Consider the following 121,172-nt stretch of genomic DNA (forward strand, 5'->3'; position numbering starts at 1 on the left):
ACCCAGCTGTGTGAGCCTGACAGCGTGGATGAAGATGACCCACAGCTGGCCCTGTTCAAGGACACCCAACGCAGGAGCCAGTCAATCAGGAGTAAACAGAGGAAGGCAATGGGGCACCTCGGAAGGAGGCAGAGAGAAGCCACGCCCTGAACTGTATAAAAGGGGAATGCGTGGGAGGGCTGGTTTGCTGAAGGCAACCGCTTGATTAGTTCCTGTTTCATAGCTCCTGTTTCATGGTTGGTGTCTTGTTTTGCTCTGTTTTATGTTAATAAATTTGGCAGGCTTAATTCCAGCCTCTTGCCGTTTGTAAAGGGGTTGTCCCTGCCTTTTCTGCAGGGCCGGTAGCAGGCTGGTACAGAACAGTGTGAAAGCTGCACAAGTTCCTTCTTTTTTTGTTTACTGGCTAGCTGCTGAGAAGACAAGAGTCAAACTGCCCTATCCCTGCCTGAGGGGCATCTATGGAGAGTGTCAGCGCTGCTAACATCGAATGTTATTGCTTGACAAGAGATTTAGTTTAAGGGAGGGAGGGGGGACGAGTAGGATTGCACCTTTGAAGGCCATCTCTAACTAGAGAAGATAAGACCTTGGCAGGTTTTCTAATGGAAGGGAAACTGATTCTTTAAATTAATTGGAGAATATGATTAATGACAAAATTAGAAAGGTGGAGAATTGTGTTTTAGTATATTGTGCAAGGGGTGGAGATTTCAGATTCCAGCTTCCTTCGAGCAAGCATTTGCCGGTGTATTAGGCTAATGAAGGACTTTTAAGGTAAACAATGCCTCAGAGTCACTTGAAAAGCCCATACGTCGGAAACTTGGCAGAGAGTATGTGTGAAAAAAATGTCAAGATGGTGGCCCTGACTACAGAATGTACCCCACCTAAAAAGCTGAGCTTTGATCGCCCGATTGTGACTGCCATCTGTACTTTTTCACATACAACGAGAGACACACACACTGTTCTGCAGTCACCCCTGGAAGGGAATGAATCCCATAGACCATGCTGGCTAGAATATTCTGGAAATTGAAGGCCACACATCTTAAAATTGCTCAGGTTGGAAAAACACTGCCACAAACCAAATGAAACACATGATCAGGGCACAAAGACAAATTCTAATTGTCATCAAAGTGGCAAGAAGGCTTCTTGGGAGTGAAGTGACAGCTGCTGCTAGACCTAAAAAGCAAAGGGAGGGTTGCAATAAGAGCCCCTCAGGATTGCAACAATTGGCTTGCTAGTGGCTTGATATCCTCTTTATATAGTTTCAAAAAACCTAACAGAACCACAGTGAAGCAACTGAGGTTGCTTCAGATGAACGATAAAAACAGCTTTCTTTTTTGTGTAACAAGCCAGGTTCTCCACTTGCAAAGAAGTACCTTCACTCTTGCATGATCCTCAGGGGTGATCTGAACATAACCTGGTTGCCTTGATATTGTTAAGGATTATACCACCACAGAATAGGCATTCCAAGCAATGAAATGATTAAGAATTTTCTGACGAACCCCATGCCAGAGAATGGGCTTAATGCCTTGGCAATACATCGTAAAATCAATGACTAAGGAAAAAACCTGACTTTAGTTGTAGAAAATTAACCTGTTGGCCAGACAAAAGAAATAAGAAGCCATCTTCCTATATAAAAAGTGAACATGAAAGTTAATTGGAGGATTCCAATGTTTATGTGGGGATATTTTTTATGTTTACTTAGAAAACAAAGTTATTAAAATGTATGGCTTAAATATCTTTCGAGATTTGCAAGAGAGAGGATAGATATAAAAACTGAAAATATTTGCCACCCCCACCATTTCCCTAGCTTCACCTACCTACACTTTGTCACCCTGCTCTCTGACTCCGAAGCCCTATTAAGCACCAGCTGTCAGCAACTACTATATTTTCCCAGTTCGGAGATAGCTGGATGCTAATTAACACAGGCACTATTGGTTGAGGTTCAAATGAGATGGGAACAGAAAGGAGTGGTAAAAAAGATGGAGAAATGGATCACAAGACATATTTTCATTTACTTACAGGGCCAAATGTCCTACAAGGAAGAGAAGCAGCAGCGAAGGCTGAAGAATTACCCTTCTTCGGTGCTTACCAAGCCCATCAGAGCCAGCTATCCTGTAAGAAAGAGTAGTACAACTCAATACACTGGGAATGGGGAAATTCCATCAGAACTGGGGGCCATGGTTTTTTTTCCTCTTTTTCTTCTGCATTTTTCACTCCCAACCAAATAGACCAGACCAGGTAATCCACTCCAAAGAAAGATTGAGAGGACACTTTATTGAGGTTGGGTGTATTAACAGAACCTTACAAATCTGTGTTATATTTCCCTTTTTATAACCCAGTGAATCAGTGGGACATCTATCTGAGCCATTTCTAAAGATTTCTTGTTTCCCAGGACTTAATCAATGTTAGCCCCCTTTGGGGAAGGTGAAAAGAGTATTAAATATGTTAACCACCTTGAATTATTTATAACAATAATAAAGAATGTGTGTGTGTGTGTGTGCGTACGTGTAGTTGCAGTTGAAAAAGAAACTACAGCCTATTTTTTATAAAATATATACACAATCTTTGTGTTATCACATTCTCTTTTCTCCGTACCCAAGCAGTTATAGATAAACAAGACCAGAAAATGTAAGCAGGGTTGCATGTTACTAGATAAGCAAAACTACTGATCTCTGAGTGATGGTCTCTTCAACCATGAGCAGATCCAAAAGAAAGTCCTGGGGCACACACAGTATGAAGATCAACTGGGTAGAGATTTCAATAATGCATTTTTCATATATTTCTAAAATAATGGCTGGTAATTACCATGCCTTCATACAGTATTCAATATAAATCAGAAAAGGCAGGCACAGCCACACTTCTCTGTGCATTAATGATTCACCGGTGGAGATGGTTACTAGCATCAAATTCCTGGGTGTGCAGTTAACAAGTAGGCTGGTTTGGTCACTCAACAGCGAGACACTGGTGAAGCAGGCACAGCAGCACCTGCATTTTCTGTGTCGCATGAGAAAAACACATCTTCCTTTCCCTGTCCTGACCACTGAGGGACGATCGAGAGCATCCTGTCATACAGCATCACAGTCTGGTTTAGAAGCATCACTGCTTCAGAGGTACAGAGAGTGGTGAGGATGGCTGAAAAGATCATTGGCAGTTCCCTCCTTCCCATTCAGGACATAGCACATAAACATTGCTTGAGCAGGGTCCGCAAAATTGTCTGGGACACTACACACCCTCTTCACGACCTGTTTTCTTTGTTACCTTCTGAGAGGAGGCTTCATGGTATCCAAAGCAGAACATCCAGATTCAGTCACAGTTTTGTTCCACACAGTATTAATCTTGTGAACTCTAAAGCTTCCTCCTTCCGTTATGTATGCAAGATGGACAATGAATAATATTTATATGTTATGTTGTATATAGTATGTTTAAATGTGTGTTATGTATGTGTACGCTTTGAGAGCAAGCAACTAAATTTCATTTTTAATGTGTGCCACTGTGCCCACAGTAAAAAATGACAATAAAGGTTATCATCATCATCATCAACAACAACCAATCTACTAAATCTTAGAATGTTGACCTGATTTTTTTCAACAAAGGCTTGCATGCTTTTAATTACCATTAGCGGAATGTGCAAAAGATGTAAGTATTGTGGCTGGCTCACTTGCAGTAGTCATATTGATCAAATAACATCAACAACAAAAGTACGTAACTACTGACTAGCAACTTTCTTTGTCCTTGGAAACAGGTAATAAACCAATAAGACTAATACGGGTGAAACCAAACAAGATCTTAGAGGCTATTAATAAAACAATTATGAAATCGGGTGCCATATTTTTTTTCTAGAATGCTGCATGGATCGAGTTCTAGAGAAACTGAAGTTCTATCATTCCCCTGGTGAGGTGAGCTGGGTTGAGATGACTGGTCAAAATTACCCAGCAATTTTTCATAGGTCTAAGGGAGATGTAGTTGAAGCTTCACACGACATACAGACCACATTTGCTAGAAGTACCAAGAATTGTGACCTGATAATGAGGAGCACCCTCAGTATTACTTTGCTAAACTGCAGCCAGCAGGACTAAAGAAACCATGAATGTTCTGTAATTTGCTAGTGTAAGGTGTAAACTAGAAATTATAACTTATTTCTTTAACTGCAAATCAGCTCAAAAGTTGTATTCTGTTCTTGAGACCCTAGAATCTTGAGTCGTGTTATGGTAAACAATCCATTAAAAAGCTTATTTAGACATTTCCCATAATCCCAGCATTTAGTTAAGTATTACTGTAATTACGTTTGTCATGATACATCTCAGGAAGAGACTTTTCTTTCTTTCTCTATTTATAGTAACATATGCTTCTGGAAAGAGCATCAATAAACACTATTTGCTTTTTAAAAATACAAGTAAATCTTAATCTCCATTCTTCATTAGTTTATGATGATATCCTAGTCTGTTTGCAACTAAGTTGCTTTGAAAATGTTCTTTCTCTCTTTCCAAAGCATCTTAGTTGTAAGTGATATACTATTCAGAGCATCACTAAGATGAAAATTGTATTAAATTTTATTGAGTGTTTTCTCAATATACTCATATACTCATTCTGAATATAATTCATGTTGAAAGCCACATGAACATAGAAATAGGACAGGATTTAAATTAAACAGAGTTGTAGGACAAGTATTAACTGTCCTTAAATCCATTTCAAGGTCTGGAACAAACAAGACATCACAGTTGTTTTGCCGAAATTGCTGAACTTCAGAAAGATGGTGTAGGATGAAAATGAAGAAAAGCAACCGTAGACAAAGCCTACCACCAGATGGAGGGCTCTTACCATTATTGTTCAAGAACCACCATGGAGCTATTCCATCTTTACCTCTTTAAAATAAGTTTCAATGGGCAAATGATAAGACTTCTGAAAAAATGCACAAGTTTACAAACACAGAAGAATGGAAGCTAGACCCTTCCCTTGATTAAATTCAGGAAATAAAGCAGGCTAGTTGCATGATCAAAGCCTGACAAATAAACAAAGGGGGGGAATTGATCAATTATTAACTTCAGTTCATTTTCATACCAACATGATCTTCAGCAATCAACAGTAGAGACAGGAATAATGACATAGATCTGTGTCAACAAGACGCTCTAACAAAATCACACTGCTGTAGGGATAGATCCATTCATGAATCTGATTCCATTATAGGCAATCAATTATATGGACTTCTTCTTTTCTTATTTAAGCATCAGAATCAATTAGTAAATGAAATAAGGGGGGGGAAAGTACTAACACAGGAGAAGCATCCCTTACCCCACACCTTTAAGAAGTTTCTTAAGTGCAAAAAGTCAAATTCACCATCAGAGCAAGCTCAGAGCAAGGAACAAGAAACAACAGACTGACTTAAACAAAAAATCAGCCTTTTGCTTTGAACCTATTTTATAATGGTAAATAAAAACATTTAGCTTCTGACAAAGTCTTCAATTAAAATATGGTGGACTTAAGAAATTACACTTGGAATAGGTACACCATAGAAGTTTTCTCAGCTATTTTCAGCTGCTTTTTCTTGCTATCTCCCCTGAGGAACACATGCTGTTTTTCTAATTGGGGGAAGATACCTGTTATGTACATGATGATTTACAAAAAAAAGTATCCTTCTCAAGGGCTTAGAATCAAATAGAAGTATACATGAAAACAACAAAGAAAGGGAATGAGAAAAATAGAAAAGAATGCACAGTTAATATCAAGGTTAAAGAAAAACAAGGAAGAATATACAATTCTTTCAAGTGAGTACAGTCTGGTTTAAATGTATAATTGGAACTGTACATACTGAGCAGTTTCCTCTCTCAAGCATTTTATATATTAAACAATTAAAAGAATTACCAGTCCTTAAATAGAAACATCAAAGCAAGATTTTTTCTCTCTCTTCAGCTCAACCCTCAGAAGTCCTTGACTTACGACAGCTGAGCACAAAATTTATGTTGTTAAGTGAGACATTTGTTAAGTGAGTTTTGCCCCATTTTATGACTTTTAATTCCACAATTGTTGAGCAAAACGCTGCAGTTCTTAAGTTAGTAACATGGTTGTTAAGTGAATCTAGCTTCCCCATTGACTTTGCTTGTCAGAAGGTCGCCAAAAGCTGATCACATCACCCCAGGACACTGCAGCTATCATAAATATGAACCAGTTGCCAAGCGTCTGAATTTTAATCATGTGACCAAGGGGATGCTGCAACGGTTGTGTGAAAAAAGGTTGTAAGTCATTTTTGTTGTATCTTTGGTCACTAATTGAACTGTTGTTAAGTCAAAGACTACCTTTATTCACAACTATTTCAATCCACATATTACACAGATATACAGGTAGTCCTCGACTTACAATCAATTTGTTCAGCGATCACTCAAGGTTACAATGCACTAAAAAGTGACTTATGACCATTTTTCCATTTATGACTGTTGCAGCATCTCCGTGGTCACATGATCAAAATTCAGTCGCTTGTCAACTGGCAAGCATTTATGACAGCTGCAATGTTTCCGGGTAATGTGATCACGTTATATGATCTTCTCACAAAGTCAATGGGGAAGCCAGATTCACTTAACAACCCTAATGCTAACTTAACAACTGGACTGATTCACTTAACAACTATGGCAAGCAAGGTTGTAAAATGGGACAAAACTCACTTAACAACTGTTTGACTTACAACAGACATTTTGAGCTCAAGGACTACCTGTAAATCTGTGTATTTTCAGATATTGCTGACAACAACTGACAATACCTCCTTCTGCTAAACATAAGACACTATGCTGAATTTCAGAAACATTTGGGAGACTAGAGATTCTATACCTCTACCAAGTATGTGCTTTCAAAGACAAATGATGATCAGGGAGACATGAAAAATATCAAGGGAGAGATGACTAGAAAGACATGGAATCAACTTCAACACAATCTGCTTCATTATTTGTTCAGAAAAATCGCTATTAGCCTTGTTGCTTGTTTCTTTTTAATCTTCTGTTCATAGCTATTGTAAGGATGAACAAAACAAATAGTTCAGAAATTACATGCTGTATAAAGATCAACTAAGCAATTATTTTGTCCTTTCAAAGCACATTATCTGAATTCAGCATGTTTCAAAACTAAGAACTAAGAATAATAGATCTAGGCTGCAAAAATCCACACAATCCTTATTTTGTAGCAAGCAGATACAGATACAATTGAATGTTGACAGTCCAGATGTGGTATCCCTATTATAAATTCAATCCCAACATATTAAGGACCGTACAGTAAATGTCAGAAAATAAAGATTATCTGCCTGCTTGCCTAAGAAGCTGAATACAGCTCAGAAGCAGCAGTTTTTGAGCAAAAGGAAAAAAGGATATTCATACTTCATTTAAGTATTCAATCTAGTACATTTTCTCTAAATGTAATGCTCCATAAGCCTTCTGAAAATAACTTCATTTCACAGTGCTTTTAAAATAGCACATCTCTGCCCTAAATTTCCCACCTCTTAAAATAACACCCTGCTACATAATCAGCTGACACTCCTCCACTCACAATGTAGAAGTCATTTGCTGATAATTAACTCATTTGTCCTCTAAAGAATTATCTCACCTGCTTCAACACACCTAAAGGAACTCAGAAAGGGAGGGCATTTTAACAACATTCTTATCTATAGAGTTTTGCACATCTAATTATACATCTACTTCACATTTGCACAGAATTTCTCATCCATTATCTAATTGTAACGAAGGAGGGATGCAATAGATTCAAGAACTGAAAGGATCTCCTAAAGAACTCAAGATCTGTTTTCTCTTGTCCTTGAATGCAGGCCATAGAAACATGGGCAAGTTACAGGAAAGTAGATCTGATTGAATAGTAGACATAATTTCCTAACAAAATAGAAGTTTAATATTGGAATAAATTACTTAGAGAAGTGATAGACTCACCTATACTGAATGTATTTGTAGAGGGTTGATAGCCCCTCTAGTTTCATTTGGCTTCCTGTCCTGAGCCCAGGATTAGAGTAGATGGGTCCCTTCCAGCTCTATGATTCTCATAAGAATCATCTTTAAGATGAATCCATTTATTCAGAGAAAGATTTATACAGAGACAGATTTTTATCAACAAAAGACAGTCTTTTATATATGATTCTTTTTATTCTTTCAGGTTCAATACCTCTGAGGCATGTATTTATCCTACATCATTTTCAGAGTTTTGCATATGATTTATCTATCAAACAGAAGAGAAAGTGTACAATCAATGAAATCTATCTGTCACATCAAGACATTTTTATAGATCTAAATATTTTGTTAACTTTCCATTACACAGATGCCCATGTCAGAATGAAGCTTTCCATTTTATATTCTAAACTACTGCACTGAAGCTGAATTCCTTCACACCGATCTGATATCCTCTCTCTTAGATTACAGAATCAAACCAAATTCATCAATCATATTATCACATCCAGGCCTAAATGCACTTCATATGGGCTCCCATTCCTGTAATCAGTGTCAAGTGACTTGCAGAATGACAGGGAATGTATCCTTCTTTTCATTTCATATAAATAGTTATTGCATTATTCCAACGATATCTTGGAGATGAGTTGGAACCAAAAGCTCTTGAAAACAGGAAACAAAAACAGAAGTCAGAAGCCCTAAGAGCAGTTAGAAAAGCAGACCACGGCAACATGCCAGAAGTGACCCCTGCCCCCTCCAGAGTTTGAAGGTCCAATTTTTCACTAAAAGTCTTGAGATCCTCTTTGGTATGGCCAACCAAAGGGAAGGCTTTTGTATTTCATCTCCTTTTTGCCCACCTGCTTTGCAAGGAACAGATGCTGAATCACTAACAGCAGCAGCTGCTGCCTCCACCATGACACACTCCCTCCCCAGTGGTGCAGCATCAATTTCACCCCAGCACCTTTTGTGTGTGTGTGTGTGTGTGTGAAGCAAGAAAGCTGCCAAAGCATCTCTCTGCTTTACTCTAGTTAGAATAAGGTGCACTGGATAGCTGCCCCCACCCACCTACCCACCCACCCTCTCAGGTTGGAGACAAGAAGATGGGAAAATCACGTCCAGAAATTACCTGCAAGCAGCAAGTAGCGCCCCCCCATCCAAGGCTGTGGCTTTTTGCGGGATGGTGATGTTCCAACCGGCTTCTCTCAGCTGCAGGATGTCGACAGCCCGGTCCAACTGAACGACCCTCTTCCGCGGATCGCCTTCCAACCCGTCCTTCTCCAGCAGCACTTTCTGCTCTAGAGCTCGCCAGAGGCCACCAAAATACTGAAACCGGAGGGCGCTGCAGCAAAGCTGAGAGGCCGGAGCAATCCACTCACAATCTGAAAGAGGGAGGGCAAGCTAACTGCACGACGAAAGCAGTTACGAGTCAAGGCTTTGGGGCTTTCACAGGGTCAGCGGGGTAACAGCAAATGAGAGGTGTCCCCCTGGAGTAGTGTGCCCTGCTGTGCCTGGCAAGAACGGCCTAAAGAGGCTTCGCTTCTTACCGCGTCCCCCTCTTCTGTTGGGCAAGTGGAACACCCCGCCTCGGCTCGGCTCCCTCGAACGACTTTAGCGGGGGACGAAGCAAATCGGTTGAGTGCGGTAACGGGAGAGATGGCTGGCAAGGGCGAGAGACCGGACCTCCTCGGTCAAAGTTGCCGTCGGGATAGCCACGTCTAGATTTAACGTGGTCCTGCTGCCTGATCCCCAGGCAGATTCTGTCGTGAATAGATCCCATCGAGTTTAATGGGACTGACGGCTAAGCAAAGAGCTTGCAGCTCTAACCCGTTTCCCGCCTTCTCTCGACTGTGTAATCCCGCACGCTCCTATGCGAAGGACGACGGTCCTCTTTTCCTCGCAAACTAGGTTAGATTTCATAGACGATGTTCCTCACTTGTGGCTGGTGAAAAGGACCAGGAGCCGAGAGGTTACGCAAACGTGTGCCTTCCCTGTTGTAAATGTGGTAGTCCTTGACTTACGACCAAAAGTGAGCTCACAATTTCCGCTTTAGTTAAGTGAGACATGGGTTAAACGGGTTTTGCCCCGTTTTACGATCTTTCTTGCCTCGGTTGTCATGTGAATCACTGCAGTTGATAAGTTAATAACCTGGTTAAGTGAATCTAGCTTCCCTGCTTGTCAGAAGGTTGCAAAAGGGAATCACGTGACCTCAGGATGCAGCAACGGTCGTAAATATGAACCATTTGCCAAGCAACTGAATTTTGATCACATGATCATGGGGATGCTGCAAAGCTCATAAGTGTGAAAAACGGTCATAAGTCACTTTTTTCAGTGCCCATGTAACTTCGAACGGTCTCTAAATCAACTGTTGTAAGTTGAATATTACCCGTAGCATATTTCCTTCTCTTTATAAGTCCTTATTTTTAATAAGAGTGGAGTACATTAAAAACAAAATCAGTTAACAAGTAAAGAGATCAGATTTTTTTTCCTTATTTATCACCATCCAAGTTGATATTTTTTAATCACGCAGGGGGGCAACAGTGAGGAAGCATAAGCTCAGAGTATACTCACAGTTAAATTGGCCTCTGCCTATAATCTTTCCTGCAGTATAACATGAAGTCAAACATTTGCTACCTAAATTCCCCCCATCAGCTGTTAATGCTGTTAAAATGAAAGTGCTATTAATTAAAGTGATACTATCAAAAATGTATGTTTTCTAAGTAAATTAAGAGGGAACTTTGGGCAGTGGATAAGGCATCCAATTAAGGCATCCAGAAGACCATCAGAGCTAGTCCTTCTTCAGATACAAGCCAGCTGGGCAACTTCAGGCCTTGGAAGAAAAAAGTGGCAAGTCCTTTCCAAAAATCTTGCCAGGAAGTTGCATGGACTTTTCTAGGTAGTCATCAGGAATCAAGAATGACTCAAAGGTACAAATGTATATAAGCATATATAATACTTTATAAAACTAAGTAGCAAATGTTATACTATTTTATCATAAAAAAACTGCAGCTTACAATAAGCACCTAATCTTAGTGTATGTATAAGTATGTATAATAGAAAAAAATAAAATACTGCATAAAACTACTAAAAATCAAAATAACCCCGCACTAAATCTAAATTGGAAAAACAATCAAGATAACAAAGTAAAATACCTAAATAAAAAATATCTAAGTATTTTTTAAATATGTATTCAGTAAATAAAGATCTAAACCCAGACCATATGAGATAAGATAAGATAAGATAATCTTTATTGTCAATTTTTACTGTTGGCACAATGGCGCACATCAAAAATGAAATTAGTTGCCCGTTCTCAAAGTGATACACATACATGACACAATCATATTCTCTGGTCTTGACTCATCATTGATACAAAACCCCCTATATTTATTTATTAAACAGGTTTATATAGCTGCCCCCACACACAGCGAGTCCTCTGGGACAGACGTGATGAAGAAGCATGTTCCTAATTATTATACAACATATAACACTGAATAATTGCTATTGACATTACTGTATTAAAAAATCAGTAAGTATAATTCAATCTTAATGTTGCCTTGGTAATTTTAAGTGAAAAATTAGAGCCCGTAACTCTCCAGATTTTATGAAATACATCCCTTGCAATCGGCAAGAAGGAGGACCCATATGCACTTAATGAATTATTCAGAATGGAAATCTCTAGTGAATTTTCCCTCTAATAATAAAGCCTTCTTTACTGGAGAGATACTCTATAGCTCCACCGTTTTGTTAATTCATAATCTTGTGCTAAAAATATTGAAAAATGAATTGAAAATGATTCCCAGCTGTGTGAAAACATTTCCTTTATTGTCTGATATGTTCTCCTGTAGTTGTATTTATTCATTTTCCATCCTACATACCTCAATATATATTTTGTTTTTCACAGTTTAAAAACAGTATTGAATTAAAGCAAGCTCAGGGGCCACTGAGGAGGCCCTTTGGTTTATGGCATATATCTACATGCCCAAGCAGTGGTATGTTTTGTCGTATGACTGACATTTTTACATAGCTAATGATTACCCCCCCTCTCTCTCTCCACATACACATGTGGAAAAATTATCAATATGATTATAAAAAACTAAGGATTTTTCTTGAATCTCAGCCCATTCATGGCTCTGTCTCTTGCTTCCTATAAATAATCTATCAATAGTAAAGTACTTAATATTCATATAAAAGCAAAGGCAACACAACGAGAAAAAGAAACCCATTTTATGCCAGTAGCTGAGTGTGCTTTGTAACGTACATGTGTCTTTGAGTCAGTTTTTTATTCTTGGCTATTGCCAAGTCTGAAATTTTCTTGGCATGATTTTTTCCAGAAGTCGTTTTCCACTCACTGCCTGCTTCCTAGGGTTCAAAGAGAGTGATTGGCCAAAAATCACCCACCTGGCTTTTGTGTCTAATGTAGAACTAAAATTCACAATCTCCTAGTTTCTAACCTGATGTGTTAACCACTGCATAAAGTGGCTCTGAGTTTACCCATGATTAATTTAAGTATGGTTTGCTCAAACCCATTTTCTAGGTTTGCCCAACTTTCTGGGCTATATTCACACAACTTGGTTACTAAAGAGCCAAAGTCAGTAAAAATCATATTATATTTATATATTTGATTTCTTACAATTCTACCTTTATTATTTTTATAAATAACTTAAGGTGGCAAACAGACACAATATTCCTTCCTCATTCTACATTATTTTCCCCACAACAGCCCAGTGATGTTAATTGGGCTGGCAGAAGAATGACTGGTCCAAAGTTCCTCAGCTGGCTTTCTTGCCTCCTGATTTCCAAGATAGCACCTTAACCACTTCATCAAACTGGCTTATATATATATATATATATATATATATATATATATATATATATATATATATATATATATAATAATAATAATAATAATAATAATAATAATAATAATAATAATAATAATAATAATAATAAGACGAAGAAGAAGAAGAAGAAGAAGAAGAAGAAGAAGAAGAAGAAGAAGAAGAAGAAGAAGAAGAAAGAATTCTCCATAAAGTAGTTTTCTGCTGAATATTTAAAAAAAAAACCACGAGGAACCAAAAGATAAAAATTTAGTTTGGAAAACTCCCTCCTTCCTACCAGTCAGTTTATAGAGAATTTTCCTCTGATGTATTACTGTAAACAAAGACGTTTTAATTTGCTGGTTTATATGTAATTAATTAAACAGTAATAATATTATTTTTTATATTTATAACCTATTTTAGATTGAGGAACTTAAGGGACCATACACAACACTACCTTTTTCTATTTTTTTTCTTACAACAATAACTTTGTAAGATAGATTGGACTGAGAGAGAAAATGACTGCTTTAGCAAGTGAACTTCCATATGGGAGAATGGACTAGCAATTCAGTTTCTCTGAAACTGAACTAGTCTAACCTCTTAAATGCCAAATTAATCAATGTAGTATACACAATAACTAAAAATAAAAAGGCCTAGAATGTTTATTATGATCAAAGCAATTCCAGAACTTGACTAAAATTAGTCAAAATCTGTTTATATGTTCGCTTTCAACCCAAAAAAGACTATTTGAAATATGAGTAACCCCATATCAGCAAGCTACTACTTCAGATATAAACATGTATTTCCATATTTTAGCATTTTGATTATGTCACATAGGAACTATGGATAATTCCTTGTATATATGATGCATTCAAAATGCTGATAGGTATACTGTACAAGGAAAGTCAGTATGATATAGTGGTTAAGGTATTGACCTAAAAGCAGAGGCCAGGTTCTAGTCCAGGAGTGTCAAACTCAATTTCACTGAGGGCCGCATCAGCATTGCGGTTGCCCTCAGGGGGCCGGGTGGGTATGGCCAGGGTGGGCATGGCCTACCGGGTGGGCGTGGCTAGAGTACGTATGGCCTACTGGGTGGGCGTGGCCAGCTCTACATCATTCGCATCAAGGGTGCCTATGAGGCCTGGGCAGGAGTGGGACAGATCTGAGGGTCTCTGGCAGGAGGAGGGTCTCTGGGCCAGGGCCAAGGCAGAGGGGGCCGTTCCCTCACTGTTTCCAGGATGGCTTCGCGGGCCGCATGAAACCACTTCGCGGGCCAGATCCGGCCCCTGGGCCTTGTGTTTGACATGTCTGTTCTAGTCCATCCTTAGGCACAGAAGTCAGCTGGGTAACCTTAGGTCAATCATTTCTTCTTAGCACTAACCACTCTATGGTTCTGCAACAAATGCTAGGAACAACTGATTTTATAGACAAGGAGATAAATTTTTGATAAGCAACAATCAGTATAATTGCTGACAGCCTTGTAAATTTCAGTCTCAAATATGGCAATAACCAAGTGAATCCAAGTCAAATGAGTTAAATGTTCAAATTTTTGAATTGCATCTCCATCAGTAAGTCTTAAATGTCCTTTATGGATGGGGAAAAGATATATGAAACATATGAAATGCATTAACCACATTTAGAGCAAAATAAACTAGTTTTTAAAAGAACTTCCATTGGTTGGCAGAAACAAAACAGCCAATTCCATTATTCCAAAAGTATTATAATAATTAGCAACAATTTCATTTATATCCTTGAACTTCTAAAAACTAGAAAACTTCTAAAAACTTCTAAAAATAAGTTATCTATTTGGGAATCTCATGATTTCTTCCAAGATTTTTACAAATACAGAATTTTAGATATAATAATAGTTCCCCTCTTAGAAGTATGCCTACCTGGGTTTCAGGACTGGCACCAGTTGTGATTCCAGGGCAGGGTGGTAGAATGGCTATTGTCATTCAGAAGATTCTTGTGGCTTTCAGAGATGCTGTTCTGCAGATAAGCAGATGTGAGACCCAGTTTGTAAAGTTGGTCTCTAGGGAGCAGAGGCATTATTGCTGCTATACTTACCTCCTTGCTATGTAGTGGCTTTATTCCCTCAGTAGCTCAATTCTGATTGCATTGGTGGTGTAGTTTTCCAGATATAGTGTACGACAGTAGGAGATTTCAAACTGCCTTCCTTGGGTGCAAAATCTGAAGTGGCTTGGTAGCTCGTAGGCAACCATGGATCTGAATCAGGTCATCATGGATCAACCATGTTTCAGGGACATATATATACATTTGATCTGGTTTATATTTTGGAGTAGTTGCTACATGATCGGTATTTGAAGGATATTAACATTTATCTCTTGTCATGGTCTAACAACAGATATAATAAGCTTCATAGGGAGCTTGGGAAGAATCCTGTAGCTGTAAGGCACAGTTTGATTATGGCATTGGTCATTAGTTAGAATAAGAGAGTGACAATGACTTTGGATTGCCCCGTATGGCCTCTCTCTGCTTATGGATCCCTAAAGACCCCCTGGTTCTGAGAGAAACCCTGGAAGATAACACAAAAGAAATGCATAGAGTGCCATTGGCGAAAGATGAAGAGTGAGTCCAACAGAATATGCAAACAAACCTTGATTAAGCAATTATTTTTCCGTTGTTATTACATTCGCAGGTTGGCAACTGATGGCCTTATTTCAGATGACTAATCCTTTTAGGGAAAAAAGGTTCAGAGGAACATCTGAAATTCTACTCTAAAGCTAAAGATATCTGAAGGATAAAAATGCTTCGGTCTGTTATGAGATAGACTCAAGTTTAGCATGCTCTTCAGAGTAAACTGCGGTGTAGTCTGACTTGATTATAAGAGAGACATTTCAGCCTTTAGTTTTGAAGCAATAGGCTAAGTCCTTGGGTTTGGTAGCGTAACCATCTATTTATAGGCTTCCATAGTTGTTGGTTTTTTTTTGTTGTTGTTAGTTAAGACCTCCCAGAAGACAAAATGTGGTTGAGCCCAAATGATGAATTCATCCCTGAGTGAGGGGCTAATTTTGCTTCCCCTTAAGGAGGCAGTAATCCATCCCATCCTCAAGAAACATAGCATTGAAGTTGGATAACGACTGACCAGTCCTAGCTCTCCATTTTTTGGAAAGGTGATTGAGAAGATAATCAGGCTATAGCATCAGAGGGTGCCTGGAGCAAACAGATTATCCAGAACTCTTTCAGTCAAGTTTTAGGTCTAGACATTGTTAATTCCTCCAGCCTGTCTCCCTTTGATCCTTTGGCAGCCTTCAATACTATCAATCATGGTATTCTCAATAGTCTTAAACGGTTAGGAGTAGAGCATATGGTGCTGCAGTGGCTCTCCTTTCAGGGCCAGTTCCAGTCAACACTCCCAGTCAATGGAGTTCTAGCCCTAGCCCTTTCTTTGTGGGATGCTTCAGAATTCCACTGTATCTCCTGCTCCAATTTATTATCAACATGAAGCTATTGGATGACATCATTTGTCAGTACAGGATAAGGTATCATCATTATGTTAGGCTAACCACACAATGCTGTCAGGGTTCTATCTCACTGTCTGGATCCTGTGGGAGTCTTGATGGGGAGGAAGAGATTCAGGTTCAACCCTAGCAAGAACAAGTAGCTGTATAATTTGAGTCCCTATGGATATATTTCAGTGTTAGTTCTGGAGGAGGTTACGCTATCCCAGACAGAATTGGTTTGTTATTTGGGGGCTCCTGGAGAGACTCAATTCCTGCGTGAAGAGAAGGTGATAGCCACAGCTTGGAAATAAGTTTTCTTACACAATCATCTTGTGAGCTAATTGCATCTATTCCAAAATCAGAAGGCTCTGCTCATTATCACTCATGGTTTAGTCACCTTGTAGACTAGGGGTGTCAAACTGCCGGCCAGTGGGCCAGACGTGTGATACAGAAGCTGCACCCACCCCATTGCTGGCAATGGCAAAACCGTCCCGATACATTGCATGACATCACGTAACGTCGCAAGTTTGACATGTTGTAGACTGTTACAGTGTGTTTTATATGAGATTGCCCTTGAGGACAAGTTAAAAGCTACAGTTTGTCTAGAATGCAGCAACACAAATAAATCTTGGTAGATCTTAGTAATACCTCTAATATTCAGTCTGCATACGTTGCCTTCCAAGTGCGACTCAAGGTGCTGGTGGTCACTTATAAAACCCTTTGTGACACATGGCCTGGATATTTATAGGAACATCTCTAATTATATTCATCTGACTATAGCTGACAGGATCCCATCAATTAAATAGGCTATTATATGGGACTCAGGAGGCATGCCTTCTTTGTCACTGCACCTGCCAAAGGGAATAATATTTTCCCCTAAATTCATTTGAGCCTGATTTTATGAGCCTTTAGAAAGATCTGTGAGAAAGTGAGTTGCCTCCAACACAATGTGTTGTTAAGGATTTTTGTTTTAGTTTTTGAATCCAGAGTTTCATAGTGATCAGGAAGTCATACAAAATGAATGAATGAATGAATGAATGAATGAATGAATGAATTATGCTGAGCATAAGAATTAAAATTTATGCCAAAATAATCATGGATACGCATACCTGCCAAGAATTCAATAATCTCAAATAGTAACATTCCAGATTAATTGAAAGAGGAGCTGATTTATGAATGTTTAATTCTAACCAATTACTGCACTTTAAACTGATGCTCAAAAGTATACAAGATTAAATTCCTGAAAGTACGCAGGATTAAATCTACAAAATTCTCTTTTTAATGAAATGATAAGAATAATGCTCTGGCATGCCTATGAATTATTCTTGCATCATTAACATATGGTGGAATCTTCACTTCCATTCCATCTCCTGTTACTGCCTTTAATATTTAGTATTTCAAAATTCACAAGCCAGCAATTCCAAAATCAAATTAAAAAGAAAATGAGGCCATATTTGATGTAAATTCAAAAGAGATAAATATATAGTATTTATATATGACAAGAAACTGAATAAACTATGACCAAAATACAGAGCTTTGGGGAAATACATAATAAATTAAAACCAATTTCAAAAACCTCCAATTTACTGATTAATTTCATTTAGAAATGCCAACACTTCAGCAGTACGTAAAATATTTTGAAAAATGTGAAGGATTTTTTTCTGAAAATAGCAGTTTTGAATACTTCCTAACATTATTCTTCATCTTAACGTGTCTGTAGTATCTTAACTGCATGGCTTAAATTATGAATGGCAAAACATTAACTTTCAAAAAATTGAAAACATCAGTTTATTTGTTTTTATGTTAATTGATGACAAAGTAAAAGTCTAGTAAAGAAGCTCTGAAATCTTCTCTATAATTACTTATCAGAAATCTACTTGACAAAGAGACAATATTTTCCTATGCTAGAAGATTTCTAATGCTTTCAGATTTCTAAAAGTAATATCTTGTTTCCAGTACTATATTTATTAGAAATTACATAGCATTCAGTTCACTATATTGTACATTGAATTGTTGGTTGAATACTGGAAACTAAAATCCATAAGTACGAACTAAGTATATGAAATCATCAAAGCCTCACTATCTTCACTTCTACATAAATACTCACAGTCTGATTCCAACTGCTCTCAAATGACCTAGCCTTTCCCATCAGACTCAGTTCCCAGCATTTTTAAAGGCCACATGTAGGTTCACTAGTGTTTACAAAAGTTGTCCTAGGCAACCAAACAGAACATAGACATTTAAAGGGACCAACTTCAAGGCTATACAGTATATGATCTTCACCAAATATTGTTTAACTCCCACAATCTTAAGCAACTATTGTAGGAATTTCCGAGCTGATGGGGGAAAAAAAAAACAAATTGCAATTCCTTCTTTTTCTTCTCCCATCTCTCTCTCTCTCTCTCTCTCTCTCTCTCTCTTTCTCTCTCTCTCTCTCTCTCTCTCTCTCTCTCTCTGTGTGTGTGTGTATACACATATATATAAATGAGGGACGCGGTGGCTCAGTGGGTTAGGACGCTGACCTTGTCGATCAGAAGATCGGCAGTTTGGCAAGTCGAATCCCGAGTGCCGCATAGCAGAGTGAGCGCCTGTTACTCGTCCCAGCTTCTGCCAACCTAGCAGTTTGAAAGCACGTAAAAATGCAAGTAGAAAAATAGGGACCACTACGGTGGGAAGGTAACAGCGTTCCATGCGCCTTTGGCATCTAGTCATGCCGGCCACATGACCACGGAGACGTCCTTGGACAAGTGCTGGCTCTTCGGCTTTGAAATGGAGATGAGCACCGGCCCCTAGAGTCGGAAACGACTAGCATGCATGTGCGGGGGAACCTTTACCTTTACCTTATATATAAATGAATGATTTAATATGATTTTAATCTCTTTAAAATAACCACAATATCACATTCTTTCTTGCATGTATTTGAAAAATAAGATCAGTTTCCTCTAGTGACAGATGTATAATACATTTATTATTTGGGGTGTGTGGAGGGGGGAGGAAAAGTCAATATATTGACTGACAGAATTATCTAAATGATTTAAGGGTATGGATAGTAAAGCATTCCTTATCACTGATGATTCTTTAGCTAGTTAATGATTTTTGGGTAGAATAGTTAATTTGGCTCAGTACTGGTATTTAAAATGATTTCTTGATCTCAGAACTCATTTAGAGTATAGTCATGAAATGTGGAACCACAGTCTAGGCAAGTGTATTATACGAACATACTCTGTGTTATTAGTTTATGGTCCAATGTGTTGTGCAAATGTACAGTAAAAATCAGAGACATTGAACAAACCATGTTTAAAATAATAAATGGTAATCCTGTTGTAATAACACAATCTAATGTTTTGTACCAAGCAACAAGTACAGGGCTCAGTGCTGTAATTAAAAAAACACAGCAAAAATAAATTCTGAAAGCCTGAAGACTTAGTTCATGTGAGGTCATATAAGGACAAAGGCCCAGTTGAACACAGCCTATGACATATTCTGTTTGTGAACACAATCCTCCACCTGCTCGGAAGACTACTCAAGTTATAAAGATTGCCAAAGAGTCATAAGGGACTGAAAGCAAAAGTGTTCCTGTTCTTTAAATACTAAAGCTGCAACCTTATATTTAACAATAAGCTCAGTAGAGTTTGCTTGTAAGTAAACATATTTAGGATTGCAAGATTAGGACCTTGTTAAAGCAACCACAGTGCATAAAATCAGCCGCAGGATGAGCATGCAAATAAACAATTTAACAACTTGACTATATTTGCTTCCAAGAAATTGAAATTAAAGTGTTAATAAAACTGGATCCTTAAAGATATTTATTTATCGACCTTTCAGGTCAATTTTAGATCAATAAAAGCTTAAGTTTCTTTATTTAAAAAAAGCTATCATTCCTAATACTCAGATCTACCAGGCTCCAAACTAGCTTCATTTTTTCCCCATTAGGTCTTACTCTGCATCTGCTCTAAAAGTAGATTCTATGTAGAAAGCAAACCCTTTTTCCTCCTGCAAAATCAAAAACTGACAAACTTTGCCAATCATTAGCAACCTGCTAATGAATAGATAAATTGGATCCACCTGATACATTAAAAATGCTGTATTAAATAAGCTATAATTGAGTAGGTTCACATAGCAGATTATGTCAAAACTAAAAAAAACACTATTGATTATGTTAATCTCAAAAGAGATCTGTCTTCTAGTTTGGATTGCTGCAATTTATTTTTATAGTGCTATTTTTGTAAACAGTTTGGAAAATTCAAAACAAGGACTAGCCAATGTGATGATGAGATGCCAGTGATCTCCTGCCTAATCCTGTTCAAAGTACTAAGGATAGTTGATAGTTAATCAATGAAAAATAATTATTCCAGAGAAAAGATTTGTAAATGTTGCTCTTCATTATCAGAACATAAACTCACTTATTATTTTACAGAATTCCTCTTGCAGAGTTTCTGGTTAAACAACACAATCTTCTATTTAATGGAGCACATATGATGCAGCACCAATTGCACATACATGAACCAATTTTTTGGCATTTCTTTGGAAGAAGTTTTCACATTGTCTGTTAAAAGCTATGTTGATGATTCCTAAATGTAAAAAATGTTTTATTGTGTAAGCACATGCAGAGAGAGAAATGGAATCATCCATCAGGTGATGTCAGTCACTAGATCAGTGATGTCGAACCTTTTAGAGAAAGAGTGCCCAAACTGCAACCCAAAACCCAGTTATGTATCATCGGGTGCCAGGTGGATGTGGCCCATTGGGTGGGTGTGGCTGCAATGGTAACAGCAGACTGGGTGGGACTAAAAAGTTCAATCAATCAATTCCAACTTTGCGAGATCTTTTTTTTTCCCCCGCGAGAAGTTGAAATTGATTGATTGAACCTTTTTTTTTTTGAAAATCGAAAAGGTTTTATAAAACCCAGCTGAAGGCCTAGGACTGGGGAGACAGCGTGCGTGCCCACAGAGAGGGCTCTGCATGCCATCTGTGGCACGCGTGCCATAGGTTTGCCACCACGGCACTAGATACATAACTTACAATTGTAGACATGGAAATATATCTTGAATATAGATATTTCTTATTCCATAGGCTGTTACCCATCAATTATTTACAGCGTACTTTAGCATCGTCCAACAATTACTAGCCGATATAACAGTAACAAAGATAGGCTTTAATTGCACCAGCAATAGCTGGTGATGTTATAAGACCTTATTAATCATTACTAAGGAAATGGCTACTTTTACCTGAAATGCCGGGGAACTACTGGCATTGAAGGATCAGTGATAAATCTATAATAGCTTTCTGTATTTGCTGTTGACTTGCAGGCATGATAAGCAGACTCTTTCTCAAGGCTGTGTTAGAGTGCAGGTACATATCATCATGACTTTGGCTTCCTTCTCTGGTAAATGTATCAAATTCCTCTTACTACTCTCCAATCTTTTATAGACAACGGAAATGTATTTTCAGCATCCCAAATGCATAGTCCATAATCATATACAATGGAGGTAGAGTAAGTTCAATAGTAAATGGCTCCTGAGGTTATTTTGTTTAGGACAAAAGGCTTCCCATGGTGTAAACACTATTCCAATTGTCCAACTTTTGTATGCTTTCCTATACTCTCATGTCAGTGCTTTAGCCTTTTCCCACTATCTGCCAGCAAGGAGTAAGTGGATGCACGCAGCTAAATGACTTTCAGCTTTGGGGATTGTTTCCTTGGCAGGATTTCTGAAAGTTAAGAGCCAGTGCTTCTCCACTCTTGCCTTGGCTATTTACGGATAGGATAGGATAGGATAGGATAGGATAGGATAGGATAGGATAGGATAGGATAGGATAGGATAGGATAGGATAGGATAGGACAGGACAGAATAGAACAGAATAGAATGCTCCATTACCTGAAGGCCATTCTATGCATGCTCTCTGATCCCAAAGAAAAACCTATATTGTTGCTGGATTATGAAGCCATGCAGATCCTTCATCTGTCAACAGATACTTGGGAACATCCTGTCCTTGAACCTGAGTTTCATATAATTTTCTTTGAACATATTTCAGTTAGCAATGCTTAAAGTATTTGTGCACTCATTTGTGCATCTCCTTAACTATAGTAAGCTTCTCTATTTCAAAAAGTTTTATTAACAGGAGAGGAATGTTTCCATCAATGCACTAGTTTGCAGACTACAATATAGCAGTTGTTATTTGCTTTTACTTTTGTCTTCATTTCTTGATGCAAGATCAAATGTTGCATGGAAGGATCGGAATCCATACCACTTAGATGGCCTTGAGGAAGTATTGTAGAAGTGTTTTTATTCTACAGCTATTGAGTTATTAGTATTACCTATGTCTGGGTTGTATAGTCAAAAATGGCAAGTATGTAATAGGCTGAAAGTATACTTGCAATAATGTTGAGTATCCTCATTGCATATAGGAATTGCTGCCAGTACAGTCTACAGAAGCAACGGGTATGTCTTTCATTTTCATTCTGCATTTGGATTTTTATATGACGGCTTTTACCTTCTAATACAGCAGACATTTCGCTAAGGTAGGAACTATGCAAACATCACAGCATTGAATCTCAAGTAATTAATTAGTCCCAATAGGGCTTGTTCCAATCACACACACTGTAACACAGCCCCAACTTAGAAAGTCCAACAGAAACTTAGAAGCTTCTGACCTTAAGCTAACCTTTTTCAATCTAAATAATTTACTCTCTCATTTGGATCCATCCAATTATTTGTTGAGTCTGCACAGAGAAGCACTAATAGATAAAATTCTTCTAGCTAATGTGTATGTTACATTTAATTTTTATCTCTTCACAAAATATAAAATACATCCCTCGATATTGTTGAGTAAAGACTTTTGTTTTTACGTAAAAGTATTATGACTTTCCAAAGGGAATAATTTTGAAATTATTGAAGCTAAAGGAAAATTTATTTTTAAAGAATAAAAGAAAGGATAGCATGTTTCACATTCATTGGAATATTTGGAATACTGTACATTTTGTAATTTTTGAAAAACCTCAGTTTAAAGCTGTAACAAACAAACAAAAATACCACAAATATAATTGCCACAAAAAAAATCCAGTGCTGGAAATGTTGAGTGCAAGCTGAGATTCCTAATTTCATTAAACTTCTTAAAATGACATTAAAAGGTTTTCATTACTTAATTCATTAATTGATGTAATCATGAATTTTATAAAAGAGATGGAGAATAAATCTGTGGTACACTGGAACTTTTTTGCAGATGAATTCATGTGTTATTTTCTAGACGGTTCTGATAAGCCCATCCATAAACACAGGTACTATAGCCCTCATTTTATGACCATGGTTGGGACTGGAATTTCCATTACTAAGGGATGTGGTTACAAAGTGCAATGTCACTTTGATTGCATTGATTAGTGATGGTAATCCCTGCACTCCACATTGCCAACCAACTTCCACTAGTCAATAGCTGAGGACCCACCTCAATCCAAACCATTTCCAACTTGGTCCCTGCCAGCCTCAAACCTTGATTCTTCCAAGTTAAAGGGTTACCTCCCTTTCAATTCCCCCCAACTCCTATTCCCTGCCCTTTGGGCTGCCCTTTTTGCCCCCTGCAAAAAAAACAACCCACCTCACTGGACTTAAGATTTTACTGCCAGCTTCTCCATTGACTCTCCTTGTCAAAATCCAGTTGTGAAGCATGCAGATGGAGATTAAGTAACTGTGGAATGCTGCTGAAGTAGTAATTTTGAATAGTCATTAATCACAGCAGTTGTTAAGTGAGATATACCTGTACATCCCTAGTAGGCATTCCATTACAAAACATGCTGGTAGCCATAAAACATCAGTCTGAAGCACTGTCTACAGCAGACATGTCAAACTCACGCCATCACGTGACATCGCGCAACGTATCGGAGCCTTTTTGCCATTGCCGGCAATGGGGTGGGCGCGGCTTCCGGATGATGCGTCCAGCCTACAGGCCGGCAGTTTGACACCCCTGGTCTACAGTGTCTAAATCAACTGGCCAGTCAGAAAGGAGGGTAAACTACAGTATGAAGCCTCAGGAATACTCACTGCACAATAGTTAATGGGATACCAGGCACAGCTCAAGAAAGCAGGCATTGTATTTTCCTTCATTCAGCGAGCATAATGTGTGTTTCCACATACTAGACTATTGTATTAGTATCAGAGTTTGACTTATATGTCTTCTGCAGTCACAGTTACTGTATTCAGCAACTCTCATAAATGTAGAGCGTATCCTCAAGCTTAAAAACAAAGTAACATATCACATCCAGTTTGGAACAATCTTGATACTTTTTTCTTCAATAGCAATTGGTTATCTTTTGCGTCTTGGCTGAGGCAGAGCGCACCACTCTTTAATTCTCCAAACAGAAAAGAATCCGCAGTTTAGCCTTGAATATGGTCAGAAAGGATGAGGCAAATTCTCAGCAGCCTTTCCCCCCCCTCTGTCCTTCGCAACAGAAGAGATCAAGTTGGCCTTCTTTTATCAGAACACTAGTTTTGATTCTAGCTAGTGGAAAATAAACCCCAAAGAGACTGAATTATGATATATGGTCCTATAAAAATATATAGATGTGGGAGGATGGGTATAGATCACTGATTATTAGAATTAGAGCATTTCAGCTGGAATTAACAAAAAGAGTGGAACATTCTTACCTTTGAAAATTATTACTTGAAAGCATCTTCCACATTTCAGTAATCTATCTGAAAGTAGCATTGTTAGTTAAAAATGCCACCATTGGTATTTGGCAGCAATCCCATTTGAACTCTATTAGACTTCTCATATGTCCTTATCTTTCACCAGAGCGACTTAGTGTGCTGATTAGGTATAGGGAGACCAAGGTTAAAATCCATCCTCAGCCACAGAAACTCACTGTTTTTCAGCCCAGCCCACCTCACAGGGCTGTTGTGGGGAAAAAATAGATGGGAACTCTGCTACCTTAAGTATCAGAATAAAAAGCAGAATATAAATTAAATCAATCGATGTTCTAGCGGGCGGAACACTTATTCTCACATTGTATGTCTAGCCAGCATGTATTTTTATCTTCCTTCTGTTTAGGTCTCTATCTCCAACTATAGACAGTGATGCAAGATTGCAGCCACTTAACCCAAATCAATGCGTGTTTACTCATAAAAGTTTCTTGTGATAATTATTTCCACACACGGAGATAGTACAAGGTTGGCGGCAGCGCGGACTCATTTATTCCGAAGTTGCACAGCAGCGAAAGCGACAATTTTCTCCTCAGCAGAGACATTTAGCGCTACATTCCTTTTTCCCCCCCTTCTTCTTCATATTACTTCAGAGCAGAGAGCCCCTCCCAGTCCACCGGGACTCATTCTCGAGTAAGCCTAAACGCAATAGTAAACTAGCTACTTTAGTCAAGTAGCCGGCGTGAGGTACTGAACCAAAAGGTAAGTGGCGACTATTTTTCAGTCAGAGGAAAACCGGGGTCTTGTCGCCGGGTGCACAACGTGCGGAGGAGCCGGAGAGATGGCTCTGCAGGGATGGCACCTGCTTTCCACCTAATTCGGACAGGGGACCAAAACCCAACCAGAATTACTCAGCTCCCGCCAAACAGTCTTAGGAAAGTGGCCTTCAGAAGCCTTCCCGGGGCCCCCCTGCAACACCCCAGGCCGAGGCGCCGCCGGAGAGTTTTTGCGAGCGTCCGGCACGGAGGTAAGGAGCCGACTCCGAAGAAGGAGGCGCTTCGCCGGCCGTCATTTCCGTCGTGTGTGAGCTGGGGAGGGAGCGAGGGAGGGAGGGACGGCGGCAAGCGGACAAACCAGCCAGCGCTCTCGGCTGCCGCCTCCTTGCTCCCGGAGGCCGCCGGGAGACCCTCCCCGCCCCGCCTCGAGGAAGAAGAGGAAAGACCGATAGCGGGAAAAGACGAGCGGCGGAGGGGAGGGGAGGGGCCGGTCCGCGCCAAGCGAAGCGCCGCCGCTCGAGCCCGCACTCGGGATTCCCGCCCTTCCCTCTTGGACGGACGGCGCAGCCCGACCTCTCTGCTCGTCCCGGTCCGGCCATGGGGAACGCCGCCACCGCCAAGAAGGGCAACGAGATTGAGAGCGGTGAGTGAGCCCGGGAGGGAGGGGAGGGAAGGGGGAAGGAGGAGGCGAAGGCGAGCTTCTGGCTCCGCGGAAAGCGGGCGGGCAGGCAGCTCTCTCTCCTCTCCTCTCCTCCCCTCCCAGCCGCCGCCGCCGCCGCTCCAACCAAGGTGCGCCGGGACGGCCAATGGCGGGCCCTGCGGCCTAGCCTGGCAGGCTGCGGCAGTGGCAGCCCCTCTTCTTTGCCCTGGGCAGCAGGCCTGGAGGTGGAGGCTGGGCCAGGGCGAGCGCCTTCAGTCCCCCCTTTCCTTGGCCTGCGGGGCCTGCTTTGCGTAGGAGCTGGGGGCTCGTAGGTGAGCGAATGAAGCCGTGGCTGATGGGCTCTGGGGCAGTGGCGGAGAGGGCACGAAGGCAGCCCCTCCTCGTCCCCGCCGCTCACGCCGAGGCGGTCCCCCGTGAAGCGGACGGCACTTCCAGCCTCCCTCTAGCTCAGGGGTCTTCAAACTTGGCCCTTTTATGACTTGTGGACTTCAACTCCCAGAATTCCTCAGCCAGCAAAGCTGGCTGAGGAATTCTGGGGGTTGAAGTCCACAAGTCATAAAAGGGCCAAGTTTGAAGACCCCTGCTCTAGCTAATCTAGTTGCCCCGGCGGAGGAAGAATGAATTGGAACCGGCGGGGGTTTCTCTCGTCCCTCTTCGCTGTTGTTCCTTTCTCTCTCTCTCTCTCTCTCTCTCTTTTTTTTTTAAGAAAATCTAGACTTTCCGGAGAAAGCTTTTGTATCATACAACCTGCACGGCGAAGGGACCGCGCGTAACACAACAGTGTATAAACTATGCACTGATTTGTCGGGTCCCCTTGTGTTTCTTCTCTGGTTAAAACCCGCCTCCGAGAACTCTTTTATCCTTTTCTCATTATAAAGTCCTTTGCTACGGAGAAAGGATTATTTCTCCTGCATCTGCAGTGCAAAGAAAGCTTCAAGCACGTTGATCGTTGATCGAGTAGGAAGAGTTTAAAGTTTTGTATGTCTCGACGGGGGGGGGGACGGGGGGGGGAGGGAAACGTTAATTGATTTCTTCTTCAAGGCAGAGTTTTAATAATAAGCGTGGATCACCCAAAGTTTTAATGAACTAAGGAAAAAGCAGATGCCCCAGTGATCCTTTATTATCGTTAGAAAAATATTTGGATTGTAGTCTTGAACCCAACAGAAGGAAGCAAACAATATTTTTGTCTTGTGCTGCACTAATAATAACAATATTGATTGCTTTTATTTACCTAATGCTTTGTTTTGTTTATTTGTATCCTACTTTTATTATTTTTTTATAAATAATTCAGATTGAGTACATATCCATCACATCTTCATCCTCCTATTTTCCCCACAACAATGACTATGAGGTGAGTTGGGCTGAGAGAGAGTGACTGGCCCAAGGTCACCCAGCTAGCTGGCTTGAGACAAGAACTCTGTTTTCATTTTTCTAGCTTGGTGTCTTAACTAATAGGCCAAACTAGCTCTTTCATTTTTGAATACCGGTAGCCATTTATTTTGATTAGATACATAGTCTGGCAAATAATGTTGTGGGACGGTTTGGTTTATAAACTTACCAACTTAATAAGTTTTTAACTGGAGGAAGCTTATCAACTTGATAAGGTTTTAACTGGAGGAAGCTATGAGTCTTTCAAACAAAATTAAATATCTGGCTGAATAATAAAATATTATGCCACTGCTGGCTTTCTTGTTTCAAAAAAATGAAAAAAAAATAGTGCAACATGTTTAACACCATAATCCACTTTATATTTATAAAATAAAGTCCTCTGAATTCAATTAAATTTGCTCACAAATAAGTTTATATAATATAAAGTCCTACTTAGAGAAACATCTCAAGGTTCAGTTACCAATGGTGAAGAACATTGTATTATAATGAATGTTCTTGTTTAAATAATAATATGGAGAATAGTTTTCTTGACTTCTAGTGCATGCCTGATGTGATGAATCAGCTGAGCCTGATATTTGAGAAACCTCCTCATTTTGGATTTTGTACCCTGAGAAAAAGATTTCCCTTGGAACTGTTACTGAAACTTTCCTGCCATGATACTTCTTGTGAGTGGTACATTAAGGATGTCCCAAATGAGTTGTAGGTGCAGAGGGCTATTTATGTAGACTTCCGTCTTAATCTTGTTTCCAATGCTTTACTTTTTCCAGCTTTGTTTTACTTCTGCTGAATGTACGCTGTATGTTGGAGGGCTTAAAAGGGACAGACTGCTGGGTTCTTACACTGAAATCCTCTTTCAATCTTTTACTTTTCAGATGTGTTGTTTTACAGTTCTGTTATCCCTAGCTAAAAATTCCAAGAGTTTGAGGTTTGCTTCTGTAAAATGAAGCCTGACTTCTAAAGAATGACCTCCTACACCATGCTTTAAGTACAGAATAGCAAGTTTTGTGCATCCATTTTTACTCCATGAGGGATTCTTGTTTTCTTCACTCCGGAATCCATATAATTAGTGTACAATTTTGTCATTCCTTGAAGCACTTTGAACAAATTCTATTGTCTTGTTCATGCCCTGAGCATTTTTTCATTTTTCTTAAGCTAAACTGAAACTCTGGTTACCAATTTACAGTGCAAACTTTGGGTTTCCAGGATCTCAAAGTCTGTAAATCTATCGTCTGTTTATTTTTAATTTTTTAATTTTAATTCCATTTATATCCCGCCCTTCTCCGAAGACTCAGGGCGGCTTACAAGCTTAGCAGTTTATATTGTATTCATATAATTAAAAATAGTCAAGTATTTGGCTGTGTCCTAGATTTGCTGTTATATGGCAGTATTGATCATGGTATTCAATAGCTACCATATATAGGCACTTATAAGCAATTTTGACCATTCCCTCAGAGCTAATGATGCCTTTGGTGCATAGTTTTCTGATCCTCCTCCAAAATAAGGCTATGCATTGTTTGAGAAGAAAATTCTAGTGAAGAACTTTTTTTCCCCTTCATGGATTACTGCCTTGTCGTGGCGAAGGGGCTTGCGTAATTCAATGAAGCTATGAGCTATGCCGTGCAGGGCCACCCAAGACGGAAAGGTCATAGCAGAGAGTTCTGACAAAACGTGATCCACTGGAGAAGGAAATGGCAAACCACTCCAGTATCTTTGCCATGAAAACCCTATGGACAGTACCAAAAGGCAAAACGATATGACGCTGGAAGATGAGCCCCTCAGGTCGGAAGGCGTCCAATATGCTACTGGGGAAGAGCAGAGGGCTAGTACTAGTAGCGCCAGAAAGAATGAAGCGACTGGGCCAAAGCCGAAAGGACGCTCAGCTGTGGATATGTCTGGTGGTGAAAGGAAAGTCCGATGCTGTAAAGATTTTTTCTCCATAGGAACCTGGAATGTAAGATCCATGAATCAAGGAAAACTGGACGTGGTCAAACAAGAGATGACAAGACTGAACATTGACATCTTAGGTATCAGCGAACTAAAATGGACAGGAATGGGTGAATTTAATTCAGATGACCATCAGGTATACTACTGTGGGCAAGAATCCTTAAGAAGAAATGGAGTAGCCTTCATAGTCAATAAAAGAGTAGGAAAAGCAATACTGGGATACAATCCTCAAAATGACAGAATGATCTCAGTTCGAATCCAAGGCAAACCATTCAATATCACAGTAGTCCAGGTCTATGCCCCAACCACCAGTGCTGAAGAGGATGAAATTGACCAGTTCTATGAAGCACTACAGCACCTTATAGAACTAACACCAAAAAATGATGTTCTTATCATCATGGGGGATTGGAATGCTAAAGTAGGAAGCCAAAAGATAACTGGAATAACAGGCAAGTTTGGCCTTGGAGTGCAAAATGAAGCAGGGCACAGGCTGATAGAATTCTGTCAAGAGAATACGATGGTCATAGCAAACACTCTTTTCCAACAACCCAAGAGACGGCTCTACACATGGACATCACCAGATGGTCAACACAGAAATCAGATTGACTATATGCTCTGCGGCCAAAGATGGAGAAGCTCTATACAGTCAGTAAAAACAAGACCAGGAGCTGACTGTGGCTCAGACCATGAGCTTCTCCTTGCAAAGTTTAGGCTTAAACTGAAGAAAGTAGGGAAAAGCACTAGGCCACTCAGGTATGAATTAAATCATATCCCTGTTGAATATACAGTAGAGGTGACAAATAGATTTAAGGAATTAGATCTGATAGACAGAGTGCCTGAAGAACTATGGACAGAGGTTCGCGACATTGTACAACAGGTAGCAACCAAAACCATCCCAAAGAAAAAGAAATGCAAGAAAGCAAAATGGCTGTCTGAGGAAGCTTTGCAAATAGCTGAGGAAAGGAGGGAAGCGAAAGGCAAGGGAGAAAAAGAAAGATACACCCAATTGAATGCAGAATTCCAGAGAATAGCTAGAAGAGATAAGAATGCCTTCTTAAATGAACAGTGCAAAGAAATAGAAGAAAATAATAGAATAGGGAGGACCAGAGATCTTTTCAAGAAAATTGGAGAAATGAAGGGAACGTTTAATGCAAAAATGGGCATGATAAAGGACCAAAATGGCAGGGACCTAACAGAGGCAGAAGAGATTAAGAAGAGGTGGCAAAATTACACAGAAGAACTATACAAGAATGAGCTTAACGTCCCAGATAATCACAATGATGTGGTCACTGACCTCGAGCCAGACATCCTAGAATGTGAGGTGAAGTGGGCCTTAGAAAAGCTGAGCAACAACAAAGCTAGTGGAGGTGACAGTATTCCAGCTGAGCTATTCAAAATCTTAAAAGACAGTGCAGTAAAAGTGCTACACTCAATTTGCCAGCAAATTTGGAAAACTCAAGAAGTGGCCACAGGATTGGAAAAGATCAGTTTACATTCCAATTCCAAAGAAAGGCAGTGCCAAAGAATGTTCAAACTATCGCACCATTGCACTCATTTCTCATGCTAGTAAAGTCATGCTTAAAATCCTACAAGCTAGACTTCAGCAGTATGTGGATCGAGAACTACCAGAAGTGCAGGCAGGATTTCGAAGAGGCAGAGGAACTAGAGATCAAATTGCCAACATACGCTGGATCATGGAGAAAGCTAGGGAGTTCCAGAAAAACATCTACTTCTGCTTCATTGACTATGCTAAAGCCTTTGATTGTGTGGATCATAACAAACTGTGGCAAGTTCTTAAAGAGATGGGAGTACCAGACCATCTTATTTGTCTCTTGAGAAACCTATATGCGGATCAAGAAGCAACAGTGAGAACTGGACACGGAACCACTGATTGGTTCAAAATTGGGAAAGGAGTCCGGCAAGGCTGTATACTGTCGCCCTGCCTATTTAACTTATATGCAGAGCACATCATGAGAAAGGCAGGGCTAGATGAATCAAAAGTTGGAATTAAGATTGCCGGAAGAAATATCAACAACCTAAGATACGCAGATGATACCACTCTAATGGCAGAAAGTGAAGAAGAACTAAAGAGCCTCTTGTTGCGGGTGAAGAAGGAGAGTGCAAAACTTGGGTTGAAACTTAACATTAAGAAAACCAAGATCATGGCATCTGGCCCTCTCAATTCCTGGCAAATAGATGGGGAAGAAATGGAGGTAGTGACAGATTTTATTTTCCTGGGCTCCAAGATCACTGCAGATGGGGACTGTAGCCAAGAAATTAAAAGACGCTTGCTCCTGGGGAGGAAAGCCATGGCAAATCTAGACAGCACACTAAAAAGCAGAGACATCACCCTGTCAACAAAAGTGCGTATAGTCAAGGCTATGGTCTTCCCAGTTGCAATGTATGGCAGTGAAAGTTGGACCATAAGAAAGGCTGAGCGCCAAAGAATTGAGGCCTTTGAACTGTGGTGCTGGAGAAGACTCCTGCGAGTCCCTTGGACTGCAAGGCGATCAAACCGGTCAGTCCTAGAGGAGATCAACCCTGACTGCTCTTTAGAAGGCCAGATCCTGAAGCTAAAACTCAAGTACTTTGGCCACCTAATGAGAAGGAAGGACTCACTGGAGAAGAGCCTAATGCTGGGAAAGATCGAGGGCAATAGAAGAAGGGGACGACAGAGAATGAGGTGGCTGGATGGAGTCACTGAAGCAGTAGGCGTGAGCTTAAATGGACTCCAGAAGATGGTAGAGGACAGGAAGGCCTGGAGGAATATTGTCCATAGGGTCGCGATGGGTCGGACACGACTTCGCAGCTAACAACAACAACAACAAATAATAAAAATTGTGGAATAGTAATATATCTTCTTCCTTCTTTATGTGATTTATTTTATGATAGAAGGTGGTTAGATTGATCTAATAAAGCTTTGGCTTAGGATCTGTGATTTGTATAATTCAACTTTGGTGCCCCTATTTTTTAAAAACCTAAATGTTTATTAAAGAAGAAGTCCACAATAACAAATTCTGGCTTAACAAAACTTGGAAGTGTTGGATGATGACATGACAGCGGGAGGAGGGAATGATAGTGCAATAAGGTAACCTTTTCTTTGAATCAAGCTTACCTCCTGGTGACTTCATGGATGTGCACAATGCTCATTGGTTTAATTAACTGTGAAGCCAACTGCAGCATAGAAATAATCTCTCAAGGACCAGTCTTGAATGTTTTTTAAAGAAATGTGAAAGCATAGTATCTGCAGGCTGATAATGTTTCATGCAAGCTAATAACATAAAATGATGGTGAGTGAAACTAAATATATTGCATGAAAATGAGATTTAAAAAACTCTGAGCTGGCAAGGAACTACTTGTAAAAGATTCAGTCAGTTGTAAAACTGCAACTTTTGTTGGTTGAAAAAGTGAATTTGCGTGTTTTTTCCTCAAATGAGAGATACTATCACAAAGGATAACCTAGAAAATATTTATAAATATTAAAAATATCTAGAATGTATTAATAATAAAAAACCTTATATAAACTTTTGTGATCTAGTAACTTTTGGAAAGGCAGAACTTTGCAAAACTAAAATACATTTAGAGCTAAGAAACAATATATACTTTCAAAGTACCGGTAGTAAAGAAACTCTGTAATTTAATGTACCTGTGAACCAATAAGGAATTGGATTCTCTTTAAGACTTTGGTACTCAGGGCATTAAAACATTGAAATGGTGGTGGTTTCATGATTTAAGAAAATACGGTTCATGAAAATTAACAAGTCGCTATTTAATATTATAAATTTTAAAAATGCATTCCTGTGGTGGAATCATAATTCTGATTATGAATTATCCAATTCATAATCAGAATTATGTTCATCATTATAATTTGAATTGCACTTGTTTGGGAAAGTTTTCCTTACTACTCCACCAGTTGAAATTTAATTCACAGAATATATTCCATTTTATCTTGATATAATTTTGTACTAGTATCTTTAATTCAGATAATTTGAATAAAGCATTGATGTTTATTTCACTGGGCAGTTTGATCAAGAAATGGTTGTACCACGGACTAAGCCATAATACAGTTGGTTTGTTTTTTCCTAGCATGTTGCATGAAAGCAGCTCTAAATGTTTTATAAACCATAGTATAGGCTCACTGTATTATGCAAATCAAGTGTGTTTTATTCAGAAATCACAAACAGTTGTGTAGTGGGGGAGGTAAACTTAAGTTGTTTTTACCACACTTAAGCCTTGGGTTGGAAAACAAATCCTTGTTTCTGGCAGCAGGTATTTTGTTGTTTGCTTCTGTTTCCTTTTTTAGAATTTTATCATTACGCTGAAATATTCTGAACTACAAGTAAATATCTAAAGCTCAAGGAATGAAAACAGTTTACATCTGAACCTTTTGTATCACAGGATATTGCTTCAGATTATCTTTAGCACAAAATTCTGCTACTTATTGTAATATGTGTACATATGGAAACAGAAATGCCAATATTCCAAAGGCAATTACACGTTTAATTGCATGAACAAATTTTAAGGATGATTTTTCAGGAGCCAAAGTTCTTCACAATATTGATCATATGTTACTTTGGCTTTTTGCAAATGTTGAGTTTATTTTATGTTTACAGTCTTTACCATTTTGACAAGATGTGAATTTCAGTGTAAAAATTTAAACAAAACAATATAAGTGTTTAATTGGTTCTATTAAATTGAATGAGACTTTCAAACAGAAAGGGCCTGTGTAATAATCTTAAGTACATTTAAGATTATGATTACACAGGCCCTTTCTTGCAGCTGGCAATACAGATAATCCTTGATTTACAACATTTATTGACCATTCAAAGTTACGACACTGAAAAATGGAACTTATGTCCGTTTTTCAGTTATGACTGTTGCAGCATCCCCATGATCATGTGATCAAAATTCAAATGCTTGGCAACTGGTTCATATTTATTATGACCATTGCTGTGTCCCAAGATCATATGATCCCCTTTTGCGACCTTTTGACAAGCAAAGTCAATGGGGAAGCCAGATTCAATCGGGTTACTATCAGCTGCAATGATTCACTTAACAACTGTGGCAATAAAGGCTGTAAAATGGGGCAAAACGTACTGAACAAATGTCTCACTTAACAACATAAATTTTGTGCTCAATTGTAAGTTGAGGTCTACTTGTATTTTAATCTGAAGATGAGTCCTATGGTTTTAGAACTTTTTATCTCTCAAGGATAAGCTTTCCTCTGGAATAATAACAATAATAATAATAATAATAATAACGAAGAAGAAGAAGAAGAAGAAGAAGAAGAAGAAGAAGAAGAAGAAGAAGAAGAAGAAGAAGAAGAAGTTGGAAGGGACCTTGGAGGTCATCTAGTCCAACCCCCTGCTCAGGCAAGAAACCCTATACCATTTCGGACAAATGGCTGTCCAGTCTCTTCTTAAAAACTTGCAGTGTTGGAGCATTCACCGCTTCTGTGCTCACTATTCTTATATAGATTTCCTCAAAAATAATATTTGGCTCTTACTAGAAATTCGAAGTGATCACTCATAGAAAACTTTCAAAATTAGATCAAATACACTTAAATCTCAGGGGCCAAGATTAATACAATTTCCCCAGTTAACTACAAAACCATTGTACACATAAACTTGTATTTTTAAGAGTTATGCAGAAACATGTTAGCCTTAGTTTGCTTTAAAGTGTCATAAATTGTAAATAGAGCAATTGGAAATATTTTTACAAAGGTATGGAATTTTTCATAGCTAGTGGCAAGGATGCTCACCCTTAGAATTGTAACTCATTCTTCATATTGGTTAAGTAACTTGGTCTGATCTAAACATGCATACAAGTGGATCTCTTTTTTATGGATCTTCCATTTTAGCTTAGCAACTGGATGAGACCTTGGGAGAAAAAAGTATGCAGAAGTTAATCTGCAGTATTGTATATGCTTAAAGTAATAAAAAACAAACACAGAATCACAGATACAGGAAATATTTACTATAAATAGTTTATAGCAACTGCCAATATTGGTATTTCAAATTAAAAAGGCCACATGTAAGTTGCATGTTGTTCACGTGTAGACAGATAGGTTTTCATTTAAAAGTAATTTCATGCAGTTATGTTTCAAAATATTTTGAAGAATACGTTGCATGTTTTGAAGTTTAATTCTTAGAGTTCTGTATTATTACTGATCTTGATTTTAATGCTCAGTGATGATGTAGTACTTGAGGCACTTAGATATTTATCTCTTTAAGTTATATATTCTCAATGGCTCAGGAATAGAGATTTCTTTCAGAAACTTTGGCAGATGCTTTTTGCTGGTAAAAGCTTAAATCTGATTGCAAGTACCTGCTTTAGTGTTACTTTACTGTAACATAGAAGTACTTCAATCATAGATGGGTGGCGTCCATTTGTCTGGAAGGTTAAAATTGTTTCCAGTTTAGAAAATGGAAAACCACTATACCATCCCCAAGTGGCAGAGTTAGTATTACCCAAAGTAGAAGTTGAATATTCCAGAGTTCTCAGGTCTATTCCATTCTGTACATGCCTAGTAGGAATGATGTATATGAACTTTCTAGATATTTCTTAAATTGGGAGATGAGCCACATTTAATCAGTATTGCATTTTAAAGTTATAAATAATTTACTTATGAATATTAGCAATTTTATCCAGTTGATTTTGAATGTCCTTTGAGTATTCCTAATTTGTTTTTCATTATGGGGTTTTTTCATTGTTTGCTTATTTGCAAGAAGTAGCCAAAGGAATTTCACTTTAACTTTCATGAATAATTTCTATTCCTTTCAATTGATTTTTCTATTTTTGGTTATTATATAAAGACACACAATAGCGGGATGTTTTAAAATCTTGTTGTTGTAACATTCCTGAATTTAAATGGAGAGATTCTTGTTGTAATAGAGCACAGTGGGAGAAGATTCTTTGGGTGAGAGGAATTCATATCAGCATTGGTAGGTGATTGGATGCCTATTTAATTCAGCACAGAGAGTGTCATCCAAGTTATTGATGTGGACAGTGCAAATCTTGTTCATCCCCTCCTTGTAAAAAAAATATTGCAGGGCTTATTACCCCTCTACCCATATAGAATATTTAGGCTTTAGTGCATTTACATGCTACATTCTCCCTACCCCATTTGGTACCATTGGGGAGTAGATGCAGAGGAAGGAAGGAATAGTATAGTTTCCCACCTCAAGATGTTTGTATTTTTTAATTCCATTTATATCCCGCCCTTCTCCGAAGACTCAGGGCGGCTTACAAGCTTAGCAGTAGTGGGTATGCCACACATAATTCCTAAACATTTTCGGTGAAAGCTACCAACTGGCCCATTTCTTTGTAAACCATTCTGGTACCGTTCGGCACCATGGTTGATAGTATCCAAGGCTCCCAAGAAATCAGAGATCTGGGATGGATGCACCATCCCCATCCTGAGCTGGCCACAGACCATCAATAAATACCACACATACCATCTCAGTACTATATCCCAGTCTAAACCCTACTTGGAAATGATCCGGATAGTCTGCTTTTTCCAGGGCCCTCTGAAGTTGGAGACTATCTTCTCAACAACTTTCTCTAAAAAGGGGAGATTGGATAAAAATTGCCCATTTCAGCTGGTTTCAAGGAAGGCCTCTTGAAAAGAGGCGGTACCATCCTATCTCTCAAAGAAGCATTTACTACAGTACTGCATGGATCTATCCATATGTCCATTCCTTTGAGGCCTTAACCAACCAGGAATAGCATGGATCAGCTTCATTAATAACAAAGGGAACTGCTGAAAACTACCTCTTTTCTTATATTTGTAATGTTTGAATATTACAGATTCTTTTTCAAAGCTCCTCAGATATCACTAACGGGTTACAGATAAGTTGAAAATGTTATATAAGTACTTTGAATAGAATTTTTAACCTAATTTGTAGTATTTATACACTTAATACTTAATTTTCAGCAACCTCTAAACAGGCACACAAAAGACTGTAACTCCTAAAACTGTAAAACTAAAAATAAATTTGAAGAGTGCCAGACTGAGAATATTTTGCTAAACTTTCTTGGTATATTCATAATCTGTAGTTTTGCAGAATTTTATATTCTTGGCAACCTAGAATTTTTTATTCTACATTTAGAAACTCATAAGCAGAACTTCTGGCTGCTTTCGAATGGATGAATTTACAAAATTAAAAGGAGGATGACATTAATTGTAGACTTATATATTTGAACAAATTCTAAGAGACATTAACTTTGAAAATATAAATATTTAACTTGGATAATTTTCCATAAATAAATGAGCAAGTACAATGTTTGTGATTCCTTTGTTTAATTCGGTTGTTTAATTCGGTTCCCTTTATCTAGTTTTAGAATTTGTTAGAGAACAAATTAATGTTTTAGGTCATATTTATGTAGAAATACTGAAAATCCAAATGGATTGGTAAACTTTTATGCACCACTGTAATAGGCTAGTTAAATTTATGCTTTAGTTTTATGATTCCCAAAGGCTTTCTGGGATAGTTATATTTAAATAATCAACAGCTTGGAGTTCAAATTTTCAAACCTTTTAAAGAATTTTATTGGCCAATAAAATATTTAGGATTCATTTACTGACTAGTGCTCCAAAAGTAGTTGCTGGCTCCTTCTCTGCAATTGTAATTCTAAACCATCAGTTCACATTTTGATAAAAGTTGGAAAAGGACACTAGCCTCACATACTGTATACACTGAACAATTAAGGGAATCTGCAGGATTATACTTCTTTTGCCAAAATGATGAGTATGGTCCCACATTGCAAACTCCACCTCTTTTGGATATATGTGTCAATCAGATTGGACTCCCACCACAGGCACCACTGCTGTACTACAAGCAAAAGCAGAACTTTTCTGACACTTGTATCTCAAGTATGCTGAAAGCCATTTTTCCAAACAATCATGCTGCACATTTAAATGGACTATCATGATGAATGGTGGGGATCTAAAGTTTCTAGAAGATAGTTTTCCTTAAGCATGTACAAAAACAAAATTAAAACTATATTCTAATTTAAGTACAGAGTACCTGTTCACTGTATTGCATTAAAAAGTCAAACAATCCCAAGTTCCACCACTTATGCGTGTACCATATATTAATAAGTTTCCTTGATTTAATTATCGAAACACTTTATTTTACCTTTACTGTGCAAGGCAAAATTTGTGCTAGCTTGTACCACAGTAAGGAAAAAAGTTTCTCTCTTAACTTTCGTCTATCAAGGTTTGGAGAGAATAGTACCAGCGGCTTTTAAAAGTTTATTTATTTATATGCATGCTATGTAGTGGAGAAAATCAGTGTAACAAAACAGAGACTACACCCTCCCCCACTCCCAAAAAACAGCCCCATCATTTGACATCACCAATCTAAGGAATAGAAGCCTCCTCACCAGCTCACAGCATAGCCCCAGGGCAGCCCTAATATGGGAGTCACAGCATAGTAGTAAGGTAAGAAACCCCAATGTTTTATTGCTCAATCAGCCTGATTGCCTCAGCAGTCCATCTTCCTAGTAGTGGAGTCCCTCAGTACTTTCCGCTGCCCTCCAGAAAGGTTCATTTCCTACTAGTAAAAATAACCTCTGGTACACTGTCAAAGGAGGTACCTAGATTTCCCAAACTGGCCAGCAAAATCCTAAGATTTCCCGCCTTACAGCCCTCAACATCTATAAAAATATTTGCTTTTCTGGGTCCCTCTTGTAAATGCAGAAACCTAATTATCGCTGAATGTGGATGAAATTGGAGGAAAGAAGTTGGGCTCCTTCAATAGTTTACACAAATGTTGCCCATGCCAGAAGGCTCTGAAATTGATTATTTATCTATTTAATCGCTCTCTGTCTTTTGAAAGGCTCTGAGTAATTATCTGACTTTTGAAAGGCTCTGAGTAATTAACAGAAACATCACCAAACAATTCCCTCCAGATAATAAATAAGCTCCAATTGTCATTCCCTATACTATTCCAGAGACAAAAGAAAATTATAATCCAAGAACAGCCAGAGAAAACTTGAGTTATTAATTATATATATATATATTAGAAAAAAATACTGTTGACAATATTTACTGCTATCCGTTTTAGAAGCTTGAAGCAAAGTGGCATAGAAATGTATTGTTTTTATTCTGACTTTGTTGTTTTTATAAATAACTCAAGGCAGCAAACATATGCAATGCTCGTACTTCCCCATAACAACAAACTTGTGAGGTGGATTGAGCTGAGGGAATGACTGGCCCAAAGTCACCCAGCCAACTTTAAAGGCTAAGATAGGACTAAAACTCGTGGTGTCTAGTCTGTGCCTTAACCACTAGACAAAGCAGGCTCTTATATATTATTAATATAAATACTTATATTAATAAATGTTAGAAATATTTCTAATACATTTATAGCCACTCAATTATTTAAAAAATGTATACTATTTTATCCATATACTTTGGTTTATTTAGATTACTATTTAACCTGTTTCCATACAAGTAAGAATGGAAAAATATCCAAAAATTGGACTGCTTTCATCTTATATAAGTAACGTTTTAAATCAGAAACTAATATTTAGTATATCATTTTGAAGTAGAATTTGTTTCTCTGCTATAAAAAGGTTGGTTAGTTTAAGGTGTGCCCCTTTTGGCTGCATTTTAATGTTTCAACAATAGGTGCCAGTAGTTATCTTCTGAATATAAAATAGAAATGTGATCAGGCTGTCATAGCAACAACTTCCTCTTAGCATAGTTATTTATAGAACTGCTGTTGCCTTTTTTTTAGATTGTCAGGCTAAAGAAAGACTTACTAAACAGCTATTTAGAAAGTCTTGAGAAGATCAATAAACCTCAGTCCTTGACTCATTTTAAACTGCATGCATTATATTTCAGCTGCTATAGTTGTTATAATCAGGAACCCAAGCATTTCAGCATAATTACTAAGATACTGTATTGCTCTTCCTAAAACCCTGTCCTTCCCATGTAATTCTGTAGACTAGAGGTCCCCAACCTTTTGGGCACCAGGGGCGGGTTCCATGGAGAAAAGTTTTTCCATGGACCGGAGAATGCATGGTTTTGTACGCTGCCTGCATCCCACGGATGGGGCTTTGCTTGTTTGTGTGGACTGGTTGCTGGCATGCCGCGGCCCAGTGCCGGTCCACAGACCAGGGGTTGGGGACCCTTGTTGTAGGCAATTTTTGAAGTCTCCCTTGTTTCAAAAGCGTTTTATTTTCAGTAATTAATGTGAATAGACATGAATGGACATGTGCACGTAGATAACAACTGAAGGATTTTTTTGGATCTTAACCACAGTAAAGTTGATAGGTCTTATATGTGTTGAAAGAAAAATCTTCATCAGGGTCCAGTCCAAGCGGGGAATAAACAAAATAGAGACTGCTTTAGGAAGAAGGTTGTAGTTTATTGAAGAGCAGAGCCAAGCAAAAATGTGGCTCTGGGAAAGCTGACCACTTGTTGCTGGGAGTGGTGGGTTTTTATACCTTCTTGGGCTTTTGTGTTTGGAGTTGTTTCTTGTTCCTGTAGCATGAACTTTGACCTGAGCTTTGTGAAAGTGCCTTTCTGGTATTCTGATGGTAGTGGGTTAATCCTATTATGTCCTAATGGTCATGTCTTTAGAATTTGGGTGGGGAATGTAGATTTTAGGGGTCTTTGTCTTTCTAATCTCATCAGCTCCAAGCTTCCTGGCTCCAACCTTTCTGAATAGGATTATCAAACCTTCGCTCATTCCGCCAGGACCTGAAGACCTGGCTCTTCGAGCTTTCTGGCCTGGACTGAGAGTATTAACTGGGGTTTTAATTGTATTTTAATTGTAATTGGGGTTTTATTTCAAGGTTAATGTAATCATTTAATTGTTTTTTAATTTTTGTAATTTGTTGTATTGTTTTTAAAAAACCTTGTGAACCGCCCTGAGTCCTACGGGAGAAGGGTGGTATATAAGTCTAATAAAATAAAAATAAAAAAAAATTCTACGGACCTGGCCTCTGCCTAGTTTCTGCTTGGGGATATTAAGAAAAACGCCCTGCTTTTCTGCTTTTAAGATCTTTTAGGGAAATACAATATTATGCCTTTTAATATTCCCAAAATATTTCTTTCTCTGGAGGGGGGGGTTGCTGTCCTCTCACGTATGTGAAGCAGTGCTGCTACAGTTAATGTATAAGATATGCACAGTTTATTACACAGTTTGATTGTGTGCCATCAAGTCTGCGTCAACTCTTAGTGACTCCATAGATTTTCTGCATGATGATCTTGTCCCTAGCCTAGTCTTTCAGATCTTCCAGCAATACTTTTTCAGCCTCCTTTTTACTAATCCTCTCCTCATAATCTCTTTCCATCCACCTTTCCCAGTATTATAGACTTCTTCAGAGAGCTTAGTCTTCAAATAATGATTCTGAAATATGTTAAATTGAGCCTAGTCATTTGAGCCTCAGGTAGAATTCTGGGTTGATATGTTATTTGTTTGTTTTCTTAGCGATCTTCATGATAATTCTAAAAAGATATTCTCTATAGCAGACATGTCAAACACAAGGCCCGGGGGCCGGATTTGGCCCGCGAAGTGGTTTCATGTGGCCCGCGAAGCCATCCTGGAAACAGTGAGGGAACGGCCCCCACTGCCTTGGCCCTGGCCCAGAGACCCTCCTTCTGCCAGAGACCCTCAGATCTGTCCCACTCCTGACCAGGCCCCCAGAGGCACCCTTGATGCGAACAATGTAGAGCTGGCCATGCCCACCCAGTAGGCCATACGCACTCTAGCCACGCCTACCCAGTAGGCCACACCCACCCTGGCCATACCCACCGGGCCCCCCGAGGGCAACCGCAATGCTGATGCGGCCCTCAATGAAATTGAGTTTGACATCCCTGCTCTATAGTATTCTTCTCTAATATCATAGTTCAAAAGCATCAACATTCGTTCTGTCTTGCTTCTAGGTTTTCTTTCCATAAATTCCCGTAATATCTCTGTAATAGAAATTCAGATTATTTATTCATTCATTCAGATTTTTATAGCTGCTCTTCTCAACAAGTGACACTACAGAGCAAACATCATAAGATATAAAAACTATTAAAGTATTAGTGGCAAAAGTTTTTGAGGCAGGCTTTTTGATATTAAGGAGGTATTTAAAATTACATGTTTCTTAAAGTCAGTTTTTTCATTATAATATCTCTGAAACCATACGCAGTGAGCAAAAATAAAGAAGGAACCTAGAGAAATGAACCAGGAAAACCAATGCTATTCTTCTTATACATCAGTTGCATATGTAGGAGAACTAAGCACTGTGTGCTTTAGTGTGCATGTAATATTCACTGAGATCTCTTTAAACCAAATGTGTTCCTATCTCAGAATCACACATTAATTATGGAGGACAGTCTGAAGTCCCTGGAAAAGATACATCAGCATTAAGGAATTGCTGATGGGTACTATTTGAGTGGACAATAATAAGCATAATTTGGAATGAGTGGATAATAAGTGTACCAGCAGACCTTGTGCTAGTACAGTACCTGTTCATTCAAGTAGTCTGTTTTCAAGCATCTGAAAAAGAATACTATCACTTTAAGGAGTTGACTCCTTAAAATTCATCCGTTCTTAAAGCAGCTACATTGTTTAGTCTATAAAAAGATGAGTCTTATTTTCATGAATAGCAAAGAGGAACTATGCTGGCCTTTGTGTGCAGTCTGAAGTGATTCTGTTCATTTTTAGAGCGGGCACAGCCCTAATAGATATCAACAGAATTTTGAATACCATTTATGTATTCAGAGCAGTGTATTATATAGTGTATTATATATATTTGCTACATTTTTCTCAAATACATGTTCTGTATGGTAGAAACTAACATGCATAGAATATTGCCTAACATCATTAAGAGCATAAATAGCTTTGAAATAAGGTATAACACTGTATATCCTGAATGAGCAGGGGGTTGGACTAGAAGACCTCCAAGGGTCCATCCAACTCTGTTACGGTATTCTATTCCATTCTGTTTAAAGCTGTGTGTGTGCTGTATATGTTGGATGTTGTTTTTTCATGGATTGTTTTTATACTCATACAGATCTTACCAAGGTTAGCATTGTTACAGGTTTAAGGTCTTAAAAACACATAAGTGTATGAAATAAAAAGTATTTCTTTTCAGAGTTGTGAACTGTCATGCCAAGAACGCTTGTTCTTTCTCTGACTGCTATCCATCTGTTCATTGCTAACAATTGCAAAGCACCTGGATAAATGTGAAAAGTGAGATAAATTATGAACCTTCAGTAACTCATTTCTACAACAGAACAGTGCAGAACTCAGCAGCATAACTCTTTAGAAGCAAGGAGAGATACCTGCCAAGGTTTTTGTACCATGACTACTCTCTGTGTGCAAACTCTGCAATCGGTGAATCAGGTAGATAGGACTTGCAGTTGTTTTCAGATGCTTCCCTTGATGTTGACGTATTACACAAATTGTCATTCAAATATTTTTTTAAAAAAATTCTCCATTCTCAATAAATTGCCCAGAATTTAGATTTTCTTACTTACGGCTTGTGCGTATTAGTGATACATGCTTTCGTGATCTAGTTTTCAGTCACGGTTTTTACATTTAGCACTCTTGGGTTTGTTCTCATCTTATTCTTGCTTGGTAAGAAAAAAATTAGCAAGCAGGACAACTATTAATAAGCAGCACAACTATTTTATTAGTCGTCATCTTCAGTTGGCATGAAGAGGCTTTTGCTGAGAATAGCCCTTGAAGTTTGGTTTTATATTAACAGGAAACAGAAAACTGTTGTGGTTAAGCTCACTGCATACAGGAAGTATGACACATTCATAGTCTTTGGCTTCCGTGTTAAGTTCTTAAATTCAGAATTAGAATTTGCTTTTAACTTGCATCTTATATGCATAAACATGGCAACCCAAAGGGAGTCACAGGGTAACCCAAGTACTGGGACAGCTAATGCTTTGCAGAGGCTAGAAGGGTTTGCAAACAGACTTTTTCATAGGCACTCCAAGAGTTCTGCAAGTGAATTGAAAGTAACAGCGGAAAATGGATCTTCGGACATGTCTGAACTTACTGCACTGTGGGAAAAATCAAGTAAGTGTGTCTAGGTTCCTTAGTTTGCAGTTGCAGACTTTCCAGTATTGTCTGCTAGATAAAGGAAAATGCTAAGAGCTAAACTCCTAAATTAAATGCTAAGCTTGTAAGCCGCCCTGAGTCTTCGGAGAAGGGCGGGATATAAATGGAATTAAAATTAAAAAAAAATAATAAATGATTGGCAAGTGGTTTCAGGGCTGTGGCTCTTTTTCTTCAGCAGTTGCAAGTGGCTGGCAGCACATACTATCAGTCAGTTTTCATTTGTTGATTTATTGCCATACAGACTGTCCTGTCCGCTTAAATTTGTATTCTTTCATCATTTAAAGTAGGTCTTTTTAAAGCAAAACATGCTAGTATAAAATTTATACTACTTTAACTGTTATCCTACCTACAAATGGAAGAGGAGAATAAGATGTGCCAGATGTTATCAGACAGCTAAAAAAGACACCTGATGAGGATAGATAGGGGCCTCATGTACATAGACTGATAGAATGTGGAGGAAGATGGCTAATACATAAATATGATGTCTCTTACATTAGAACTGAAAACATCTCTTCTAAAAGTACTAGAAATTCCTGGATGTCTGTGTTGTTGCTGCATGCTACATATATAATCTGCAATCGTGAAGTTGCTAACCACGTTTGGGGTATGTGAGAGAGGGTGTGTTTTTAGTGACTCAGGCTGGGAAATGGATAGGGAAGTTCCACAACTTCATAAAACCAAACTGAAAATGTAATGTTGATTTACTTTTCCAAATGATAAGATTATGCTATAATGCATATTAAAATATGTTTTTCCCCTGAATTGATTTTATTACATTTGTTGTTCTTTTTTCAGGAGATCAGAGGAGCTTTAATTCTTATTGTAATGAAATTTATTGTGACTTGACAGTGAATTCCAAAGAATTTTGAAATTAGGTTTTCAATTTCAAATTTCTAATTATCAATATTATTGTTATTAGTTTGTCGCACAGTCAAACTAATGCTCCGACTGGATTTGGCATTTTTGTCTACCTATCGAGTCCTTTCCAAGGACCTGGGATAGGCAGGTGTGGCTGTTTGATGGTGTTACAGATATTGTTGCAGTATGTAACTAGTTCCGAGTAAAGCTGCTTTTTGCAATTGACTGATAGTGAATTTGTCAGTGCCGATGGTATTCAAGTGGTGCTCCAGTTGTTTTAGGGTTGCATCTAAGGCACTATTATCTTTGGTTGCTTTTGCCACAGTCGTTCTATTTGGGGATCTTTATATTTTGTTATCTTCTCCAGTTCTTTCTCTTTTCTGCTGTATTGTTATTGCTGTTACTATTATTAAACAATTATTTGCTGCCTATTTTATCATATAGTACGGTAATTAAGTTAATATTGACAAATGAGCCTTGGTGGAGCAGTGGGCTAATGCCTCCTTAAGTAACACCAGCTGCCTGCAATTAGTGCAGGTTCGGGTCCCACCAGGCTCAAGGTTGACTCAGCCTTCCATCCTTCCGAGGTAGGTAAAATGAGGACCCAGATTGTTGGGGGCAATTAAGCTGACTTTGTAATAATGCCGCTTGGGGTGTGTGTGAAAGCCCTAATAAGCAGGCATATACATAGAATGAAGGCTACTGCTAAGCTTGTAAGCCGCCCTGAGTCTTCGGAGAAGGGCGGGATATAAATGGAATTTAAAAAAATGCATAGTCTGCTATGGTAATTTTAAAATATTTACTAGCATGTTCAGTATTAAGTCACCTTATAGCCTTCCAGAGTAGCCTTTTCATTTTGAGGGGAGGCATATAAATTTAATAAATAAACAAAATATTTACACATATGTTTCTGTGAACTTGCATGGAATAATTAAGAGTTCTCTCATATTTTCAGACAAGTTCTTTTATACAAAAGTCAGCATTTTAAAAAAGTTGCTTCTGTCATATCAAATTGATCTATTATTGAAAGTAGTAACTTATTTTAAGCATACATATATACAGTTGCTTTCATTTTTTCATATGTTAAATTGTCTATAAGGTAAAACAATATTATTAGTTATATACTAATGTGTATCGGTTTCTTTACCCTGGTGCAGTATGTATTGTATGTATATCTATTTAAATTTAGCAAACATAATTAGATCTAATTTTAATTGATTAATATACAAGCAAATTATATTTTGGACTGTATTGTACAGTATTCTACTTGGTCTTTTGTGCTTGAAACACAACAGTCTTAAGAGGATGTTGTTTAATATGAGGGAGTTACAGTACGTAGAATTGCCACAAGCAGAAAATTAACATTTTAGCATGTTTATAGATTTGTATTTATATGTTTTACACATAAAGAGAGATAAGTAATTATATCTGTACTTAAAATCCATGTGGGAAAGCTGCTACCCAAATATTGATGGCTCAGAGATTTGGGCAATAACTAATAAAAAGACTTCCTAAATTCTGTAAAAATTCTGGCCTTCTATCTGGATTCCAGTAGTAATTGATTTATAATTTATAACAGGAACACTAAATCAATGTTAGACTATTGAGGGACGTTGCTTCTAATATCAAGACAATGTTACTTAAGGTCTTCCGGTGGCGGCGCGGCGCCGGAGACAGCCCTTTCGGGCTGCCCGCGGCTCAGCTGTGTTATTTCCACCCGAAACAGCGCCGATCAGCTGTTCGGGTGGATTTGAAGCCCCCTCCTCGGGAGAAGAGGAGGGGGTGAGCCCCCAGGTAGGGGTTGAGTTCTCCGGGGCCGCCTGAGCTTAAAGCTTGGGCGGCTGAAGGATCGAACTCCCCCGTAGCCTGGGCTGCTCCCAGCTGGTCAGCGTCTCTGCTCCGTGATTTCTGGAGCGGAGCCAGGCGTTTGCGACCACCCCTGCCAGAAGGAAAGACCATGGAATAAAAGGAGCAGGCAGAGCGGTACAGGAGGGAAAGGTGAAGAGGATTTTCATTGCTGCTTTCTAGCTTAATGGATTTTATAAATTTAAAAGTGAAAGTGCGTAGTAAGTGAAAGTAAAGATGGCGGCTAAATCTCTCCCAAAAGCTCTTTGGAGTGCTGGAACTTCTCCGGTGCAGCAGTCATCATTGCAAGCGTTGCTTCTTCCTGATGTATTGACACCGAAGGATTTACAAGATGCTCTTGGAAAATTTGCCCAGGTAATTCTGGAAGCAATGGGTGATAAATTTGTAAAGATGGAGGAGAAGTTGGAGAAATTGGAGGAGAGAATAGAAGAGAGGATGGAAGAGAAGTTCAGAGTGATGAAGGTAGACATTTTGTCTTCAGTGTATAGAGTGGCTGAATGTGTGGAAGATTTGGATGGAAAAGTGGAAGACTTGACTCAAAAAAATGCCATATTAGAAGCAAAAGTACTGGAAAATGAAGATTTAAGAGACAAAATGGACAAAGAATTGAGTCTTGCTCAATATTACCAGATGCAGTACGCTGTTAGAATCAGAGGTTTAAAAGAGAATATTAAGGAAGATCTAAAGCAGCTGATTTCTGAGGCTTTGGAAGTAGTATTGAGGCAGCCAGCATCTGAAATAAAGGGAGGCATGGATAAAGTGTTTCGTGTGATTTCATGGATTGCCAGACAGAGAAAGCTACCTAGAGATGTGGTGGTTTATTTTGCAAAGAGGGAAATTAGAGACGAAGTTATTCAAGCTGCTTATGGTACTAAAGTCGTGATTGCTGATCAAGAAGTTTTGGTTCTAAAAGAAATTCCTCCAAAGATTTTAAGGAGAAGGAAGGATTTTACATTTGTTGTGCAAGAGCTCAAGCAACAAGATATAAGGTTCAGATGGGAGATTCCAGTTGGGTTGATGGTGATGCATGAAGGTAAAAGGTACCGTTTGGCTACTGTGATGCAGGCGCGTGATTTTTACAATAACGTTTTAAAAGCAACCCCACTATCACTTTTGGAAGCTGCAAAGGGATCTGGAGAAGGAGAACACCAAGAGGCTGAAGATGGACAGACAGAGGAGAATGGTGCTGGAGGAGATCAAGCTACAACTTCTTTGGATGATTCTAGAGAGCAGAGGGAGACGCGTGCTGCTTTAAAACGATCAAAAAAAAAATAAAAGAATAAGATCAGCAGAAGTCTATGGAATTTCTAAAATGTATTTACAGCCAAGTAGTGGGAGGAGCACGGCCTAAAAAAGATAGTCCTATTTAAGCAAAAGATGCTTTTAGTTGGATTATATGCTCCTAATCAACAACAAGTTGACTTTTTTAGTTTATTTCATACAAAGTTTACCTAGTTGGATTATAAAATTTTTATTTTTATGGGGGATTGGAATGGTGTTTTGGATGTACAGATGGACAAGGCTGGAGCTTTTAAGCGCGGCCCAAGTCATGCTAGACTGTCTAAATCCTATTTTGAAATGAAGGATGACTTGGAACTGCGAGATATTTGGCGTGAAAGACATTCGCATGAAAAGGACTATACTTTTTTTTTCTGACAGACATCAATCTTTTTTCAGGATCGATCTTATTTTGTTGACTAATGACTTTTTTTTTAAGGATTAAGAAGGTGAAGATATGTGCAAGAACTATTTCTGATCATAGCCCAGTTTAGCTAGAGATTTATAAGGAGAATAAACATAGATGTGCTGTGGAAGCTAGGAGGGAAGAATTGGAGAATGAAATAAAGGAAAAAGAAAAGGCTTTGATTTTGAATTTAGAGGTTGTGAAGTCTAAGGAGGCTATTAAACTGTTAAGAGGAATGGATTGAGTATATCCAGAACAAATATGGGACTAAGAAGTTTCATGTAGTATTTGAATAAGTCTTCCTTTCTTTTCTTTTTTCTCTGTTTTTTTTATATATTCTATATTAATAGTGTTTGTAGTTATCCTATGTGAGCTAGAGAGTGATAGATTTTAGAGTCTATGGTTGTTAGCATATGGTTGTTTATGATTCTTTCTTTGTTTTTTATACCTTGTACTCAGCTCTGGGAAGTCGGGGGGGGGGGGAGGGGGGGAGGGGTAAGGAGGGAGGGACAGGGGAGGGGTAGGGGGGACTGTCAAAGATAAAATGTATGATAAAACTTTTCAATAAAAAAAAAAAGACAATGTTACTTATTTTAGGTTATTGGGAACAATTGCAGTCATGAGGCTGGGTTCATCTTTGTAACTTAAAGAAATCTATATTCCATTATGTATGCTCTGAATGGAAATCGCAAGACCAATCTAAAAACCCAGAGTTATGTTATGAATCTGTGATTGACTTGGCAATCGTTAGAAACCATTGCATTTTTATTGGGTTTTTTATTTGTTCAGTTCATGATCATCTGTGTTGCAGAATTCTGAATTGACAGGTACAATAAAGAATGGTTTTATTGCAATCCTAGTTAATCACCTTCTGCTTTTTTGCAATATGAATCTGTGACTGTTTTTAGTTGATAGCGTCTGCCTTTCTGCAGTGAGAAAATGTGTCATTTTGAACTTAGAGTTTAAATTTTGAACCAGTTATTTTTTGTTTAAATAATTATATACTTGTGAGTCAGCTGACCACTTTAACACTGTAGCTTGTTGAAACAAGGAAATATGGGTTCAAGAAATGTTCTGCATTGATAATATCAGACTTGCTTCAGTTTTAAGAGGTAAAACATTTTAAAAACTATGATGTGCTGAGAAATACTTATTCCCAAGGGGTTTTTGTTTTTGCAGTGAGACTAAAAGACTGCTTCACAACCATTTTTCCGAATATTGATCTTTCCCTCCATGTGCATTGTTTTAAATGTAATAATAATAATTCTTATTATTTTGAAAAAGGGGAATATGTACAAGATTTAAAGCCATCAAAAGTTGATGACAGCCAAGGACTGACTTGTGCTATCACGATCGGTGGTGACAGTGCCTTCTTCCCCCGTTATAATGAGCATCATTGTTTCTGTTCATGCCTGGCTCTTTCTGCCAACTTAAGCAGCTAAAGTAGTGGAAATTAACCTGGAAATAAAAAAAAATAGTGCTTTGTTGGGGTAGGCAACCTTGGCTCTTTTATGACTCGTGGACTTCAACTCCCAGAATTCCTGCGCCAGCTATGCTGGCTCAGGAATTCTGGGAGTTGAAGTCCACGAGTCATAAAAGGGCCAAGGTTGCCTACCCCTGGTCTATCTAGAACAGGGGTCTTCAAACTTGGCCGTTTTAGGACTTGTGGACTTCAACTCCCAGAATTCCTCAACCAGCATGCCTGGCTAGGAATTCTGGGAGTTGAAGTCCATAAGTCCTAAAAGGGCCAAGTTTGAAGGGTCCTGATCTAGAATGTTTCTATTTGTCTATCTACAATGTTTGCTGTTGGTTTCTAATTTATGAATTGTAGGAAGCAATTTTCAGCCTTCCAAGGAAGACGAGAATAGGAAGCCAAAATCATGCAGACTAATACTATTTTTATTGTAAGGCTATATCATCAGTACGCTGATGATACCCAACTTTTTCTTTCCACCCCGAACCAACCCAGCGATGCCCTCGCCATGATGTCCTGTTGCCTGGAGGCGGTCCTTGTCTGGATGGGGAGAAACAGGCTTCGTCTCAATCCTGCCAAGACTGAGTGGCTGTGCATATCGGCATCTCGGGCTAACCAGACTATTCCACCTCTAACGATGGGGGGTGAGGTGTTACCCCCCGTTGATAGGGCTCGCAACTTGGGCGTCCTCCTGGATTCACGACTCAATTTTGAAGACCATATAGGAGCCGTGACCAGGGGGGCTTTTGCCCAGGTTCGCCTGGTGCGCCAGTTGCGACCCTATCTGGACTGAGATGCCCTACGCACAGTCACTCATGCGCTCGTGACCTCCCGTTTAGACTACTGCAACGCTCTCTACATGGGGCTGCCCTTGAGGACCACTCGGAGGCTTCAGCTGGTGCAGAATGCGGCCGCGCGAGTTGTGATGGGGGTTTCCCGATACTCCCATGTAACACCTCTACTCCGCGAGCTGCATTGGCTCCCGGTTGCCCTCCGGGTGAGATTCAAGGTGCTGGTGATGACCTATAAAGCCCTAAATGGCTTGGGTCCGGGTTATCTGAGGGAACACCTGCTGCCGGCATCAATCTCCCTTCGTCCAGTGCGCTCCCACAGGGAGGGTCTTCTCAGGGTACCACCGGTAAGAGACTGCCGGCGGACAACACCCAGGGATAGGGCCTTCTCAGTGGGTGCGCCTGCCCTTTGGAACCAGCTGCCAGTGGAGCTTAGGACCGCCCCCGACCTCCGTTCCGCCGGGACCTGAAGACCTGGCTCTTCGAGCTCTCTGGCCCAGGCTGAGAATTTTAATTTTAATTTTAACTGGGGTTTTATTTGTTCAGGGACGGATATAATTTTTTTAATCTGTTTTTAAATTTTGTATTTTTTGTTTTAACCGCCCTGTAAACTGCCCTGAGTCCTTCGGGAAAGGGCGGTATACAAATATAATAAAATAAATAAATAAATAAATAAATAAATAAATAAATAAATAAATAAATAGTAACAGAGTCTTGCAAGTCTGAATGCACTTCCTCCCTTTCCTTCCTTTATCTTCATGAGAACTAAAGAGGTTTTTATCTGAGATACTTTCTCAGGTTACAGTTCTTGCCTAGACTCAGATTTTTTTTTATTGAAAAGTTTTAAAATACATTTTTTAATAACATAAACTCCCCCTCCCCTCCCCCTTGCCCTCCCTAACCCTCCCCCCCCCGACTTCCCAGAACTGAATACAGGGTATTAACTTTACAAACTTAAGCTAAAATATGCTACCTAACTAAAAAAACATATTAAATTCTATCGCGCTTTAACTCCTCTTAAACATAACTAAATTACTAACAGCGTTCCGTGCGCCTTTGGCGTTTAGTCATGCCGGCCACATGACCACGGAGATGTCCTTGGACAAGCGCTGGCTCTTCGGCTTTGAAACGGAGATGAGCACCAGCCCCTAAAGTCGGAAATGACTAGCATGCATGTGCGGGGGAACCTTTACCTTTACCTTTTTAATGAATAACTGATAATACATCATGTAAAACTAATACTTATTCAAATACTAAATGAAACTTTTTAGTCCCATATTTATTCTGAATATATTGGATCCATCTTCTCCATTCCACAATATATCTCTGTTGAAATTGTTCTTTCAGATATGCTGAAATCTTTGCCATTTCCGCCAGGTTTGAAACTTTCAAAGTCCACTCTTCTATAGTAGGCAGTTCCTCCTTCTTCCAATATTGCACTACTAAAAGTCTTGCTGCTGTAATTAAATTCAACATCAATTTAGTATCTATGACAGTACAATCTGTAATAATACCCAACAGAAATAAATGTGGAGAAAACCTTATCTTTTTCTTAAATATCTTTTGCATATTCCACCAAACTTTAATCCAAAAAGCTTTAACTTTTTTACAAGTCCACCATATATGATAATACGTTGCATCCTCACAACCACACCTCCAACATTTGGGCTGGCAGTTTGGATACATACTTGCTAATTTTTTAGGATCTAAATGCCATCTATAAAACATTTTATAAAAATTCTCTCTTAAATTTTGAGCCTCTGTAAATTTTACATTTCTGACCCATATCTTTTCCCAAGTATCCATTGTTATAACCTCCTGAAAATTCTGGGCCCACTTTATCATACAATCTTTAACAAGTTCCGTTTCTGAGTCAATTTCTATCAGTGCATTATATATCCTTCTTATATGTGCTTCACCTTGATCTCTAATTTGTTTTACCAAATTTCCATCAGTTATCGAAATACCAACTTTCTGATCTTCTTTCCATCTTGCTTGTAACTGCCCATACTGGAACTAAGTTTGTACTATCTTTCCTTCTTTTAAAATATTATATGGCTTTAATTGCCATACATTCCTTTCTATCCTAAGAATGTCTTTGTATGTAATCACATCATGTTTAAATCCCACATTTATATTTTCTATTGCATCTTTAGGTATTGCCCAAATTGGTATTTTATAATTTAGCTTATGTCGATATTTTTTCCAAACTCGCAACAGAGCATACCTTAATATATGTGTCTTAAAAACATTATCCACCTTCTTATCATACAATAAATATGCATGCCAACCAAATAACAAATCATAACCCTCAATATTCAATAATCTCCCTTGTGTTAAATTAAACCAATCACTAATTGATGATAAAGCAGCAGCCTCATAGTATAATTTAAAATTGGGCATTTTAAGACCACCTCTTTCACGTACATCTTGCATTATCTTAAATTTAACTCTTGGTCTTTTCCCTGCCCAAACAAATTTATTAATACCTTTCTGCCATTCCTCCAAATTTGAATCTTTTTTAAGTATAGGTATCATTTGAAACAAAAATAAAAATTTTGGCAAAACATTCATTTTTACTGCTGCAATTCTTCCCAATAAGGATAATTGTAGTTTTTTCCAACTATCTAACTCTTTTTGTATTTTTAACCATAACAATTCATAATTATTTTTGTATAATTTTACAATTGAAGCTGAAAGATATACCCCCAAATATTTAATCTTTTTAACTATTTCAAATCCCATTAGCTCTTCTAAAACAACCTTTTGTTCTATGGTCATATTTTTAGACAATATTTTAGTTTTTGCGTATTTATCTTAAATCCAGAAACTTTTCCATATGACAGAAGCAAACAGCTCAAATAATAATCAATGGTAGTTTGACAGAAACATGTAATATTGAAAAGGGTACAAGACAGGGGTGCCCGTTGTCACCTTTGTTGTTTGTTTTAACATTGGAAATATTATTGATTAAGATACGAGACTCAAAATTAAGGGAATTAAAATAAGAGATCAAGATTATAGATTGAGAACGTTTGCGGATGACTTGGTTATTACTTTAAGTCAATCAACTTACTCAGTTGTAGAATTGATGGAGATAATAATGTCATATGGAAAAGACTCAGATTTTTTTTATCTAGCTATTCCCTTGGTTGTGGCTCTTCATCTTCCTCAAGTTTATTCTTTCTGCCCATTACAGCAACAGATAAGCAATTAGACAACTTGCATATATTTTTTCCTTTCCCTTTGCTTCTGTGCTAGGATATTGGAGGGACTTTCTTACAGTGCTTCCATTCTTTCCATAGTGAATTATTCCAATTAGTGGGTGTGGGAGAGGAGAGTTCATCTTGGTGACTGCAGTCTTGTGGAGTGATTGAGGTCTCAGTCTTTTAAGATCTGCTTGAAACCATTGGATATTATTTGGTTCAGTGTTTACAATATTGAATTGTATATTGTCACCCTGGATCTTGCCAGTAATTTTGTAGAAGTCCTGTTCCAGTGTAATCTGGAAGCCGTTGAGGCCTAGAGGCAGGTTTGTAATTTAGGAATCTCTCGGACTTATTTTATTTATATTAATAAATGTATATGGCCATTTAACTCAATTTTATGACTCTAGACACCAATAAAAACACACTATCAAAACAGGATCACAATAAATAACAACAAGATTTTTTTTAAAAAAAACAACCATCCCACAGGCTCTGTCATACATCCAAACTCCCATGGTCAGTTATAGTACCAGTCTTCAGTGCTTTATGAAATGCCACCACAATTGGGTCTAATCTGACCTCTAGCACAATGATGTTCCAAAAAAATAGAAATGGCTCTCATTCTGAATCCCACTATATAGCTCACCTTAATAGACAGGATCCTTGCATACCTCTGCTGCCAGATCTGCTAGAATAAATAAACACAATCTAGGAGAGGCAGTGCCAAATAACCTGGTCTCATTCATAAAGGACTTTATAGGTAACCAGCACCTTGAACTTAACACAGAAGCACACTGGCAGCCAATGAAGAGCAGAGATGTAATATGCATCGATTGAGAACTGTGGATGACTAGCTGAATCAGCTGCAGCTTCTGGATGTTCTTCACATGCAGTCTCATGTAAAGCACATTGCAGTACTGCATTTGGAAGGTGATTAATGCATGAGTGATTGTGAACAAAACTTCTTGATCCAGGAACAGGTGCAATTAGTGCACAACACAAAGCTGCATGCAAGCCTTCCCAACTATAGCTGCCACCTGTTCCTTAAAGGAGGGGCTGTGGATTGACTTCTGTCTTATTATCACGACTGACTGAAACCAGCCCTGAGGAAAGAAAGAAAATTAACTCAGCACATTGCCACTCATTTGTAATCCCCACAGCTGATCCACAAGTATATGAATGCTGCTGAGAGTTCAAGAACAGCAAGGATGGATGTACCATAACCATATCAACTCCAGAGGTTTTCCATAAGTGTAACCAATAGCATTTCAATCACATACCCAGATCTGAATCCCAACTGAAAGGAGTCCAGATAATTCTCTTCTTTCTTCCCTGTTCTCTCAAACCTAGGAAAAACTTGGCCTAGTTGCTTAAGCAGTTAAAAGTGGCTGTGGGAAGTTTTTACCTTCAGACGTGCAAGATTTTGTTAATGTAGCCTTACAATAAAGTAGGGTTAGTCCATCTAATTGGACTAATGTGTTTCCTTGTGTTTCCTATCTGGTTTATTTGGGAAGGCTGACAGGCTGTATTAACAGGTGGTTTCTGAATTTTTCCCCAAGCCAGTATATTAAAAATGCCAATATTAAGAGAAAAGTAAAAGAATGAAGAATTAAAGAATTTGGTAAAGAATAAAAGTATATGAAAAGAGCTGATGACCTACAAAGAATTAAGAGCGGAATGAATGACAAGCATTCCATGAAAATACATGTTTTGAAATTGTCTTGTGTCGAGGATGAGCAATCACATGTTGCTATGGAGAAATGGCATAAGAAACAGCTGAACAGAATGTGTTCAACTGTCTCCAACCTCTGTGTCTGAGCATTCCTGTTTGCAGATATTGAACTTCCCCCTCATCACCTTTAAGGTTAGATGTTAGACCTTGCTAATATGAATGCCTTTCTGCATGGGTGGAAAGGATGATGTAAAAATATTTATGGATGGCAATAAAGACTAACAGCATAGTCTCTATAGGGGTAGTGATAAAAGTTTAGATCTGTTACTTTGTAGGACTGAGTCAAACTCTGCTTAGTCTGTTTTCTAGAGGCAAAATTGATAAAGCTGGCGTTGGAGAGTTTGCTACTGTCGGTGCAACATCCATATCTTCTCAGAAGTAACTCATTCATTTCCTCAGCTTCTTTCCTCAAATTTTGAATTTTAAGGAATGCATTTGTAAAGCACTATGTATTGTTATAGTAATTTCAGAAGAGACAAGAACCTGTGCAATGTTATTTGGGTTTAGGATCTAATATTGTCAGCCTGGCTACTGCCTGGATGGAATATCTTCAGAACTATATCAGAGCTGAATTCGAAAATATATACAAGGGATATGTTCTTGGATGAAGCTGATTATCTAGACCCGTACCAATCGGGCCTCAGGCCCGGGTACAGCACGGAGACGGCATTGGTCGTGCTGGTGAATGTTCTCTGGCGGGCTCGGGACAGGGGTTGCTCCTCTGTCCTAGTCCTTTTAGACCTCTCAGCGGCTTTTGATACCATCGACCATGGTATCTTGCTGCGACGTCTCAGGGGGTTGGGAGTGGGAGGCACAGTTCTCCAGTGGTTCTCCTCCTACCTTCTGGGATGTTCGCAGTCGGTGTTGGCAGGGGGACAGAGGTCGACCTTGAGGCCTCTCATTTGTGGAGTCCCTCAGGGATCGGTCCTCTCGCCTCTCCTGTTCAACATCTACATGAAGCCGCTGGGCGAGATCATTCGTGGTTTTGGAGTTGGGTATCATCAGTATGCTGATGATACCTAGCTTTTTATTTCGACCCCAAACCACCCCAGTGATGCCCTCAACGTGATGTCCCGCTGCCTGGAGGTGGTCCGGGTCTGGATGGGGAGGAACAGGCTTCGGCTCAACCCTGACAAGACTGAGTGGCTGTTCGTGCCGGCATCCCGGGAAATTCCGATTATTCCATCTCTGGCCATGGGGGGTGAGCTATTACCCCCCCACAGCTCTCTTTAGAAGAGCATATTGGAGCTGTGACTAGGGGGGCCTTTGCCCAGGTTCGCCTGGTGCACCAGTTGCGACCCTATCTGGACCAGGATGCCTTGCGTACAGTCACTCATGCGCTCGTGACCTCTTGTCTGGACTACTGTACATGGGGCTGCCCTTGAAGTCCACTCGGATGCTCCAACTAGTGCAGAATGCAGCCGCGCGAGTTGTGCTGGGAGTTTCCTGATACTCCCATGTTACACCTTTGCTCCGTGAGCTGCATTGGCTGCCAGTTGCCCTCCGGGTGAGATTCAAGGTGTTGGTAATGACTTACAAAGCCCTACATGGCATGGGTCCGGATTACCTACGGCAACACCTGCGGCCGGCGTCAACTTCCCTCTGTCTAGTGCGCTCCCACAGAGAGGGCCTCCTCAGGGTGCCTCTGATCAAAGAATGCCGATTGGTGGCCCCCAGGGGGAGGGCGTTCTCTGTGGGCGCGCCAGACCTGTGGAACCGCTTGCCGGTTGAGCTCCGGATGGCCCCCGACCTTCGCTCCTTCCGACGCGATCTAAAAACGTATTTATTTGAGCAATCTGACCTGGTTTGATGGGTTAGGGTTGGGGTTTTAATATGTTTTTAATTATTGTTTTAAATTGGGCATTATATTTAATCGTTTTTTAACTTTTGTATTCTGTTTTTATATTTATTGCCCTGTACACCGCCCTGAGTCCTTCGGGAGAAGGGCGGTATAAAAATATAATAAATAAAATAAATAAATAAATAAATAAATAAATAAATAAATAAATAAATAGCAAAACTGTTCCTATTATCAAGAAAATTGTATAGGGATTGTATAGGGAGGACAGCAAATCACCAGGGCTCAAGCTCATCTTGACTTTACCTTTTACATCAATTAACTTTAATTTGCGATTATTTGTTAGCAAAAACTGCATTGGTTGAAATTTTTGCCTATGAAAACTTTTTATGAGAACAAATGTATATTGGGTGACATTGTAGGATTCTCTGGTACTGTTATGTTTGAGAGCATATAGCTAAGTAGATTAGTGCAGATAAAAATCCCAATTGTCATGAATTTAATAATCCCTTGTTTTCTAAAAGCAAGGTGAAGGCAGAATTTTATATGACTAAAATTAAACTATATTGCTCACAGCTGTTTGTTTCATCAGCTTCTGGGTGTTAGATACCTAGAACTGCTTCATAACTATTGGTATCTTGATTCCCCTTACTGTAGACTACAGTTTTAACTACAGAACTACATTACTCAAATAGATCTTAATACAGTATTTCACAGGTAGAGGAAAATCCTCATTTGCATGGATTATGAGTTCCTGTAGAATCCTATCCAGAATCAATTTGCTTCTTTTATTACATAATCAACATATTGGAGCGTGTTTTTCTTCTATTTTAATGAAATTCTTTATTTTACCCCCTCTTAATTTCTTCATTTTTCTCCCAACTCTTCAAAATTCCCTAGAATTATTTGTCCTTTTTGCCTTAATGAAGATCATGCAATAAACAAGTTCATCACAGTTGTTTTTATTTGTAGACCATTTCTCAAATGATCTCACAAGCTTTAAAAGTAGGAGATACCAAGACTGTTACAACCCACTCATCTTCACCTTAGCTTCCTAGTATGGTCACAAACTTGGTTGGTGACCCTTCATCTCTTGGACGGAACACTGAATCCATCACCACCCACAGAAATCTTTGGGTCTCTGTTGCATCATTATCAGCACCAAAGGAGATCACCCATTCCCTGATTTAGAAATCCTGTAAACCTCTTAATAGAATAACAGAGTTGGAAGGGATCTTGAGGTCTTTTAGCCTAACTCCCTACTCAAGCAGGAGACCCTATATCATTTCAGATGATGGAGCACCCACAACTTTGGAGGCAATCAGTTCCACTGATTAATTGTTCTCACTGTCAGAAAATTTCTCCTTAGTTCTAGCTTTGTTCTCTCCTTGATTAGTTTCCACAGTTGCTTCTTGTCCTGCCTTCAGGTACTTTGTAGAATAGATTGACCACCATCCCCTTTTCTTTTTGACAGCCCCTCAAATATTGGAACACTTGCTATCATATCATCCCTAGTCCTTCTTTTCACTAGACTAGATATACCCAATTCCTGGAATTGTTCTTCATATGTTTTAGCCTCCGGCCCCTTAATCATCTTTGTTGCTGTTTTCTGTACTCTTTCCAGAGTCTCAACTTCTTTTTTATATCATGGTGACCAAAACTGGGAGCAGTATTCCAAGTGTGGTCTTACCAAGTCATTATAAAGTGGTACTAACACTTCACGTGATCTTGATTCTGTCCCTCTTTTAATACAGCGTAGGACTGTGTTGGTTTTCTTGGTGACTGCAGCACACTGCTGGCTCATATTTAAGTGGTTGTCCACTAGGACTCTTAGATCCCTCTCACAGTTACTATTAGTGAGCCAGGTACCACCTATTCTGTACCTGTACATTTGGTTTTTGTTGTCTAAAACCTTGCTTTTCTCACTGTTGAATATTACTTTGTTAAATAGGGCTCAGTATTCTAGTCTGTGGAGTTCCTTCTGGACCTTCAGGCTATCTTTTGGGGTAAAGATACAACCTTTTAAATTAACATGATTAGGTGAAATATGTACAAAATATACTATTGCACAGACACATAATCAAAAGAGAAACAAAATAAACTACAAATGATTTGTAAAGAAGCTCAGCTGGTCATAATAAATAGGTTTTTGTACCATCAACACCACAGTTAGAATCTTTATAGAGTAACAAGAAAGGGATCGCATTCTTAATTACAGTATCTGCCATCAATATTGTTTTGCACTTCTAGACAAAAAGGGCAAAGTATTAATAGTTGGAGGTGCTTTTCATTCTTCAGAATCTTTTAGCAGCTATTGTTCTCCCTATTGTTCTGTTTTACCTATGGTGTTGATCTAACTTTCTCTCCATCTGTCAAGATAAGTCTTCTGACCTTGATTCTGTCTACCTTACAACTTTGAGGATTTGATTCACAAAGACTCTGGGGATGAGGTAAAGGAGGTTATGTTTATTCCTCAGAAGCCTTCTACAAGCTGCATAGCTTGTGCATAGGTAAAGAGAAGTGCTTTTAGGACTTCATCCAGAAATAGCAATCCAATCTCATACAAATCAGATCCATCATATGTTGGTGCATTTGAAACAGTAAGGCTAGGCTCCATCTTCATTCTTGCAACTAATTCCTCTTTTTCCCTTCATTGGTAGGACTTCTCTTTTTTTTAGTTAAGCATACATCTCTTATCTTACAGTTGTAAGCTGTATTGCTTCTGGCCTCCCTTTACTTTAATGTCAAAGACCTTTAAGCTGATGACTCTCATGCTGATTCACCTCTGGCATTACTAATAACCATGATTTTGCACTGTTGAATTGAAAAACTATGTGATTTATTGCAGTATTATTCTCAAAACCTCTTCAGTTGGGGGAAAACATAAATTTATTTCCTCCTCTACATAGCAGGTTGGATACAGAGAGCAAAGCTTTGGGATTGATAGCTAGCTAGACGTGGAGGCTCTAACTACTTCTAGCTATTTCTAGTTTCTCCCTATATTCTTCTGCCTTAATACTTGTGAAACAGTCATCTCCACAATTTGGAAAAAGCTGAGGAAGGAATCTTATTTGGGGCCCAGCAAACAGGATGGTGTGGTTTAGTATTTATTTTTATTTATTTATTACATTTCTATACTGGTCATCTCCCCTATAAGGTGAGCTTACAAGTAGTAAATAGACTTACTAGTAGGTAGCATTCAAATTGTAGGTTGAGGTTTCCCAACCCCCTTTTGAGATTAAAATACATAACTTGTATGATAATACAGAGCAGTAATTCAGAAGTAGGTAGGTAGTCATTGCTTAGCAACCACTATAGAGACCTGTAGCTTTATCACTAAGCATTGCAGTTGCTAAGTGGAAAATGAGGTTGGCCATAATGGGCTTACAACATGACTTTCCATTTGGTTGTTAAACATGTCACTGCAATTGTTACATGTGACTGTAACTTAGAATTTTACTTCCATATATTCCATTAACTCTGCTTATCACAAGGTCGTCAGGAAGCACACAAATAGTCAACACATGACCACAAGATACTTTGATAGTTGTAAATGTGAGGATTGGTCTCAAAACTAGCTATTTTTTACACTTCAGAATATCAAGCATTTGCTAAATGGGATAGTAAGCAAGGACTATCTGTACTACAATTTTTTAAGAGGATTTGAATGGTTGATTTGAGAATAATTATGTTTGAATCTATTTTAAAACTGTAATTTAAGAATTTAACTATATTTATAGAAGTAAATAAAATTGCAGTTTAGAATAGTTTTCAGCTGGATACAGATACATCCAGAAGCCATTTCTAAAGTTTGTATTGACAAGTTTCCAACGTATGGGCTTTTCAAGTGACTCTGAGGCATTGTTTACCTTAAAAATCCTTTATTAGCCTAATACACCGCCAAATGCTTGCTCGAAGGAAGCTGGAATCTGAAATCTCCGCCCCTTGCACAATATATTAAAACACAATTCTCCACCTGTCTAATTTTGTCACTAATCATATTCTCCAGTTAATTTAAAGAATCAGTTTCCCTTCCGTTGGAAAACCCACCAAGGTCTTATCTTCTTTAGTTAGAGATGGCCTTGAAGGTACAATCCTCCTCTTCCCCCTCCCAACCTTAAACTCAATCTCTTAAAGCAATACACAAGTTTAACATATGAAATGGCTACTTCTTCATCTCTTGTCAAGCAATAACATTCGATGTTAGCAGCGTTGACGTATGTAATTCATATTTTAATTTTTGTCTGAAATCATGAGTTGAAAGGCACGCAGCGTTAACAGGCTATTCTTGGGAATGTGCAATTGAATTATACATTACTTCCTAGAAAGTCTACTTAAGCCTTAGGGCTAACATGTTATATTATCACGTGGGTAACATAAAAATCACGTGAGTAACAAGAATGGGCATCTCCTGGGTTTTCCTCAGAGGGCTTTGATATCAGATGTTTCAAAACATGCCATGCTCATCTACAGCAGAACAACAACACAAAAAGTTTATATAGGTTTCTTTCTTCTCAGCCTGGAATTTACACTAATTCCTCACCCCCACCCATCCCACACCATTAGAAACAATGACAAGAAAATACATAAGCTCTTATTTTGGTCTGAAATACCTTTCTCATTTTACTACCACACTATCATCCATCTGTTTCATGGAGTACTGGAACACATAATATCAAAAGTGTTGGAGCTCAGTAAAAAATATGTTTGAATTAAACTTCAAAAACATTTTTGATAGGAAAAGAGAAAGCATTTATATCCGTGGTGGCGAACCTATGGCACATATGCCACAGGTGGTACGCAGAGCCCTCTCTGTGGGCATGTGCGCTGTCGCCCCAGTCCTAGGCCTTCAGCTCAGTTTCATAAAACCTTTTCGCTTTAGGACTCCGCTGTGTGCAAAAAAAAAAAAAGATTCAATCAATCAATCAATTTCAACTTCTCGCGGTAAAAAAAAGATCTTGCAAAGTTGGAATTGACTGAAATTTTTAGTCCCACCCAGTCTACCGTTACCACTGCAGCCACGCCCACCCAATGGGCCACGCCCACCCAGCACCCAAGGATACATAAGTGGGTTTTGTTTTGCAGTTTGGGCACTCGGTCTCTAAAAGGTTCACCATCACTGATCTATATTAAGCTGACATGGTGAACATTGTGACTGCAGGATCTTTTAAGACATTGCTTTGGCATATTCTCTTTGCAAAACTTCTTACGCCTCATGTGTTGGTGCACATATATAAACTCTCTCAAAGAGGAAGCTGTTTGTGGGTTAACATGTTTTGGTTAGTAATAAAAGCAGAAGTTCAAATCTCTCCACCCTAAGCTGATTTATTCACAGAATATTGTATTTACTCTATGAGAGCTCTAACATTTCTCTCTTAGGAAGTAGTATTGCCCCACTAATTCTCCTTCTAAAACATCCAAGTACTGTAGTTGTTTATGGAGATTTTCAGAGCTAGAGTTTTTGATTTAGAAAACCAATTAACAAACATTTGTTTTTGCTCTGTTTTCCATTTTGACATGGTGGAATAATACATTACTTAAATTTATCTAGGTTTAGAAAAGTAGTACAATTTGCTTTGTTTAGCAAAACCATAGCAAAAGAGTTGTTACATTGATGCTTAGTTTAAATTTTCAGGATCATAGACATACCTGCATACATAGTTTAACATGGAACCCAGTTGTGTCAAGACTGTGGATATATTTCGGTAATTGAATGACTGTCCTGTGTACTATCACAAAATACTTACCGGTATATATAAATATCAACTCATAGAAAATAAATGATTTCCCAGTATACTAAGCTACACATTTGTCTCAAAGTATCAGTTTTTAAAGATCCATGGTAATTGTAAGAAATTACACTCCTGAAATCATACAAATGCACATTTAACAACAGACAGCCAAAACTACTAAATTCGTAATTGCCCACCAAAAGGCAATCTTTTATAGAAATTAGAAAAAATACATGAAAATGGGTATTACAAATTTTTTAGCAAATGTCCTTTTAACATACCTCTTATACTAGGGGTAGGCAACCTTGGCTCTTTTATGACTCGTGGACTTCAACTCCCAGAATTCCTGAGCCAGCTATGCTGCCTCAGGAATTCTGGGAGTTGAAGTCCAGGAGTCATAAAAGAGCCAAGGTTGCCTACCCCTGCCTTATACCAACAAATGGCAGAATACATCATCATATTGCCATCCATCACACAAAATTACAGAACACATGGGGAAAGATAGTCTGTTCCAAATTCTCAAACATGTTTCACACACAGTGAGTATAGTCTTCCTTCTCTTCCTACAAGCTTAAATAAGGTTAACCAGAATGCACAACTCTATGAAAATGTGCATGTCATCCAACATGGCACGTCCTGGTTATAAATATCTAAATCCTTAGGGAGAAGAAACTCTTTAAACATCATTTGTGGTATCTGGGTCACAGTGACCTGTGAATACTACTGTACTAGAAACTTAAGAAATGTGGTGAAGATGGTTATGACTGTATGATATAGAGAGCAATACATTATAATAGAATAAGTTATGGTTTGGGATATTTGATGTAGTAGTATAGAGCTTCAACTAGAAAATTCTGAGTTGTTTTCCTCCAGAGATATATCGAGGCTTTTTTTTTAATGTATAAAACAAGATATTTTCTGTGTGAATAAATTAAAGCTTTAGAGAAAGCTGCTGGTTGGGTACAAGCAGACCGATAATTCTCCTCTAAGGTTGCTATGGAAACTAGCAGTGCTTGCTATAATTGAGAGCATCTTAAAACATCCTGTCATTTCCTTTTTTTTCTCTCAGCCATTTTACATTATTTTTATGTTGTATAGGTAGCATCAGTTCAAAAGGAAATAGTTAATGAACATTCCTGTTTGAATATCAATCTACTTTGCTGTTATTTTTTATTGGATAGTGTTCGTATTTTAAACTGTCTGCATGAAAGCAAGCTTCCTGGATTTGTTTGTCTTCCAGTTCTAGTGGCTGTGTATATGGGTTCCATTGCATCCACTGTAGAGACTAAAAACTCATTTAACGGATAAATTTTATAGCAATATGTTTCTGAAAACTACTCTTTCAATATGAATGGTAAGTCAATTCATTTTTGCACTTCTGCTGTTTAGATTATGAATTGAACTGCATTTCTTAAAAAAGAAATCGACAAAATCATTGTCGTGCCATTACACATTTCTTATGAGCAATTTTCCTTTCTATAATTTGGATAATAGAGAGTTGCTGCTTTCAGTAATTTGGTACCTAATTATGTAATATTGTACAAGCCATTGAAAAGAAGCATCTCTTACTATAAGAACATTACATCGGGTGTGAAAGATAATGCAATTAGCTTATTTTCTGTAGTTTGCTTTTAATATACAGTATGTAATTAAAGTTTGGTAATTTTAAATTGGAGTTAGTGCAGATAACCTTTTATTTCAGTTTATTGGCATTTTTAATGTCATATTTAAGTAAGTAATTTATTTCATGATTGGCTAAGGACTTTTAGTTTTCTTAGCTGGCAATTGAAACTAATATGTGAAGTAATGGTCAGATGTACTGGCTAGCTTGCAAAACTGATTTTTGTTATCATTTCTGACAAGAAAACCTGATTTTGATATCAAGTATGTACTATAATAGCTGAAGCAAAGTATAGCTTGTCATAAATTTAATGGAATAGGAAAATTAAGAATCAAATTATGATGCATATAATATTTATTTTTAGAACCTAGATAGAAATTTATGTTGATCTTATTTTAGCAAAGATCTCTATCTCAATACTTTCAGAAAAATAATAGAACTGAAAAATACTTATTTGCAGGGTTGAATTTAAAAATGTATTGACTAAATATAGTCTAAAGAGGCTCATAGTATACATGCAAAAAGGAGTTCTGACTTGTACAACTATGTAATTTAGTCATGGTAACTGACTATGCAGCTGCCACACAGATTGCAAAAACGTGGCCCATACGGAGTGTAGGCTATCTTCTCTTGATTTTCCCCTCTCCTAAATAGAGATTATACTAAAGGATTGTGATACTTTTTCTACATTCTCCTCCACTGTGGCATGGTCTTGAATACATAGTACATAAAATTTAGAATCAGGAACCCACATGATAATTCTTCCTCTGGATCAGTTGCTATGTGTATAATGGAATGTTATACTGTATTTAAAATGTTATGCTTTTAGAATTTGAAGGTATTCATAAGAGCTCACACTGGATGCTTGCAGAATTAGCCTTAGCCATAAGGTCAGCTGAAATATTTGTCAGTTGTATGAACACGTGTCCATATTTAGTTTCCAGTCAAAGTACTTAAAGATGAATGTCTCTCTCTCTCTCTCTCTCTCTCTCTCTCTCTCTCTCTCTCTCTCTCTCTCTCTCTCTCTCTCTCTCTCTCTCTCTCTCTGTGTGTGTGTGTGTGTGTGTGTGTATATATGAGAGAGAATATAGCATATGTATGTTTTAACATATTTGGTATCCTAGGCAAAATCAAGGAGTGATCATACAATTTAAAACTATATCTGTTTTTATTATTTTGTGGTTATACCCCTCCAAACACACACATGTACACATTATGGCTGAGATGTTGTGCCAATTCATGAAGATCAAGAATGTTACAATCGAGCCAGAGATATTGTTCTGACTTTTTATTTGAAGAACAAGATCTAATGAAGAATGAATCTCTTCAACTCTTCAAAAGAAAGTCTTCAACAGTCTCAGTCTAGTTGTTTATATTTATAGTCATCAGAAGATTCTGTTCTAAAGTTCATAAGCCAGAGTTCTGATTAAGAATGGTGTTGAGAACAAGATACGTTGATTAGTACCATTATGCTCCTATAGTATTCTGTCTTTGGGTATCTGGTATTAAAGAAAACGTTTGTCTGTTCTTCTGAAGAATGTGATATATTTACTTTCTTTGTGCGGGGGGGCACAGACTTCAAGAAATAGATGGAAAAAAAGTCAGAATTAAAGATCTGAAATTAGCTAATAAGATGCATATTTTCCTATAATATTTATTCTCTTGTTTCCACTGTGGTCTGCGTTCAGTTGTTTTTCCCCCCCAGATCTTCACTATCCTGTGGAGCAGGGGTAGGCAACCTTGGCTCTTTTATGACTCGTGGACTTCAACTCCCAGAATTCCTGAGCCAGCTATGGTGAGGGGAAAGGGAGAGATTGCCATGCTGAGCCATGCTGGCTCAGGAATTCTGGGAGTTGAAGTCCACAAGTCATAAAAGAGCCAAGGTTACCTACCCCTGCTCTGGAGCATTAGTAATGAAGCAATATGCTTCCAAAGTAATTTGAATACATTAGAGAAGAAAAAGAGGATTGGAGGATTAAAACATAGCATATTAATCTTTGGCAGGATTCCACAGCCTGAAAACTCAAAGAGTTACATGCTGCTCCCTGAAATCCTTGGATACAATCCCCAAAGCCCTCTAAAAATTACCACTTTATTATAATGTTTAATGTGATAAAAGAAAATTATTTAATGCTGGAGAATAAACATGCTAAATGAATTTTTTTAATGTAATATAATTGTAGTTACATTTCACTGTAAAATAAATTTAGTTTGAATTTTAACCCTATCTATTTCACCCAGCCAAACTATTTTTTTTTATACTGTATATCTAGAGCAGAGGTCCCCAAGCCCCAGTCCGTGGACCACTACCGGTCCGTGGCATGCCAGTAACCGGTCCACACAAACAAGCAAAGCCTCATCCATGGCATGCAGGCAGCACAAAAAACCATGCACTCTGGTCTGTGGAAAAAGCTTTCTCCACGGAACTGGTCCCTAGTGCCCAAAAGGTTGGGGACCTCTGATCTAGAGCACATGAATTGAAAGGCACACAGCGTTAACAGACTATTCTTGGGAATGTGCAACTGAATTATACATTACTGGCCCTGGCCTAATTGCCACTAGGCCGTATGAGTGGCCGGCTGGTGTGTGTACACGGCCCCGCTCATGCGAGCCTCATGCTTGCAGCCATACATCTGTGAGCCTCATTACAGGCACTGGCAGCCCCACTCGCACTCATGTTGGAGCAAAGTCACACATGCACATGCGCCTCCCCACCAAAAAAATCAACCCCTCTTTTCCCCCTCTCCCCCGCTCCGGGCTGCCAACCTAGAAAGTTGGGGGACTCTGCTTTAGAGAATCCCTGTTCCCTCCACACATGCCAAGGGAGATGTGCCATCTACATCAGATGTTCCTGATTCTAACTCTTCCTCCTCCTCCGAACTGGGCTCCAAGGAGAACACGACAGGTTCCTGCAAAATAAGTAGACAAATCTTCTTACACAATTTTATTTTAATGGCAACTAATTATTACCAAACGTCATGAAACCGCTGGGTGAGATCATTCGTGGTTTTGGAGTTGATGATACCCAACTTTTCATTTCGACCCCAAACCACCCCAGTGATGCCCTCGATGTGATGTCCCGTTGCCTGGAGGCGGTTTGGGCCTGGATGGGGAGGAACAGACTTCAACTCAACCCTGACAAGACTGAGTGGCTGTGCATTCCGGCATCCCGGGACATTCAAAATATTCCATCTCTTCTTTTTTTTTATTGAAAAGTTTTTCAATACAGTTTATCTTTAACAATCCCTCCCCCCCACCCCCCACCCAACCCTTCCTAGCCCTCCCTAACCCTCCCCCCTCCACCCTCCCCGACTTCCCAGAGCTAAATACAAGGTATAAAGGTAAAAACAATCATAAACAACCATATGCTAACAACAATAAACTATTAAGTCTATCGCACTCTAGCTCATATGAAATGACTACAAGCAATACTAATATCACATAAAGAAAAGAAAAAAGAAAAAACTTATTCAAATGCTAAATGAAACTTTTTAGTCCCATATTTGTTCTGGATAATATTCCATCTCTTCTTATGGGGGGTGAGTCCTTACCCCCCGTGGATAGGGCTCGCAACTTGGGAGTCCTCCTAGATTCACGACTTACTCTGGAAGATCATATAGTGGCCGTGACTAGGGGGGCTTTCACCCAGGTTCGCCTGGTGCGCCAGTTGCGGCCCTATCTGGACCGGGATGCCCTGTGTACGGTCACTCATGCGCTCATGACCTCTCGCCTGGACTACTGCAATGCTCTTTACATGGGGCTTCCCTTGAAGACCACTCGGAGGCTCCAACTGGTACAGAATGCGGCCGCGAGAGTTGTCTTGGGAGTTTCCCGGTACTCCCATGTTACACCTTTGCTCCGCGAGCTACATTGGTTACCAGTTGTCTTCCGGGTGAGGTTCAAGGTTTTGGTTATGATCTTCAAGTCCTTACATGGCATGGGTCCGGGGTACCTCGAGGACCACCTGCTGCCGGCGTCAACTCCCCTCCGCCCCGTGCGTGCCCACAGAGAGGGCCTCCTCAGGGTGCCTCCGGTCAGGGAATGTCGACTGGTGGCCCCCAGGGGGAGGGCCTTCTCTGTGGGCGCTCCGGCGTTATGGAACCAACTGCCGGTTGAGCTCCGGATGGCATCGGACCTTCGCTCCTTCCGGCGCGGGCTGAAGACCCACTTATTTGAATTAGCTGGTCTGGCCTGATGGGGAATGGTAGGGTTTTTTAATGGGTCTCTTTTATTGTTTTATTGTTATTGTAACTTTTAATTGGGCATTTGTTTAATTCCTTTTTAATTTTTGTATTGTTATTTATATATGCCCTGTTAACCGCCCTGAGTCCTTCGGGAGAAGGGCGGTATACAAATTTAATAAAAGTAAAGTAAAGTAAAAGTCAAGGCCGATAAAAAAAAATACCCGCAGCAGTCCATCTTTAAGTGGCTATAATAATAACACATCTGTAAATCTTGAGATAGCTGTTTTCTTTTATTCCTATGTTATAGAAACCAGTTTTGCAGTTATCACTCTCGGTGCATCCTGCAACACACACTGATAATGTAAAAAACATAAATGAGCATTACCACAGCCATCTCTAAGATGATTTGCAGTTCTGTCTTTTTTTAATCTTGAAGGATCAAACGAGCTATGAATTAAGTTTGGATATTACAATATTGCACAGTCGAGTGGTCACCACTTGCTTCACAATCGGCTTCTGACAAGCAAGAGTTAATGGAGAACATAGTTCTCCATTAGTTGCAGTCACAGCATTTCACTTAATGACCACAGTGATTTACTTAATGTCCACATGGGAAGTGATGTTGCTGGCCCATTGCAGTCATGTGATTCCTCCTCCCTTTTCAAATATGGCACTTATTAATGGAGTTGCCAGTCCCAATTTTGGTCACTAGGAGAGAACTGCGTATAACAGGGTGCTCCCCATTGTTTTAAAATAGCTTCTTTTTAGACCGAATTGCTGTAATTTTAGTTCCAAACTTGTTCATCAGTTTAGTGATTCCTTATAAGGCAGACATGTCAAACTCGCGACTTCACATGACAGTTTTGCCATTGCCGGCAATGGGGTGGGTGCGGCTTCTGGATGACACATCCGGCTCATGGGCTGGCAGTTTGACACCCCTGTTATAAGGAATCAAATTATGCTTTGGAAAAGTGGAATAATTGGTGTATCACAAAAACCACTAGAGATTAATGATGATATATAATTTTGTAATTTTAACTGGATGCAATAGAGAAGCTCATAACGCTGGTGATGCCGAAAGTGAGGTTTACAAGACTGATAGCTCTTGGGATCATGCTTATTGGGAAGATCAAAACATGATAGAACAAAGAGTATTCTTAAACAGGGATTAGAGCCAGTAGGACCTGGCAGGAAAGAGACCAGGGAGTAGAATGATCAAACTCAGAAGGAGATACCAGTACCTTTTGTATTGTTGTCTACAAAACCGTGTGGATATAGCTTTAGCATTAGATAAGTTTGGATGCCAGACTATGAGATCTTTATGTGGACAACATTCCTCTCACTGTTAGGAAGCAATGTGGTAGTTCACAAGTAAACTTCTGAATAATGATGTAGACAGGCCAAACTCCAAACATTGATGGAAACAGAACTGAAAGATGAATTATTGTTGCACAAGTCACAATCAGTCATAACACTGAATGTGAAAAGCATGAACTAAGGAAGTACAAAATTCTGAACGTGGAAATGAAATAAATAAATTGAACTTCTGAGAAATTAATGTATTTGGTGAACTGAAGTATAATCCAGTCACCATATACATATCCAGGAACAGACAGTGGAGCAGTGTAAATTATTGGTGTCAAATATAGAATATTAAAAAGAGTTGATGTACCAGTACACACTTCATACACTTAGTAAAGGTAGTCCTCAACTTACGACCACAATTGACCAAAATGTCTGTTACTAAGTGAGACAGTTGTTAAGTGAATTTTGCCCCATTTTGTGGCCTTTCTTGCCATAGATGTTAAGTAAATCCCTGGAGTTATTAAGTTAGCAACACGGTTGTTAAGTGAATCTGGCTTCCCATTGACTTTGCTTGTTGGAAGGTCAGAAAAAGTAATCACATGTCCCCTGGACACTGCAACCATCATAAATACGATTCATTTGTCAAGTATCTTAATTTTGATCACATGACTGTGGGGATGCTACAACAGTTGTAAAACGGTCATAAGTCACTTTTTTCATGGTTATAGTAACTTCAGTCACCAAATGAACTATTGTAAGTTGAGGATGACCTGTATATGAAAGAGCATCTGAGAATCTAACAGAAAAAACACTTTGTGGAAGAAGAAAAAAGCTGAAAACAATTTCCCCAAAATTGAAAGATATCCAGGTAGCTTTTAGAATAATTAACAAACCCAAGAATTTCTAAGGATGCTTCAGCTTCAAAAACTAAGTTTGGAGAAACGGCGATTCGGAATAGGGAAGATAGTGAGGCAGGGATATGTAAAGGTAAAAGGTTTCCCCTGTCCAGTCGTGTCCGATTCTAGGGGACGGTGCTCATCTCAGTTTCTTAGCCAAGAGACCCCTCATTGACTGAAGATGCCTCTGTGGTTATGTGGCCTGCATGATAATATTCCAAGGCACACAGAATGGTGTTACTTTCCCACCAAAGTGGTACCTATTTATCTACTCAAATTTGCATGCTTTCGAAAAGCTAAGTTAGCAGGAGCTGGGGCAAGTAACAGGAGTTCACCCCATTGCGCAGCGACTGGGTCTTGAACCCGGGCAATCAGCTAGGAGTATTGCATCATTTAATCACACAGAAATAGATGACTGTATTTTTAGCAGTTGCCTATTTGTCTAGTATTCATGTATATAAAGATCATATGTCGAACTCTTTTTCACTACCTAGTATATATCTTGTGGTGGCACGTGGGAGTAATATTTTAAGACAGAATGCACTATAAGGGGGTGGGAGGGATAATCATGACTGTATACTACTTGAATGTTGTTTAATTCCACCCACCCACTTGCACTGCAGAAAGGCAGACTGTTTTTTCATTTCAAAATATGAGTTGTCTGATCAGATATGTGTGTAATTTCTGTGAATTCTGCACAGAATGTGAAGTTCTCTCCCACGTCCCGATGTTGCTTGGCAGCCTTGAAATTTCACCTAGCATTTATTCCTATTTATGCTGTGAGCAAAATGTTAAGTCTGTCCAGTCTGCACAACCATTCTGTGAATGTTGTTTTCTTCTGAGCTTTTCATACAAATTGATTTTGATATTAGTGTGCTTGAATCTGATTGTTCAGATTCCTTATAAAGCTATTAGAGGGTAATTTCTGTAGCAGTATTTAGTGTATAATATTGTACAATTGATGCCTGCACTTGATGTAAAAATTGTTTGTCTTTTTTACAGAAATTCATTTGCTGTTGCCTAGTCCACTCTGGCAACATAAGGGAGGGTTGGTGTATTCTGATATCCATTCCTAGGAAAGAAAGGAATGGAGACAAGAACATGATAAGAATTAATCTAATTTTTATATATCACATGTGGAAGATGTGTAAATCCCTTTTCTCTTTCTTCTTTCTTTTCTTCACACATGTGTGGGTGAATACTCCTGCAAATCCTTGGCGAAAACTTTAGAAATCTTTGGTATGGTCATTTTTCATTAGAACCCAGAGTCATTGACTATATTACAAAATTATTAAATGGGGAAATTACAGTTATCCTAATTTTTAGTAAATTTCACAAAGTTTATAGTAAATTTTGGGGGAAAAATATGAAATGTGCATCAGATAGAAAATTTATAGTAGAATTATCTTTACACTTAAAAAGACCATGGATTTTACATAATACCGCCCTTTTAAAATAAGTAGATAATACCAACTAATAAAATGACTTATTTCTCTTCTGATTTTGGTTGAAGGACTTTAATCATTTGATGTTAGATTAGGTTGTTCCTAAATTCCTAATGTAAAAGAATTAATATTTATCTTTCTACTCTTTTCAAATATAAACATATAGAAATGCAAAGTGAAATCTAAAAATAATTATAGGCAGAAGAAATAAAGCAGAAATAATTTGAAACTTTCAAAGGCACACCTTAAAATCATCCATATTAAAATCATTTCTTCTTCTTCGGTTTATTTCTTTGTTGTTGCAACTTAAAATTAAACACCTGCAAAATTATTTGCAGTTTGACTCATGTCATATCTCTTAAAAGACTATTTAGCATAGCGCAAACTATCAAAAATGGAGCAAATTTTTAACTTTAGACTTTCTTAAATGAAGGATTATGAAACAAGCCCGTTTGAAGTACTCATTAAGTGATTTTAATATGTAGGGAGGACAAAATATTTCCTAAAATATGCGTGCTGCAGATTGTAAAACCACTAACTCTAAATTTAGTTCAGAAACACATTGACAGCTTATATAGTTGCAGTATTAGCTACTGCTAATATTAAATAAAATTCTAAAAGATATTTTATTAAACACACATTCTGAGGCCACCACTATACAAACCAGCATCAAGAATCCAGATTCAAAATGTTCTTAGTATATTGGCAAGTATCAGCCATTGAAGTCTTTAGTTGCCATTTTTGATCTTAAAATTTCAACAATTTAATCTATAGGATATTTAACAGCCCTGTACAAAATAACCAAAAAAGGGTGATTTCCAGCAGGCAGTAAGTATTAAGAACAAAGCATGTTTTCCCCAGAAATTTTGAAAGCAGCTGAAAAGTTTTCAAGATTTGCACAGCTACTTCAGAGGCTGCTTCCCAAATAGAAAGCGGAACAGAATGGCTATCAGTATAGATATAATATATATGAGACAGTTGGGAGCAGCTTAGAAACAACTGCACACCTGAAAAAGGTGCAGCAGTTTCTTTTAACGATTCAAAGAAAGATGCTTTGAGCATGTCCTGTGCTTTTTTTTAAAGGATTTAACTTATTTACCATACTTCAAAATTTTTATCTCAGATAATAGATCTTTTCACTGCAGAAAATTATTTAAGACAGGAATCTAAAAATTGCACAATTCGCTTAAAAAGCAGTAACAGTGTAGATTGCCTTTTGCTGCTATTTCTAAAGAAAACAATTTACTATGCAAGTTATGATGCAATATAGATGTGTGTAATGTTCAAAAGGAACATTGTTCCTGTTTAGTTTTTTTTATATATACAGGTGAAACTCGAAAAATTAGAATATCGTGCAAAAGTTCATTTATTTCAGTAATGCAACTTAAAAGGGGAAACTAATATATGAGATAGACTCATTACATGCAAAGCAAGATAGTTCAAGCCGTGATTTGTCATAATTGTGATGATTATGGCTTACAGCTCATGAAAACCCCAAATCCACAATCCCAGAAAATTAGAATATTGTGAAAAGGTGCAATATTCTAGGCTCAAAGTGTCCCACTCTAATCAGCTAACTAAGCCATAACACCTGCAAAGGGTTCCTGAGCCTTTAAATGGTCCCTCAGTCTGGTTCAGTAGGAATCACAATCATGGGGAAGACTGCTGACCTGACAGTTGTGCAGAAAACCATCATTGACACACTCCATAAGGAGGGAAAGCCTCAAAAGGTAATTGCAAAAGACGTTGGATGTTCCCAAAGTGCTGTATCAAAGCACATTAATAGAAAGTTATGTGGAAGGGAAAAGTGTGGAAGAAAAAGGTGCACAAGCAGCAGGGATGACCGCAGCCTGGAGAGGATTGTCAGGAAAAGGCCATTCGAAAGTGTTGGGGACTTTCACAAGGAGTGGACTGAGGCTGGAGTCAGTGCATCAAGAGCCACCACACACAGACGGATCCTGGACATGGGCTTCAAATGTCGTATTCCTCTTGTCAAGCCGCTCCTGAACAACAAACAACATCAGAAGCGTCTTACCTGGGCTAAAGAAAAACAGACCTGGTTTGTTGCTCAGTGGTCCAAAGTCCTCTTTTCTGATGAGAGCAACTTTTGCATCTCATTTGGAAACCAAGGACCCAGAGTCTGGAGGAAGAATGGAGAGGCACACACTGCAAGATGCTTGAAGTCCAGTGTGAAGTTTCCACAGTCTGTGTTGATTTGGGGAGCCATGTCATCTGCTGGTGTTGGTCCATTGTGCTTCATTAAGTCCAGGGTCAACGCAGCCGTCTACCAGGAGATTTTGGAGCACTTCATGCTTCCTTCCGCAGACGAGCTTTATGGGGATGCTGACTTCATTTTCCAGCAGGACTTGGCACCTCTCCACACTGCCAAAAGCACCAAAACCTGGTTCAATGACCGTGGGATTACTGTGCTTGATTGGCCAGCAAACTCGCCTGACCTGAACCCCATAGAGAATCTATGGGACATTGCCAAGAAAAAGATGAGAGACATGAGACTGAACAATGCAGAAGAGCTGGAGGCCGCTATTGTAGCATCCTGGTCTTCCATAACACCTCAGCAGTGCCACAGGCTGATAGCTTTCATGCCACGCCATATTGAGGCAGTAATTGCTGCAAAAGGGGCCCAAACCAAGTACTGAGTACATATGCATGCTTATACTTTTCAGAGGTCCGATATTGTTCTATTTACACTCCTTGTTTTATTGATTGCATGTAATATTCTAATTTTCTGAGATTGTGGATTTGGGGTTTTCATGAGCTGTACGCCATAATCATCACAATTATAACAAATCATGGCTTGAACTATGTTGCTTTGCATGTAATGAGTCTATCTCATATATTAGTTTCCCCTTTTAAGTTGCATTATTGAAATAAATGAACTTTTGCACGATATTCTAATTTTTCGAGTTTCACCTGTATATATAAAAATCTCACTTAACTACATTGTTGTTTACCAGATTGATGTTTCTCAACTTTAAACAACTTTAAGACAATCTCTGCAACCTCTGGGGAATTCTGGGAGTTGAAGTCCATACCAATTTAAGTTGCTAAAGTTAAAAAACACTGGGCTGCTATAGGTGAAAGTCATTTCTGCAATAAGCTTTATGATTAATTATAGGTATGATTCAACCAGTGACTCATCTTAACGCATTTCTGTTTGATCATTCACATCATAGCAGAACCCAGTACAGGAAAACAGTTGAGTGTCATTCTCAAGTGTCCAGATTTTCATTAAGGACATGGGATTGTTATCCTTCTGATTGGAGACAATGGATAGAAATGTCTTATTTGCTCACTATTACAATGTTTACATTCACTTTAATGAAAGATATTACATCCCTTGAGAGGGCAGAACAGTAAGTGAATTTTCACAGCATTCCCACTTTACCTGACCAAGCCTGTTTAGCTGTAAATAAAATTTGTGAACCCCTCCACTCTAAATTGTTGATAGCCCTTATGGGATTGCAAACTACAGTATATCTTAAGAACCCCTGCTAAAGGTGTATTTCAGATAATCTGGATGGCCATTTAGGCCAGCAAATTTTTTTACAAAGCTTTGACCTTTCCTGAAAAGGTTACACTTGCCTAAGGTACCAGAACTTTTAGCAATATTCATTAATGCATTATGTTACTACATGGGTTTTCCATTTATGCACTATTTGAAGTGGCTTATGGCAGTTAAAATACAAATGCAGGAATAAATACAATTAAAGAAAATCACAACCAGTTTATTAAAATTCAAATAATTCAAGTTAAACGTTTGATGCAAGAGGTGATATTTTTATATTTTCCTAAATAACTGGGAGAATTAAAGCCAAATCCATGTCCCTGAAGAGCAGATTCCATAATCTGGGGAGAAGGGAATCTACACGGGAGAAGGCAGTCTCCCAGACAGCAAATAGGCGATCTTCTGGGGGGGGAGGGGGGGAGAAGAGAGTTTAAAAGGCTTTTCCAACTGATATCTAAGTATTCTGACAATCACTAAATGATTTAAGACTCTAAAGTCCATATCAACATCTTACATTATGCCGGTCAGTTAATTGGCAATTAACCCAGAACTGCTGTATGTAAACCAGCGGTAACCAGTTGGAGTTTGTAGACACTTTTTAAGATTCTATGGAAAAATGTACTGCAAAAAGTCAGGAGAAAGACAGTCATTGATGCCACCTGGAGGCTTATCTGTGTCGTCACAGGATAAGCCTACAGGTGGCATCAACCACTGGCTAAAAGAATACAAATGAACAGCTGTCTGCAAGGAATATAAATCCTTCCATTCCTCACCATCCAGTCAGAGCTGAAGAAGCTGCTTGGATGAGAAGCAAAATGGCTTCAAAGAGAAAGTCCAGTTGCCTTGTGAAAAGGCACTTTTGGGACACGGATACAGTAACATTCTGTTTTATTTCTAAAAAAAATTCTGCACCAACATTTCACCACAGCTTGTCTACTTCCTATAAAAGTTTAAATAGAATTGTCCCTATCCCACCCCTCCGTCCACTCATTTGATTGTCCCAGATTAGTAGAATCAATCAAGTGCTTTGCCTGGAGATATCAAGTACCCTTTATGTAGAAGTGCAAAATCTTATCGGTTTAGTTAATAATGATATTTAAAGGCTCTTTTTTTCCAGAAGACAAGTCAGATTGAACGACCGTATTATCTGTGCACATTTTATACAGCCGTGATCTTTCTTGAAATGCAAAATTAGTAATCCAAGGTAGTCTCTGACTGTGGGCATTTCTAATGTGCAATTTTGTAACCTCCTAGTTTGCCTTTGCTTGCAATACTGCAATGCTATGCACTTGATTCCTCAGCTTGCAAAAACAGCCGTTAAGTGACAATAATGCACTGTAGCAAGAATTGCTTACTTTTGAAGTATCAACAGATTTAAAAAAAAATGCCTCCTCTGTGAGAGTTCTGAACCACATTCAGTTCTGCTTGTATGTTACAGTGGTGTGGCCTGTTAGATTTAAATTAGTTTAAGCAAAATGTGCTAAAATTTATATTGTAATTCATAATTTTTAGAGAGCTGTTTAGAACTCCTATAGAAATTTTGCTTTTTATTTGTGGATTTTTCTCCCCCCCCCAGCATTTCTTGAAACAGCTTTAAATAATTTTGAAGCGTTCTACATTTTTGTGAGTTGAACCCAACAGTTTCGTTTTTGTTTTCTGATTTCAGTGAAAGAATTTCTAGCCAAAGCCAAAGAAGATTTTTTAAGAAAATGGGAAAGTCCTGCTCAGGTAAAGAAATAATTTAATGTCACTCATTGTTTATCTATTTAGGAATAGATAAAATCTCTTATATAATTAATGTACTGTATTATACTAATAAACTCCAAGAAGAACAATGGATATAGTGCTAAATGCTAACAGTTGTCACCATTTCATATGTCTTATTTTATATACACATTCTGATGCTGATTCTCAGTTTTGTTTAAAATCCATGTTTGCTGTAAAACCTTTGGGCAAATAAACATTTTTGCTGATTACTTTTTGCACACATATATTGTATGGCACGATTTTTATTCTATCTCTGTAGCACATAGTGTTCCAATGTATTTGTTCAAATTTAAACCTCGTGAATTTAGTGTTTTGTTGAGGCAAGTCGATATATTTCAACTCTTTCTATAAAATACGATCCGGTAGAGAAGCGAATAAGCATATGGGTAAATATTTGGGTTCTTAAACTGTTCACTGCAGTCCTACTGAAGTTATCAGATTGATGATGGCATAGCAGTGGGAGAAAACATCCGCCTCTGAAATGATGATCATTAATGTTCGCAGCAGAAGCAAAACTTTGCCACATTGCCAATTGAAGCATACATCTGTATTCCCTCCAGGATTAAGGGGCACAAATGAGGGTAAAAATAAATCTTATTGTTACAGCAAGAGACAGTCCACCATTCCCACCCACCTCACAGAAGCTGGTAATTAAAGCCAGATGGTCCCATTTCTACTGAGACCAGCCAGGTCTTAGTAAGACACATAAACTTGGCACTCTCCTCCAAGATAATGTCATGTGGGAGCAACTTTGTTATACGTCAGTCTGTCATTCAAAAGCAACAACTGAAGTCCAGTGCCACTAAAGAATCCAGTAGCCATGCACTGAGCATAGAAACTGAGGACTGGGCAGTGGGACCATTTTCAAACAGCAGACCCAGTATCCTTCTGCCCATCACTGTTGAGGTCGTCCTGTCTACCTCCTCAACTCCCACCCTTTGCATTCACTCACACACCAAGGACACATCATTGATCTCTCCCCACCCACCCTCCCCGCAAACAAATTAAACTCAGCAGCCCATCCTGGCCCACGGGGAACTCAGCCACCCTCAGTCATACCTGCCAAAACACTATGCGGCCTCAGGAAGGATAAGCTTCCACAGGGGAAAAAAGAGCACCCCAGGGCCCCATTCCACTCAAGTCTTGCAGTGTTGCCTCAACATGGTGGGAGATGTTCCTGGGAAGGATGAGTGAGGAATGAGCATATATTCCCAGTAGGGACAACCAAGATGTGAAGGTCGGCCCAACTGCCAGCTAAAGTAAGCAGGTGCCTACCATGTTTCCCCTAGCTTGATTTTTGGGGGTGGGCCCAAAAAAGCTGTAGTTTGGAGGCAAGGCACACGCCTAGAAATCAAGCTAAGGTGAGGGTGTGGAGCTGCCTCATGCGCCCCGCACCCACTTACCTTGCAGCCAGGCCTCTCCTCACTGGCCCACTTCTTCTCCGGCATCCCCAGGTCTGCATTTCGCAGTCAGAGGCCTTTCTGGAAGGCCACTGCAGCCAAGAACTAAGCTATGGATTCAATCCGTAACACGGTTCTGCAAGGCCTCTGCAGCCAAGAACCGAGCTATGGATTGAATCCATTGCTCGGTTATCAGCTGCAGAGGCCTTCCGGAAAGGCCTCTGACGGTGAAATGCAGGCCCAAGCTCCATTCTGAGCTGCAGAATGAAACTGCTCCTTCAGCTACAGAAGAAGTGAGCCAGCTGGGTGGGGCTGTCGGTGCCAATGGTAAGTGGAAAAGACGCCTCCCCCCAAAAAATAAGGTGTGGTACCTTTTTTGGAGACAAAAAATAATAATAAGAAGAAGACCTGGTCTTATTTTTAGGGAAACACAGTATATTGGCTAACAGTGATATAGGAAGATTTTATTTATTTATTTATTATTGGGACTTATATGCCACCCTATCTCCCGAAGGACTCAGGGCGGCTAACAACAATAACATACAATAAATACAGAAGTTAAGATAAAATTAAAATTAAAGGCCTCTGTACAATAAATTAAAATTAAAATTAAAATAAATTAAAATTAGAGTTAAAAATTAAAAACATAATTAAAATCCCTGTCAGTCCAGGTCAGCCAGGTGGAAAAGGAGTGTTTTGAGGCCGCGGCGAAAGGACTGGAGATCTGGGGCCATCCGAAGCTCATGGGGGAGCTGGTTCCACAGGGCTGGCGCTCCCACAGAGAAGGCTCTCCCCCTGGGGGTCGCCAGCCGACATTGTCTAACCGACGGTACCCTGAGGAGATGCTATCTATGCAGTTGCTAGGAGTCAAAAACAACTTGATGGCACGTAATCACCTTTCCCACCCCTGGTAAATGGAGCAAGCCCTCAAGCTAGCATCCATCAACCACCACACCAACTAATACAGTCCAGGAGGCCTAGGTCAGCAGTGCTTCCATAGGGTGTGGGGGTGCTTCACAGCCTCAGTGCTCATGACCTCAGCAAGCGTTTCCATCTTCCTTTTCACGCTTAAGATCTATATTATTTAAACAGGTAGGCAGAAGCTGAGCTGGTCTGCGTGTTCAGCATACATAAATATATTCTTCTATGCAACGTGTCCTTGATACTTCTTTCTCAATGGGTAGTAAATTTAACAGAGCTCCAGCACTGTACAAAATGTATCACCATTTAATCAATACCTTTTGGCTACATGAGATAGAAATATTAGCTAGTACTGATTACTGTTCCCATTTGGAAACACAAAAGCTGCTTTGTACTTCATTTATCTGTTCATTCACCTGTTCTACTTGGGATATTTTTTCTGTTTCTGAGTAATATTGGCACTGAGAATCAGTTGTTTACAATTTCATGCGTAAGGCTTTCTGCACTACCCAAAGATTTTAGATCGTAAGAACTTCTACAGGCATAACAGGTGTTCTGTTTCCAAAAATTCCCTTTTCTCTGCAGTAGGCATAGGTGCTACCCTGCTTAATAAATTATATGTATATTTAATTGAATGAATTACTGTTGTCATAACCGTTTAAACTTAGGATATTTTAACTGTTTTTGCTAATATAGAATACGGCTGGGTTAGATGACTTCGAGAGGCTTAAAACCCTTGGAACTGGATCATTTGGCAGAGTCATGCTGGTGAAACACAAATCTACAGAACAGTATTATGCAATGAAGATACTGGATAAACAAAAAGTTGGTATTTTTATGGCAGTTTACTTAATTCTGTATTCACCAATATGTATGTGATGTTTCTCTGCAAAGCTGGGGTTCAGGTGGGATACAAACTTCATTGTTGTTTGCATGCCTCTTGAAGACTATTTCCTGCGCTAGTTCAGCTCAGTGCAAATCCTGCTAGGTTGCTTTGTGCAGGAAGAATGGCGTACCGACTGCTCTAGAGATACATACAGCACATGCTGAGTGTTCTCCATTGATTGTGTTTTACAGAGAGCATTGGTCAAGTGCCTTGTTCAGCTGTGACTCAGATTACTGTTTGAGAAATAACGTCTGAGAGGACTAGAGATAAATCTGAACAAGCAATAAGTAGACAGTGCGAATGGAAAAAATATGGTATTTTTTAAAAATTGAATCTTGAGGGTTGTTCTTATTACAGCACACGCCTTGCAGTTACGAGTATGTAGTATTACGTTATTACTTAATGGAAGAAATAGTATTATTCTGCAACATTTCCCCCCCCCCTCCAAAATAGCAACAGAGACAGTTACTAGCCCCTGAGACAAGTTTCTCCCCTCCCCATTTTGTAATACTTAAGGATGGAGTTTTTTATTGGTAAAAGGAATATAAGAGAGGATGTTGATATTTAGGTTCAGTACTAACCATGTTGCAAATTTTAATAGATTGTTACAGATCCCGGAAAGAAAATTAGGGGAAATCCAAAGCTAACTACTGTGGAAACTCACTTTTACCCCAGTATCAGAGTAGATATGCTAGGCAGGGGTGCCAGTACAGGGCATTGATCTGGACAGTACAGTTCCTAAACAATGTTCAAGCTAGTATGTTGGTTGCAATAGAGTTTGTATTTTGGGCAGAAAGGGTAGAAAGGAATTGTTTTAAAAAGGGAAAGGAAGGAAAAGGATTTAAAAAAGGAAAAAGAAGATGCTCCTCCTCCACCCAGCATAGTTTGATCAAGGCATTTGATTTGTCTTAAGGCTATAACTGGCTCAGGAATTCTGGGAGTTGAAATCCACGCATCATAAAAGAGCCAAGGTTGCCTGCCCCTGCCGTAGCAGGAGGAATCCTTTTTTACATATCAGAAATAATGAATATTCAGGGGGGAAAATGCAATATTTAACAATAAACTTTTGTGTAACGTCATATCATTTTAAAGCATCTGTGTTTAGACCAGGGTTAGGCAATCTTGGCTCTTTTATGACTCGTGGACTTCAACTCCCAGAATTCCTGAGCCAGCATAGCTAGCTCAGGAATTCTGGGAGTTGAAGTCCACGTGTCATAAAAGAGCCAAGGTTGCCTACCCTGGTTTAGACTGAATAATATTGGTGTAAGTCTGCTGTGTGTGTTTGTGTGTGTGTTTGTGTATTTTAGCAAATGAATACTCTTTGATGTAAGCATTTGAAGTGAACTAGTTGCTGATTAACTATTGTCATATCATTTCCACCCTAACGTAAATGACAGTTGTTTAACTGACGTTCACATTTCATTTGCCACAGAATAATTTTATTTCAGAAAGATATCCCTTTGTGATAAGTGCCAGTTTGGGGCAGTTGCTAGTTAAGGCACCAGACTAGAAACTGGGAGAGCATGAATTCTAATCCTGCCTTAAAGACAAAGCCAGTTGGGTGGCCTTGGGCCAGTCACACAGTCTCAGCTCTAAAAAGGAGGCAGTGGCAAACCACTTCAAAATATGCCCCCCCCCCAAAAAAAAAAACAACAACAAAACCCTGCTGGGATTTGTCCGGGTAATCTCCAGACATCAACACTGACTTGATGGCACAAAATGAAACAAACATGAAAGAAAATTAAGTATTGACAGCTGATAAATTAAATGTAAATATCAGCAAAGGAATCATTGTAAAACTGTAACAAAAACAAGATGTCATTCCACATTCATGGGACGTAGGACTACCAGACACTGCTTTATCTTGTCTAGCCTGAATCAGGCTACTCCCACTTTCAGATACTGTTTGCTCGTGTAATTAGCATTAGAGTTGAGATTATTCTTCGTGTGGGTATTTTCCAGTGATTCAGTTTCGAACCAAGAGCCCAAAACTTATTGTTATCATCATCTTCACCACCACCACCACCACCATCATCCACTCTTTCTCCCTGAAGATACTCCCATATCCAAATGGTTACAGTTTAACTAAGAGAGTAATATGAAAGACATAGTTTTATGTAAGTTTTTTGTGGATATGAGGTGTTGTTGTTTTTTTAACTTTATATGATACGCATGAAATGAACTTTCTAAACTCTCACTGTAACTTGTTGCAAGCATTCACAAACTGTATTCCCCAACGTTTTTGGCACCAGGGACCAGTTTCATGGAAGACAATTTTCCCATGGACCTGGGGGAGGCGGGGGCAGGGGAATAGTTTGGTTTCACTTGCTCACGTGCCACTCACCTCCAGCTCTGGAGCCTAGTTCCTAACAGGCCACAGAGTGGTACTGATCCGTGGTCCGGGGGGGGGGGTTAGGGATCACTGCATTGAGCCGCTTATAAAATGCAAACTGAATCATCATATTCATCAGAAAATAACATTATTTGAATTTGGAACTGAATTCATTATCATCTTTTAGAACTGATCTTTTCCTTGTTTTACTAAATGTTCTGTTTTGAATTCTTTCTAAAATGGACTTTGTTCTTAGGTGGTTAAACTGAAGCAAATAGAACACACACTGAATGAAAAAAGAATATTACAAGCAGTGAACTTTCCTTTTCTCGTAAGATTGGAGTATTCTTTTAAGGTAATAACTGGATTAGAAAGTAATACTTTTTTCTAGCATAATTTGTCTTATAGTACCCAGTGGGTGCCGCCTTGTTCATAAAAGTTTATTTCCCCAATAAGACTGGTGCAAAGATAATTTAAGATGCTCACTTGTTAAAAGTAGATGTTAAATGTTTCACTAATTTAATCACATAGAAAACTTGCAAGTTTTACAGATTGAACAAGTCAGTTTAATAAAATAGAGAAATTCCTTCTTTGGTCATATTCATGCATCACTATTTAAATAAAAATATGGGCTTTGTAAACCAGAATGTGGAAAAGTAATGTGCTGTTGCATCTATCTATATCTATATCTATATCTATATCGATCGATCGATCGATATATAGATATATATACCTATATACATATCTCTCTCTCTCCCTCTCTCTCTCTCCCCCCCTCTCTTTCTCTCTCTCTCTCTCTCTCTCTCTATCTATCTATCTATCTATATATCCAAAACTGGTATTATCAGTTAAGTGCTCTTGATAAACTAGTTGTTATAAATTAATGTGTGTTTATAATTCATGTTTGTTTAGATATTTTTAAATTGGGTTTAATTTTAAATACAGTTTGAAGTTGCCTTGTTTCAGGTAGTAAAATGACAAAAGAGCCAGTTAATAGACCCACTTTGGTGTAGTGATTAAGGTACCAGGCTGGAAACCAGGAAGATGTTGAGTTCTAGTTCTGCTTCGCCATGAAAGCCAACTGGGTGGCCTTGAACCAGCCTCACTTTCTCAGTCCAACTCACCTCACAGGGTTATTGTTCGGGGAAAATAGGAAGAAGAGAGTGTGTTGGATATGTTCACTGCCTTGAGATATTTGTAAAAATAATGAAGGCGGGATAGAATTAAAATATAAATAGAAAACATAAGTGGCTCTGATAGTGGTATAGGAAGCAGGGAGAATATAACCCCATGGCTTATTTAAAATAAATGTGTTATAAAATCCATCACCATGGATTTTGCTATGGTATGGGGGATAACACTGAATGGAATTTATTAGCAATTGTCCTAGTTTTAAAAAAAATGGAATAATTTTCATTGCATACAGTAATATAGCAAAGAATGGCATCAGAAAAAAATTAAATTCTCCCACCAAATATTTAAATGTAACTGTACATAAATTAAAATTACATACAGGCAGTCTTCGCAACAAAGGTGGCTGCAACTAGAATTTCCCTCACTAATCACTGTGGTGCTAACGCACAACATCACATGATCACACAGCACTTCTGGCTATCATCATTAAGTGAGCGCCGCACTGTTGTTAAGCAGGATGCCCTGCGGTTGCCACTTGTGAACGCCTGCCAGCTTCTGCATTGACTTTGTTTTCGGAAGCCAGCAGGAACACCCCAAATGGCAATCACATAACCAGAGGATGCTGCAACATCGTATTTGCAAGCCAGTTGTTAGCCATCACAGCCATGTGACCACAGGGGCACTGTAACAGCCACAGTTGTGAGGACCAGTTATAAATGCCACTCAATCAGCACCATTCGTAGAGTTACTGAATGAGTTGTTGTTAAACGAGGTCTATCTGTCTTATCTGTAGTTGTGTACAAAATCTCTATGGGATAAGAGTTGTTGTGAGGAAAAATACATTGTTTTTATATGTACAGTATTTTCCCCCTAAATCTGTAGAATTTTTCTCATGCACACACACACACACACACACACACACACACACACTACTGCCATTATTGCTATTTGTGTCCTTCTGTTGGGAATAATGGAGTAAGGCTGGTTAATTTTAATTCAGCCAGGTATTCTCTGTTTCACCCTGCTCTTCCCCTCCCCCCCCCACATTCAGTGTTCAGAAACATTGAGTGCTTAAATAACCTGTTTGCCAGAAATATATTTGGATCTTTTAAAGTATATCTACAATTTCAATTATCTATGCTTCTCTATATTTTAGGACAATTCCAATTTATATATGGTTATGGAATATGTTCCTGGAGGGGAAATGTTCTCACATTTAAGAAGAATTGGAAGGTTCAGGTAAGAATGAACAAATCAAGTTATTTTGAAAAGAATATACTGTCATTCCTAAATGATTTCTGTATGGGAAAAGAAGTACTTCCCTCAGTATAAACTTGAAAACTTTCTGAAATAGCTTTGAAAAACAAGATTTGCTTTAGTATGGGTACAGTAGTTTTGTGCATTGAAATAGGTAGCATCTGATCCAGATAGTCCTCCCTTACCAAGCACTCATTCCACAACTGTTTGAAGTTATGGTGGTACTGAAAAAAATAAACTTTATGACCAATTTACAGCCATTTATGACACTGGCAGCTTCCCTCAGTTCTGTGATCAATACAATGGGTCTGGCCTGTTTTTATTTCCTCTCCCCCTCTTGCAGGTTGGAGAGATCGGAGAAGAGATTAGAAGGAAATAAGATAGATGGCACACAGTGGAGAACACACATAGGGGGGAAAAAAGCAATGTGTTAATCCTGGCAGCTGCTTGGCAAACAGCCACTGTAATCCCCATTGTGCGCCTGCTTGTTCTCTTCTGATCAGGGGCTTCTTGTGGCACAGTGCCATAGTTAGGGGAAAGATGGGCATCCCCAAAGCCAGGTGGCACTACACAGAGAGAAAGGTAGCTCTGCAGCCACTTAGCAAATCCTGGTTCCTTTGCAGTCCCCTCCTTTCACTCAGTCAAACTTTTCCTCCTAGCCAAGCACCAACCACAAGGACAGCTTCATTCATGTTTTTGCCAAGGCCAGTTAGCTTTCCTTTGAAGCTCCCACCAAAATGGAAAAGGCTGCCTGAGGTCCCAAGCTGGCACAAGTTGGCAAACGGCCTGTAGGCATCTCCTCTTTGCAAGCACGCCAGGGCAGAGACTTCAAACGTGGAACATCAGATGTGGCTGAGATGGTGTCCCTTTGGGTCCTTTTAGATCCAGAGCCAGCCAAGACGAGATGTGCAGGAGTTGATGGTATATTTGTAGGGGTGACTGATCTAAGCTTGTAAGCCGCCCTGAGTCTTCGGAGAAGGGCGGGATATAAATGTAATAAAAATAAAAAATAAAATAAAATCTCTTTCTTAGCCAAGCAAATTCTGGACAGGAGCAGCAGATGAGGGAAAGCCATCTCACCACAGCGCTTCAGTTGGGGGCTGCATGCAACAAGCCCTCAAAGAACCCCTGTCCTTCACCACTTCCTCCTCCCTACCTTCCAGCGCCCATATTGGACTAGAGATGCCCCCCGCAATATGCACAAATTGGAAGCCCCCATCTCTCCTTGCCAATTTCCTCCTGTCCAAATACACCACTCCTGCCTGAATCTGCAAAGCAGGTTTCAACCCCCCCAGGTGAACCAGACAGGAAACAAAACTAGATTAATTCAACTTTATTTACGGCTACATTAACAGAATCGAGCAAAGTACAGACTTTCATTGCTGCTTTTAATTGTTTGATTCATTAGGGCAGGTGCTTCCAAGGTTTTTTTTTTCTCTCTCTCTGACAAACCATTGAGGGATCCTGCCTCTCTTGTCTGATTGTTTCCTAGGCAGCATTTATTCCCCTGTATTCCCAAGGTCACTGACACGTTCCATTACAAAATGATAGTGGAAATACCAACCCACCTCCACCCCCACCCTTTTGATGCCCAGGTCACTTTGCTACTTCCCTGCCCTCCTCCACCCCCCCAACATGCCTACCATGGCCTCTTTTCTCTTCTTGCATCCCAGAAAAGAAGGCTCTCACCAAGCAATTTCTGTAGACAGTCTCTCCTAGCTGAGGTCTCCTCCCTTAAAGAGCAAAGATTTAAGATGATGGGATTAGAAAGTAATACAGTAAGCGGGCACAGTGAGGACACCATTTAAAGCTTTTGCTGTGATTACTCTCCTTTGATTCCTTTCTCTCCAAATGCAAAAATTAATGCTTTTTTTGTTAATTATCCAGCACTGGGATGAGCAATCCAAACGGCGGGGGGTGGGTGGCTAGGAGACAAAAAAAAGCAGAAGGTATGAAAGAAATTATCTTTGCCAGTTCTGAGTTGGAAAACAAAGGTACGGTCATGTGATTTGCGACTTAGCAACTGCTTCACTTAGTGACTGAGTTGCCAATCCCAATTGTGGTTGCTAAATAAGGACAAACTGTATTATATATGTACTTTTGAATTCATTTTGCAATCATTGTAGAACAGAACATATATTTTCTGATATATTCCTACCAATTCACAGATTTTTGTATGAGCATTATTCACTGTATTTGAAAGATAATGACTGTACTTCTGTCTAAGTAAAAAAAGTACCAGTTTTAACAACTTAATATTTTCATTGATTACAGTGAACCACATGCACGATTTTATGCAGCTCAGATAGTACTAACATTTGAGTACCTCCATTCATTAGACCTCATCTACAGAGATCTAAAACCCGAAAATCTTTTAATTGATCAACAAGGATATATTCAGGTAGGATACAATGATTTATAGACATGGATGTTTTGTTTTCTATAGCGAGATGCGGTAAATACTTAAAGAGTGTTTTGAAAGGAAATTAGCTTTTTTTACAAATCAGTTTAATAAATTAAAATATATATTGGAGAAAACAAGAGAATAAAATAGAAGCTGAATTTGATCCAAATTGGTTTATATCAAGGATGGGTAACTTTTTCCAATTGGGGCAACACTTTAAGTTTTATTCTTTTAGCATCCAAGTGATGCAGGAGGCACAACAGCTTATATGATTGAAAACCTTCAGCTTACGTTTGATGCTGCTGTTGTTCAGTGTTAAGGGAAAATTGGTGTGTCAATCACCTTTTCCACCTTTTCATAACACTCCCACCCCCAAATATCCAGCCAAATATTTTTGAGCTCCAAAACTGATTGCCCAGCCCTGTTTTTTACTTTCTGCTTTTTAAAAGCAAAAGCTTAATGTTGTTGTAGACATTACATAAAATTGAATACAGCATATCTTGAGCTTTATGCTTTGGGATTAATTCTTACTTTTTAATGCTTCTAAGAACGAATTGGTTACCCATCACGCCTTGTTTGATTCAAAAGATACAACTAAAACTACTGTTCTTTTGTTTCCATTATGACATACAAAAGAAAAAAAACCTGTTTGTCTAAATAGAATGAAGGCTACTGCTAAGCTTGTAAGCTGCCCTGAGTCTTCGGAGAAGGGCGGGATATAAATGGAATTAAAATAAAAAATAAATAAATAAATACCTCTTGATACCTACCGTATGTATATTATTATCGTTAATTTGGTTTTATTTTAATTTATAAATAAACCGTGAGAAATATTATTCTGTTATTATTTCTGTTATTCTATTCTGTTTGTGAAATACAATCATTCTTTCTGTTCTGGTAGGTCACAGATTTCGGGTTTGCAAAAAGAGTAAAAGGCAGAACCTGGACGTTATGTGGGACTCCAGAATATTTGGCACCTGAAATAATTCTTAGCAAGGTATTTGAAAATACTTGGCAGGTTAATTAAGCATTGCTGAAAGGAAAATTCTGCTCTAAATATGCTTAGGAAGAAGTTTCATCTAAAATTTCAAATAAACCCATGCATGGCGTAGGTAATAATTATCAAATATTGTCATGATATATTCTCATGTAAAATCTAATAATTTAGTCAAGTTCTTCAAGCCAAAATATTGCTCGGTATTCTATAACATGCCATCTTAAAGTCTTAACACCTTTAATTTCAGGAAATGGTAAAGAGTCTTTACTGGGGATGCTTTTATGACTCTTGGAAGCATGAGGGTCAACTTCTACATAGGTAGTTCTTGTCTTACACTTCACCAGTTAAACTGCAAAACGTGCATGGAAGTAAACTAACTGTATAATTTGGAAACAGAAAAATTACTGTACAAACAACTTTAGATTTTCTTTGCTGTGTTGAAGAGTCTCTTCTATTTGCTTTTTTTGTGACAGATATATAATTTGGTCATTTATTTCAGTCCTGGACGTGATCCTGAAACATCTATTTATTGAATAATATGAGAATAAAATGTTTAAAATTATGTGTATACTGTCTAAATATGAAGCATTTATATTCTTGCAGCATTTACATATACATGTGGGATTATTTAATGCTAAAGTTTGATGAGGTATTATTAGACCTAATCACAATATTTTTCCTCAGGGCTACAATAAAGCAGTGGATTGGTGGGCCTTAGGAGTGTTAATTTATGAAATGGCTGCTGGATATCCTCCATTCTTTGCAGATCAACCAATCCAGATTTATGAAAAAATTGTTTCTGGAAAGGTAAGCATTTTTATGAGAATAGTGCACACAACATTTGTGCTACTCTATTTATATAATTTTTAGTAGGAACAACATTGGACATTTTTCCTCTCTTGATAAGTTAGAGAAAAATAAAAATTGTCCCTTAATTCAGATAGCCCTTAATTAATTACCCTTGCTAAATTGTTGACTAACCACATCTTTTGGCATTTTCGAATCATCTTTAAATAGCTCTAAAGAGTAGGATTTAAAACATCCAGGAATGATTGTCAATTAAATTGTTGCATTCGGTCACCTGAAAGCAAGTGGTGGGGAGAATTTTTTTATTTAACCCTTTCTGTGTTTCTGGTATAGATATATGTGCCTCTTTATCTTGCTCTGTATTTGAAAGAAAATAAGAAACAAAGTGTGTTTATATGTGAAAGTGTCAAGAACAGAAGGAAATGAAAATACGTGACTTTAAGATTGTCCTAGTCTAGCTCACATAAAGTTATTGTTTTAACTATTTAGTCGTGTTCAAATCTTGGCGACTTTATAGGCAAGTGCTCTCATGCTGCCCTGTCTAGCACAATTTCTCCTAATTGTTGGACATTCAACTTTGTATCAGATTTGATGTTCTCAAGCCAGCGTGTTCTTCCCTTTCTTGTTGACCTTTCGTGTTCCGCTACCCATTCCTAACATCATTGCCTTCTCCAGTGAATTTGCATGCGTGACATGGCCAAAGTAAACCAAATGTAATCTTATGATTTTAGCTTCTAGTGATGTGTCTGGTATTCACAAAATGCTAAACAGTCGTTTAAAATGGGGCCACTGTAAAAATAGTTCATGGATTTAGCAAAAAATGTAATTGAAGTGAAAATACCAGATAAGGAAGTAAATGGCAAAGGTAATAAATGACATAAGCCTTGGTGGAGCAGTGGGCTAATGCCTCCTTAAGTAACACCAGCTGCCTGCAATTATTGCAGGTTCGCATCCCACCAGGCTCAAGGTTGACTCAGCCTTCCATCCTTCCGAGGTAGGTAAAATGAGGACCCAGATTGTTGGGGGCAATAAGCTGACTTTGTAATAATGCCGCCCTAATAAGCAGGCATATACATAGAATGAAGGCTATTGCTAAGCACATTTAATTTGTGCTTAGATTGTAAGCCGCCCTGAGTCTTCGGAGAAGGGCGGGATATAAATGGGATTAAAATAAAATAAAAAATAACATATTATATATGTCAGCATTATATTGCAAGATTTAACCAGAAATAATTTCTGGTGAAAAATAATTTTAAGAGTTCAGTCATATTCAGATACATTATTTAAAGGTAAAGAAAAGGCAGATAAAGACAAGGGAGACACTAAAAACTATTAGTTTATATGTATTCATTTGGATAGGACTTAGAACTCATATGAAAGCCTCAGGGACATAGTTTGTCCTCTTCACTATATGAATTTAGCACGTAAAGCACTATTTCTCAACCTTGCCAACTTTAAGATGTGTGGAGGTCCACTCGCAGAATTCCCCAACCAGCCATGGTAGCTGGGGAATTCTGGGAGTTACAAGTCCACATATCTTAAAATTGCCAAAATTGAGAAACACTGGCAGAAACACAATTACTGGCCACATTTTTACACTATTCACGTGATTACTAGATTTGCCCAAAGTTCCTACATTTTTCGTGGAACATAACAATTAGGTTCATTCAGGCTGTAAACAACATCATCATCCTTCATGTTAAACTAAACTTTTAAAACTACCCAGTTCTTTTATTTATTTTAAAAAATGAATTAATATTGCAATGAAAATTGCACTTTTAGAACTCTAAACTAATTTTATAAAGCAGTACAAATATTTCTCCCACATCAGTGCCTCTTAAAGTTACCTTTAGTTTGTTATAAAAATTGCACAAATTCAGCAAAGAATCAATGTTGTCAAATATATTAGAGAGATGAACTTTTGATAGTCACAGAGTTACATTATTTTGTACAATAATCCTAGTAGTTGCTGAATGTCATTAGATGAAATTTATCAGATATAGCTGAAAGAAAACATTTATAAAATCATTGTTCTAATAAATAACTGAAGCATCATCTTACATTTCAGAAGTTTATCTTACATTTCAGAAATTTATTGAAATGTGTCTGCTAGAGATTTTAGAATTGTAAATGTAGCATTGCCCCCTCAGAGGCCGCCAAAGCCCAGGTCCTCCCAGCTCTGCTCCCCTCCCTAGCGCTCTGCAGCTGTGCTCTCAAGATGTTAGTAAAGTGTCTTTTCTGGAAGAAGCTCACACGAAGTGAGGAGGTGGCAGACTCTCATCAAAGGAGGGCTTTCAGGAACAAAGGCGACCAGCCCCTAGCCCTGATAGTCAATGCATGCCAGTGTTTAACAGCCCCAGGCAGTCATAGCAGTAATAGTCAATGATTTCACGGTGTCGTTTGGAAACAAATGGGGTGGGGAAAAACCCCGCTCCAGGCAGCAATAGGAACATGAACGAAGGTAGTTAGCGTTCTGCAGTAATAGCTCATCCCACAAGGGCAACTCCCCACAGTGTCTATAACTTGCACAAGTAACAATAATCAAAGTTCGGATGGCCGCTAGTCTCCAAAGCAGTAACAGCCAGCCTCTTCTTCTCTTCTGTTGTCGCTCTGCAGTCTCAGGTCTCATCGGTGTCAAAATCCCTCTCCCCTTTCCTTTATTGTTAAAGTCTGAATTTAGCAACCCAAGTAACTTTCCTCACACTCTCTCTTGCCTCTGCTCGGGATATCCCCCCTGTGAAAGAAAGCAGTAAAATTCCACCTTCTCACTCTCTCCTTCCGTCTCCTTCACAGAAAGGGATCAGCTAAAACCTCAAATCCCTCTTGGACTTCACTTGGTCTCTCTCCAGCAACAGCAACCACCCCCACCTCCTTTCTTCCTTCCTTTTTCTTTCCTTCCACCTGATCCACGCCCGCTGCATCCAAAACCAGCAGCAGCTGTCCGAGCTTCTCTCTACCCGGGCAGGGTCCTGCAAAGCCTTTCAGCCAGCCCCACTACATAAAGAAAATTTATACTGAAGAAGAAGCATTGTTTCAGGAAAATCAAAGATATTACTGTAGCTACTAAACACCATTACAACCCCTTATAAGTTGATTTGGTATTAGAAGAACTTATATAATCTAGATCAGAAATCTGTTTGGCATAGATAAGAGTTAAAGAAGAAAATTATATTTTATACACACGGGCAAATCATTGTCCAAACTGTGATGTGTATTTGCTTTGGAATATCTCAGGATTCAGTGAAAGAATACAGTAGAGACCTCCCAACATTTTAAATGTGATATTTTTTCTATTCTAAAATAATTTGAGAAGATTATTATTTTTATTTATTTAATGAAGCAAGATATGGGTGTTAACTATAAAAAAGTGTGCAGCACACCACGTGACCCTTGGTGGAAAACAACTCCTCTTTCAGTCATATAGAATATGATGTCATGATGAAAAATTTTCCATCTTTGTAGTGAAGGGATGCATATCTGACTTGACCAAGCTCAAAGCCAGATTCAGTGGCTTAAGAAAAATGTGCGACTCAGAGAGCAAAATGAGATTCCTTCTGAAATGTCCAGACTCATAGAGCTACATAAAAACAGATAGTCAAATTTCTCTTTCTCTCTCTCTCCCTCCCCCCCTCTCTCTTTCTCTTTCACACACACACACACACACACACAGCATTAGTGCAAAAGTCAGGCAGGAGAGGGAGAGCGATGAAGTGACACTAGCAGTCTGCTGATCCTTGAATTTGCTGCCTTTCTGTTCATATAATGTTAGGGAAGGAACGTTGTGTCTCATATTTTGCTGCACCTGCTTTTTGCTACTAGATAGTTTGGACAAGGACAATACATTCTCTGCAAATGATGGGAAGAAGAACTTCTGACTCACACAAGGGTGACTGTAGTGCTTCTGTGCTATTTCTTAAATTAATCCGATCTCTTTTTTTCCTGTGAGCCTGGAAAACAAAACAAAAAACAAAATGAAAAAGGAAGTACTACTGCTTTAAGGGACATATTAACTTCAGTGACTAGATTTGCTTAAAACAATGGCACTTTTCCCCTGAATCACATTGTATGTATGGCATAGTGCATTTATTTGCGGTGTTCTTCTCCACTTTTCTGTGGTACAGAGCACTTCATGGAAGTACTGCTTCATGGGGCTCTTGCTTGGTTTGAACAGGAACCAAACATTTGAAAAGATGCAGTGTTCTCAGTGAGAGTGTGATTATTTGTGGCTTGACTGTGCTCTTGATTTCTGACATTTCCTTCCTTTTTCCTCTGACGTTCAATTTTTTCTCCTGTTTCTACAAACTAACTTTCATTGATTGTTATTAATCTGTCTTGTGTCTCTTTCATAATACAGTTGTATTGCCTGTACCATTTTACCACCGCCACCCTAAATTAGATTTCATTTGGAATTAAGTTCTGTCTTCATTCTTCTGTTCAGTTACTTCTTGGTGTTAGGAATGGATTATAATTATGTACTGTATGCAGTGTTCTGTTTAACTATATTCCTTTTGTGACTGTGAGTTTCTAATGTGTTTATATTGTGTGTAAATGTTATGTGACATAAAAAGGAACTTGTGAGTGATGTAACAGGCATAACTTTACTGTGAATAAAAGGGACTAATGATTTCATGATTCTTTACATGAAATCAGTTCGTGCTGAGGGCAAAGCACATAGTAAATGATGTAAAGACAACTATTGTTTCATATTAGCAGCGTGTCTCTGGGCTTCTTCTGACAAAAAGTAGAGTATTTACAAGTAAAATAATTTTCTGATTGGAATAGAGTTGAATCATTCTTCCTTCTGACTCCCCCACAAAATAGGGTTTATTTGGGGAGAAGCAATAACAGAACTAAATCCCTGGGAAAATCAAATATGAATCTATTGAAGTTCTTTTGCTGTTCTCCCCCCTACACACACACACACACACACACACACACACACACACACACACACACACAATCAGCATTGATAGAATGTTATATCTGTCTCTGGAGTAGCAGACCTCTAAAAAAAACCCCACTCTGTGCCATCTGGTGCTCAGAAATTACCCATGGAACAATTGGAAAGCTTAGGAAACCCATGTACAGATAGTCCTCGAGTTTCGACCACAATTGAGCCCAAAATTCATGTTACTAAATGAAACATTTGTTGAGTGAGTTTTGCCCCATTTTACAACTTTTCTTGCCACAGTTGTTAAGCGAATCATTGCATTTGTGAGCTTAGTAACATGGTAGTTAAGTGAATCAGGACTGCCCATTGACTTTCTTTGTCAGGAAGTGACAAAAGCTGATCACATGACCCCGGGACACTGCAGCTGTCATAAATATGAACCAGTTGCCAAGCGTCTGAATCTTTAAAGAAACCCTATGAAAGAAAACCTGCATCTGTTTGGATTTTGATAGGCTTTATCTCCACTGAACGGGCTTCCTGGAAATATTCAATAGCATAAAAATATCCAATATTGGCATTTGGATTTACACCATACATCCCTAACTCAGATGTCATATCTGTCTTCCTTTTCAAATAACAGCATATATATTGCTACAGTAAATTTATTGGATATATTTTGTAGGTACGTTTCCCGTCGCATTTCAGTTCAGATCTTAAGGATCTATTAAGAAATTTACTCCAGGTAGATTTGACCAAGCGGTATGGAAATCTCAAGAATGGAGTAAATGACATTAAAAACCACAAATGGTTTGCCACTACAGATTGGATTGCCATTTACCAGAGAAAGGTAAGTTTGTGTTTCTTTAAAAGGAATTTAGCAACAGCAAATGGAAATTTCCCTGTCCTTTTTTATTTAAGGTGGCCTATATCTGCTTTTACTTTTAAAACAGAGAGAATATTTCCAAAGTATTCTGTGCCTTAGAATCATAAGATTAGAATCAGCAGGTTCCTGAATCATCTTGACTCTGTTCAAAAACAGAAAGGTTCCTTCATGTCTTAATTGTAGAAATCTCCACTTGCTTCCTGATATCAAATGATTTCCTGTACAGCTGTATTCTTCTTTTATTAGCTTATCTGAAATACTGCTCCACATTTACAGATAATGTGTATTCTTCTTCACCTAAGTAACAGAGAGACAAAGATGATTCCTAATCTAACTCCCACTAATGGAAAAGTGAAATATTTACTAGTACTTTCTATCAGAAAAATTATCCTTCTTTCTCTAAAATATTTTGGGAATCTTTAACTTTCTTAACTTATAATTCTTTTTTAAATTACCTTGAGAAATTATATTTCTTGATCTTTTGTACACTGATAGTTTCAAAGTTCATAGGCATGCTATTTTACAAAACATTATTTAAAAGCCAAATCCGATACATAATAATGTATAAAAAGAAGCTATTTACAGGATTATGCAGTGTGACAGTACAGCATAGCTGTAATAAATGATGTATTAATTATTTCAAGACAGACTACAAATACTACTAGGGGTTTTATTTTATTTTGAAGGGAAAATTCTTAAATATAACTTTTATCAAAGAATGGAAACATTCTTATCTCTACTCTAAATTGTTTGTTTCAAGGGAGGTTTTCTATTATTTTTATTCTTCTCTACTGAATATCAGAATGTATTTCATTAGTCTTCTATCCCAAATCACTTTATTTATAGATAGATATAGATATATAGATACATAGATATATAGATATATAACATATTAAAATATTTCAGAATTGTGTTTATGCCTATAGGGGACCCTCAAATAAATATTTTTTAAAAAAAATAAGTTGGCATTACCTTTGGAAACCCAGTGTCAAAATATGGCTCATACAGTTGGCTTATTTATTTCCGATTTTTTGGAAATGTACTATAAGAGAATTTGATTATATAGCTAATCCTTAACATTAGTCCAAGTGTACACATTTATTTTCTTCTTCTGTTGTTCTTTTCCAGTCACAGGGCACTCCTGACCTTTGAATTAGGCATAGAGAGCCACAATCCCCAAATAAGCAGGAATTTTGAATTTTGAATTCAGTTCAGTAACAATATACTCTGTTACAACATTTGGCAACCTTGGTGAACTCTTACAGTCAACAGTTGGATATACAGTTGCAAGAAAAAGTATGTGAACCCTTTGGGATTACGTGGAGTTTTGCATGAATTGGCCATAAAATGCGCTCTAAACGTCATGTAAGTCACAACAATAGAAAAACACAGTCTGCTTAAAATAATACTACACAAACATTAGCTGTTGTCGTGTTTTAATTGAACATAAGATGGAAACATTCACAGTGCAGGGTGGAAAAAGTATGTGAACCTTTGGACTTAATAACTGGTTGACCCTCCTTTGGCAGCAATAACCTCAACCAAACGTTTCCTGTAGTTGCAGATCAGACCTGCACAACGATCTGGAGTAATTTTGGACCACTCCTCTTCACAAAACTGTTTCAGTGTAGCAATATTCTTGGGATGTCTGGTGTGAATCGCTCTCTTAAGGTCATGCCACAGCATTTCAATCGGGTTGAGGTCAGGACTCTGACTGGGCCACTCAAGAAGGCGTATTCTGTTCTGTTGAAGCCATTGTTTTGTTGAATTACTTGTATGCTTTGGGTCATTGTCCTGTTGCATCACCCATCCTCTGCGGAGCTTCAGTTGGCAGACAGATGGTCGTACGTTTTCCTGCAAAATGTCCTGATAAACTCTGGAATTCATTTTCCCATCAATGACATCAATCCGTCCAGGCCCTGAGGCAGCAAAGCAGCCCCAAACCATGATGCTCCCTCCGCCATGTTTTACAGTGGGGATGAGGTTTTGATGTTCGTGTGCTGTGCCTTTTTTTCTCCACACATAGTATTGTGTGTTTTTCCCAAACAACTCAATTTTGGTTTCATCTGTCCACAGTATATTTTGCCAGTAGTGCTGTGGAACATCCAGGTGCTCTTTTGCAAACTTCAAACGTGCTGCAATATTTTTTTTTTGGACAGCAATGGCTTCCTCCGTGGTGTCCTCCCATGTCCTCCATTCTTGTTTCATGTTTTCCTTATTCTAGATGTGTCAACAAAAATGTTAGCATGTGCCAGAGATTTCTGTAGGTCTTTAGCTGACACTCTAGGATTCTTCTTTACCTCATTAAGCATTATGTGCTGTGCTCTTGCAGTCATTTTTACAGGACGACCACGCCTAGGGAGAGTAGCAACAGTGCTAAACTTTCTCCATTTGTAGACAGTCTGTCTTACCGTGGACACATGAACATCAAGGCTTTTGGAGATACTTTTGTAACCCTTTCCAGCTTCATGCAAGTCAACAATTCTTGATCGTAGGTCTTCTGAGAGCTCTTTTCTGTGAGGCATAGTTCACATCAGACAGTGCTTCTTGAGTCCAGTAAACCCAAAACAGGTGTGTGTTTTTAAAGGGCAGGACAGCTGTCAGCAACACATCCAATATCATCACACTGGTTGGAGTCAAGGTTGGCTCACTCCTGGCTCCAATTACCTCTTGGAGAAGTCATTAGGCTAGGACACAGGTCGGCAACCTGCGGCTCCGGAGCCGCATGCGGCTCTTTGAGCCGTCTCTTGCGGCTCCCAGCCGCCCGGTGCGCGCGCACCTCTTCCAACGGGCAGTGGTGCGCGCGCACCTCTCCAAATGGAGAGTGGCACCGCCCGTTTGGAGAGGTGCGCGCGCACCTCCCCGAATGGGCGGAGGTGCGCGCGCACCTCCCCAAACCTTTGGAGAGGTGCGCGCGTACCTCCGCGCGAACGGGCAGCGGTGCCGCTCTTTCAGGAAGCTGCCGCGGCCCGTCTGTGAAGCTGCCGAAAGCGGCAGCTTAGCAGACGGGCCGCGGCAGCTTCCTGAAAGAGCGGCGCCCCTGCCCATTCCGAGAGGTGCGCGCGCACCTCTCCGAACGACCGGAGGTGCGCGCGCACCTCCCCAAACCTTTGGGGAGGTGCGCGCGTACCTCCGCGCGAACGGGCAGCGGTGCCGCTCTTTCAGGAAGCTGCCGCTTTCGGCAGCTTCCTCAAAGAGCGGCGCCGCTGCCCCTTCGCACGGAGGTACGCGCGCACCTCCCCAAAGGTTTGGGGAGGTGCGCGCGCAACTCCGGTCGTTCGGAGAGGTGCGCGCGCACCTCTCGGAATGGGCAGGGGCGCCGCTCTTTCAGGAAGCTGCCACGGCCCGTCTGCAAAGCTGCCGAAAGCGGCAGCTTTGCAGACGGGCCGTCGCCATCGGGCAACCGGGAACCGGTTCCATCTCATTTTTAAAAAAATGGCAGCCGCGTGCGTCTGCGCATGCGCAAAAAAACCTTTTTGCGCATGCGCGTGCATGGACACACGCACGCGGCTCCCTCTTTTTTTAATTTGTGATGGAACCGGTTCCCAGTGGCTCTTTTTCTTTTTTAGGTTGCCGACCCCTGGGCTAGGAGTTCACATACTTTTTCCACCCTGCACTGTGAATGTTTCCATCTTATGTTCAATTAAAACATGACAACAGCTAATGTTTGTGTAGTATTATTTTAAGCAGACTGTGTTTTTCTATTGTTGTGACTTACATGATGTTTAGAGCGCATTTTATGGCCAATTCATGCAAAACTCCACGTAATCCCAAAGGGTTCACATACTTTTTCTTGCAACTGTACCCAGGGCTTTTTTTCTCATAGAACGTTCAGAACGGAGTTCCGGCACCTTTTTTGGATGGAACCTTGTAGGGTAGGCAAGGCAGGTTGTATGACGTGTGAGTTATTTATTTATTTATTTATTTGGATTTATATACCGCCCCTCTCCCAAGGGACTCGGGGCGGTGTACAGGGCAATTAAAACACTATGAACAACACATAATATACAAAAATTAAAATGAAATTAAACCAAATAGCCCTAAACAATAAAACACCCTTTTCTTTTACAAAAAAAGCACTGGATATACCTGTAGTAAACTATAGCAAACATGTCAAACTCGCGACGTCAAGTGATGTCGCGCAATGTATCGGGACAGTTTTGCCATTGCTGGCAATGGGGTGGGCGCAGCTTCCAGATGACGCACCCGGCCTGAACTTAGGATGCATGGAGGAGAAATCCATATATGGCAACATTTAAATTAGCCTCTCTTATTTATCTTATTATCAGGATCCATTTTGTGCAGATGCAAGTTTGGTGAGGGAGTGTTTACATGTGAGGTTTTATATTTTTGTAGTTACCCTGTGCATTAGTCTGTGCATTCATAAAAAGACCTGAGTTTCTAATAATAATTGTCTTACATGAATGAATTTTAAGCTAAATGTGTTCAGCTTTCTCAAATTAATATTCATTTTTTCCACAAAGCAGATCTTATTTGAATCTACTTTGTTGGCCATTTTAGACTCACAAAAATCACTTTTTGTGTATAACACAGTTGTAAATAACAAACAAGAATGCAGCATTTCAACAGTAAAACCAATAAACAATGATTGATTGTAAACAGATCACATGACTTGAGCATTTGTTGAGATGCTACAAATTATTTTTCAAATAATCCAAAACATTCTGCATCATTTATCTCTCTCGGCCATGTATTTCTATTTCGTTTGCTTCTTGAATTTTCCTTTTGTATTCGTTGGCTTTGAAGGTTATGATTTTTTAAGACTTTATGCAGTGTTCAATTATTTCACCTTTTCAGTGCATTCCAGTGTCCTTGCTAACCTGGTCTTTAATGCAACCCTGTTACTTCTATATAGACATTTTTGAAAGATTGGGGGAGGGGTGTTTGATAAATGGCAGTTTAGTTCTTTCAGTATTTTGGACCTTGTTTTGTTCTAGTTTTCTGTACTACATTTTGACTCAATTTTGCTACATTAATTTTGTTATTTTGGCAGTTTCCTGATCTGTGTAGCTCCTTAATTCACACAGTGGGTGACACAATGTATTTATATTTGTTCTTTGGGGTATTTTCATTCCCTGTAAAATAGTCCTTGTAATGATTGTTTTTGAAGGCTTTGTTTGTTTGTTTTTAATTCCCACAGTCTTAGTATTTAATTCCTTCAGATTAGCAATTAACAACTGTTCATGCTTTTTTATTATTATTATATAGGTAGAAGCTCCATTCATACCAAAATGTCGAGGCCCGGGAGATACCAGCAACTTTGATGACTATGAGGAAGAAGATATCCGTGTTTCTCTAACAGAGAAATGTGCAAAAGAATTTGCTGATTTTTAGTACTTGTTGGAGGATAAGAGGACATCAGGGCTCATACTGGGGTCTTTGCACTCTGTTAACTCATGAAGTGGAGCTGAGACCATCATATGTCAAAACAATTACCTAGTTACTTCATTCCACAAAGCTGACTGAGGTCTTTATTGCCATCTTCCATGTGTGCAGGTTGCACCAACCCTTATAACTAGGCACAATTAAGCAAGCACGGTTTGTGCTGTTACACAGAATATAGACCACTTTTCCTATTTACCTTTTGGCTTCTATTGTTTCCCTTGTTTTCTGTGTATTGTTAATTTCTCCTCTTTTCTCTGACCCACTTTTTTTAAAATGAAGTAGCCTTTTACTCAAGAATGCTCCATTTTATTTTGAATAAATGTATGTGTATGAATGAAACTGAAGGTATTTGGGCTAATACGAGTTGGACTGAAGTGGAAGGTAAATGTTGCTTCTAGTTTGTGCTGGCCAATCCTTCTGTGTCCATCTTTGTGCGTGAGACTACAGTTCATAGGGGTTTCTTTTAGTAGTATTTTTTTTTGTTTACTTTGGTAACACAATCTAAACCTAGCCAACTTCATTAGCGTTTTAAAAGTAGTATTTATCACCATATGAGCGTACGCTAATTGATTTAAGGATCTCTTCCTGGAGACTGACCAAACCTATTTTCAAAATTGGACAATTTGTGTAGGGTACAGTAGCTACCCCTGTGCCTTGGTTTTTACATTGCTGGCAGTTCTCTCTGCCTCATAGTTTGTGTTATTCTCCTAGGCAGTAGGTTAATATGCTATAAGTGTACTGTGCCATAAGTAGCACAGTCTCAGTAAACAGGAACAATTCTATCCAGTCTGGGCTTTGGACCATATTTAATCATGTTTAGTAACTTGCATATAAAGAATTGACTATTTAAATAGGTTTTAAACACCTTAAAGCCTGGAACTTGTAAAAGATTTGGTCAGTATTGTCAAGAGACTAGGACTGATTTTTAGTAACGTCAGTGGGGCTCCTGAAGTATTTCACATTTCAACCCTTTTTTTATTGAAGGGGGGGGAAAGCATCTTTTTTATCTCTTTAGCTATGAGAATAAAATGGTTTAGCAAACTGAAAATTTAGTATTAAAATATTGATAAGTTGCTAGATAAACCTGGTATTTCTGTTAGCTGTGAAGAATAAAAGAAACAAATGCCAAGTTTTTATTCTGGTATACTATATTAGTAAATTCAAGGATGGAATGCTGCTCCAATCATGGTGTTTCTATCAGCAGCAATTCATTCATATAGAAAAGAAACGACGTTTGAAACTGCCACCATCTGTGATGTGGTGTCTTCATTTCTAACATTTTTTCTTTTGGTGAAATGAAATTTATGGTTGCACAAAGAATTGAGTGGGTTGAATTAAGTTTCATATAATCTCATCAACTGACCTGTATGGATATTGCTGCCATGTGCTTGCTTCCAGCACTTTTTCAGACTTCTGTTTCATTGTTTTTAATGATCAGTAGCTCAGCACATGTCCTTGTGGTTTTAAATGTATCCTTGAAGTTTTTAGTTAGGCACTTACTTTTCTGATTTATCCCACGAGAGCCTGTCTTAAGATGGCACATCAATACACTTAGGCTCATGTTTTATGTTCAATTTGCGCGTCTATAAGAATGAAGGATTATTCTACCCAATTGATCTAAATTGCTAGGTAATCAATGGGTTCTCTAATACCAATAATGTAAGATAATTGGCATTATTTCCTTTTAAACTCTGTGACACTCCTTTAATGAAAACCTCTGTAGACATTTTTCAGTCTAGAATAAGATGAATCATACAATCTTCTGCACATCTTTTAAGTTGTCAGGCAGTTTTGCTAATCATTGTTAGTTGTTTGCCATCTTTGTCCACTACTGTCTGTCTATGTGCAAGAGGATGCCTATGAAAATCTGCAGTAGGAAATTTTATGTAATATATTGTCACATTAAATAAAATAAAACAGTTATTTGTATGAAAAGGGTTAGGGTTTTTTTTAATTTCATCTAGACAGAGGACATGCTGTTGTATGCTAACTGTATCCAATAAATTCATTAATTTTTTCATGGATTTTAGTAAATGCTGATCATTTTTTTAAAAAATTCAAGTATGAATTTTAGCCAATAGTTTAATTGGGTAATTTTAAAGTATGTGTAAGTGTGAGGCTTCATTCTGGATGTCCATGGAATGGATTCTAGCATGCTTAAGTTCTCAACTTTAGATGGGCAATTTTGAAACACCTTTTTCGTTCTTTTGATTTATGCTTCTTTAAATATTTTACATTGTCAGGAATAAACAGTAAACATCAATAATAATAAGGGAGTAATAGATTGAAACAGAAAGGGGTTGGGCAAAATATAAGGAAGTTGCTATTCACAGTGCATGAAAACACATTTTCCAGCATGCTGTTTTCCAGATATGTCAACAATCACTCCCTGCCAGCACTGAACATGCTGAAAAAATAAGGGAATTTCTGTCCAACACATCTGGAGGGCAGCAAGAATACTGTTGAAGTACACATTTGGCATTGTGCTAAATGGTCCTATCATTTTAAATATACAAAAGCCACAAGAAGAGAAAGATGCCTCTGTCTAATTTCAAAAACAGAAAAACCTTTTCCATCATATGAAATACTGTATATTTGACAGTAGAGACTTGTTAATTTTACACAATTTGAGGAATTAAGTGTTGGACTGTATGGTATCTTTTAACTGTACTCTAGCTGTATGTAAAACTCATTTTCAACATAAAAAATGTATCTCATTAAGTAAATTGCTTCTCTTTTTTTTCAGCTGCATTAAAACCCTTATTTTTAAAATCCTTTAAGTATTTACTGATTTCTTTGAAAATAATTAGTTTGTTACAATAGTGTGCAATACAGTAAAAGTTTATATACAGAACTGCAAATTAAATTATGTACAACACTGCATAAAGACTGTGCTGCTTTTTTATGAGGTAGTATATCCCATAGTGCATTCTCCTTTGTCATGGCTGGCTGAGGAATTCTGGGAGTTGAAGTCCACACATCTTAGAATTGCCAAGGTTGAAAACATTACTTTGTAATCTTCCAAACTGGTACTGGAGTTGTGTAAGCATAGAAGTGGGAGTATATAAAATTTAAAATAATAAGTTGGAAGGGACCTTGGAGGTCATCTAGTCCAACCCCCTGCTAAGGCAGGAAACCCTATACCAGACATGTCAAACACAAGGCCCGGGGGCCAGATCCTGCCCGCGAAGTGGTTTCATGCGGCCCACGAAGCCATCCTGGAAACAGTGAGGGAACGGCCCCCACTGCCTTGGCCCTGGCCCAGAGACCCTCCTTCTGCCAGAGACCCTCAGATCTGTCCCACTCCTGCCCAGGCCCCCATAGGCACCCTTGATGTGAACGATGTAGAGCTGGCCATGCCCACCCAGTAGGCCATACGCACTTTAGCCATGCCCACCCAGTAGGCCACGCCTACCCAGGCCATACCCACCCGGCCCCCTGAGGGCAACCACAATGCTGATGCGGCCCTCAATGAAATTGAGTTTGACACCCCTGCCCTATACCATTTCAGACAAATGTAAAAAAAATCATGGTTTATTAGTCTGCTGCATGATTCACACATCTTCCAATAACAGAAATATATTGCCAAAAGGAGAAAGATGGTACAAACTGATTTACTATGTTCTGTGACTACAGAGATGATTTCCCCAACCATCCTTGACTTACATTAGGAAAAATGCAAGGACAATTGATCTATATCACATCTTTGAGACCATGAGAAATCTAATATACTTGCCGCTTAACTGAGGTGTGCTTTTTTATGGGGAAGGGGAGAGAGCTTTTTCGGGATATTTCTCAAATGGATTCAAGCTATTTTTATCGGCACAATTCCAAATTGTCTTGCTCCCCTCCCCCCTTTTTTCCCCTTGCAGATATATTTTAACTTAGAAGTTAAGGGAGTTTTCCTTTATCAGATACCAGAGTTAGTTTTCCTGATATTCCAAGGAAAGGAGCTCCTACTAAGTTTATTCAATTCTTGCATATACACACATTAGTTAATATTAATCCAATTCCAGAAAGTGTTAGTGGATTTGTTTTACTTTTTTTTTAACCTTTCACAAACATTGTTCTAGTTCAGGGGTCAGCAACCTGAAACAGTGAAAGAGCCACTCGGAACCGGTTCCCTCACAAAAGGAAAAACTGGGAGCCGCAAAAAATGTGTGCACATGCGCATACATGCGTGCATGCGCAGAACAGGGTTTGACTGAAGAGTGGAGCCAAGGCAAGATATGCACCTACCCTGCATATTTGAATTGATTGGTTGAACTTTTTTAGTCCCACTTTTTTTTTTGGACTGGCAGAGGACTGGGAGCCCCAGGAGACGGCTGAAAGAGCCGCGGGTTGCAGACCTGTGTTCTAGTTGGTATCAACAGGCCTACACAGCAAAGGGTTTCTTTATATTCTATGAAAAACAAAACATTCAGCTTACTTATCATATCCTCCACTTCTATCTGCAGGAGATGTTCTAGATTGTGATTGCACAATGCAGATTCTGTCACGTATTTATTAGTATCTGATCTGAGGATGCATTTCAGGAATCCCAGTGTTTATGACATCACAACACGCACTTAATCTTTGTGCCCTCTTGGTTTGCAGCTTACTTGGATTACGTTTTGACAAAGACATACAGGTACCAATCTTAGGAAGAATCTCTCTTGGAACATTGGGATTTTTAGAATATACTGGGGCGTATATCTCAAGGGGGAAACAGATCAGATAACAAAATGTCTATAATAAATAAACTACTTCATTCACTTTAATCCCATCTCACCCAATCTATTTTTTTCCTTTTATTTAGTTTTCAAACTAGGAAGTTCTGGGAAGTTTAAGGAATAACTTTAGCAAAGTCAGCAAGTGTCATCCTAACATAATCACAAGACATAGATTGCATAATAAGTAGAAGCATTAAAGTTCTCTCTGCTTGTACATGTGTGTATATAATCTACCCCTATAGTGCCTAATCTAAATTACAGAAATGCTAGAAGGATTTTATGCATATGCAAAGCAATCCTGCATGTGTTTGCCTATCAGCAGGTCCTACTGAGTTTAGTGGACGTTGTACAGTGTAGTTACAACCATTGAATTACACTTCGAATTACACTGCCTCTCTGAGATGTTATGTATATCTATTGTTATCTTTTAAGGGACATTTTCAGCAGCATCTATCTTCTCTCCATTTAGATCTCTTGTTTTCTCCTACTTCTTGTCAACATTTTTATAGATAGGTAGGTAGAGATTTTATTTATTTATAGATTCAGGAAGAGAAGAACCAAACAAAAGCTGAACTTTTGTCCTAATTCTTTGCACACATTTGGAAAAGAGATGGTGCCTTAAAATGAAACGTACAAGGTTAACTATGCTTTTTCCTTAACTCTAATTCTGTAGGAGTGGGAATAAAACACATATTTAAAAATAAAAAACCTGCCAGGAACTCAATAAAACTCAGGGAATTCCCCATATTTGACTGGAGTTTCCATTCAAATAATAAAGGTCCAATAAGCCTTCAAGTTCTGCCAAGGAGGCCTAGTGTTAACTTCCTCAGGGGCCATTGATTTGTCAGACTGATCTAGGACAGAGTTGGCAGAAGAGCCTGGAGCTTTTCAAATTACAATTAGAACAAGGGAAAACCATGTTCAATCCCATCTCACACAATGCTGAAGAGGGCTGGCATGAGTCATCTCTCAAAGGGTTGTTATGCGAAGAAATGAGTGATATATGTACTGTAAAGAAATCCATGACAGCCATAAACAGTAGTAGTAGTAGATCTCTTGATGAATACTGATTTGTATTTCAAGGAGAACTTGAATCCCTCACACATTGTCATAGCAACAGTCAAGCTATTTATCTCACTCCCACCACCCCCAAAGTTAAGATCACCGAAAAGACTTAAGATAAAGAAAGAAAAACAGGCAAGTGGACTAGGATGTGAAAGAAGTGAGAGTCCCTTTCCGTCAGAAAACAGGAGCTGTAATTCTCGCTAATCAGTAGCATCCACAGGGGAAGTCAAAAAAGTCAAGATGACAGGAGTAACCTACACCTTTTCTATGTGTCCTGAGTTTACATACTTGTATAAAGAGGCAATGCTTTAATAGCACAGTCATGACTACCATCTTGAGTTTTCTGGGCCTCCTGCAGATGTCCCCATTGCTAACTATAGAAAACTAAATTTAGAACTTGAATAAATAGTTAAACATAAACTGCAAGTATTACACTTAGCAACAAAAAAGCCTTTTTTGATCCTTGGGAGTTACGAAAAAAACTGGGCTAATAAGAAACGAAACAAACACTGTTTGTTGGAATGAAAATAATGCCAGGTACCATCTAGCAATAAATAATTTTTATAAGAGCTTAGATGTGAGCAGAGCAATTTTTAAAACACATCTAATTTTTGCTCAGAATGAAATCCTAAACAAAGGTTCTATTGTAAATTATAACCAGGAAACCTCCACAAGTGATAGTGTACAGTGTCTACTTATACATATCCAGTGAAGGAGTGCTAACTTTTGCTTCCCCTGCAGAGTTTGAACTATTTGCTATGTAAGGCTATTCTTACTTAGGAGTAAATCCTTCTAAAGGAATATGCAGAGAATAGGGAACTTAGATCACGATTACTCCACACTAAAGCTTTTTTGTTCCACAAAGAAGCATAATTTAAAAGGAATATAGAATAAAATGAGTATTTATTTTAAAATCAAATATTTATTTAAAAGTTTTATTTCTAGCTATGTGAAGTAGGATTCAGATGAATTTAGTCCTCTGCAATATTTTGTGGAAGGAACTCATGTGTATTTAGGACAAAGTAGCTTAATGCAGGGTTTTTAAAATTTTGCTCTGCTCATTGTTGGGGTTCTTCAAGACCTTGATGAGATTCCATAAGAGACTGGACTTTTTTTAAAAGAAAAAATAATTTGAATAGCAATTTCCTAACGTAGAATGGAAAGGGTGGGCTCATCAGTCAGAACCTTCAAATTCTTAGGCAACATTTGTGGTCATGAAGACTCGCCACCTTGCCTCTTGATAGGGGTCCTGGATTTTTTTTAAAAAAAACTAACAGTTTCTATGGCCTGAAAAGATTTGGGGGGGGGAAATCCTGTTTTAATTTATAAGCTTAAACATAGCTAGAGGACATAGGGCTGCCAGATCAAAAAGGTATTTTATTTCACTGAGCATTTTTCCCAAATGTAGTATGGAATTGTTACGCATCATATTAGAACTTTTTTCATTGAATCCTACATTTTTCTGCCAACTCAAATTTCTTTTATCATGTGTTACAGTTCCTGTCATTACTAGTTGGACATCTAATGAGTGGAAAGAACTCAGATCTGTAGTTCCACCTTGTGGTTGTTGTACAATATTAGCATGTTTGTGTAAGATACTTCTGCTCCAAAGATTCTGTTAGGAATACTTTTATATTTCTTCATCATGCATATGTTTGAAAAAACACAGTCATTCAATGCCAATATACTACTTCCAATTATCTTCCTCTTCTTGTTCAAATCAAACGTTAAATGGCCATTTTCAAAATCTTCTAAAAATCTTCCATTAGCTTTTTCAAAAATAGGGAACTGGGGAAGTCACATTATCACAGCAAGGGGAAAACTAGCAAGTCTTAAGGCTAGATCTTCACATCCTGGGCAAGGAGAAAACTTATACCTGACATCAAAGACCTATAATCACCTAACAAATCCAAATCATAGGATTTTCTATGTATTTTTCTTGCTTAGTTTCATAATTTCTAATGTAATTAACAAGCACAGTCATGACAAAATCATCCATATGAAAGTTAAGACTTTCTTTCAGACCTCACTTGTTTATTTTTGGACTTTATACCTTCCAACCTTCAATCTTAAGATTCCCTATATAGATAAATATCATAGTTTCTACTCTCCAATTCCTTAAAAGTAGTTTGGAGATCTTTAATAATTGTTTTTCCATCTGCCAATCTTAAAAGTACAGAGAACAAGAAGACAAGAACATTGATTCACTGTTCTGCATCAAATTTAAAGGATTTATACTGTGCCTTTTCTATGAATGTTATCAATAAGAGTGAGGGTATTTCCAAACCACCCCATTCTCATTCCTAAATTCCTAGATCATGAAACAATTGGTGACTTCCACTATCAAGTAGGGAAAAATAAGTAGAAGAAAGAAAAGAACATCATTCAACCAAGGTCCCATCTGCTGAACAGTTTACCAGTCCTGAAATCACAAAAATCGTATCATGGACACTCCATTCAAAAGGGAAATAAATGAGTGTTACACTCAAGCTGTGACTCTACTTCAAGGTGGCCGTATGAATCAGATCAGTCCCTGAAAAGTTGTGAAGCTGTTTTTCCTTTTTAGCAGACTTGCTGGGATAGAAGGTAAGAAGTGGAATGAATGTCCACAAATGGGGAAAGAGACCATTCACAACTGTCTACTAAACTACTTAGAATTGCATCATTTCAAAGAAAATAGCATATACTCTGCTGGAGAGAAGTTCCCTGAGAATGGGCTCCAGCACAAGTCCAAAAGCTTGGAAGATTAAATATCTCTTCCCAGTGACCAACCCAGATTGGATCTTGAAAATAGTTTTATTAAATATTTTGGTATACTCCAGCCTGAACATATATAGTTCAACTCACCCGCTAAATGTATTAAAGTAATGGTGGTGAGATTATGCAGGTCTGAAGAAGTCCACACAAAGGCCCTCTTGGTAATTTTCTCAGTTACAATATGGCTTATGTAATTTGGGCTTTGTATCCTCAGGGGTCCTTACTATCATGAGTTGTGGGACTGGTCAAAACAACTTCAAACTAACTCCCTGCAAAACGGTGTTTGTAGATGACTGGCCAGGCTTGAAAACAATAGTAAATTGTCTGTGTTGGGGATCAACCTAGATTGAAAACTACCCCTCAAGCAATAAGTGGAAGCCATAGCTCAGAAAGTCCCTGCTTAGTTTTAGCTGGTATGAAAATTACAAATTCTTCTGGATTAAGATGTCTTTGCAAACTTGCATACTTAGATTACTTCCACACATTATATGTATATAGGGCTGCTCTGGAAGATGACTTGGAAACTGCAGTCACGTGGCAATTTTGACAATTGAGAAGAATAAGCAGTTTCATTGGTATAGGTTGAGGACTCTGAATGGACTAGCAATAGGTTTCCAGGCACAGTCAAAGACTTGATTTTAAGCCCCTTTTCTATTGATTCAGCCTAAAATTATATTTCTCTTCTGGTAGCCACATTACATAGTTGATTCGTGTTCAGTTTGTAACCCTTTATTATTCCAAAATCATCTCCACAAATATTATTACCATGCTAGGAGCTAAGACTAGTCACTCACTGCACAGTCTTCTCCTACAGGAGATACACTGACTAGCAGTATATTTCCAAATGCAATTCAACACGGTCATCACATGTAAAATGCAATATGGCTCAGGGTTTTGCTATTTACCACCCTTCTCAGATTCTGCCTGCCAGGTCCAAGGGAACAGACAACAAAGCTCTGTGCTCAAATCCAGGGCCCTGAGTGTGTGATGGAACCCCTTTCCTGCCCGAGTTGAGGGATTTTTTATGATTCTCTGGCTGATGTATGTATTTTATTAGTTTATATTTGTGTGTACATGTGCATGTGCATTTTGTGGGAGTGTGTGTGTATACATAAATATATAAATGTTGTGAGCTTCCCAGATTCATGTACAGGTAGTCCTCAACTTAGGACCACAATTGAATTCAAATTTTGCTAAGCAAAACATTTGTTAAGTGAATTTTGCCACATTTTACAACCAGGTGTTAAGTGGATCACTGCAGTTGTTAAATTAGTAACACTTAACTATCTGTCTTCCCCATTAACTTTGCTTGTCAGAAGGTCACAAAAAGTAATCACATGAGCCCAGGTCATTGCAACCCGCATGAGTCGGTTGTCAGGCATCTGAATTTTGATCACATGACTATGGGGATGCTGCAATATGAAAAATGGTCATATTTATGGTGCTGATTATCTTTGCAAACCAGTTAGAATCTTATAGGATTGCAATAGTCTGAACACTTTTAAGGAGATTTTCATACCTATGCATATGATCTTTGTTTCCCAAATATAAGTTTAAGTTTAAGTTTATTATATTTGTATACCGCCCTTCTCCTGAAAGACTCAGGGCGGTGAACAGGGCACATATAAAATACAAAGTACAAAAATTAAAAAGAGAATTAAATACAGAGCCCGAGCTAAAACAATAAATAATAATGTAAAACCACAATAAGAAACCCCAACACATCCCCCATCAGGCCAGGCCGGCTTGTTCAAATAAATAGGTCTTCAGATCGCGTCGGAAGGAGCGAAGGTCAGGCGCTGTCCGGAGCTCAACTGGCAACTGATTCCATAAGTCCAGGGCGCCCACAGAGAAGGCCCTCCCCCTGGGGGCCACCAGATGACATTCTCTGACCGGTGGCACCCTGAGGAGGCCCTCTCTGTGGGAACGCACAGGGCGGAGGGAAGTTGACGCCGGCAGCAGGTCATCCCCGAGGTACTCCGGACCCATGCCATGTAGGGCCTTGAAAACCATTACCAAAACCTTGAATCTCACTCGGAAGACAACTGGCAGCCAATGCAGCTCGCGGAGCAGAGGTGTATCATGGGAGTATCGGGAGACTCCCAACACAACTCTCGCGGCTGCATTCTGTACCAGTTGGAGCCTCCGAGTGGTCCTCAAGGGAAGCCCCATGTAGAGAGCATTGCAGTAGTCCAAACGAGAGGTCACGAGCGCATGAGTGACCGTACACAGGGCATCCCGGTCTAGATAGGGCCGCAACTGGCGCACCAGGCGAACCTGGGCGAAGGCCCCCCTAGTCACAGCCACTATATGGTCTTCCAAAGTAATACAACTTATCATTTTTTCTGATAAATTTCGTTCTGTTACTTATTTCTCTAACTTCTTAGATCATTTTGAGCATTATTTCTAACTCTTAAGATACTAAATATCAGCATCTGCAAAACATTAAAATGAAGGGCACAATTTTAAAAAATTATCATGAATCTGTCAAAAATAAATCTATCAAATTACAAGAAGAAGAAGATAATCTTTATTGTCATTTTTTTTTACTGTGGGCACAATGGCACACATCAAAAATGAAATTTAGTTCCCTGCTCTCAAAGTGAAACACATGACACACACCTAAAACATACTATAAACAACATATGTATAGACCCACACCCCTACATATACATAACAATAAAATATTAAATACTGGCCATCTTGAATACATAACGGAAGGAGGAAGCCTGAGAGTTCACAAGGTTAATGCTGTATGGAATTAAACTATGGCTGAATCTGGATGTTCTGCTACGGATACCACGAAGCTCGGGTAGCTTTGTTAGATTTGGGGAATGTAGAAATAATATATCTTGATTACAGCAAAGCATAAAGTGAAGTATTGTATGACAAGCTGATCAACTGAACATAAGCAATTAAAACTCCACCTCTTCTTAAATGGTTATGTTTGTGACAAAAAAATGAGATGTGGTGTCAATCATTCTTGTCCTCCACTACCATTTTTATGTGGTTAATCCCACCGCCCCCTGGCATATATCTCAGTATTAAATACACCATATCATCTGTAAATATATTCTGTTTACCTCTTTATCTAATAATATTAATTTGAAGAATAGAGGATTGGGTATTTTTATTTTTCCAGTATCCCAAATTTTTCCTGTTTGATGGAGAATTGTCAATGAGCATTCTTAATATAGTTTTTGAGTTAGTTGTGAAACTGAAATCCAGCCTACACTTAGCTTGCTAAATCAGGATGTCATGCAACATAGATGCTTTGCTGAAATATTACTACAATCTACTTAGAAACCACCTGAACAAAAATAAGGTTATTTTGGCAGATTTGCTGTTGACAAACCCATGCTAACTTCTTAGAATTGCTGTATTGTTGTCAGGGTGGTTACAGAGCGACATCTTTATGGTCGGCTCTATAATCTTTCAGGTATCAATGTCATATTAACTGTAGAACCCCCCTTTTTTTCTCTTTTTGAAGATAGCAGAAATATTTGCCCTACTTCAGGGATCAGACAAGTTCTCCACGAGTTCTCAGAGGTAATATGAAATAATACAGAAATAATAATAGAGGCTTAGCCAGACTTTTAACTAATTCCCATGCAAGGATGCAATTCCTTAGATATTTAAATTCATGATAAAAAGATGCCAAGCCTCAACCTTGCTCTTCATCTTCTCTTCATTGTTGCCTGGTAGAACATGTTGAATAGGAGTCAAGGAGCTTTCTCTTCTCTTTGATACTTTCATATCACGAGAGAACAAGCACATATTTTAGATTTTAGGGAAGCAAACTGTAATAAATAAGAGATCGGTTGGATTCCATTCCAGAAATGGGCATGGAGTAATAGAAAAAAAGAGGAACAAATGAGACAGAAAGCAGAATGATTGCAGGAAGAGAATGTGGGAGTCCAGTTTTGTTTTGTTTTTTACATTTTTTTTATTGAAAAGTTTTACAATACATTTTTAAATACAAACCCCCCCCTCCTCCCCCTCCCCTCTCCCCAACCCCTCCCTACCCTACCCTCCCCCCTCCCCGACTTCCCAGAGCTGAATACAGGGTATAAAAATACAAACAAGCATAATCTAAAATATGCTAACAACAATAAAACATTAAATTCTGTCGCACTTTAACTCTCCATCGTCAAAATATTAATAAAATAACTACTAACTAGTTATACATCATATAGATCCACTACTTATTCAAATGCTAAATGAAACTTTTTAGTCCCATATTTATTCTGAATATATTCAATCCATCTTCTCCATTCCACAATGTATCTCTGTTGCGATTGATCTTTCAAATATGCTGAAATCTTTGCCATTTCTGCCAAGTTAGAAACTTTCAAAGTCCACTCTTCTATAGTCGGCAGTTCTTCCTTCTTCCAATATTGCGCTACTAAAAGTCTCACTGCCGTAATTAAATTCAACATCAACTTAGTATCTATAACAGTAGTATGTGTAATAATACCCAATAAAAACAATTGCGGAGAAAACTTTATCCTTTTCTTAAATATCTTTTGCATATTCCACCAAATTTTAATCCAAAAAGCTTTGACCTTTTTACAAGTCCACCATATATGAAAATACGTTGCATCCTCACAGCCACACCTCCAACATTTGGGCTGGCAGTTCGGATACATACTTGCTAATTTTTTAGGATCTAAGTGCCACCTATAAAACATTTTATAAAAATTCTGTCTTAAATTTTGGGCCTGTGTAAATTTTACATTTCTAACCCAGATCTTTTCCCAAGTGTCCATTGTTATAACTTCTTGAAAATTCTGAGCCCACTTTATCATACAATCTTTAACAAGTTCCGTTTCTGAATCAATTTCTATCAATGCATTATATATCCTTTTTATATGTGCTTGACCTTGATCTCTAATTTGTTTTACCAAATTTTCATCAGTCATCGAAAAACCAACTTTCTGGTCCTCTTTCCATCTAGCCTGTAATTGCCCATACTGAAACCAAGTTTGTACAATCTTTTCTTCTTTTAAAATATTATATGCCTTTAATTGCCATACATTCCTCTCTAACCTTACGATTTCCTTATATGTAGTCTCATCATGTTTAAATCCCACATTTATATTTTCTATTGCGTGTTTAGGTATTGCCCAAATGGGTATCTTATAATTTAACTTATGTCTATACTTTTTCCAAACTCGCAACAGAGCATACCTTAAAATATGTATCTTAAACACATTATCCACCTTCTTATCATACAATAAATATGCATGCCAACCAAATAACAAATCATGACCCTCAAGATTTAATAATCTCCCTTGTGTTAAATTAAACCAGTCACTTATCGCTGACAAGGCAGCAGCCTCGTAATATAATTTAAAATTAGGCATTTTAAGACCACCTCTTTCACGCGTATCTTGCATTATCTTAAATTTAACTTGTGGCTTTTTCCCTGTCCAGACAAATTTATTAATTCCTTTTTGCCATTCCTCCAAATTTAAATCCTTTTTAAGTATAGGTATCATTTGAAATAAAAATAAAAATTTTGGCAAAACATTCATTTTCACTGCTGCAATTCTTCCCAATAAGGATAATTGTAATTTTTTCCAACTATCTAATTCTTTTTGTATTTTTCCCCATAACATTTCATAATTATTTTTATATAACTTCACATTTGAGGCTGACAGATATATTCCCAAATATTTAATCTTTTTAACTATTTCAAATCCCGTTAGCTCTTCTAAAACAGCCTTTTGTGATACTGTCATATTTTTAGACAATATTTTAGTTTTTTGTATGTTGATCTTAAATCCAGAAACTTTCCCATATAACATTATTATCTCCATCAATTCTACAACTGAATAATCCGGCTGAGTTACTGTAACAACCAGGTCATCTGCAAACGCCCTCAATCTATAATCCTGATCTCTTATTTGAATTCCCCTAATTTTTCCCGAGTCACGTATTTTAATCAATAATATTTCCAATGTTAAAACAAATAGTAGAGGTGACAATGGGCACCCCTGCCTTGTACCCTTTTCAATATTACATAGTTCAGTCAAACTGTTATTAACTATTATACGGGCTGTTTGCTTTTGATATATTGCCCTAATTGGTTGTAAAAATTTGTCCCCAAATTCCATTTTCTCTAATACTTTCATCAAAAATTGCCAATCCAATTGATCAAAGGCTTTTTCAGCATCCAAAAAGATCAACGCTGCGGGGATCTGATTGTTTCTTTCAAAAAATTCCAATAAATCTACAATATGTCTCACATTATTCTTCATTTGTCTACCACTTATAAATCCAGTTTGATCACCATGAATCACTTGTTGTATTACCCTCATTAGTCTATTAGCTAAGATTTTTGCAAATATCTTATAATCAGTATTCAAAAGCGATATTGGCCTATAATTTTTAGCTTGGGTAGCATCCTGATCTTCCTTCGGAATCAAGGAAATAAAAGCAGTCTTCCAGGATGGAGGTACCCCTCCTCCCATTTGAATTGTCTTAAACAATTCCCTTAAAGGTTTCACCATTTCTAACTGTAAGTTTTTATAATACACGGCAGTCAAACCGTCAGTACCCGGCGCTTTACCCACTTTTAATTGTTTGATTGTTAAAAGAATTTCTTCATCAGTTATCAATTGATTCATCCCTTCCTTTTGTTCTTGCGTAAGAACAGGAATATTAGCTGTTTTTTACATTTTTATCCTGCCTTTTTCTCCATACAACTCGAGGCAAATATATTACAATGAGTTAACACAATGTGCCTAAGTCACTACATATTTCATGATAGTTTATTGAGTAAATCATAGCTGAGTTTCTACAGTATTACAAAAGACATGTGGTTTACAAAACACAATGGCTGGGTAGGCACAACACTCCATGGCATAGAATACCAAGCAACCAAAGTTAAAGCAAGCCATGTTTAGCTATATAAAAGCCTAAGAATTTCCACTTGTGAAAAGCATTAGCCCACGTAGGCTTCCCTATGGGCCTCAGGAAGGTAGATGTAAAACTGGAAAGCATTAACTCATTTCCCCTTGATATTTTAATTATGGATGGGATTCTTCTGGATTATCCTGCTGTTTGAACGTCAACATACATGGTCCAATCAGCGTGGAAAGTTTAAAGAAAAGCCTTGGATAGAGATCATGCAACAAAATCTCAGAACATTTTATCAAGGATTATCAAAAAGAAGGCTAGATTTTCTTACGAAAGTGGAAAGTTAGAAACAGAGTTTAAAAGAAATGGAGGATATGAACTTTGATGGAGCACCCATGGTAATAAAATCTACTGAACCAGGGCTTTAATCACATTGCTGGAAAGCACCAGATTGGTGGCTTTCCTTAGCTCTGCTAAAGAGATGGGGCTTTTCCGCAGTCACTTGGATAGTACAGTTATTTTCTAGAGCAGTTAAAATTTCCTAATTTGACTCAGCTTTTTTAAAGGCTTATGTTGCCTCAATTTGCAGTTGATGCAAACCATGCTAAACCACGATTATTTAATCAGCATTTACTAAATATTATGCAAAGACCTAACTGTTTAGAGCAGACATGTCAAACACAAGGCCCGGGGGCCGGATCCGGCCCGCGAAGTGGTTTCATGTGGCCCGCGAAGCCATCCTGGAAACAGTGAGGGAACTGCTTTGTCCCTGGCCCAGAGACCCTCCTCCTGCCAGAGACCCTCAGATCTGTCCCACTCCTGCCCAGGCCCCCATAGGCACCCTTGATGCGAACGATGTAGAGCTGGCCACGCCCACCCAGTAGGCCATACGCACTCTAGCCACGCCCACCCAGTAGGCCACGCCCACCCTGGCCATACCCACCCGGCCCCCTGAGGGCAACCGCAATGCTGATGCGGCCCTCAATGAAATTGAGTTTGACACCCCTGGTTTAGAGAAAGCTCTAATGCTGGGAAAGGTGGGAGAAAAGAGAAAAGGATGACCAGCAGGAAAGTTAATGGACTCAGTGACAGTGGCCATTGGAGCACTATTAGAAAACCTGAACGATCAAGTTAGGGATAGATCGACACAGAGGAAATCTGTGTGTCACTAAAAGTCAACAAGAACTTGATGGCACTTAGTCACAATCATTTATTGAATAAACTGCAACTTGTTGGATTTATACAAAAAGATTGCTTACAAATTATCAGGGCTGCCTTCATACATTATGAGGTACAGTACTGAAACATCTGAACCCAATCTTTATGTAGCTTTTACGGACTTTTTTTTAACTACCTCCATCGCTAAGAAAGGTATGTTTTTATTACGTATTTTATTTTAATTATTTTTCTAATTTTGACATGCACTGCCAAGGAATACGATAAAGCAGCATGCACACACAAAATGTGCAAGTAATTCAGTGAACTGCGTGGCTGCTGTGTAAACAGCAGGTCTGAACGTTTATCCATCATTTAACATTTTCTAGGTTTGCAAAACACACCGAACCATAAAAACCATGATCTTCATAAAATCAACTGCTTCCCAACTGATTCTTGGGACTAAATTGAGACATCCGTGCTATTTCTTGTTACGTTCAACTGCCTTTTTGCAACTTCCAGATCTACTGTACAACCCATGCATTTCCTAGATCGCATCTAAGTTCCAACCAGCCTAGTAATAATAATAATAATAATAAGTTGGAAGGGACCTTGGAGGTCATCTAGTCCAACCCCCTACTAAGGCAGGAAACCCTATACCATTTCAGACAAATGGCTGTCCAGTCTCTTTTTAAAAACTTCAAGTGTTGGAGCATTCACCACTTCTGGAGGCAGGTTGTTCCACTGGTTAATTGTTCTGTCAGGAAGTTTCTCCTTAGTTCTAGGTTGCTTCTCTCCTTGACTAGTTTCCATCCGTTGCTTCTTGTCCTGCTTTCAGGTGCTTTGGAGAATAGCTTGACTCCCTCTTCTTTGTGGCAGCCCCAGAGATATTGGAACACTGCTATCATGTCACCCCTCACCCTTCTCTTCATTAAACTACACATACCCAATTCCAGCAACCGTTCCCTATATGTTTTAGCCTCCAGTCCCCCAATCATCTTTGTTGCTCTTCTCTCTACTCTTTCTAGAGTCTCAACATCTTTTTTACATCGTGGTGACCAAAACTGGATGCAGTATTCCAGGTGTGGCCTTACCAAGGCATTGTAAATTGGTATTAGTACTTCACTTGATCTTGATTCTGTCCCTGTTAATGCAGCCTAGCACTGTGTTGGCTTTTTTGGCAGCTGCAGCACACTGCTGGCTCATATTTAAGTGATTGTCCACTAGGACTCCGAGATCTCTCTCACAGTTACTACTATCAAGCAAGGTACCACCTATACTATACCTGTGCATTTGATTTTTCCTGCCTAAATGTAGAACCTTACTTTTTTCACAATTGAATTTCATTTTGTTAGATAGTGCCCAGTGTTCGAGTCTGTCCAGATCCTCCTGTATCTTAAGCCTATCTTCTGGAGTATTGGCCATTCCTGCCAGCTTGGTGTCATCTGCAAATTTGATGAGTTCCCCATCTATCCCCTCATCCAAATTGTTGATGAAGATGTTGAAGAGCACTGGGCCCAGAACAGAGCCCTGGGGCACCCCACTACACACTTCCTTCCATGTAGATGCAGTTCCATTGAGGACCACACGCTGAGTATGGCCTGTCAGCCAGCTACAAATCCATCTACCTTATCAAGTAGTAGGTTGTGATCTACTTTATCAAATGCCTTACTGAAGTCCAAGTAAATTATATCTACAGCATTCCTCTGGTCCACTAATTTTGTCACTTGGTCAAAGAATGCAATAAGGTTTGTCTGGCATGATCTGTTTTTGACAAACACATGTTGGCTTTTAGTGATAACTTTGTTTGCATCAAGGTGTTCGCTGATTTGTTGTTTGATTATCTTTTCCAGAATCTTCCCAGGTATCGAGGTCAGGCTGATAGGTCTGTAGTTTCCTGGATCTATTTTTTTCCCTTTTTTGAATATGGGAACTACATCAGTTCTCTTCCAGTCCTCTGGTAGTTCCCCAGTGCTCCAGGATCTTTGAAAAATATAGTTCAGTGGTTCTGAGATCACGTCTGCCAGTTCCTTGAGAACCTTGGGGTGTAATCCATCTGGTCCTGGTGATTTGAACTCATCTAGGCTGGACAGGTGCTCACTTACCATTTTCTTGCCTATCTTAACTTGCGTTTCTATTCTGTTTTTTATGGCACTGGTTTTGGTAGGTTTACTACTTCATGGTAGTAAACTGACTAGCTTTTTTTTCAACTCAGACAAGGCTGGTTTGCTCTGTTGCTGTTACCTACTTACCACTGCTAGCTAGACTGAGAAGTGAAAGTAATCTTAAAATAAGACAATACCGTACAGAAAGTAAACTGCTCTTACTCTTGCTAAGAAAACAACACAAGATTGTTACATCAGGCACTTGAATTTTGATCTAATCAGATATCATGTTTGACTCAAGAGAGAAATTACCTTTTTTGCAAAAATGCTAGGCTAAAATACAGCGTACAAATGCAGCTCTTAGGAACAAGGCCTGTTGTTGCATTGCCCTATTTGTAAGCTTTGCAGAGACAACCAAGTGCTCATTGGTGGAAAGAGGATGCTCATAGAAACAAAGTTTGCTTCATCAGGATTTATGACACCCTTTTGGGCTCCTGTGGCAGAACAGACTGGAACAGCAGCACTATCCCAGGGAAGTGGAATAGTGTCCCCTTGGTTTAAGAAAGGGGGATTCTCCCATTTCCTTCCTGAAGAAAAAAGCTCTGTTTAAATTAGTCACCTCCAATCACCC

At 38.6% G+C, this 121,172-nt stretch overlaps 1 protein-coding gene across 2 annotated transcripts; it reads left to right on the forward strand.

The window, feature by feature from the left end:
- Nucleotides 1-25,977: 25,977 nt before the first annotated feature.
- PRKACB (protein kinase cAMP-activated catalytic subunit beta) lies at nt 25,978-104,657 on the forward strand (the record flags this gene model as incomplete). 2 transcript variants are annotated; one of them, XM_081324732.1, is made up of 10 exons in its annotated part: nt 25,978-26,249; nt 78,465-78,526; nt 81,583-81,711; nt 84,361-84,459; nt 86,395-86,477; nt 88,770-88,896; nt 89,801-89,896; nt 90,581-90,703; nt 96,277-96,441; nt 101,707-104,657. In XM_081324732.1, the coding sequence occupies 10 exons, from the start codon at nt 26,204-26,206 to the stop codon at nt 101,830-101,832; spliced, it is 1,056 nt and encodes a 351-aa protein (XP_081180858.1). In that variant the 3' UTR covers nt 101,833-104,657. The 2 variants fall into 2 exon arrangements, with proteins under 2 accessions (XP_081180858.1, XP_081180857.1); XM_081324731.1 differs by lacking the exon at nt 25,978-26,249 and adding an exon at nt 44,449-44,635.
- Between the last annotated feature and the right edge of the window lie 16,515 nt (nt 104,658-121,172).

Source organism: Vipera berus (assembly GCF_964194415.1).
Source record: "Vipera berus genome assembly, chromosome: 3".
In the NCBI taxonomy this organism is placed as follows: domain Eukaryota; kingdom Metazoa; phylum Chordata; class Lepidosauria; order Squamata; family Viperidae; genus Vipera; species Vipera berus.